Raw genomic sequence first — 144,179 nt, forward strand, 5'->3', positions numbered from 1 at the left:
TTGTCAGTATCTTTCAGTCTTGCAATTCCATTCCTATTTTTTCTCCTTTCCTCAATAAACCTTAAAAAAAAAAGGTCGTATCACCTTTCTTTACCTCTTTAGCTATTTTTTCTTCAGCCCACACTTTGGCTAGCCATATTTCCCTCTTCACTTCTTTGAGCTTAATTCGGTAATCTTTTCCAGTGACTATTGGGCAGACTAGATGGACCTGAATCTGAACTGTGAGCAGAGGGGAGAATATACTGGTATCAGAGGCAGCCTGTAAGGATTTCAGAGGCATGCAGGGCCATGTGGAGAGACTCTTTGTGGGTCTTCCTTTACAAAATCGGTAGGGGCTGAAAATTCTGGAGCAGAAAAGTGGAGTCATTTGCAAAAAAACATATCTTACTCCACGGCAGGGGCAGCCCTGATGGGAGTTTTATTTAAGAGTTTCTCATCTGCTGCTGGGCAGGAGGGAGAGACAGAATTTATTTAAAAGCATTTCTGAGAGCTCAGCAAGTCTGACAGATTTGGCAGGCATCCTACCAAGTTATTCAGCCTAAAGAAAACAAGGTTACTCCTTAGGTTTGCACAAGACACCACTCATTAACGTTACAGGCTGGTGAGGAGACTGTGCTGTGACAGCAGTCGTTTAAGTCAGGCTCTTGGACTATCCTATAACATGGCAATAGCTTTACAAACTGCATATGAATAGTTTTGCTGGGCAGCTACTGGAATGTTACACAGTTACTTTGATTTGTTCAACCTTTTATTATGCAAAAGCAATAAATCCAGAGACCATTTGGTTATTCTTTAAAACAGAGTCCTGTAGTGCCCCTCCCTTTGCATGAGTTTCCATGGTAACAGGAAGCCTAGCTACAGGAGGGGGCAGGTCCCATACTGTTCCCATGTGGCTCCAGGTGAAGGGAGAATTGGGGTAAGGGTGTTTAGGTGCCTGATGCCCCTAGCCTTGTCCTGGCTTTCATTCAAACCCAATAGATAAAAGATTCAAATCTGGATTCTCCTCAGGCAGCCAGATTTCTTTTATTATTATTACTTAAAGTACACATATTTTTATAACTGTATCATCTGAAGGTCAGGAGGGTTTTAGTTCCTCAAGGTCCATAGCAAAAATAAACAAGAAGCCTTATAAAAGTTGAGAAGCCAGCATAATTTAGGTGGTGTGTGTTTACATCTGCATCTGACATACACAGAAAGGGCAGATGCCACAAGATTTTGAAAAAATTCACAGACGGACAAGACTCCCTGTTTCAGAGAAATACCATCATAAAGCAAGCCCTGCAGTGGAAACACTCAGTGAAACAATATTTCACAGACATTCAAGACATAGAGAACAAAATAATGGATTTACAATTGAGTATTTCCTATTTTTATTTTAATGTCGACGGTCAGGGCTGGATTTCAAACTTTCGGTGCTTAGAGGAAATGGGGAAGATAGCCCAGAAAGCATCAGAGTGGATTGTGGATTCACACCTCCTGCAAAACTCTTGGACTTCGCTTGTGAAGGCCCCAGCTGTGAAGTGGAATGTAGGGGTTAATTTTCAAAATGTGAGCGCAACAGCTAATTACCCCTCCCTGGACACAGTGGTGACTTGGACTAAGGATGTCCATTTGACCTGCAGTTTGGAACATTTGATGCAGGTAAAGAATGCCCTGCAAAAAACCCTCTTAATTAATGAGCAAAAAGTTGAGTTACATAAATTTAAAAATCCCCATTCGTTTATTTAAAAACATTTTTATACTGCTAAATCATAAGATTCCAGACAATTTACCTTATAATATAAAAATATCAACAATAACTTGTGAAACACGTACAACACAGTTGCAAATTAAATAAATATATCACAAAAACAGCAAAAAGAAAATCAAATAAATACAAAGTGCCACAGTCACATTTTACAAGCATTAATTTCTAAAATGAATCAACAAAATATTTAAAATTGGCCAAAAAGTAAAAAATGATCTGAAAGCCAATCGAAAATTTATTTTTCTGTGCACACGCCTTCTGAAGTTGCTACAGATCCGGCATCTAGGAAGTAAACGTTGTATTATGCCAAGAAATAGTATCAGGTCAATTACTCCTTACATTATTTCTTGTTTTCTCTGTTTCATAATTAAAAAATAAAAACCAGTCACATGACACTTGAGCGCTGCACTTTCAATTTCTGTTTCCAAAATGAAACTCCAAACATTTAGATGTAAACTGTTTCATAATAATAACCTACCACGAAAGGGTAAACTAGTTAAAATAAAATAAAAGCAATTTACTCAGTGTTCAATGTGTCCATCTCTGTCTCCAGAGCTATAACAACTCATAACTCACTAAAGAGCACCAGTCGTGTCCAGATTTGAGAGGGTGGAAGAGAGAAATGGGGGGGGGGGGGCAACCAGGACCCTATATAAGCTATTGAAAAAGACTGGCACTAGGGTTCACATCAATTTCTATAGGTTGTCCTTGAAAAGAATTAGATAATTCAGGCATGGACATGTTTTTTTCAGTCCCTCCCTCCCCCTTCTTTTAATTTAAATCCACCCAGACAGCAGAACAAATCTACCGTTACAGTATTTTAAAACAAATCTTTTATAACAAAATTTTAAAAACGGGGGATTTAATGTTAGGGGCAGAATCACAACAGCAAAGGACCCTTTTCCCGAGAGTCCCCTGCAAATGTCTTGCAAGATACCAGGATACTGTTCACTTTCTGATCCTTCATAATTGAGATTTGTTATCCACGATTCTGTCGCCAACCTCCTGCAATTAAATCTTCCTCTCCCGATTTCCTTCCACGTTGAGGCAGAGAGTTAATATATGTTTATGTTTAAATAGTTTATTAAGATGTTTGATACACTGCTGCTACTACAGGAGATCGGAGCGGTTCAACAACTAAACAAATAAATAAAATGATTTAAAAAAAAAAAACAGAAACGAACTCCCGAAGCTGATAGGAAAGAACAATCACACAAGAGCAAAACACGAACCAGACAGGCAGCTATTTGCATAGGAAACCGGTGACCAGCTACCCACCTTGGGTAGGGAGGGTGGGTGGCAAACCGAATGCTAATTCACTGCAATCAGCCGTATATCCTTTTTAAAGAACTGTATATTCTGGTTTAGGGGTTTAGATAGAGCTTGGCATTTGTTTCATTTTTTCTACTGTTTATTAAGCTCTTCTGAAACTGCTGATCTAAGCTTCATAGGTTACTTTGCAGGGCACTCTTTTAATAAAGTGCCATATTGAATGCAATTATAAAAACACATTGAATGAACACCATAACCAGACATGTGAAGCAGTTCTTCCACAAATGCAGAATGGGAGAAGCTTCTTAGGCCATGTAGCAGGCAGGCACTCTTGCAGTAATCTCTAGCTTTTACAGTAGATTACTAGATTTCTTTTTTGAACTAGGACTAATTCAAACAATTTACTGAGTCAGCACATGCCTGTATATCAAAACTATTTTGCCTTAAAACCTATAAAATCACATGAGGAAGCTGAATAGTCTCACCTGCAACAGTTGGTTTCAGAAGGGCAGGTGTAATGGGGGGGGGAGTTTTTGGGTTGAGGGGGTTATCTGGGTGCCTTGAAGAGTCTAGGATAAGCAGCATAAAATTTATTGTACTGTTTTGGGATCTTGCCAGGTACTTGTAACCAGGTTTGACCACTTGCTGGCCTTGATGGACCTTCAGTCTGTCCCAATGTGGCAATACTTATGTACTTATTAGTGGTCATTAACACCAATTATTGGCTCATTATTACATTTAAAAATGTTTGGCCACGTTCCTTGAGAAAGCATCCATAGTCTGGGAGTGGTAGCATAGAATCTTGCTACTCTTTGGGATTCTGGAATCTTGTTACTTTTTTGAGATTCTAAATGGAATGTTGCCACTATTTGGGTTTCTGCCAGGTAACTGTGGCCTGGATTGACCACTGTTGCAAGCAGGATACTGGGCTGGATGGACTATTGGTCTGACGCAGTATAGCTATTCTTATGTTCTTAAGTTACACACATAACTGATCGTATTCTATAATTTGTATATGCAAATTTACACACTAGTCACGAATTTCATTGTGTAACTTCCTTTTTTTTTATTATGCTTTTACAATTTTATTTACAAGCCATATTCAAACTTGTACAGGTAAATCGGAACCATATTTTTATACAATAACTAATTTCAAAATAATTATATTATCCTTGTTAGACCACAATAGCAAAGATCACGTGAAAAAGAAAATTTAACAGGAGAAGTCTTTAAGAGGAAAAACAAAACAAAGCACTATATAGCTTAGCACACATCCATCCATTCTAAATATTATCACAGCATTGGTACTAACCGCAGTCAATTTCTTAATTTTAACAAATTCACTAAGATGTTCAGGTTGGAAAAATACATATTTTATCCCTAGGTACTTAACCACACATTTACAAGGGTGATTAAGATAAAAGAATGCTCCCAAGGCTAAAGTTTCAGCCCTAAGAGAAAGAAAAGCTTTCCTTCTCTCTTGTGTAGATTTAGTTACGTCTGGGAACATCCATACCTTCTTACCTAGGAAAAGTACATTTGCGTTTCTAAAATATAATCGTTTGAGCGCTTCCAAGTCCTGCTCAAACACAAAGGATACTAATAGAGTCCATCTTTCCGAATCTGCAGTCATAGAGGTCTCTAAAAAATCAGTCAAATTAAGAATATCTTTGTTTTGAGTTGATAATGCAGGTATCTCAGAACCAGATTGTAAATTCTCTGATTTCTTTGGCTGCATATAATAAATCTTGGCTATTGGAGGAAACATTTCTGGAGTATAATGTAAAATTTCAGATAGATATTTCTTAAATGCGTCGAGTGGACTAACCCCTGTGGACTTTGGAAAATTCAAGAAACGTAATGTTAGTCTACGGTGAAAATTTTCAATCTGTTCTATTTTTCGGTGGATAAATGACCTATCTTTAACTGTTGTTACCTTTAATTCTTGCAAAGTCTTCACTTCTTGTTTTAACTCCGTAACTTGCAATTGAAAATCTTGTTTTATATTTTCCACTCTACTAGTTAGTAAATCCATTTTACTTACAAGGGTTGAAACTTCTTTTGTGGAATTGGCTACTGACAAGTCCAAACGCTGGAGAGTTTCCCAAATACTCTTCAGCGTCACCTCCCCAGATTTGATGCCCTGAGCTCTCAGCTCAAGAGGAGAAGCAACTCTCTTTTCTCTGTCGGTCTTCACCTCTTCCACGCCTCGATTCGAGGGCCCTTGCGCAACCAGTTCCGGTCCCAGGGAACCCCGTTGAAAACAGCGTCCTTCGGGCTGGGGTGGTGGCTCGAGTTCCAGCAGGGATAGAGTAACATCAAGTCCCAGGCTCTCTTGGTCTCCTCCCAGAGAAGCAGCGGGACTACCCCCAGATATCAGAGTAGATGAGATTGTGGCGTATCTCTCCATTGTTTGTTGCTCCGCGGGGGGTCTGGGCATCAAGGCATCACCCCTGACCGACCCTTTCCGTTTGGTATGAGGCATTTCAAAGAGGTAAAAATTTTCTTTTTGGCAAACAAAGTTTGGGAATTTACAAGCCATAGTCTAATGTGCCGCCATCTTGTCACGATATCAACCTCGTAACTTCCTAGAATTAGGAGGTTAGGGGATAATTCTATAAAGTGGGCTCTAGCATTTGCACATCAATGATTAGAATAATGGCACATGTGCATGGATGCAGATCAATGCCAAATGCTCTGCCTAATGACTGGTCTATAAACAGGCACCTCAGTGCAATAACGTGTGGTTGCAAAATATACAATTTGGCAGGGCACACAGTTACACACATAAATTACAGAATATTATAATCTATGTGCATGTTTCAGCAATTTAGACATGAGCACCAGCTCTAAGACTGGCCTAAGCACTAGCACCTACAGGAGTGGAGGAGTAGCCTAGTGGTTAGTGTAGCGGACTTTCATCCTGGGGAACTGGTTTCCATTCCCACTGCAGCTCCTTGTGACTCTGAGCAAGTCACTTAACCCTCCATTGCCACAGGTACAAATAAGTACCTGTATATAATATGTAAAGTGCGCTGAATGTAGTTGCCAAAAACCACAGAAAGGCGGTATATCAAGTCCCATTTCCCTTGCCCTATTTGAGATTCTACATGGAATGTTGCTATTATTTGAGCTTCTAGATGGAATGTTGAGATTCTGTTGCTACTATTTAAGATTCTATTGCTACTATTTGATATTCTACATGGAATGTTGCTATTATTTGAGATTCTGTTGCTACTATCTGAGATTCTACATAGAATGGACTTTGGTCCTGGGGATCTGGGTTCAATTCCCACTGCAGCTCCTTGTGACCTCTAGCAAGTCATTTAACCCTCCATTGCCCCAGGTGCAATAAGTACCTGTATTTGTTTATTTATTTGTAGCATTTGTATCCCACATTTTCCAGGCTCAATGTGGCTTACATTATGCCGTAATGGCAATTGCCATTTCCGGGTACAGAATTACAAATGGTATTGCATTGAGGTGCATACATACATGGTAAAGAAGAATACATTATGGTATTGCCTAGAGGTTCCTGATTGATAGATTGAATGTAACATAAGTTAGGTCATCGACTATAGAGAGACCATTTTCAACATAAGGGTTAAAGTGGTAGTGAGTGTTCATTAATAGCAATGAGGTTATATACTATGTAAACCACTTTGAATGTAGTTGCAAAAAACACAGAAAGGCAGTATATCAAGTCCCATTAACTTTCACCTATTACATAGTATCCTATAAAGGAAAGTAGGCACCTCAATATAGGAACACTGTGAAAGAATTTACCATTGTACTGTGAATATCCTAACAACCTAATTGGCTGTAGGGTCATCAAGACAGGAAGGGAAACCATGCCCTACTTTGTTTATATTTACTGAGTCTTTATATACCACTTTTACTAGACAAGAAAGTCAACCCTCACTGTGAGGACTGAAAAATAAGAAATCCATTGAGCACCTGGCCTGGACAGCCGAACAACGTAAAACCAATGCAACACACTCCTCTAATCATCCACAACACATTCAAGACTGTGGAGTGACAGCTACAGGCTGCCAAAACTTCTTTAGATTTTTGTGGAAAAAAAATCCCTGGCAATCAGATTCAATTAGGCCTAATGTCTCTAATTACCACATCAGCGAAGCAAACTGCTTTCACCCAAAAGGAAGTAATTGGTCACAGATTGTGTAGTGAAATAGCAGGGTCATAGCCAAGTTGATTATTTAAACAGAACAATTATGTGCAAGCACTAAGACCAAACTCACTGTCTGCTTAGTGTAATAGTTTTCACTTCCCATGTACACTTGTTGCTTTGGATTTGGGCTTTGACATGTAATTGACAAGTACACTTGAGGCTTTCTGAGACCCTATTTTAATTCCATTCCATGCACATGGGGAATTTCTTCCCAAAACAGACCCCCATCTAGTTGTAAACTAATCTCATCAGCGAACCTTGCAAATAAGCTGCAGAAGTGTTATCTGTGGCTCTCACATAGCTGGTTGTTTCCTTTCTTATTGCTTCTTCTTCATCTTCTTGCATAAATCCATCAAAGTCATCTTTCTTCCCACTGATGAACATGTTTCCACACACACTAGTTGGGTTCAACAAGATCCCAACCCATCCCCTATAGGAATCATCCAAAAAGCAGTGAGTAGATGAAAAGGTGTTGCATGAAGTATTCCCTCCCAGCACCATCTCAGGATTGGAACAGCAGTGGTTCCCATTCTTTAATATGTTTATGTATTTTGTTCACACTGTTTTCAGTGGTAGCTCAAGGTGAGTTACATTTAGGGTCACTAGGTATTTCCCTGTCCCTAGGGGGCTCACAATCTAGGTTTGTACCTGACGCAATGGGGGGGGGTGGGGTTAAGCAACTTGCCTTGCAGTGGGATTTGAACTGGGCACCTCTAGATGTCAAGACTGGTACTCTAACCACTAGGCTGCCACTTGTCCACTCCAACAGGGATAAAACTAAGCTCCTACTCTTAGGTCAATTAAACACTAGATGGAGTGATAGCTTGTTGAAATCATGTCAGCATTTCATATTTGACTTTTAAGGTGTCCTCTCATGTTGGAGTCTCACATGAATTCTCTGATCAAGTCTTTAACCCAACAAAATTACAACTTTTTCAAATCCAAAAATGCCCTTAATTGTTCAGGTGAATAGAACATGTACTTTACATCCAAATATCTGATCAAACATTTACACGGATAGGCTAAGAAGAAAGTGCCCCCCAAGTCCAGAACCTCCTGTTTCATAATCAAAAAATTTTTCCTTCTCTCTTGAGTGGACTTCATGACATCTGGATATATCCAGATCCTATTTCTTCCAAAAGGAGTTTTTGATTGTTTAAAGTATAATCTTAAAACGGTATTGAGGTCCTGTTCAAAAACAAATATCACCAAAAGAGTGGCTCTCTCTTGACAATTTTCTAGCGATTGTTCTAAAATGTCCGAGATATTATTCACATCAATATTCAAGTCTGGGCCTCCTCCATTACCTCCCGCAGTCACTGGGCTTTTACGCAAATAGTAAATCTTGGATATAGAGGGAAATGCTTCTTGGGGAATTTTCAAGTTTTCCAGAAGATACCTTTTAAACATATCAATCGGTGAAATCCCAGGAACTTTAGGAAAATTTAATATTCGAAGGTTCAGACCTCTATTATAATTCTCTATTTGTTCAATTTTTTTATGAAGAGCCAACTTATCTTTAGTAATTATATGATTAAAGTCTTGTATTTGCTTTACCTCAAGTTGTAATTGTTTAACTTGGGAAGACAAATCCTCTTTTACCACATCCACTTTCTTAACTAATTCCTCGAATTTTTGGTGCAAAGTAGATATCTCACCTGAAGATTTTTGAAGAGTTGAGTTCATACCAATGAGCATTTTCCAAATTTGTCCAAGGTCTACCTCCTTTGATGTTTCGGGGGCCTCAGGAAAACCATGGGCCTCTCCTTCCAGACACTGTTCCTGCAGCGATGAACCACCAACAGAAAGCGCCGACGCAGCACTTCCCGCAGCATACTTGCTTTCTTTCAGCGCGGCAGTAGAAGCTGGACAAGGAGGATTGTTGGAGGCTGAGGGAGGCGATAACGATGCCTCTAAACCCAGCGGGAAAACCGCTCCTTTGGCTTGTTCCGCAGCGGGTATGCTCAAACCTGGAAGGGAGGTACCGGTAAGGAAGTGGTCGAGCCTCTGTTGAACAGGGGAAGATGTTGAGGTAGGTTGGGGAACCGTCCTCACATTCCCTTTCCTCTTAGAATGGGGCATATTGAAAACGCGGTAATTGTAAATGTTCAGCACGGAGCTCGACAGCGTTCTCTCCACCGGAGTTCACAGCGCCATATTGCCACGCCCCCCCAGTTCCTCTCTGATCAAGTCTTTTCTTGTGATGAAGAAACTTAGGAAAATCAAAAATATGTTTGATGCTTATACATTTAGGCTTAGTCCAAAGTCTGATTTTGTCAGCTCTAGCCTATTGTAACAGCATTTATGCAGACTGCCAGAAGATTCAGACGGTGGACACCACCACCACATGCCTACTTTTTTTTCAGCACATAACAATGAGAGTCTCTCTGTTAAACAGGTCCTCCACTGGTTACCAGTGGAGGCACATGTACACTTTACGGTATGCATATTAATTTTTAAGATATTTCATGGGGCTGCTCCAGCAAAAATGGAAATTTGGATCCAGAGGGCTAAAAGGAATAATGTCTTTGAGATAATTGTCAGTTTTATTTTCCCAGTCCAAATGGACTGATGCATAAACTTGTAACAAGAAATAATTTATACTTGGGGATATTGCTCCAGAGCACTAGCTAATATTTATAAGTTTAAAGATATATATTGAATAATTCTCCACCAGTTGCCCTTTAAGGCAACAAGATTCACGATTGCAATGAATAAAAGGAATTAAGTATATTTATTGGATTACATTAACCTACATTAAGAACATATGTAAAGAACAGACCACATATTTATCTTCAAAAGGAGTTTATTTATACAATTGCAGCGAGAGGTAAGAGTCTTACAGAGAATCTGTGCTTAAAGTAAGGTAGCAGGTTTAAATCAAAGGTTTTTAACTTACAGAAAAGTCTTTGTTATAGGAGCTAAGTGATGAGCTGCATGGTTACAGGAGAGGTCCTCATAGCAGGGAGATGAGCTGCAGGTCCCCAGAGCAGCAGATCCCAAAGAGCAGCAAGTCCCAAGAGATCTGCGTGTGGAACAGTTTCTGTCTTTTATACACTGCAAGTTGCAGGAGGATATGATCACATGAACCTCAGCACTTGCTTCCTGGTTTGCACTGGATAATGCCAAGGCATTATGGTTAATGTAGTCTGTTCACATGATCACATTATAAGTCTTTCCTTTCTGCATGTGTCCTAGCATCTTCTTGTCTGATAGCTGATGGGAGGGAGCAGGTATACATCTGATGACAGGCAAATGTTTTATGGTTTTCCTCCGAGTCCTTTGTTTTCAGTACCTGGATTTACACTTTCCCAGACCCTCTGTCTGCAGATGTGTTTAATTTCTGCAGAAGTCTTGATGAGACTTCAAGTATCCACCTAGTCATGCTTTTGTTATCAGTCCTTGTTAGGTGGGAGGAGAAGGAAGTTTTATCTCTCTTTGGAGCAGTGCCCTTTTGGCTCTGTTAAGTGTTTGTAATTGACTAGTCCTGCTATCAGAAGTTCCCAGAAAAAGGGAGGGGAAAGAGGGGCTTGACATGAAAGCCAGTTTCATTGCTGCAGTTTCAATACGTTTTTAAAGTTGTATTTTTATATTGGTATATCTGATTCAGCATAATCAATAATTATGCTACATATATTTCAATAATCCTGACAATTAAACTCATATCATGTTACAAACTTAGTTTCTCAGGTTGTCTCTTTTCAAGCACCTTTGTTGTGGAATTTTATGCTTCTTTATTTAAGGAGAACTCAAAACTATGTTGTTTTTAGGAAACTGTTAAAAAAAACCTTTCTTTTTAAGAAATATCTAGGGTAATTGAGTTTGTCTTGGTTGTTTTTGACTTTTAAGATACGTTCTTCCTCCCAAGAAGCAGCAACTGCAGGAAAGAACATCACAAAAACTCAAAAACTGAGAACGTAGAAGTGTCTAGCTCAAAGTCATACAGTATACATTGAAGTTTATTGGTTGATGCATTTAAAGACATTTTTGAAAGTACATTTTGATTGATGAACATGGCAAAAGGATATGTGGAGGAGCATTTTCTAAAAGTTGTCTAAATTGGAATAGAGATGTCCATCTTGCATGTAATTTCCAACAGGAATTACGTCGGGATGTCCTGTTCAAAAATATATGAGATGGATATCCGTGTGCTGACGTCCAGCATGAACAGCCATTTTACAATTTGGAACATCCAATATATGAATGGCAAAAAAGCAGGGACATGGGCATTTGTCTGGCAGCATTCTTAAAAGAATGGCCACACAGACATCCCTACAAAGGAGAAGGGCAGCCTAGTGGTTAATGCAGTGAACTTTAAACCAAGGGACCTAAGTTCAAATCCCACTTTAACTCTTTTACTTTGTAATTGTGAGCCCTCCAGAAACAGAAAAATATCTCTTGTACCTGGAATGCACACCATTTCAATAGCCTTCAGCCGTGCAGGCATCTTATATATTTTAGGCTTAGTAGGTATTTTTCTGTTTCTGGAGGGCTCACACTAAGAGTTGTTTCTCCCTGTTCTGTGTAATTTTGGAGTTCCTTTCTTACCTTGATGTTATTGTTTATATAAACTGCTCTGATTTATGTTCAATACTACTACTACTACTACTTAACACTTCTATAGCGCTACAAGAGCACTATAGCAAACTTTGATAAATGATTTGAACCTGGGCCCCTCGTTATAAAGTCCACTACATTAGCCACTAGGCTACTCCTCAGACTTCCTGCTTTAAGAATACCCATAATACCTGAACCTGTCATACAGCCAGGTATCCCTTTTCAGTCTCACTTTTAGAGTAGCGGGAGGGGGACAGCAATCACTGGGGGATTAAGGAGGTGTCATGCCTTAATCCAGTGGTTCCCAAACCTGGTCCTGGAGGCACCCCAGCCAGTCAGGTTTTCAGATTATCCACAATGAATGTGAGAGAGATTTGCAAGCAGAGATCTCTCTCATGAATATTCATTAAATATCCTGAAAACTTGACCAGGTGTGGGAACCACTGCCTTAATCCCTTCAGTGGGCAGCTGCTCAATCAGACCACCTTTTAATTCCTAGGATGTGACTGAAACAGATCTGACTAAGCCATCCTTCTTTTTAGGCTTGGCTGTTTCTTCTTGTTCAATTACCGCTGTTGGCCGTCCTGATTTTGGGCCTCCCTTGATCTCATCCAAAACATGCCCCCTTGCTAGTTGGACATACTGCAATAAAAACTTAGATTGTGAGCCCTCTAGGGACAGAGACAGTACCTGTATATAATGTGTATAGTGCTGCATCCATCTAGTAGTGCTATAGAAATGATTAATAGTAGTAGACTTCCCTTTTCTACCTTTGCAAAATTGAGATTTAGACATTTCAAGCACATGGATGTCCATTTGGGCATTTTGAGCCATCCATATGCTTAGAATGGATGGGACGACTACCCTATAAGGAAACATTAAGATGGCTAGGACTCTTTAGCCTGGAGAAATGGCGGCTGAGGGGTATGATAGAGGTTTACAAAATAATGAGTGGGGTAGAGCGGACAGATGTGAAGCGTTTGTTTACACTTTCTAACAATAATAGAAGCAGAGGACACAAGATGAAATTAGAATGTGGTAGGTTTAAAATAAATCGGAGAAAGTTTTTCTTTACTCAGCGCGTAGACAGACTCTGGAACTCATTGCCAGAGAAGGTAGTGACAGCAGCTGGCCTTGCTGAGTTCAAAGGGGGTCTGGACAGATTCCTGAAGGAAAAGTCCATTGATCGTTATTAAATTTTGGGTTTTTTGCCAGGTTCTTGGGGCCTGAATTGGCCGCTGTTGGAAACAGAGTACTGGCCTTGATGGGCCTTTGGTCTTTTCCCAGCGTGGTGGTGCTTATGTGTACACTGTAATCTATGTTTATATTTACATAAAAACTTGATAAATCACCAATCTTGGCCAAGGTCAAATCGAGGCAATGGCAGATAAAGAATACAATAACCCATTCAGTCTGCCCAGTAAGGTGGTAGGGCTGTAACTGCTACTCCATACAGGTTACCTTTCTCCTCCCCCATCTTTTCTTTGGGATACAAAATTTATTTCACTGTTCTTAGCTGAGGCATAAGAACATAAGAATTGCTAGACTGGGTCAGACCAAAGGCCAATCTAGCCTTATGTTCTGCTTCTAACAGTGGTCAAACCAGGTACTTTGCAAAATCCCATGCATGGTTCCCTTGCAGAGAAGCACTGTCTCAGATCCAACATGGCTTCCTTGCAGTGTGTGAAGCCAGAAGACAGGAAAAGAAGCTATGCCCTTCTTAATGGAACTGCAGTGACATCACCATCTATTGGATATGTGAATGGTAGGATCAGGGGGTTGGATAATTAAGATTGTACTGTATTTCAAAATGCTGACATCAGCTGGCAGGGAGAGGTTAATTTCTCCATCCCCAAAATCAAATGTAACCTAAACGGAGGACACGTTTTAGTATGTGGCTTTCCTAGTCTCACCTAGCATTCTGTGGTTAAGAACACAAACTTTTCATGGATTATACACTCCCCTACCTTAACAAATGCCAAGATTTGAAAGGGACAGAATGACAGCAGATATGATCTGAACCTAGGGTATTGATTCTACATAAGGGAAAAGCAAACCAAAATTATATATACATGTACATCAAACTCCACAATATATCTAATTTCTTTAGTCTGTATATGGTTTTCTTTCCAAAATAACTTGAGGCATGATTACACAGATTTATACATCATAATTAGGAGGTGTGACTCCATTCCCACTCATGTGTGTCATGCAAATCATGATTTAGAAACATATAAGTAAATTTTATTGCTATAAGACTGCATAACCAATATAAAGTGTTTCTCAAAAACCTTGGAATTTGACTTAATTGAAAATAAAAGGCCCGTTGGCAGTAATGTAATTGCACTGCTGCTTTGATTCCAGCATGACTGGTGTTTATCTTGTTGGAAAGTATTGCCAACTTCCTCCCCTACAAGCAAGCATAACAACAGACTTTGAGAAACTGAGCAGAGTTGGATCTGATAGAGAGCCCAGATCAAGTGATGCTGGTCACTTGCCAACAGACAAGCTTCCCTGGGTGCTAGTTCTGAACCCATCCATACACATTCGGAGAGCCGGTAGACAGGAGAACGCCATCTTTTGAAATGGATCGTGGGCGCATCCTCTCTATGGACTTTAAAGATAAAGGCAGTTTTGATTACTTTCATTTGATTTGGATTTAAATATCCATGGATCATATAATTCTAGTGTCATGCTTAAACTCCAACACCAACTGTGCAACCTGGCTAATAACAGAATCCAACTAGCAAGCTTAAATTTAAAATAACAATTTTTCCCCATGAGCTGTTAACGTTTGATTAAATTCTTATATTAATGGAGGAAAAGAACTCAACAGTCTACGCTTGGCAGCAGATCAAGATTTCTAAGTGCCAGCTTATTTAGACTCCGGTCTTATCACTGGTCAAAAACCTCCATGTTTTATTAGTTTTGTTAACTTTTTGATACTTTATAGTGATTATAACAATCCAAGGCACATTATAGAATATATTTAAAGCACTTAGCTTAGGACTCCGCCCAACAGGGCTCTCCGTTTCACTCTAATATTGAGCTTCATCAGGGGACAGAATCCTACACCTAAAAATAATCTATTCCAGTTCAGAAAATATGGCATCTGAGATTTCCACTTTTATCACTGTGCAAGGCTGCATCTGCAGTGCCAGGTAAACCAATACTAACGTTACTAGCAAACAGAGAAACCCTAGCAACACTGGCCTGGAGCCCGTGCTTGTACCATTCTCAGAAATTAAGCAACATCAAGCTTAACTCATAGCTGAAAACGGGAAGATGAAGACAAGGCTGCAGAAGTCAACCGGGGGGGGGGGGGGGGGGGGCTTTGCAGTATTCTGTCAAGATCCGATCCAACGCACTGTAACCTGGGACTCTGATCATCTAATCCTGAGCACCCAGAAATGGGTAGACAGACAGAAAAAGAAATTTGAGCAAAATGCTGGCTGTCTTACTCTTATGCCAATATATGCTTCTCTGCAGAAAACAGACCACAAAAAAAACAAGGATGCGCTGAAAGCCTCCTGCTGTCATGCACTAAACACGAGCAAACAGATTTTGTTTACAAAAAGAGCTAAAATGAAAAGAGCCCATCAACTAGCATTTGGGAGCTGTACTGTTAGTTATTTTTGCTGCAAAGGTATTCATATGACAAAGTTAACCACGTACCGCTCCTAAAAGTAATCTGTACCTCTTAACTATAATTAGTAATCCACCGTGAAACATTATCCTGAAATTTGGCAGCAATCAGATTCAGGAACAGTTCAACGTGTTATAAGAACAACTGGTACCAACAGAATCAGAAAAAGACAGACCTGGAAGTGAACCCAAGGCACTGCCAAGTCCATTTTGTGCTCTACTCGACAAGGTTTATTTCACACGTCAATTCATCACATCTATGAAAACTGTGCAATTCTTTCAACTCACAAGTAGTGCTGTAAAAACTACTTCACAAAAGTAACCATAGCTATATTTACTTGTCAATTATAAGAAGCATATTTCAGATGTACATACTTTTTAGTTTAAACTGGGTCCACTTGAAATGTCAAATAATAATATATTAACATAATAGTTTCATAAGTGAGGTCCGAGTATGCACTGCATGATTTGGAGCATTTTGACTTTATGCTAAAACCTACCTTACCCTTATGGGATTGATAGGGTACAGCCAAGCCACAATCCACCCTCCCTTCCAAACTGCAGTCTGATTGGTCCATTGAATAAGTTATGGCACCTTTAGACAGACTAAGGTCACATTAGCCATTTCCAACCTTAGGTAAAAGGCATTAAAACCTAATAAAATGTAAAACGATAGAAACACTCTAAATTTTAAACAGTACTTAAAAGTTAAGAACACAGAAACTTACACTACAATAAACTGAAGCCAATGAGGGGACTTTCAGTAGTGCCAAAGGTTTGCAAATTTAACCGTGTATTGTGTTTGGTTTTATTTTGTCTTGGTATTGTTACCATGCTGGACCAGAATAAAAATCAGAGGAAATTTTACAAGAGGGATGTAAACACTTAAAAGTCCTCCACAGATGAAACAGTAACACCTCAGTTCTGATAAAATGTCTGGAGAGATTGTTCCTATGGCAAGTTTCCCCTCGTTCTTTAAAATTATGAAGTTTCCACTTATGATAACCTTTTAAGAGGAGAAGAACTATCTCCATATATTTCTAAATGTTGTCTTTAACCCTTTACTTTTGCACATTCAGAACAAAAATAGCTCCATTTCTGGGGAGATGATCAAGCTGACTAGGTGGATCAGACATATGTGGGTGTAATTAAGAAAAAAAAAATCTAGAAGTTTCCCTCATGCCATGAATAAAGATTGTACTGTTGCAGCAGGATGGATATGATCGGGAAGTTGTAGCGTCTTTAAAATACAGACTATTTGCTAATGTAAGCCCCTAGTTCCTGAATCTAAAATCACATTATACAGGTCATTTTAGTAACATCTACTTATGTAAATAGTGACATTAACATATGCAGATTGTAACATATCTAAAGGGAAAATTAGGTTCTTACCTTGGTAAATGTCTTTCCTTTAGTCATAGCAGATGAAGCCATTACGTATGGGTTGTGTCCATCAACCAGCAGGGGGAGATAGAGAGCACTCAACTTTTCACAGTGCCTCATGGCCAGCTAGCTCCACTTCCTCTTCAGTATTTGAAGCTTCCAAAGCAGTAAGGCAAACCGCAATGGGAATAACATGAACTTTCCTCACAGCAAATGATGGCCCCTTAACAAGGGCATGAACTCAAAAAAGGAGGGAATGAACTCATCCTCCTGGAGGGAATAAACTCGTCCTCCACTTTGTATAAACGGATGGAATACTTGCATCCTCCTGGAGGGAATAAACTCATCCTCCCAAAACATGAACTGGAGGGAATGAACTCATCCTCCTATAACTGTAACAAGAATCCTGAAGACTGTTTTCCGACTCCCCAAGGAAGGAATATAACTTCAGGAAACAAGAACAGCACCTAAAATTAGAATCACTGCAATACAGACAATCATACAGGGAGGGCTCATGGCTTCATCTGCTATGACTAAAGGAAAGAAAATTACCAAGGTAAGAACCTAATTTTCCCTTCCTTGTCATCAAGCAGATGAAGCCATTACGTTTGGGATGTAACAAAGCAATCCCTAAATAGGGTGGGAACAAGCCACACCACGCGCTAGCACCTGTGCTCCAAAACGCGCATCCCTCCTGGCAGCCACATCCAGCCTGTAATGTCGGGCGAAAGAGAGCTTAGAAGCCCATGTTGCAGCACTGCAAATCTCCTGAAGAGATAGTGCTCCAGTTTCCGCCCAGGAAGAGGAAATCGCTCTTGTGGAGTGTGCCTTAAAGGCTGCAGGCGGAGCCCAGCCAGACAGCAGATATGCTGAAAAGATAGCTTCTTTGAGCCAACGGGCAATAGTGGCTTTAGACACTGAAGACCCTCTGCGAGGACCTGCAAACAGCACAAAAAGATGATCAGAGGTCCTGAAAGAATTTGTAATTCGCAGATACTGCAACAGAGTCCTGTGCACATCCAAAAGGTGCAACTGTCCAAATGAATCTGGAAACTCCTCCTCAACAAAGGAGGGAAGAAAAACAGGCTGGTTTATTAGGCATGAAGGAAGGCACGGTCCAAACCGTGACCCCTGACTCTGAGAATTGCAGAAAAGGGTCTCTACAGGACAGCGCCTGGAGCTCTGACACCTGCCTCGCCGAGGTAATGGCCACTAAAAAGACGGCCTTCAGTGTCAAATCTTTCTCTGAAGCATGCCGAAGCGGTTCAAAGGGAGCCCCCTGAAGGGCCTTCAATACTAACCCCAGGTTCCAAGCTGGACAAGGTGCCCGCACGGGAGGACGGAGCCGAAGCACCCCTCTAAGAAACAATGCCACATCTGGATGAGCAGCTAAGGACACGCCTTCAACCTTGCCACACAGGGAGGCCAATGCTGCCACTTACACCCGCAGGGAATAATAGGCCAAGCCTTTGTGTACACCATCCTGCAAAAAGTCCAGAATCGGCGAGACAGGAGCCCACAACGGAGAAAGCGCTCTTGAAACACACCAGACTTCAAACTGGCGCCAAATCCTGGCATAAGCCACGGAAGTGGAGCACTTACAGGCCTGCAGGAGAGTGGAAATTACCTTATTTGAGTAGCCTTTGTCTCTCAATTGCGCCCTCTCAATCGCCAAGCCATAAGACCAAAACGGCAGGCGTCCTCCATGGCCACCGGACCCTGTGACAACAGGTGCGGAACCAGAGGTAACGGAAAAGGAGCCTCCAACAGCATCTGTCAGAGGTCCGCATACCAAGGCCTCCTGGGCCAATCCGGGGCGATGAGCACCACTTCTCCTGGATGCAGCCGAATCCGTAGGAGCACACGCCCTATCAAGGGCCACGGAGGGAAGACATACAGCAAGCCCAGGGGCCAGGGTTGAGCCAAGGCATTCAACCCGGCAGAGCAAGGATCCCTCCGTCTGCTGAAGAAGCACGGGACTTTGGTATTGGAGCTGGTCGCCATAAGATCCAGCACTGGCTTGCCCCATTTGGCACATATCTGCAGGAATACATCTTCTGCTAGTTCCCACTCCGCTGGATCGATCTGATGCCTGCTTAGTTGGCTTGCACGTTGCTCTGACCTGCAATGTGAGCTGCCTACAGGGACTGTAGATGCAGCTCGGCCCAGTGGCAAATTTGTTCGGCCTGCGCGGCTAGAGCTCTGCACTGAGTGCCACCTTGTCGATTTATGTAGGCCACAGCTGTCGTGTTGTCCGACATCACTCGGACCGCCAATCCTTCTAGGGTCACTTGAAAGGCCAGAAGAGCCAGAAACACCGCTTTCAATTCCAGGCGGTTGATAGACCACCCCGACTCGTCGGGCGTCCACAGACCCTGGGCATGCTTCCCCTGGCAATGCGCGCCCCAGCCCTTCAGGCTGGCATCTGTCACCACTAAGCACCAATTGGGGAGCGCCAGCGGCATTCCCCGCCGCAATATGCTGTCCAAGAGCCACCACTCCATACTGAGGCGGGCCACAGGGAGCCAAGAAAGTCTGCACTGATAATCCTGAGATACTGGAGACCATCGTTGAAGTAGAGAATACTGTAGAAGTCTCAGGTGCGCTCTCGCCCATGGCACCACTTCCAAGGTGGCCGTCATCGATCGCAACAGCTGGACAATGTCCCAAGCTCGCGGGCGGGGCATCCTCAGGAGCAGACGGACCTGATTCTGAAGCTTGCACCGCCTTTGCTCGGGAAGAAACACATAGCCCGAGGCTGTGTCGAACCTGGCCCCCAAATATTCTAGAGATTGCGAGGGGGTCAGGTAACTTTTGGCCATATTGACGACCCAGCCCAGAGATTGAAGGACTGAAACCACTCTGGCTGTAGTTAGATGACTCTCTTTTTCTGAGTCTGCTCTGATGAGCCAGTTGTCTAGGTATGGGTGAACCCGGATACCCTCTCGCCTGAGAAAAGCAGCTACTACCACCATTACCTTGGAGAAGGTTCAAGGAGCTGTGGCGAGGCCAAAAGGCAAGGCCCGAAACTGGAAATGTTTTCCCAACACCGCAAACCGCAGAAACTTCTGGTGCGGGGGCCAAATTGGTATGTGCAAGTAAGCTTCTTTCAGGTCCAGAGACGTGAGAAACTCTCCTGGCTGAACCGCCGCAATGACGGAGCGCAGGGTTTCCATGTGAAAATGCTGCACTCTTAAGGACTTGTTCAGCTCTTTTAAGTCCAGGATCGGGCGAAAAGATCCGCCTTTTCATGGCACCACAAAGTAAATGGAGTAGCGACCTAGACCTTGTTCGGCGGGAGGCACCGGGGTCACAGCCCCTATCTGGCACAGACTGTGCAAAGTCTTCTCTACCGCCGCCCGTTTGGCAGCAGAACCGCATCAGGACTCCACAAACACGTCTCTCACCGGGGCATCGAATTCTATTCGGTATCCATCTCTGATCAGGTCCAAGACCCACTGATCTGCGGAGATTTTGGCCCACTCCTCAAAAAAGAGGGAAAGTCTTCCTCCGATGACAGGAAAGGAGGAGGGGGCCGGCGCACCATCATTGAGAGGGTCATCCCTGAACTCCAGGCCTAGAACCGGCAGCTGCGGAACGTTTCTTGAGCGAAAGGAGTTTCTCTGCTGAAAGCGGGCATGAGAAGTGAACCCAGCAGCACATCCCGGGCGGTACCTTCTAGCTTCACAGAAGCGAGGTCTGTAAGAGGAGCGGACCGCCTGACCCTTAGAGGAAGGCTTCGGCCTATCTTCGGGCAAGCGCTGAGGTTTGGAATCCCCCAGGCCTTTAACAATGTTTTCCAGCTCCTCACCAAACAGGAGAAGGCCTTGAAAGGGCAACTTCACCAACCTTTGCTTAGAGGCCATGTCCGCCACCCAATGTCGTAGCCAAAGAGTGCGGCGAGCCACCACTGCTACAGCCATTTGTTTAGCCGAAGCTCTGACCATATCATAAAGGGCGTCAGCCAAAAAGGATAAGGCCGACTCCATCCGCGGAGCCACTTCAGATAAGGTCTCCGCTCCATCACCGGGCTGTTCCACTGCCTGCTGTAACCAAGCCAGGCAGGCTCTAGCAGCATAACAACTGCATGCAGACGCCCGAACAGTGAGACCTGCCAAATCAAAGGACCGCTTCAGAGTTGAATCAAGCCTGCTGTCTTGAATATCCTTCAGGGCAACACCTCCTTCAACAGGGAGGGTAGTTCTCTTTGTCACAGCCGTGACCAGGGCATCCACTTTAGGCATTGCAAAGTGAGCCAAATGTTCCTCACTCAGAGGGTATAATTGCCCCATAGCCCTGGCAACCTTCAAAGGTCCCTCGGGGTCAGCCCATTGAGCCAAAATAAGCTCTTGGATGAAATCATGCAAAGGAAAGGCTCAAGCAGGCTTTCTGGTACTAGCCATCCTTGGATTAATAGAGGAGGCTGTGCCACTCCCTGAATCTTCAATCGAGAGGGCTTGTAAGGCATCTGAAATAAGCGCTGGCAGCTACTCGTAGTAGAAAATCCTCACCGCAGACGGATCATCAAGATCCTGTGGCAATTCTGCACCCGACTCTGGCTCCTCAGACCAAGAAGCTCTGCCAGACCCCTCAGAATCCTCATCGCCCGACCACGGGGGGGGGGGGGGGGAGGGGGGTGCGCCACACTCAGAAGGGGAATTAGCCCTTCTGCGTTTATCAGGAGGATAAGAAACAGGCAAAGCCAACTCCAAAAGGCTTTGCCTGACTCCACCGGGGGGGGGGGGGGTAGGCAGAGGTTCAGAAGATCCCTGTGGAAGAGCTCTTTTAAGCATGTATGCCCTATGCAGCATTAAAACAAAATCAGGGGAGAAAACCGCTCCCTGACCGCCCAGGGCTATCAGCTCTATTATTAGCCTCACTCGGAGGACCCCCCCCCCCCCGTATTCATGGCTCTCCGTCGCAACTGAGGCCGCACCATGTGGAAAATCCAAAATGGCGTCCGCTGCCAGCTCAGAGCGCGAAAGATCGCCGCTGGCCTTGCTCAGGCCAGCTCTACCGTCTGTACAGCACAATTTACAGAGCCCCGCTGCTAATTTGCGCTTGCCGCATTTAGAACAGCGCTTTACAGTCTCCGCAGCCATCGCCGAAAACGGCGGTAAAATTCAAAATGGTGGTTCACACCAAAAATGTCCCTATCGCGGGCCCACCCCGGAGGAGTCAGAAAACACTCTTACCTCACTAGACCGAGTATCACAGCTCCGGTCCTGTAGAAGAATCTCAAGAAAAACCTCTTTTCCAAGATCGCTGAGCTAAAGCCCAATGCGACTTTTTTTTTTTTAACGCTGTGAGGAAAGCAGAGGCAAAAGAGGTAAATAAAATCACTCCGGAGGCTCAGATAAGTGGAAAAGGCAGGGAAAGGCGAACCAATGTGCCTGCATCCACTGAGTGGGAAAGGACAGGGAAAAGCAAGCTATGTCCACATCCATGGGGGCATGGGTAAGGCACAGAAAGGGCTGACCTATGTGCCTTCAAAGTGAAGCTGCTATAGCCTCTAACACCCCGGCTAACAACTGGCAAGCCAGGAGCCACCCCCAGGCAGATTTTTGATGGAGCTTGAAGAAGCTGCAGCCACCCTGCTTGGGGAGATAGAGAATACTGAAGAGGCAGTGGAGCTAGCTGGCCATGAGGCACTGTGAAAAGTTGAGTGCTCTCTATCTCCCCCTGCTGGTTGATGGACACAACCCATACGTAATGGCTTCATCTGCTTGATGATAAGGAATGGTGATTTTAGAAAGCTGCTATCTACATTTGTAGCTGGTCAGGCTGCAGCGATTTGAAAGGGGCGAGGAGGGGACAAAAAAAATTATATATGGTATATTTCTCCCATTTTACAATGGGAATACATACCCTCTAATTCTAGAACTTTGTTTGCCCATTTTTGTTATAGGAATACCTAACATTCCATTTGCTTTCTTTGCCTACAGCCATTCAGCTAGTCTAAGTGCTCAAGCCTAAAATTAGACATGTAAATGTGGATTTAATTCTAGTATTCAATAATGGCAACTTCATGCACAACTGCAATTATATAATTTGCACTTAGCTCACATCATCCTGGTGCCTGACTTTAGGCAACCTTTTGAGTTATTATCCCCCCTAATATGTGCTCTTAAAACAAGAAGGTAGCGTTTTCTCTGTGGTCAACACCAGCTCTCTGAAATTTATCAAGAGGGGATAACTCCGATTTTAGACAGAATAATAATACCTTCACTTGTTACTCCGTTTGTTACACAGTAGCGTGCTTTGTATGGTTTAGAACCGTGCTTCTCAACCCAGTTCCGGGGGGGGGGGGGCACACCCAGTCAGCCAGGTTTTGAGGATATCCACAATGAATATGCATGAGAAAGAGGTATATATAGATATAGATATTATTCAGCTTATAAATTATGCCATATTTAAAAAGGCAGCATCACCCTATAAGAATGACATTATCCTGTAATAAAGCAGCCTGCTAAATATCCTTGCAGATTTACAGTCAACCTACAAGCAAATATTTTTATCTGAAGGCCAAGTTATGCAATAACACTAATTCTTTTCAGAAACCAGAGCCCTGCAAGCAGGACGAGATAAAACAAAAGGTGTAAACATCATGACTTCATTCGTCATCTAGAAAAGGAAAACCCACTATACAAGAATATTTTCCATACTTTAACACAAGTGAAGTTAGGACAGTGACTGGCACCAGAAAACCACTTTTTTTTTCCCATTAGCACCAGCACAATGGTTTGCTTTTGGCTGGGACTCTTACTGAAAATGTGTTCGAGCATGGATAATGTATTCTTTCCACAACATCTAGTGGCTGTCAATTAAAGAGCAACCATTCTACATTAAGCAAATGCAATAGAATGTATATGGTACTTTTTTGTCACACATGTATCAAATACAGAATGCACAGGAAACCAGGAGACGCAATAGTATAGTACTTGATTCAGTCAAATTCAAGGATAAGCATGACCAAGATTAAAAGCTTCTTTACACACAAGGGAAAAAGCAGACAGACCCCAAGTTCAACCATATAGACCATGCAGTTAAGTCAAATAAAAGAGCAAGCCAAGGAGAATGGCCACCAAAGGATGCGTCACCTGGAAGATTTTAACCCCCATGTGCTCCGTAGTATTTCTCCCTTCTACTAACAATGGAGTTAGTAGCATTCCATGTGTTTATTTTTCTTCCAAAAAAGTTACATCTGAACAGGGAATGATCCTTGCTGCAGCTGTGTAGGTGTCAGGTTCTCCTTCACATATCCGTGATGCGAGAATTTTTTCACAAAAAAAAAAAAAAAGTTGGTAGATGCCCAACATGTTCTTCTGGAGGTGATGTAGTAAAAAATTTTAGTTACAAACCCGAACAGGGAAAGACAGATCTCCACAGGTCAAAGCGCATGAGCGGGAAACAGCAAAGGCGATCAACAAAGAATATGTCACCAATCGTGCAAAACAATCTTTATTCACAGCTTTCTTTATTGCAATCAATGCAGGCAACGCTGTGACATCGTAAACACTTGATATTCTTGTGTAGCACTGTGCAATTGTTTTCACAGATGCACTTTTGATTGTAAGACTCCTGACACAGGCCACATAGCTGAAACACGGCCGTGTCGCGTCCTCTTAGGCGTGAATAAAGATTGTTGCACACGATTGGTGGCGTCTCTTTGTTGATCACCTCCTGTTTCCTGCTCATGTGAAAATGTTAGCACATCATAATTACACTTGGGACTCAATGAAAGCACTGAGGGAGCCTGTCTAGAAGAGCAGTTACAATCCTATACATCAGTGGGACAGCAGCAGCCGGTTTCCAAAAGGGCTGGGGTGATCTGCATGGAAGATCCATAGTCAACATCAGGATGTCTAAACAGCATGGCGAATCTGGATTCTCTTTTGCATCAGCCTCATTAACTGTGAAGGCTGTGGGGATTAGGGCAAAATTTAACAGGACATAGAAGGGGCCTGAGTTACTGGCCACTTGGAAGGAAGAATTTATGATGACAGGACTTGGGGTAGCCCACTAGAGAAAGTGAGAAAGGCCCTCACCATGGAAGATCTGGGCACGCTTGGGACAGATGTAGAGGGCACTGGTGGTAGCGGCAGGGTTGACATAGGGCTGCATATGAGAGTATACTTTCATTCACCTAAAGTGGACAATATCAGCAGGACAAACCCTATGGACAATTGTGGTTTTTGCCTGTTCTTTGCCATGTAACACTACTGTAAACCCCAGTTTGCACTGGAAGTGTTTTACAAAAGGCTCACTGAACATGGAACCTTTCATAAAACACATATAGAGTATATGTGTATTTGCCAGCATGAACTACAGGAACAGCCATTTTATTTAAAATAGCCAAAAAAATAAAAGCAGCTGCAGTCAGGTGTTAAAGGTTTAAGCACCTAAGGAGCCAAGTTCTAAACCTCAAATTTTTGGCTCTTTGAAATGGCTTTTAAGGCCAGAGAAAAACAACTGCCCCTTTGTACATCAATGAAAACCCCAGGTTCAAAGCAGCAGTTAGCTAATGCATGATTCAGAAAAGGTATGAATGATGCAGAGGACACTTTTTGAAATGTCCCCTTGCATCATTTTGTACATGTGTAAACTAGCGTTTTATACATATAAATGCTGCCTAACCCTTCTGGAATGATTTCTTATATTTCTTTGGAGAGATGGCTTCAGACAAGTAGAATTGTCTGAAGGTCGATGGGACTTGATGGGATTTGATATACCACCTTTCTGTGATTACAATCAAAGTGGTTCACATATTATATTATATACAGGTACTTATTTTGTACCTGGGGCAATAGAGGGGTTAAGTGAGTTGCCCAGAGTCACATAAAGCTGCAGTGGCAACTGAACCCAGTTCGCCAAGTTCTCAGGCCACTGCACTAACCACTAGGCTATTCCTCCACTCCTTCAGGTTCTACATCTCCCTGGGGATTGGGACTTCCATCACTCTATGGGTCACTAGAAATAAAAGAATCCAACGACAACTTTCTGGCCAGACCATTCTCAGGTACACAATCTCATTTGCAGCCTTGTTTCCATTTGTACACATCCCTTCCCAGTCTCTATTCAAAACTAGTGCCCCTCAGGACAGATCTGGTTCCCAGTTACTGTGCAAGAATCCTGGCAGGGTTCTGATTTCTGCTGAGAATGCAAATAAGAGTAACTTGACAAAGGCGGCTGGCATACAACATTTCACCAAGGGGCATGTTTAAAAGTAGTTTTGTTGGGCAGTACCATGAACTGAAAAACTTAAAAAACAAAGATGTCAAACAACGGATAAGTGGCATTTAAAAAAAAAATCTGCTTTATTTTACTTGATTACCTTGCTTTTAACCCACACATCCAAAATCTATGTGGATTCCAAAAGTACATACATAATTCAAATAGAAAAGATCAGTCAAGAGATGGCATGTGTGAACCAAGAAAAAAAAAAACCCACATCAACCATCACCCTAGCAGAGACTGCATTAAACCTGCACAATCCCTGGGATTTATACAGACACGATTTGTGTAGGCCAGCAAATAAAGTAACAGTTTTGTGTAGAAACCCAGAGATTGTACAAGGAACTTTACAGCAGCAAAGCATTCTCTATTATACAGAGAAGACCAGGAAGGAATCACACACAATGATCATGACAATTTACATAACCTTGTTGACAGTTCGCTGAAAGATCGAGGTCTGGAATTAAGATGGCCGCCAGCGGGAAGGTCACGGAGCTTCTGCTGCTCTGGTAATGGTAGATTTCGGTCAGATTGCAGCTGTGATTGGAGCCATGTTGGAAACATATAGAACTGCATGGTTGCCAGATTGCACACGGAGAGTGCCACTGACATTGGACACCCCGAAACATCTTACCGGCCCTTGTGTGAACGTTTCGCCAAGTGCATGGCCTAGTGTCCATAATGTAATTCCCTAACCTCTTAGTTGTTCTGTGTGCCTGTATTTAGATTGTGAGCTCTTTGAGCAGAGACCAGGGGCATATCTGATGTTCAGCGGTAGGGGGGGCAGGGGCTAGAGTGAGGGGGCACATTATAGCCCCCCCCCCGGCCGCCGCCACCGACCCCCCCCCCCCCCCGCCGTCTCCGTTACCTACCCTCGCCGAGGTCCGCTTCCTCCTGCCTGCCGGTGCCTTTTACTTCAGCTGGCGGGGGACCTCAACCCCCGCCAGCCCAGCCGAGGTCTTGTTTAAGTTTTCTTCTTCATGCTGTGCTGTTAAAAGCTGCATCCCTTCCCTTCCAGTTTCGGACGGAGTCTGACGTCGCAGCACGTTGACGTCCTGCCCGTACAACGTGCTGCGACGTCAGACTCCGTCTGAAACTGGAAGGGAAGGGATGTAGCTTTTAACAGCACAGCACGAGGAAGAAAACTTAAACAAGACCTCGGCTGGGCTGGCGGGGGTTGGGGTCCCCCGCCAGCTGAAGTAAAAGGCACCGGCAGGCAGGAGGAAGCGGACCTCGGCGAGGGTAGGTAACGGCGGGGGAGGGTTGACGGCGGTAGGGGGGTCCAGGGCGAAATCTGCGGGGGCCCAGGCCCCTGTGGCCCCATGCAGATACGCCCCTTGCAGAGACTGTCTTTTTAGTGTATGGTGTACAGCGCTGCATATGCCTTGTAGCGCTTTAGAAGTGATAAGTAGTAGTAGTAGTATCAGATCAAGCTGATTTTAAAAAGGCAGAATCAGGGTTTTCTGTGTAGAAAGCTGAATCAACCAAAGCTAAGGGGAAAAAAACCCCTCAATTTTCTCCTTTTCAGTTTCAGAGTAGTTTTATGTACATGAGCCTGGAGCATATTTCTCGAAAATGAGAATAAAGTACAGAATCGCATGAAGTCATGACGTGTGACAGACACATTCAGATAATGGCTAGGTGCTGGCCCACAGGAGTTTTACAATAAAATGATGGAAATTTCATCCATGAAATCTGTTGCCATGGCTTAAGGTACTGGTTCCAACAAATTAACTGCATGTCCAAACTCCAAACCCTGGTTCAGTTAACTCAAATTTACTTCAGCCACTTTGCTCTAGATCGAATCAGACCAACATTTTTTTTTTTCTACTCTTGATTTACTTGGGATGGTTTGGATATGTGAACATCTGCAGATTTAAATTTCTCATGATTACTAAAGTGTCATCTTATGCCATTATAAGTCTTAAGGAGTGAGGGCCTGAACACTAAGGGACAGACCTATAAAAATTCCACTTTGCAGCACCTACGAGTCAAACAGATGAATTGGTTGTGTCTCATATTTGGTACTGTGCTCTCTCTTTCTCATTTAAATACTGCGCGCAGCTCATCATGACATCCTATATAATAATTTGCACCGCCAACGTTCCATGGCTGCCTGGGTTCGTAACATCTCTCGCCAGCCAGCCTCCAGCGTTTCATTCCCCCTCACTGTCCCGCCCTCGCGTCTCAAGGCGTAATGACGTCAGAGGGCAGAACAATGAGAGGGAAGGGAACGCTGGAGGCGAGCTGACGTCAGGAGGGATGTTACGAACGGAAGCCTATGGCAGCCAGCCAGAGAACGTTCAGGTACAAATCGAGGGGAGGAGAGAATCGCGGGAGGGGAGAGCAGAGGAGAATTGATGGACATGGATGGGATGGGAGGACAGTAGAGGAGAGAATCGCGGGACACAGATGGGAGGGCAGGGAAGAGGAGAAATCGCTGGACATGGAGGGGAGGGCAGGGGAGAGAGAAAAAAAAAAGCTTACATGACAGTCTTCCTAGGGCCCGTTTCATTGTTGCAGAAACAGGAATGGTTCCACTAGTTTTTAATATTTCACAGAATCAGGGGCCAATGAAAGGACAGGATACCCACATTATAACAGCATGATGCCCTTTGCACATCTTTACAATGTATAACATTTTTACAAATATTACATTTCTGGTGAGCTGATGAACTATAACACAGAGGCAGCAGCTTTATCAATAAACTGAGCCAGTTTCACATCTTTTTTGGTCAATCCACCACAGTCGTGTGTGATGAGTGTTATCTGAACCTGAAATAAAAACAGAAAGAAAAATGAACATCCTTAGTTAAATAGGCAGCTGATATATACAATTATTGGATATGGGTTCATCCAGCATGTTCATGTTATCGGATACATCTGCCACATTTGACAATGGTGGCAGACATGAAAGGGAGGGGGGGAGACTTTTCTGACAAGACTCAAGTAGTTCAGCTGGAGGGCACTAGTTCTCTTCCCCCCCCCCCCCCCCCAACTTCCTTAATGTCTAATATTTTTTAGAGTATTTAATACTGTGGGGTTTATATTATGAGCGTGTTATCTGTAAACCACCTAGAAAAAGCATTTGGCTGGTATCCAATGTCTGTAAATTTTAATAAAGGGATCAGGGTGAGCAAAATTTCTCAAACCCTGCTCTAATCTAAGCTATGGCCATCAGTCCATCGCAGTAAGCACAACCTTTCTTGTGGTTACAATCAAAGTGGCTCCCATAGTATATACAGGTACTTATTTGTACCTGGGGCAATGGAGGATTAAGTGACTTGCCCAGAGTCACAAGGCGCTGCAGTGGGAATCGAACCCAGTTCCCCAGGATAAAAGTCCGCTGCACTAACCACTAGGCTACTCCTCCACTCCTATTGGGTAGATTCAACACATGGCAGCTAAAATTAAGCACCAAAATGATGATCGCCAAGCGTGAATTCCAACACAGCAATTCCACGCAGAACTGTTAGAAAAAAAACAAAGTTCACATTTTCACGCATAAATTTAGGCGTGCGCATTTACACCAGAAAAAGGCTGATGTAAAATGTTTGCATCTTAAGTACTGGCATTCAACCACATAAGAGACAATATTCTAGAACACCGCGCCTAATTGCTTGGAACACCCATGACCTGCCCATACTCCTCCTAGGTCCACACCCACTTTGAAGTTGTGCACTATAGAAATTAGGTGCAGTGTGCACAGAATACTAATTAGATCAAATTAGTGCTTGTAGAGGCCAATTATTAATACATCGCATCAATTTAGTACCAATTAAATTTACACACGTAACTGACCCTATTCTATAACCACATGATCAATTGTACACATAGCGGGGCACCATTTACAGAATGAGGGGGTGTGTTCTTAAATTATAAATAGATATCTAACACATTACTCATGGTAAATATTGTAAGAGGATAAACTAGAATAAAACAAAGGAAGATCCTTGGTTGATTAATCCAATACTGCAGACTTTTTTTTTCCTCTTTCAACAAAAAAAAAAAAATAATAATAAAAAGCCATATGGAAGTACTACACAGGTACAGCCTCTGCGTCAATTCTTCTGCCTCAACATGAGGTGAGCTGCCAGAGTCATCCCACTTCAAGGGTTGACCCACAGGCTTAAAACCAGATGTTTAAGGAGGCCCTGAACATCTGCCTCGTGCTTCATACGTTTTCTTTTAAGGTACCAGAAACTAAGTCAATACATTACCTTGTTATATACATTAAACCATTCAGGATGGTGATTCATCTTTTCTGCTTGCAGGGCCACTCGGGTCATAAATCCAAAAGCCTAAAGCATGAAAAACAAATAAAGTTCTAAAGTAAATAGGTTACATTTCTACAAGGGTAATTCCAAGGAGTGGAACACCACAAATGCCTTGATAAGCGGTTTATGCAAATCCAGAAGTATTTTCAGGTGTCAAGAAAGACTCACAACGCTGCTACAAAACTGATACATGACAATTAGTTTTAAATATTGATGTTGAAATGCTACTTTTTTTAGGCACTGAAGTTCCAGACTCATCCAACTATACTGCAACATGACCACAGGCCTCTTTCCAGCCTTTGTTTCCATATTTGTTGAGGTCTTACCCAATTGCCTAGGCAAGTCTGGGAAAGCATGACGACATAAATCACCAGTCATGTGGTCCGAGACAGCTCCATTTTCTAAAAAGCAATTTTAGTTGGAGCTGGTACTGGAGGTCTTCTAGTTATGTCACAAGCAAGACCAACTCAAAAGACTGTGGCACCCTGAGCCAACTTGCTTTTGCACCCCCTCTCCCTTCATCATGATTCAATATCTTTCCCTTCCAGCACTCCCCCCCAACAGTCCCGCAAACTTTACGTAGGTTGCTGGAAGCAACAGCACGAAGACAGGCTCCTGTAAGCCAGCCCCAGACCTTCCCTCTGCTGTGTCTCACCCAAAGGAAATTGCATCAACTATTAGTGAATTTCAAGCATTCTGTGCCAGGAGTCTTGTAAAGAATATGGAGTCTTTCTCCTGTAGGGGTTCACAAAAAAAAAACAAAAAACCCACCAGTGGTAGAGCTGAATGCATATGTAATGTTTTGTGGCAATTAAGTTTCATTTGTTACTCTCCTCTCAGAATCCCTTGAAACTACAGAACAGCCTCTGGGTGTTATTTTCATATGATCTTTGCATTGTTACAATGTAAGTCAGACAGAGCACCAAAACAATTCATTTCTTGTGCTGAGGGCACAATATTTCAGACAGGCTTCGAGATTTTTCATGGCTCTCCAATAATTACATTCAAGTTTTCTTGGAGAGATGAAAGGGGCTTTGGATTGACGGTCCAGAGGTAATGCTGCCATGCCTGTGGAGGTCACTTCCTTGTGTCTCCATAAGCCTTGACATAGAGTTCAATCAAAAGAATTTTTTTTAAGTATCTGAGCTGAGCCATTCCAAATCACAATAATACATTTCAGAATGTTTTACACATTAAATATCAGTTTTACTTGGGAACTATCAACATCAAAGGTTATCAATAGAAATCAAACAAAATAAAACATGGAAAAGAAAATAAGATGATACCTTTTTTATTGGACATAACTTAATACATTTCTTGATTAGCTTTCGAAGGTTGCCCTTCTTCGTCAGATCGGAAATAAGCAAATGTGCTAGCTGACAGTGTATATAAGTGAAAACATTCAAGCATTACTATGACAGTCTGACAGGGTGGGAGGATGGGGGTGGGTTGGAGGTATGCATGGGGACATCAAAGCATATCATTGATATTCTAACAGGATGGGTGTGGATAGGTGAGGGGTGGGGTGATCAACAGAGACATACAGCTTTATGGTTTATAATGGACTAGGAACCCCAGGTCCTTGTTAAGTCCTTTCTGTTGGGTGTTAAAATATTCAATCATTCTGACTTCAAAGGTCTTACACGTTCTTGTATGGGTTTTAAAGTTACCTTTCAGTATTCTCACTGTGAAATCACTGGTACAGTGTCCTGGTTCTGTGAAGTGCTGTCCCACCGTGGTGGGGGCCCTACTGGCTGTATTGTTCATGTGATGTCTATGTAAATTGAATCTTGTCTTAAGCATCTGGCCTGTTTCTCAATATAGCATCCTTCGTTACATTTTTTACACTGAATGATAAATGCCACATTGGAAGATGAGCAAGTGAAAGATCCCTTTATGTTGAATATCTTTCCTTTGTGGGTAACTGTGGGGTCCTGTGAAATATTTTGGCATAGTTTGCAACTGGATAAATTACAGGGACGTGTGCCCTTCTGTTCCTTTTCAGTCTGTGATGGAAGTTTACTTCTGATTAGCTTGTGTTTTAAGTTGGGTGGTTGTCGGAAGGCCAGTACTGGTGGGGATGGGAATATCTCTTTCAGTAATTCATCCTCCTGGAGTATAGGTTGTAGGTCTCTTATGATTTTCCTCAGTTTTTCCAGCTCTGGATTGTATGTCACTACAAGGGGAATTCTATCTGTGGACTTTTTCTCCTTGTACTGTAGCAGATTCTCCCTGGGTGTTTTGAGGGAGGAGGCAATATTCTTGGAGATTATTTTGGGGATGTAGCCTTTCTATTTGAAGGATGGGGGTGTAATTCTTTAACAGGGCATCTATATTATAAAGCAATATAGATGCCTAGAGATGGGTATGGGGAAGGGGACAACTGGGAAACCTGTGGATTTCCGTAGTGCTGGTAACAAAACAGGGACAAGAGGGGATGGATCCAAAGTGAATGGGAATGGAAGGGGATAAGGACCGATTATATCCCTGTACACACCTCAACTCAGAAACTTGAAACACCAACACCTCAGCTTAAAAAATATTTTTGAAAAAAATCCCAAAAAATCTTGCACATTTAACAAAGTAATACCTATTGTTTTTTTGGCTTAAAATTTAAACTTATAGGGCACATTTTATGTTTTGTTTGACTTTACAAGATCTTTTAAATGCAGGTTGGATATGCGGATGGGAAAGAAAACTGTGGGGATGGTGAGGGGATAAGGAAGATGGGATGGGCATGGAAAAGTAGTGACTGGGGACCAGATTATATCCCCGTGCACACCTATAGTTCATAAAAAAAAGGCAGTAACGCATAAATCCTCCAGCATGCACTAGTTTACACCCATTGCGAAGATGGTGTAAACCTGTGCATGTACATCTCTTACAAAATAATGCAACTGCACCTACTCTCCACCCCCCCCCCAAACACCCATGTGTGGTGCATGTGTTCAATGTGTGCCATTCTGCCACATGTAAAACAGGCTTCAAATATGGGAAGTGGTTTACAGAATTACCCCTCCCAATGTGGGAGGGGTATATATGAAGACCTGGCAACCCTCTAATGCCATAAGCCTTCTTTCTGACTCTTTCCTTAATTTAGGGGGGGGGGGAGCATAACTGCCTTTCATCAACCCCATCTTCCCCCGGGTTCCATAAAGGTCATCCAAACTTGGGCATGCAGGGCAGATGCGCATGCAAATTAACGTGCCACAACACCAATTATGTGCGCTCTAATGCTACATGCTCAATGTCTTGCAAGCAACCCAAAAAGGGGGTGTGGCCATGGCAGGCACATTTAGGCACAGTATTATAAAATTCCGGGGCTGTGTGCCCAACTTGCGTGCCAGGATTTACACAAGGTTTCACGTAAGGCACAAGTCCGTTTGCCCAAAAATGGGCACAGGATTTGGTATTCTATAAAGGGTGCTTGGCACGGAGTGCTCTTTATAGAACAGAAGTTTCGTGTGGATCTTTCCAGCACCAAAATTTGGGCACCATTTACCGACTCTGGCCCATTGTGCCACAAGTGAACACAACCATGTGGCAATGGTGAAAGAGACAAAGCTTTCACCATTACCCAATATTTGCACTCGCTTCTACCAAAACCAGAGAGGGAACAGGGTAGTAAAAGGTCTTCTCTCTCCTATGTCCTTTGAATCAAAGAGAAGAGCCAAAATGTTTGTGTCTTAATGTCCTTTCCTTGTGAATAAATAAGACTAAGCTATAGCTATATTACAGCAAATCCTGTAAGGTGACAAAATATCACCAGGTCCCTCAGCTCCCCTAAAGAAATTAAGGGGTCCTTTTACTAAGGTGCACTGAAAAATGGCCTGCGGTAGTTTAGAAGCGTGTTTTGGGCACAGGCATAATTATTTTTCAACACACCTACAAAAAATGCCTTTTTAAAATTTTTGCCAAAAATGACGTGCGGCAAAATGAAAATTGCCACGCGTCCATTTTGGGTCTGAGACCCTTACCACAAGCCATTGACCTAGTGGTAAGGTCTCACGCAGTAACCGGGCGGTAATGGTCTACGCGTGTCAAATTCTACTTGCCGCGCATCAGAAAATAAAAAATATTTTTTGGATGCGCGTAGCGGAATTGAAATTACCACAAGGGCCACGCGGTAACTCCAATTTGGCAAGCGTTGGGCACGCATAAGCGCCTATGCTGCTTAGTAAAAGGGCCCCTAAATCAATAGAAAGAAAGCCAAAAGATAAAACAGGAGTGTAATATGGGAAAAGAAGAGATGAACATAAATCTCCCAAGCATAACCGAAGTCTAAGGCAAACCTTGGCACAAGAGGTTACTGTATTTAGATCATTGTTTTGTCTGTCAGTGGCATAACCTCTGGCATGCCCTACTGGAAACTCAATCGGAACTAACGAAGAATTCAATGCAATCTGAAAGAGTCACACCTGCATGAACAGGGGCAGAGGACACTGGGGAGGAAAGCACACTAACCTTTTTCATTTTGTCAGGCAACATCCTGACAGCATAAAAAGTAAAGCAGGTCTGGAAAGAAGCCCAAGCATAACAGAGACTGTACAGCACATTTCAGGGAGAGCCTAAAGTCGACATCAGTAATATAAAACAGCCAATGCCCATAAAACTTCGTTAGTGTTCAAGAAGCACACAGGCATAGCAGGTGACATGCAATTTAACGTTCACGTTCCAGAAAGGAACATTATTGTCATCACTATAGACATGAGCAACAGTTAAAAAGGATAGTTTGTTAACAGCATAATGATGACATCTGATGAAATGTCATTTCCATAAAACAAATACTTAATCTAGATTTTAACCTACATTTGGAACAATTAAAATGTCATTATGATGCAAGAAAAAAAAATATATATATATATATATATATATATATATATATATATATATAGATATATATATATGTAGCCTATAATGCCAAGGTCTATGTCACATACCAAGACACCAGTACTGACAGCCAGATCTGTCTTTTCAAATTGCCGAAAGGAGTTTCCTTCCTCTACTACGTAAAATTATCTAGTGTGACATTTTCTAACACCGGTATTGCACAGCCACAAACAAGTACAGAATTGAAGCTGGAAGGGGGGGCATGGTGGTCAAGGAAAGAAATATTTCTGGGCATGTTGATCCAATCTGCTTGGGGAGGGGGAAATGAGGCTAAGGGAAAGCTATGATTAAGGTGGGGGTAAACTGAAGCCAAGGGGAATGATTTAAGGCTTGCTTGGAGGAAACATGGGCACTAAGAAAGGATGGACGACCGGGGGGGGGGGGGGGGAGGGGGGTGATAAAGGACTAGAGCAGGTATTCTAAACCCAGTCCTCAGGCCATACCCAACCAGTCAGGTTTTCAGGACAGCCACAGTGAATATGCATGAGATAGTTTTGCTTACATTGGAGGCAGTGCATGCAAATGTATCTCATGCATATTCATTTTGGATACCTTGAAAACCAGACTGGCTTTGTGTGTTCTGAGGACTGGGTTGAAACCCCCCCCCCCCCCCCCCCCGGAGATTAGACACACACAGCATGTTCTCCTATTCATATGGGGCTGTGCAATGCTTTTGTGCTAGAAAACCTTCACTAGAGTATGCACTGGCCTGTCACTATAAACTGCTAAATATTCACCTATCTAGAAATGTTTCATTATGTCTCTTCAGCAACTTGTACACTATGAAACTAACTGTAAATTAGGCTTGATCAACCCACAACATATGAACTGCCAATAATGGTTCTGTGATTTTTTTTTTCCCATATGGAAACCTACAAACAGTTTAACATTGACTAAAAGGAGTCTCTGACTTCAAAAAGTCCGACGGTGAAACGAAAGGAAGAACTGTATTCAGTAACAACCGAGGGTAATCAGGCCTGGCCGCCATGTACATACACAGAATGATTTTTTAACCCCCCCCCCCCCCCCCCCCCCCCCCGTGAGGCAAACCTTCACAGCTACATGAAAAATATAACCAACACTTACTCTCTCGGCATATCTCAATCAATCCTGACCACAAAAACAAACTCATTTTCTCAACCCCAAATTTCACAATGATTGATTTTATGGCCTTCCAGAATCCTTATACAAGTACATTTAACCAGAGAACTTGGAGGGAGGGAAACAGCCTCTTCCATACAAACTGAATCATTTGAGCCAGCAGCTACACTGAACCAAGTTAACTGAAGAATTTATCCAAGTTTAATTTATAAAACAATGCAAAAAAAAAAAAAAACCACAGTAGAAAGTATGAAAAAGTATGCAATATCAAACGACGCAGGAGCTGCCAGAGTATTCATAAAGCTTTACCCATATTCATGAGTCCGAATATAAAATTAAACCATAATTTTTCACAGTACTTGCAGGCTAATTTATGAATTTTGCACAGTGAAATACACAAATCTTCCACGCCTTTTCCCCTTTTAATAATGGTGGCGATTCTTCTCACTGTGAGCAGACTTATGAACTGTATTCTCTGGCAGGGGTGTCCGCACAGCTGTGCAGATGATGTGGCCACACAGGTTGCAAGAGGTGTATAAAAACTGCTGTGCATCGTCCCCCCTGCACAAAGGGTGCAAATGTGGCTCAGGACACTCCTGACCTCTGACCTGCTTTTTACATTCATCACAACAGCAATAGTATTATATACATGTTCTAGTTGAACAACATGATTTCTCGAATGCATTAAGCAGCAGGTACAACACCACTTAGCTGGGAAGTAAATGGATGGCACAGTGTAATTGTAAAAGAGGCAGCTAAAATAAAAGGACCTAGGGTTAAAACTGCTCCTATCCAGTGCCTTCCCCTATTCTGATTACGGCCAATTTTCATTATCTAAAAGCAGAAAAATATCTCCCACTAGGAAAGCGAACATTGCTACTCGCATGCAATTTTCCCCGGTGCAATCTTCATTAAGCCTCTAAATACTTCCTTTGCTAATTAAACGGATGAGATTCTTATTGTTTATGAATCACCTTATATGTTTTTAGGTCTCTCAGAAAATACAAATCATTGATGGAAGGAAATGATATTTATGTTTGATTATATAATCAGATTTTTATTCCTAATTAGTTTGGGCAGGTCTTCGCGTCTTGAAACATGATCAGTAAAATTTCATCTAATTGGTTATCAAGGAAACTATCTTGTGATCAATTTAAAGTAATTACTGGATTCCGGCAGCATAACCTCCCTAATTCTGGCCTGGATCTGTACTTCTTCAACCTAATTAAAATAATGAAAATTATTAAATAGTCTTTAGAGTAACAGGCATCTCCTAATTGAATGTGTCACATGTCGGCACTGCCACTCAACGTGCTGTGCAACCCATCACTCCACTGCAACGAAGTATTGGGGGTTTTGGTCAGAGTCTGCTGAAGAACTGAACTGATGCACATGGTCTGGGGCAGAGAATTAGTATTTTAACAACCACAGACTTACGACACAGCCCAAAGCCCCCCTTTACCATTTAGGAGGTAATTCTGAACGTCTATGCCAGTTTACATGCATAAAATACCACCTATAAATGGTAAAGGTGTGCTCAGGGGCAGAATTTGGGTAGATTGTGATTTACATGCAATTCTTTATAAAATATATGTGATCATGTATACATTACACGCACACATGTTCACTGTAAACGTCTGCAGCTTCGTTATAGCCATGATTTCTGTAGTTTTTGTGGGACATTTGATAAGACGTCCAAGTCCGATTTTGGACATTTTGCAAAAAATGTCCAAAAATCCAGTGCCAAACATGATTCGAACCAGAAAAACATCTATCTTTTTGGTTTGAAAACTGCCCTATTTTAGATACATTTGTGCTCAGTACGTCCTCCTTTAATGGCCATTTTCAAACAAACAAACAAAAAAAAAAACACCCAAGGGAAACACACACAAAAACAAGCCATTGGGATGTCTGGGGGCCAGCAGTCTTACTAGCCTGGTCACACAGTCAGCCCAGCAGACACTGCAGTGGACTTCATATAAAAGGACCCAGGTACACATCACATCAGAACCCCCTTGTATTGTATAGTGAGCCCTCCAGGAATAGCAAAAATGTACTGCACCCAACTGACCACCACTACAATAGGGGTGGAGGAGTAGCCTAGTGGTTAGTGCAGTGGACTTTGATCCTGGGGAACTGAGTTCGATTCCCACTGCAGCTCCTTGTGACTCTGGGCAAGTCACTTAACCCTCCATTGACCCTGGTACAAAATAAGTACCTGAATATATGTAAACTGCTTTGAATGTAGTTGCAAAAACCCCAGAAAGGCGGTATATCGTCCCATTTCCCTTTCTCCATTTGAGATTCTACATGGAATGTTGCTACTATTGGAGATTCTAGATGGAATGTTCCTACTATTGAGATTCTGTTGCTACTATTTGAGATTCTACATGGAATGTTGCTATTTCACTAGCAAAATTCCATGTAGAAGCCTGCCCTTGCAGATCAGCAACGTGGCTGCACAGGCTTCTGTTTCTGTGAGTCTGACGTCCTGCAAGGGCAGACTTCTACATGGAATGTTGCTAGTGGAGCAGTAGCCTAGTGGTTAGTGCAGTGGACTTTGATCCTGGGGAACTGAGTTCAATTCCCACTGCAGCTCCTTGTGACTCTGGGCAAGTCACTTAACCCTCCATTGCCCCAGGTACAAAATAAGTACCTGAATATATGTAAACCACTTTAAATGTAGTTGCAAAAACCTCAGAAAGGCGGTATATCAAGTCCCTTTCCCTTAAGCCTGCAGGTGCCACCTATATGTAGGTATTTAGTGGTTTCTGGAGGGCTCACACTTTCCACCAGTTAGGCTGGGATATGGGCTGGGTCCCTTTCCCTACAGTCCACTGCACTGACCACTAGGCTACTCCAGAGACCTACTTGCTGCTATAAGAGAAATGCCACTATATCTGAAACCGTCACAGAGACTGGTATGTATAGTCGTTTTCAACTCTTTGAGGGGGAGGGGGAGTAGGTCAGTAACAACTGGAGTATTAAAGGGGGAGGGGGGGTCATCTCTCCAAAGGCATCCTGGTCAGTTTAGGCACCTTTTAGTTAGTATTTAGTCATTATTGAAACGGGTCTAGCCAGAAACATCCTATTTCTTGGATGTTTTTACAATCTTCCATTATTTATCAAAGAAAAACATCCAAATCATAAGCCCGCTACAGTACCACCCAAAACATGCCTCCTTGAGATTTAGATGAACTTCATAGAAAAATGTATTTCGAAAATAGCGATTTGGACGTTTTTCCGGGGGGAAAAATCTGCTGCTTTGTGCTGCTTTTTGGATGTTTTTTTGTTTCAAAAATGAGCCCCACAGGCACCAAGACATGTTTACCAAAGTCACAAATAGGTCCCCACTGGCCTCTCAACCTAGGTGACTTGTTATAAAATTACTTTAATGTAGAGCTTAATTGAATCACTTAAAGAGCTTTGCTTCTCCCCTATCTCAGGCTGGAAAAATATTCGTAAATAAAACAGGAAACAGTTAAAATTTTTAGGGGCCATGGATTTTTTTTTTTTGCCCTCAGTGATATCAACCCTGTCCTTTCCCAGGTGGTTGCCTTGGTAGTACCGCAGCGACCCGACACTGCCAAGTTGGGAGGGAAACCTCTGCCAAAAGTAGAAGGTTAAGAGCTGTCACTGTAGTGTGTAATCACCTTCCTTGTCTGTGCACACTAACTACTGTGCACCCAGGGCCAACTGGCCCTAGATCTTTGTTTTGGGAGGGGGAGGAGAGGGGTGCTAAACTTTGCTTTTCATTCCTCCAGCTTCTTTGCATCTTCTTTCCTCAGTCCCTCTCCCCTTCCCCTCCCCACTCAGTCACTCACCCCCTTCCCTTCCTGACAACTGGGATTGAACCACAGCCCTTCCTAACCGCTGCCGCACTCAGGAATCCTTTTACTAAGCTGAGGTAAAAAAAAAAAAAATAGCCTTAGCGTGTGGGAAAAACCCATATAAGAACATGCTAAGGCCATTTATACCGCAGCCAGAATATGGCCATGCACTAACATTGGAAAAACTACCAAAACCGGCGATACTTGCTATATGAACTAGATGAGCAAGGTGAAGACTTATACCATACTGAGGGACTCATTTTTACCCTGTCACCTAGCAAGTGAGAGCTTCATAGAATTTTTTTGCACAAAAAATGTTTTGTTATTTAGCACTTGGAGGTATTATTTTAAATAGCAGAGTCATACATAAGCATCACCATGCTGGGACAGACCAAGGGTCCATCGAGCCCAGCACCCTGACACCGGCAGCGGCCAAAAGAACAAGCAATTTGTCCCGGCCTTCCTAGAAATACTGTATTCCCTCATCCATTCAATAACATTCTATGGGCTTTTTCCTCCAGGAAGCCGTCCAACCCTTTTTTGAAGTCCGCTAAGTTTAACCGCCTTTTCCAGCAGCAAATTCCAGAGTTTTACTACGCATTGAGTGAAGAAACATTTCCTCCGATTCGTTTTAAATTTACCACACTGCAGCTTCATCGCATGCCCCCTTGTCCTAGTATTTTTGGTACAGAACACAGGCCGCGGAAATTTGTCATAATTTCATTCTCTGAATATTAAGAAGTATGAAGAATAGTTTTTTCTGAACGATCGACGGTGCCATTTTATATTCCAGTGTGTACACTGTAGACAATGAGGACATGGGTGTCAGATATTGACTGTGTTGTAAGTGAACCCATATTATATGAGTTCTACAGTGTAATTTGGCTCTCGTAATAACACACAATACCCACTACCAGGGTCCAACCCTTAACCGTGTTATAAGTGATCCTGTGTTATATTGGGTCTACAACATATTCCCAAATTGATGATAGCTTTGCCTACACCTTGATGTCTATTTTTACAGCCATTGGTAACATACCATGGTGCTAACCCATGTAGACTACTGCAATAGTATTTACGTAGGCTGCAAAGATCAAATCATAAGAAAACTAGACAGCACAAAACACGGCTGCCAGACTTATCTTCAGAAAAACACGATTCGAAAGTGCGAAACCCCTCCTAAGAAGCTTACACTAGCTTCCTATTAATGATCGCATAACATTCAAAATATGCACAATAGTCCACAGAATCATCTACGGACTCGCATGACGGAACTTATCGATCTACCATTAAGAAACGTGACGAGAACAGCAAGAACCTACCTAACCCTTCACTTCCCCAAATGCAAAGGTATAAAATACAAACCTTCACATGCCACCAGCCTCTAAAAACCTGAAAACATCTTTTCAAGAAGACTTTCCCCCCTGGATCAGCCTAATGCCACACCACCATACATCACGAAAAGTTCAGAAATGGAAAACAATAATATTAACCTCTCTCACAATATGCTAATATAATGCTTTTTTTTTGTAGAAAAAAAGGTGCAGGGTCACCACATATGGCTCCACCCCAATGATAGCCACACCCACATTACCACACCCCTTATACCAGCCATGGCGCATATAATAGACACCATTGAAAATATTATACTAGTATAGGAGAAAAAATAACGTGATGTTTTTCATCAGAAATAATTTCTGTAAGCTGTTACAGCTCCAGTATACCCAGTGCAAAATAAGACAGCAGATATAAATTCTCAAATTGGACATATTTCAAACACTAAAATGAAAATAAAATGATTTTTTTCTACCTTTGTTGTCTGGTGACTTTGTTTTTCTATCCATCCCAGTCTCTGATTCTGCTGCTCTCTATCTGTTCCCTTAAACTCCATTTCCAGAGCTTCCTTTCCATTTATTTCTTTACTTTCCTCCTTTCTTCATTTCTTGCCATACATCCATAAGTAAAAGCTGGGTCCTCCTCCATGGAATTGACTGGAGGAGGTATAACGTGGATCCAGCTTTTGTCTATTTTCTCCATCCAAGTGCAGTTTTTCTCCTCTCTTCCCTTTCCCTCATCTCCATCCATATGCATCTTCTTTTTTCTTTCCTCCCCTCCATCCATATCCAGCATTTCTCCTCTCTTCCCTCCCCTGTTATCCACATAAATCAATAATTCTCTCTCCCCTCTCCTCCACCCAAGTCCAGCATTTCTCCTCTCTCCCCTCCCCTCCCCTCCCTGTCCAGCGATTCTCCTCTCTCCCCTGCCCTCCCCTCCCATCCATGTCCAGCGATTCTCCTCTTTTCCATGTCCAGCGTTTCTCCTCTCTCCCCTCCATGTCCAGCGGTTCTCCTCTTTTCCATGTCCAGCGATTCTCCTCTCTCTCCTGCCCTCCCCTCCATGTCCAGTGATTCTCCTCTCTCCCCTGCCCTCCCTTCCCATTCATGTCCAGCGATTCTCCTCTCTCCCCTGCCCTCCCTTCCATTCATGTCCAGCAATTCTCTCTTCCCTCCCCTCCCATCCCTGTCCAGTGATTCTCCTCTCTCCACTGCCCTCCCCTCCCATCCATGTCTAGTGATTCTCCTCTTTTCCATGCCCAGCGATTCTCCTCTCTCCCCTGCCCTCCCCTCCCCTCCCATCCATGTCCAGCGATTCTCCTCTTTTCATGCCCAGCGATTCTCCTCTCTCCCCTGCCCTCCCCTCCCATCCATGTCCAGCGATTCTCCTCTTTTCCATGTCCACGTTTCTCCTCTCTCCCCTCCATGTCCAGCGGTTCTCCTCTTTTCCATGTCCAGCAATTCTCCTCTCTCTCCTGCCCTCCCCTCCATGCCCAGTGATTCTCCTCTCTCCCCCTGCCCTCCCATCCATGTCCAGCGATTCTCCTCTCTCCCCTGCCCTCCCTTCCCATTCATGTCCAGCAATTCTCTCTTCCCTCCCTGTCCAGTGATTCTCCTCTCTCCACTGCCCTCCCCTCCCATCCATGTCTCATGATTCTCCTCTTTTCCATGCCCAGCGATTCTCCCCTCTCCCCTGCCTTCTCCTCCCATCCATGTCCAGCGATTCTCCTCTCTCCCCTGCCCTCCCCTCCCATCCATGTCCAGCGATTCTCCTCTTTTCCATTTCCAGCGATTCCTCCTCTCTCCCCTGCCCGCCCCTCCATGTCCAGCAATTCTCTCTTCCCCGCCCCCCCATGTCCAGCAATTCTCCTCTTTTCCATGTCCAGCGATTCTCCTCTCTCCCCTGCCCCTCCCCTCCCATTCATGTCCAGCAATTCTCTCTTCCCTGTCCTCCCATCCATGTCCAGCGATTCTCCTCTTTTCCATGTCCAGCGATTCTCCTCTCTCCCCTGCCCTCCCCACCATGTCCAGCGATTCTCCTCTCTCCCCTCCATGTCCAGTGATTCTCCTCTCTCCCCTGCCCCTCCCTCCATGTCCAGCAATTCTCCTCCTCTCCCCTGCACTCCCCTCCCATCCATGTCCAGCAATTCTCTCTTCCCTGCCCTCCCCTCCATGCCCAGCGATTCTCCTCTCTCCCTGCCCTCCTCTCTCCCATGTCCAGCGATTCTTCTTCCAGCCCGTCCTCCTTCTCCACTGCCTGCCAGCATCACACTCAGCAGCGCGAACGGTGCAGGCAGCGATTGAAAGAGGCTGTCAGCGTCGGAGCTTCCCTCTGCGAGTCCCACCTATGCGGAAAATAGGAAGTTGAAACAACATAGGTGGGACTCGCAGAGGGAAGCTCCGACACTGACAGCCTCTTTCAATCGCTGCCTGCGCCGTTCGCGCTGCTGAGTCCTTTACAAAAAAAAAAAGTAGTAGGGGACTAAGAGGAAGTGCAGGACTTGCCGGGGGGGGGGGGGGGGGGGAAGGTGCCAGTATGCCATACTGTTGCGTACCGGCACAAAAAAAGCACTGCTAATATATCAACCTAAGCGTTTATCGTACTTCTGCATTATGTACTAGACTTCTACAAATCTAATTTTGTAATCGCCTTTTAGCAATATGTAAGCCACATTGAACCTGCCATATGGTGGGAAAATGTGGGATACAAATGCAATAAATAAAATATACATTAATGGAACTATTGTGAATATCGTACTTTCACTGGTTCTCTCTGTTCAGTAAATGCATAAGAAAATAGCTAAACAGAAGAGAGCTCATAATACACTGAATTTCTGATGCAAGCTCTGCACACGAGATGAAATGATCAAACAGCTATAAAGTGCAAGCTGAGGAGAGAGAAAATACGGCAGTAGTACTGAAACTCACCACTTTCTTCAAAACAACATAACAAAGGCACAGACTAAATAAAAAAGGAGGAGTGGCCTAGTGGTTAGTGTGGTGGATTCTGGTCCTGGGGACTGAGTTCGATTCCCACCTCAGGCACAGGCAGCTAGCTCCTTGTGACTCTGGGCAAGTTACTTAACCCTCCATTGCCCCAGATACAAATAAGTACCTGTATATGTAAGCTGCATTGAGCCTGCCATGAGTGGGAAAGCGCGGGGTACAAATGTAACAACAAAAACAAAAAAAAAACCCCAAAGCAATCCTGAGCGGTAAATACAAAGTAAGCAAAGATCCTTGGGGTAACCAGTGTACCCATATGGGCAACAACATATCTATGGAGGGGTACATAGGAGAGAAGAAGCCAGTACTGAGCCTCTTATGCAAAGCAAAATCTGAGCAATATAACTGCATCTAAACCATTCAGAAGGATGCACCTGACAGAGAAACGTTTCCCTACAAACACACATGTTGCATTATTGTAACAGCTGTAAATTAACACTGAACACTAGCCCCTGATTTTGATAGTATGAATATATATGATGAGGCAAGTGAACTAACATTATGGGTCATTAACACACAGTTATCTCACATTAGTAGCCCACATTTAATGTCATGCAATTCAGTATGTAAGTAAATTTGTTGCAGAAAATCAAACCACACTTCAGAGTCAGCACTACAATTTGCAAATTTTAAACATGTTTATTAGGGTCATGGCCCATTTTGCACAATTATACTGTCACAACTTATTTTAGATAGACTTTGCACTGCTGTTTACACACTGAAGGACAAATTAGGTCTTCCCAGATAATTTTCTTTTCATTAGTCCACTATCTCAGTATTCCAGAACCAGTGGGATAGCTGTGTCCATCAATCAGCAGGTGGAGATAGAGAACTGAGAACTGAGCTGAGACATCTCTTAGCATTCAGATCCACCTCCTCAGTATTTAGGTAGACAAGCAGTAAGGATAAACTCGGAATAAACACAACCACCTTAAAGAACTCGCTTGTCTGGTTAGTGTTAGGTCAGCCAACATGTGTGGACCTCTCATCGCTGGACAACTTGTAGAGACAGGGAATATGCAGGGAACACCGTGCTGACACAGTGTTTTGACCCATTACTTCACACCGACTATCATCTCAGGAACCGCGAGCGGGCCTCTGGAATAGTGGGAAGGACTAATTGGAAAGAAAATTATCAGGCAACACACAAATTTCTCCTTTCATTATGTAGTTTCCTAGTATTCCAGAACCTGTGGATGTTTAAAAGCAATCCCAAGAATGAGTGGGATCTTAGCTCCATCACCTTAAGCCCCAAAACTGGCTTCCAAGCAGTGGCGTAGCTACGGGGGCCATGGGCCTGCCCCCCCCCCAAAATTGACTGCCAATGACCAGGCTGGAACTGTGTCTCAAAATAGAGATCAAGAGTCCCCTGAAGACGGAAGGACGGATGACCAGAGGCTTTGGCTTATCCTCCAGCAACCAATGTGGCTTTTTCCGCAGTTCTTTCACTAAGTTACTGAGATCTTCCCCAAATAGCCACTTGCCCCAAAAGGGCAGTTTAACTAGACATGACTTGACACTGCATCTGCTGCCACAGCAACCGGAGTTGCCAATGTGCCATGACAGCCAAAGACGTCCTGCGGGCAGTATTTTTTATTTATTACATTTGTACCCCGCTCTTTCCCACATACAGCAGGTCCAGTGCGGCTTACATAGTAAAAGAAAGCATCTTACATGGTAAAGAATACAGTAAAAACAAGGAAATGTAGGAACAGTATTATAAATTGTGATGATCATAACTACTTACATTATGAAAGGCATTACAAAGGACATGTGAAAAGAACGTAATGACTAGAATAGGGAAGGTAGACAAGGATGATAGTGAAAGGGAAGGAGAAAGTATCATATCATATCATAAATAGCATCCAAGTAGGCCAAACCCGCTTCCAGCTAAGCATTATGGTGCCCATCTTGCGTTGCAGACTGCTGATGCCACTTCAGTCATACTCTTGCCACGAACAAACTACACTATCGCTCGAAGGCCCAGCGAGCATACTAGCTTCCTATCCTATAGATCTTTTAGGGCAATGCCCCCCTTGCACTGGCAAAATGATCTTAGTCATCACCGTAACAAGGGAGTCCACCGTGGGAAGATGCAATTTATCTTTGTCCTCCAGAACCAATGGGTAGAGGTGAGCCACGGCATTTCCCACTCTCCGCCACGCACGCCGGTGAGACCTATTTTGCTGTAATGAGGTCCTGAATGGATCAGGAAAGCCTTAGAAGGACCTCTAAGTCCCTTTGTAATCAATGAAGATGGAACTCCTGATGCTGCAGCAGAAGGATCCTCAATGAAAAGCACTGCCACTGACTCGTACTAAGCTCCTCTTTATGAACAGTACTTTTGGATCATCCCCCTCCGCAGGAGGGAGCTCTCCCTCCTCTAACCGCTCCTCTGAACAGACCAAGGCCACATCAGATAAGGAAAGAAAAGCAGAGAGCGTCATCTGCCCACTCCTGGAGGTCTGAACAAGATCACTTAGGAGCTGGAGGGGCAGCGAGACAAGAAACTCAAGCACCTTGCAGCAGGGGCGTAGCCAGCCTTCCGTGGGGAGGGGGTCCAGAGCCCGGGGGGAGGGGCACATTTTAGCCCTCCCCCCGGCGCCGCCCCCCCACAGCCGACATTGCCGCCCCCCCCCTCCGCCGCGAACCCGCCGCCGCTGCAGCCTACCTTTACTTTTGCTGGTGGGGGATCCCACTCCCCGCCAGCCGACGTCTTCTTCTCAGTCGCTTCCTTTCCTGCTCTTCAATTTGTTTGCTGACGTCCTGCACATTGTACGTGCAGGACGTCAGACTCAGAGAACAGAACTGTTCTCTGAGTCTGACGTCCTGCACGTACAATTACGTGCAGGACGTCAGCAAACAAATTGAAGAGCAGGAAGGACTGAGAAGACGTTGGCTGGCGGGGAGTGGGATCCCCCGCCAGCAAAAGTAAAGGTAGGCGGCGGCGGGGGCGGGTTCGCCGGGAGGGGGGGTCCTGGGGTGAATCTGCGGGGGCCCCGGCCCCCTCAGGCCCCACGTAGCTACGCCACTGCCTTGCAGCAACTCTATCCCTGCTTCAGTAAACAGGTTTGATGTAGGAACAATATAACTCCAGAGAAAACAAAGATTCTCAATGCAGCTGAATGCTCAGTCAGGCCCCGAAGCTGTAAACTGGCAGCTGTGCTCGATCAGAAAGAGGCTGCTCCTCGCTGCCAGTCATCTGTGGCAAAATAGAGGTATCAAACTGCACACCAGCCCTGCCAGAAAACCCAAAGTTCCTGTCATATTCGGATGTTGTGACAAATCCGAAGACATACTGCTGCTATTTGCTCTGCATCCCACAAAGTGCCTGGCTTACATGCACTGCAACGCCCCGACAGGTCACATCTCACAGCAGGAACACCACTTAACTGCCTCCGCGGGAAGTCACCATTCACACTGTCACCAGCACAGCACAACATGTCCTAAGTGGTGAGTCAGGATCCCTCCCCTGCACCAAAACTTGCAGCCCTTCAAGTAGTTCTGAGTCAAAACTTTAGTCAGACTTACCACTGCCAGCTGCTGTCCCCAGAGGAGCTTCACAGGAAACAGGGGAGAGGTGAAGGGAGGGAAGTAGTAATATAGTAGATGACGGCATAAAAAGACCTGCACGGTCCATCCAGTCTGCCCAACAAGATAAACTCATATGTGCCACTTTTTGTGTATACTTTTCCTTGATTTGTACCTGTCTTTTTCAGGGCACAGACCGTATAGGTCTGCCCAGCACTATCCCCGCCTCCCAACCACCGGCTCTGGCACAGACCGTATAAGTCTGCCCAGCACTATCCCCGCCTCCCACTACCGACTCTGCCACCCAATCTCGGCTAAGCTCCTGAGGATCCATTCCTTCTGAACAGGATTCCTTTATGTTTATCCCACACGTTTGAATTCCGTTACCGTTTTCATCTCCACCACCTCCCGCGGGAGGGCATTCCAAGCATCCACTAAATTCAAGGGGCACCAGAGAGAGATCTGAAGACCTCCAGATATGACTCTGCAGACTCAAACCACCTGCAAAGCTCAACTGGAGCCCAGCTGACCAACTGAAGCAGATCACTCAGAAGCAAAGGCTGAAAAGTGTGTCCATTCACCTGCTGGAGACAGAAAATACTGAGGAGCTGGACTGGATGCCAAGAGAGATATATCTTAGCTCAGTTTTCAGTTCTCTATCTCCAACTGCTGATTGATGAACACAACTACCTCAAAGGGTCTGGAATAGTGGGAAGCAACGTACTAGAAGGACCCTTTTACTAAACCAAGATCTGCAGTCTGGCGGCATAGTGTGGGAGTATACCACACGTAGCTGCAAATTGCTTGGCACCCAGTAGGGGTGGAACCTTTATTTTCTAATGCTGGTCCCATGCTAATGCGACAATAGGAGCACAATACCTGACCAAAAGCTAATGCTGGAGCATTTACCACCCTCTATTAGCAGGCACTAAGCACTCATGCATTAACGGTGCGGTAAATGTAACATGCTGGTTGGCTAACACTTCCAAGTCCTCTCTCCGCCCTGCCACATCCTTTAACAGAAAAATTTCAGTAATATGCAGTTTATAACGCAAAGAAACAGGCAAATTACTGGAAAACCCCTAAACACTGTCACACAGCAGCGTGCTGTGCGTTTAAACGAGTGTTAAATGCTTAATGCACTTTAGTATAAAGTGCCCCAAAATTGCACTGTTGGTGTGTACTACATCAACCTCTTAGGATGATTGGAAAATATTTATATTTTATTTTACTATTTGTAATAAAGCATCAACTACAACCAAGCGCAAAGCCATAATCAGTGCTGTAAATCTGGTGCAACTTGAGACGATTCGGGCCTTCCATTGAGAAATGTTAAAAATTTGCGACCACATGCAAAAATCAGTGTATATTCTAAGGAATGACATTCAACTAAACCACGGGTTAAATTTAATACTTCAATAACCCTGCCAGAATGCTACAATACTCCTAAATAAGAATTATTCCAATTTGTTGATCTTCACGTTGGACGAAACACACTGTAGCAATCTTGGTAATTCACGTCCTGCTGGGACACACCATGATTTAAAGTAACATAATACAGACCAGAATCATGGCTAATCTAAACCACCTGACCAGATAAACAACCATTTCCCTTCTCCTCTTCACGAAGGACATTTCTGTTTATTGTCATGTCGACTTGATTCATTTGAGTTCACAAAATTAAAGGAGACAAACAACACTGCAAATGGGCGGCACAACCTTCCACGAAGGCTGGATGTGCAGGTACTGGCAGACTGCGACCAAGACCTGTGGTCCAAAAAGTCGTCAGGAGAGCAGAACATCTCCACTAATCCAATCTGGACTATTCAGCAGTGTCACAAGCTGTCACCACAGATACAATTTTCTTATTTAATGAACTATCAGACAGGGAGAACTAGTTGACAGATCCTATTAGGCCAGACCACGCACAACCTGTTGCAAGAAGAAAGGTGGACACCAAGTCGGATCCTAATACAAAAGGTTCACCACAATTAAGCAAACAGTTTTGCATTTTATCTTTTTTAAACTATAAATATTCGCACTTGTGTATATATGACCTGGGACAGAACTGGAACTCAACCTCCAATTTAATAAAAACTTAAAATATCCACAAAGATGGTATTTAGTGTGTGTGTGTGTGTGAATATATTATTTACACACACACATACATACCATTTTGCAGGGAAGGCGTCATTAATCTGAAACTGCAAGCAGAGATCAGAAAGGTCTATGGAATCTGAACAGAACTTTATTTAAAAAAAAAAAAAAAAAAAAACTCTGGCTTGAAAAATGGTTTATTTGGTAGGATGCCCATGTTTCAATTCCCAGCCTAGCTTCTGCTCCTCTGGAGATGCTGCAGCACAGCATTCATAGCCTCTGGTGAGGAAAGAAAGGTGAGCTTGAGGAAGTCTCGACTAAACAATGGCAGCACCTATCAAGCCAGGCTCCAGAGCGTGGACCTTGCCAATTTCCCAAAGGACTATTGCGGCAACAGTTGTGATTATGTGCAAAAAAGAATATCTTGGGTAGCCGTGAATGAGATCACAGAGCACTACAGTTCCCGTACTGGCCACATCTAACTAAGCCGAAAGGCCCAGCAGTAGAAAAGCAAGCAGTTGCAACACCAAAATAAGCACACTGACTGTCCAAAAAGACCTGAATCAGAAAACATCAATCTTGCCAGCAAGTAGTACCTCCGATATCATGTTAAGGCACTATAAAATTGACACCTTTGGTTTAAGAATTGGTTACTGGACAGAAAACAGAAGGTAGGGTTAAATGGTCATTTTTTTTTCCAATGGAGAGGGTGAATAGTGGAGTGCCACAGGGATCTGTACTGGGACAAGTGCTATTTACATATTGATAAATGATCTGGAAATCAGAAAGACAAGCGAGGTGATTAAATTTGTAGAGCACACAAAACTATTCAAACTTATGAAAGCACATGTGGATTTTGAAAACTTGCGGGATGACCTTAGGAAACTGGAAGACTGAGCATCCAAATGGCAGAATGAAATTTAATGTAAACAAATGCAAAGTTATACACATTGGGAAGAATAATCCAAATCATAGTTATCTGATGCTAGGGTCCCACTTTAGAAGTCAGCACTACAGGAAAAGACCTAGGTGTTATTGTAGACAATATGCTGAAATCTTCTTCCCAGTGTGCAGTGGTGGACAAAAAAGTAAACAGGATGCTAGGATTAGGAGAGGGATGCAAAATAAGACCAAAAATATTATAATACCCCTGTAACGCTCCATGGTGTGACCTCACCTTGAATACTGTGTTCAATTCTGGTTGCCATATCTCAAAAAAGATATAGCGGAATTAGAAAAAGTTAAAAATGATAGTGGGGTGGAACTGCACCCATATGAGGAAAGTCTAAAGAGATTAGGGCTCTTCAGCTTGGAAAAGAGACGGCTGAGGAGGGATATGATTGAGGTCTATAAATCTTGAGTGGTGTAGTACAAAGACCAGGGGACACTCAATGAAATTACAAGAAAATACTTTTAAAACAAATAGTTTGAAATAACTATTCTTTGAGTGAAAAAATAAGCTCTGGAACTCGTTGCAAGAGGATGTGGCATTAAGGGTATCGTGAGGACCAGTGTGAGACCCCACTCTACAATGAACCAATAATAAAATGTTCTAATAGCCTTAAATACTATTTTACAGTGGCAAAGACCTTTCAAACCCTGTTATGCTCTCCGTCACCTGTTAACGGTCTCTCACATTTCAGCACAGTATTTACAATGGACAAACATGGCTGCTACTCCTTTTACAGGACAAGATTTAAATGCATTTCCCAGTAGGTGGCACACAGGATATTAAAAGAATATTCACTTATTCAAAATGACAGGTTTGACTGAGTAAGCATTACATTATATTATAATTTGCAACTACCATCAAGAATGAAATATTCTTCAGAAATTTACAACAACATGACAGATAATCACAATCTCAAACAACCGGAACATAAATCAATTAAAATTTAAAAGATACTTCCGATACAAAAAAAAACAAACAGTCTAACACCTTTCTAAACTGGTAATGTCCTAACTTACTAAGAGAAGAAGGCGGAAGATTGCAGCTAGAAGCTGCTTCATAGGTCAAAGAAGACTTAAAATATTATGCTTTTACTTTACAGACAGTAGGAAAACCAAGCATATAGAGATTTCCAGTGGAACTGGAATGACCTCTGTTAAGAAAGATAAAAATGATCGATCAAATAACCTACACAATCACCATGGAAAGCCTTAAAAAAATAATACTAGAATTAGTTACCGGATAACAATGGACGGGTAATGCAGTTTTAATTTTTTTTTTTTACTATCCGCATTTGATTTATTGTTGATTGTATTAACAAGTTTATAATGTAAGGTATTGATTGTAATATGAATTAATAACCTGCCTCAGGTTCTTGACAAGCACCTATGTTTACTAAGGTGTGCTATGGGCGTGTTAGCGTTTTTAATGTGCGTAAATGGTTTATGCCCATTAAATGCTAACGCTCCCATAGAAACGTATAGGCGCATTAGCGTTTAACGCGCTTTAAATTTAAAGGTTAAGAGAATTTTAAAAAAAAAAAAAAAAAACAGAGCTTACAAAATGATTTAATATTGGCGGTGAAGTATCCACTGCAGCTAAGAAAAAACGAGTTCAACCTCTTTCTAACAGGGCAGCATAGAAAATTACGGCACCTAGTGGAGATGGAACGGTTTCTACATTTAAGAATGAGATACACACATTTTGTTTCTCTTCCTACGAGTCAAAAAAAAATGGAAAACACTGTTTGTCACAAACATTCTATTTTTCACACATGCATAAAAAGCCATAATGTGTGTATTGAAGTGCAGTGCACAGTCCCTTATAGGAAGGAAAATACTGGTAATTTTATGGCAATTCTTGACAGCGGTAACAAAAAAAAGGTCAGGGCACCTAACCAGCCATTCCCCAATGTGTACTTTCTGTTATTTCCTCTTTAAGGTCTATTCTATTTGCACAAGAAAAACACAAAAGAAAATGCCAGAACAAAAAGTAAATCACTTTTTTCAACAATTTTATAGGAAAATAGAATTCCCTGTAAGCCTCCAAACCCCGAGTCAGAATTGATTATATTATAGAATTAAATGAAGCTAAGTCCCGCCCCCAATAAAACTGGATAAAGACAGGCAGAGAGAACCAACAACAACAAAAAATCCACCGAGATCTATTTAAGAGGTTTACAGCTTTATGAAAAACAAATGAAAACACAGAGCCACAACACACACATGATCAACTGTGGGGCCCAGCCAGTGTTTGTCAGAGCAGATGTAGCATTTTAGCGAATGTGATTGTTTTGTGAAAGAAATAATTCTGATCAAGAAGTTGACTGCAGCCAACGTGAGCCCTGCACTGTGTCACATTAATCCATCCTGACAGGGAACCAGGGGTGGAGATTCCTACTGTGAAGGGAGCAGATGTGGAAGGTCACATCTAGGACTAACTTCAAAACAGTCCCTGTGTAGAACAGTGAGCCTAAAGGCCCGAAACAGACAAGCGCTGGATTAATGTGTGTCCGCTAAGTGGCTCACACAATGTTTTGGACAAGTAACGAGCCCATTTTAAATAGCCACACCTGTAGCAGTTTCAAGTTTTATTTATAAGACCATTAAGTACCACACTCAACATTTTTTTTTTTTAAATAAGCTTTTTCATGAGTCTGGGGAAGCAGAAAGTGATAAGAGCTGGGATGGAAAACCAATTCACAATCCAAATCCATTTTTTTGGCCTCTGTAAAGAGGGCGACTGTAAAGGGACCAGGAAGTAACAGAGGAAGCAGCTTCTATGTGCCAGCATTGCCCTCAGCAAAAGAAATGCCTCACTGTTCTCAAAAGCTGTCAAAACTCATTCAAAAAACCTGCCCACAGCACTAAATTACTCGAAAGGGGAATAAGATCTTCCAAATAGCTCAAAATTGTTCCACATGAAGATATGCTGCAAGGTAGGAGGGGGAACAGATATGAATGCAATTTTCCAAATCAAAAGGCAGTCAATGAAAGTGGTTTGTGAAATGCAATATTCCTATATCCACAAACAGATTTTTTTTTAAGGGGGGGGGGGGGTGGAATAAAACCCCCAGGCTGAGGTCGGTGGTACAGAGTTTTGTAATGCTGTGTTTTGATTATTGTAATGGTTTACTGCTTGGCAGTCCCAAATCTCAGCTCCAGGCTTTACAAATTGTGCAAAATTCAATTGGCTAGGGTATTGTTGAGTTGTTAGTAAATATAGCGTATCATGTCTGTTTTGAAATCTTTGCATTGGCTACCCATCGACTATCATATTAAATTTAAATTTTGCTTCTAGTGTTTAAGATCTTAACTGGTCACGTATCAGAAGTGTTGGCTGTAAATTGCCTATGTATCCGCCAGCAAGATCGTTGAGATCTGCACAACAGTTGTATTTGGATATATCCTCAAACTGAGCTGCCTGATCGAATTGAGTATCGAGTCACCATATTGTAAGTAGCAGGTCCTACTTTGTGAAATAATTTACCACTGAGGCTTAGAAAACTGCAGGAAGTAAAGAAGTTTAAACAAGAGGTGGGTCTTGACCTCTTTTAACAAGTGTATGGAGTAGAAGATGGTTGAAAAATCAAGATGGCAGAGAATATCATCACGCTCTTATTTAAGTCTCCGCCACCCTATTTGCAAAGGACTCAAATACAAATCAGTTCATGGATCCAGCTTCTCATATATAAGTACACAACTCTGGAATGCACTCTCAAAACCGTGAAAACTACGTACGACCACCTCAACTTCCGGAAATCACTAAAAGACTTACCTGTTCAAAAAGGCAGATCCTAAGGACCCAACTTAATTACCTGAATCCAGCAATTCAAAGAAACCCAAATTTGTTATGAACTTTATATAACTTCCCTCTCTATGTTTCTCTAATGTGTCTGTACATATCTATTTCATTTAAAATAGCATCACTCTATATTTGTTTCTTCACCGGAGGAGGCTTTCACCCCACGGCGCTATGTAAGCCACATTGAGCCTGCAAATAGGTGGGAAAATGTGGGGTAGAAATGTAACAAATAAATATCAGAATGTTGTTTTAATTTTTTTATTAGTTGTAATTTTGTTTTAGGTTTTATGTATAGTTCTATGAATACAATTTGGATTTTATGTATGTTTATTTTGTGAACCACTAAGAACTATTGAATTGTGTGGTATAGAAGTGCTTGATTAAATAAATACTGATCATCACGCCCTACGCTTGCACCAAATACCAGCGTCAGCCATCTCAAGATCACAATACGTGCTGCTCCCCTGCAAGCTACCACTGGAAACGTAATATTACTGAGCACTTCTCTCCCTACAGCTTACCGCGGCCTTTGATCCGACTGATCATGTACTCCTACTACAACGGCCTCTCCCAGATAAGTGCCCACGATACTGCTCTTCCCTGGTTCTCTTCCTTCTCTCCGACCAGGTCTATACCATCCCTAACAATATGTCCGAATCTGCACCCTTTTCTTTAGTCTCCGGAGTACCATAAGGTTCTATCCTCTCTCCCACCCTCTTTAACATCTTCCTGGCTCCATTGCTCACACTTCTTCATTCCCCTGGACTTCACAGCTTTCGTTATGCTGATGCAAATGGAAGAGGCTCCATTTGTACTAACTCCTGTTCAATAGAATTGCTGGTGCTCCCTTGGTGACAATATTTAAATTTAAAAGGTTTACTCTTCCCTTTTATCTCTCTGTCTATTTGCAACATGCCGCTTTGCCTTGCTACAGAGAGCCCAAAAATTAAATACAGAGCGAGCTCCACCTGGACTAAAACCTTCCAAGGATATTCTGATGAGCCTGATATGAGACTATAGATCACAAATACTCAGCTCTCTGTAGTCTGTTTCTAATAAGAGAATCACGCCAGGGACCCATTCTTCACCCTGTTTTAAACACAGAAACATGATTTCTTCTCAAATAGGTACAACCAACTTCTAACTTACTTTGATTTATATCAACTCAATTATTTTACTTCTAACTGCAAGAACAGTACAAAAGGCCTATCGAAAACCCCAGGTGAAGCATGAGAGCAGATGGAGAATGATTAAAAGGGCTTAGGATAATGCAGAGAAATAACCCCTGCATTATAAATCGGAGAAATTCCTCCTAACTAGCCCCTGCCTCTATGTCATCCACTTAGAGCTGAAAAACAGCTTAACACAGGAATACAACAGGCTACAAACAGACTACAAATAATCAACAGTTCCTTACTATTATACCTTCCCAAGGTCTCCTTTCTTTTCTGTCCTATTAGGTATATTTCTAGTTCATGCAATGCATGTGCTTTCAACCACCAGCACATAGAGGGCACTGCTGTGCAAAGAGTCACTGGGTGCGGTTAAGTGAGGCATTTCTACCAATCTCAAACTCCATGGAAGCGCGACAACCCAGAAGAAAGAAGGAAAGGCCATGGCATTTTGACTCTCTAAATTGAAAATGGCTAGAAATATCTACTACATTATCTTGCTCAATATGTATTTTCAGTAAAAATTTCAAAGTTCAAAAAGAATAACTTCAGTGTGTGTTGTGCATATTCAATTTCACAATATAGTTTTATTCTGAACGTGAACAAACCCTCTGTGACCCTTCTTTCAATTTAATCACCAGTAACATCCTCTACATCTCTCCACACAATCACATCCCGAGAGGGAATAAGATTTGCACATGGGGAATGAACCCGTCAGAGAAGTTCGTTTCCAATCTGACCACAGCCAGGGTGCCCTCGCTCTGACCTCCACTTCAAAAATCAAACTTAATAGGCACCGTGTCGCTATAAAGCTCACAGCAAAAGACTAAGTTAAGATCACGGCCTCCAGCAATACTGGAAATCAAATTAAAGTGGAGACATTCTTCAAGAGTCTTGACAGGCATAATCCTTGTTACCATGTAAATTTATGGTAAGCTGCTTGCTATCAGCCACAGGTGCTGTTTTTAATATATGGACCACATCTGGCTGGGGATAACCATGTCTCTAAGGGCTGAAAATGGCTTTCTCTACAAGACAATGGGGTAAAGGAAAAAGCAAACGGCAGGGAAATGCTGCAGGAAAGAACATTTCATATAAAATAGTTCATAGCACCTAGTTTGTCGCTATTGCAATCAACCCCAAGCATTTATATATAAAAAAGCTGATAAAAGACATATTACACATTCTTAATGCTGTGGATGGCAAGTTAAAAGGAGATATTTTCACCATATAAAAACAGTATTAACAAAACAGCAAGATGTAACATATGCGCTGGTCCCTCTGTATACACGCAAATGATTTTACAACCTTTGTTCAATGCAAACTAATGGAGTCACATGCTCAAAAGAGGTCACTCAGGCTCAGCCCTCTGGCCCTGTGGAAATTAAACCTTGCACTGTCGGTGTTAACTACTTGCAGGAAGCTGTACGGTAGCAATGAGGAGGCAGGACCCCAAGCAATTCCACCAGATCACAGCCCAAAGAGGCAGCATACCGTGCAGGAATGAATTTAAACACATTGAGGGATTCACTCAGATATCCATCTTCTTTCAGTTTTTCTCCATCTGCTAATTTGCTCAATGACACCTCTGTTCCACAGCCCACAGTGTATTCCACTGATTTTTAGGACATGTTTTTATCAGTGTAAATCACTGATGCCATCACCACACCTGCTGAACACCCATATCGGGGGAAACTCTCAATGGTGGAATGCAAGTTTTACTAACATGGTTTATGGTTTATTAAATTTGCTATACTGCCCAAGTTAACTTGCAGATCTGGGTGGTTTACACACTAAAACAAAATTATTGTAAAAGTAAAAAAGAACTACAATGATGGACCAGGAAAGAGATTCTTCTATACAAGTCATTCAACTAGATACGTAGCAGCAAAGCAGAAGAGAAGAATAGAGAGAGGAGAGAGTCTAGAGAACAGTAGGAGGGGAAAGGAAAAACAGTGTGACCCAGGAGCGTAGCCAGACCTCACGGGGGGAGGGGGCCAGAGCCCGAGGTTGAGGGCACATTTTGAGTGCCATCTCTTCGCCCCCCCCCCCCCCCCCGCCTCACCTCCTCTCCTCACCAATACCTTTGCTGGCGGGGGGGGGGGGGGGGTCCCCAACCCCCACCAGCCGAAGCCTTCTTCAGCACGGTCTCCGGTGCAGCCGCGTTCGCTGCCTGCCCCCTGCTCTTCTTTCTTCTTGCTCCTCCTGTGCATGCCGCTGCTGCACCGGAGACCGCTGAGCATCATGTGTGCACAAGAGGAGCAAAGAAGAAAGAAGAGCAGGGGGCAGGCAGCGAACGCGGCATAATTTCATACCACTTGAGTAGTGAATGGCCATGGGAAAGACTATTTATTTGGATAAAGCTTACATCTTTCTTAGTAGCAGCTAAGGCAAATAACATCAGGTACATTAGCTATTTCCTTGTCCCTGAAGGGCTCACAATCTAGCTTGTACTCGAGACAATGAAGGGTTAAATGACTTGCCAAAATCACAAGGATCAGCAGCGAGATTTGAACCGGGTTTTCCCTGGTTGTCAGCCTAGTGCTCTAACCACTAGGCTAATCCCACTCTGTTCTCATCACTCCTACCATAAACCGGGAGAATGTCTAGCACATGTGCTAAAAGCATATTCTCTCTATCCCATTAGCAGGTCCGTCAGGTCACTGGAAATAAGACTATGCATTTGACCCTATCTCACCCCATCCCGGAACACCCGGAGGCTGAAGGCCATCAGTATGTGTTCAACGGTCATGTGTTGCATAACTAAAACTGTTTGTACCAAAAAGTATTATCATTAAGCAATGAATATTGATCTACTGGGTGGGGGTGTGATCCTCCCACTTTTTCTAACCCATTGTATGGGAATAAGGTTCTGGTCCCAGAAGCAGTGATGATGAGGATAACTTGGATTTAATGGCACAACAGAGATGTGGTTCACTAAGATATAGTTATACTTGGCTAACATAGTAAATGATGACAGATAAAGACCTGTACAGTCCATCCAGTCTGCCCAACAAGATAAACTCATTTTACTTGGTATGTGATACTTTATATGTATACCAGAGTTGATTTGACCTTGCTTTCTCAGGGCACAAACCGTAGACGTCTGCCCAGCACTGTTCTTGTACTAAAAGTTCTGAAGATTCTGGAATCCTAAAGAGTTACACGATTCTGGAATCCCAATTAGTAGCAACATTCCCATGTAGAACCCCAAAGAGTAACATATAACATAGTAAATGACGGCAGATAAAGACCTGTATGGTCCATCCAGTCTGCCCAACAAGATAAACTCATTTTACATGGTATACAAAACTTTATATTATACCAGAGTTTGATTTGACCTTGCCATTCTCAGGGCACAAACCATAGAAGTCTGCCCAGCACAGTTTCTTGTACTAAAAGTTCTGAAGCTAACGTTGAAGCCCCCTTAAACACTCCAGCCAATCCATATCTATTCAGTTACGATCAGGGCGTAGACTGTAGAAGTCTGCCCAGCACTGGTTTTGTTTCCCAATTACCAGTGTTGACACCCAATCTCCGCTAAGATTCCTGTGGATCCATTCCTTCTAAAACAGGATTCCTTTGTGTTTAACCCACACGCTTGAATTGCATTACCGTTTTCATCCCACCACCTCCAGCAGAAGGACATTCCATGTATCCACCACCCTCTCCGTGAATAAATACTTCCTGACATTAGTACTGAGTCTGCCCCCCTTCAACCTCAATTCATGTCCTCTAGTTCTACCGCCTTCCCATCTCCGGGATAAGCTTTGCTTTACAGCTATAATCTATTCAGTAAAACAGGGTAGGAAGAAAAGGAGGAGAGGTATCATGACTTGCAGGACTTAAAAGGGTAAGGAAGAGGTACTGTGGGTTAATCTGGAAAGAGGGAATGGTGTGATATACAGACCTCCTTCACAAGGAGAAGCAGACAGATATTTAATTAAGATATTCAATATACAGCTACAAAAGGGGAAGAACTGCTAATAGGTGATTTATACCAGAAGTTAATTGCAGTATTCATGTTGTTGGATCATCTAGAAGTAGGGAGATCCTGGATTCTCTACAGAGAGAACTGTTCCAACAGTGGGATGGGGCTGTACTGGACCTATTGGTTACAAATGAAGAGCATTTCTGATGTATAGCAGGTAATCCAGCATCCATACCACATTGATATTAAGACACATGTAGATAGGGTTCATTCAAAAGTGAAGGTTCTAGATTTCATAAAAGTAAAATTTTTAAAAAGAACTTTGTCAAGTTAGGGGAATACTCAAGGAGGAGTAGCTGGATGGGACATCTGTGGAAGTAGAGAAAAGCAGTAGGGGAAAAACTGAAAGGACCCATTTTAAGGGCAAACAAATGGTCTTCAAAATTATAGCTGAAAAAGGGAAAAAGAAGGTAATCTTCATAAACAGAAAGAGAAAGGCAAGCAGCAATATTTATTTGCTTACTAGTAAATGAGGCCATTTCTGACACAAATGAAACGGGCGCTAGCAAGGTTTTTGTCAGAGTGTGTATGTTTGAGAGTGTGTGTGAGAGTGACTGTGTGTGTGTGTGAGAGAGAGAGAGAGTGAATGTGTTTGTGACAAAGTGAGATTGCTGGGTGCGAGTGTGTGCGCTCTGTCCCCTGCAGCCACCCTGCGATTCTCCTCTCTCCCCTGCCCCCCCTTCCGCCACCCAGCGAGTCTCGTGTCCCTTCTCCCCCTCCAGCCACCCAGTGATTCTCCTCTCTTCCCCGGCTCCCCCTCCAGCCACCCAGCAATTGTTCCTCGCTCCCCTGCCCCCCTCCAGCCACCCCACCGATTGTCCTCGCTCCCCTGCCCCCCCCTCAGACACCAAGTGATTCTAGTTTTTCCTGTGCCCCTCCTCCAGCCACCCAGCGATTCTCTGTTTTCCCTTTCCCCCACCGATGCTCTTCTCTCCCTGGGTCGTGCCCCCCCTTCCAGGACCCAGCGAATCTCCTGTCTCCCATGCCCCATCGATTCGCTGCTGTGCACCCGCCCTCCCACCTGTGGTTGGTCAGCTGTTGCGTATGACGTGCGTAGGGTGAGCGATGCGATTCGGTGAGTGTCATTGCTCCGCCCTCAACATCATCACGCTGTGACGCGAGGGCGGGGCAGACAATCATGGGCAAACAGCGATCTACACAACTACACACTTAGAACTTGGAGACTTCCGGAGAGTCAGGCTTCCCGCTTCATTAGAACATTGGAGGTGCGTTTATATAGAGAGATATATAGATATACTGTCTTTCATGTACCAAGTAAAAGAAAAACAGTATACAACCACAAAGGAGAAAAAATGAACTGTACAACAATACATAAAAAATTTCTCTGCTGAATCACTGGTTATCAAGGTTAAATCCCACTCAAGGATCTAATTAAAACAGAAAACCTAATTTCATTTTAAAAAAACCATAAATATTAAAAGATTGCTCAAACATGGTTTTAAGCAATTTTGAGTTTTCCAAATTTAATAAAGATTTTGCTATCCCACCCATAAACAAAGTTATCCGAGCAGGCTTACTGTCTAATTATAGGGTAGAAATAGGGAGACAATAAGAGGGCCTCGTGTCTAGAGGGGGGGGGTGGGGATATCATAAGGTAGGCATTACCCAACCTAAAAGCACTATGTTGAGAATCATCCAACCACAATTTTTTATGAGAAGGGAATCACAAAAAGGTTTGCCTCTGAGGAGCAGAGCGAGCAGACAGGTGACAAAGAAGGAAAACTGAATGCAAACAGGAGGATCCTTGTGTCCTGATGGGTCAACATCATGATCTTAATACAAGCCAAAATGGTAACCAATGCTGCTCCTGAAGAAGCAGAGTTAGAGAATCATTGACTTATTTTTTCCAGATTACTTTATGATGCTATCTGGAAAAGCTAAGAGAAGCTGGTAAAGTAGCCGGAAAGCAAAGATGCAAAAGGAAGAAAAGATAGCCAATATGGTAAAAAACACATGCAAGGTATTTTTGACAAAACACAAGGAGAAATATTTCTCTCAATACATTGCACAGGCTGCCAATTTCAACCAGTTGTTCAGTATAGTAAACAGCCCACTGCAACCCCCACAACAGAACCAGCCTGCCCAGTCTAAACTGAACTGCAATGATTTTGCTGCATACTTTTGTCAACAAAATCAAAAGTCTACCCCAGGACTTACAAGCAGTCCCACGCAGTCTCCAAGCAGTTAACCAGGAGGGCACAAACCTCCTCCTGACAAAGACAGATGGGACACTTTTAACCCAATGACAGAGGAGAATCTGGACAAAATCCTAAGAGACCTTCAACCAACTACCTGCTCCCTTGCCCATCAAAGGTAGTGCAGCAGGCAAGTACGGGCCTCATAGAGGACGTCACAAAAACTATGAACTCCTCTCTTTCTAATGGGCAACTACCAACAGCATTAAAAGGGCAGTGGTTCACCCTTTGCTTAAGAAAAGCAACCATGATCAGGACAAACTTGAAAGTTACAGGCCAGTATTCAACATCCCACTTCTAAGGAAACTTATAGAACAGTTTTGTGTTCAACTCAATGATTGGCTAGAAAAGATAAACTTGCTAGATCCATGTCAATCTGGATTCAAACCCAGTTATAGAACAGAAACTGTCCTTGTATCCCTACTAGATGATCTTTACAGAAATCGAGACAGGTGATTCGTCTTACTACTACTACTACTACTATTTAGCATTTCTATAGCGCTACAAGGCGTATGCAGCGCTGCACAAACATAGAAGAAAGACAGTCCCTGCTCAAAGAGCTTACAATCTTGGTAACAAACAGAAATTAAAGAAAATAAGATGATACTTTTTTTTTTCATTTATACTTTTATTATATTACACAAGTAATAAACTTGTTACATGTAACTCAGGGAAAACTACAAGGCAGAATATTCTCTTAACAGAGTAAACAAGGAAAAACGAAATTTTTTAGAAACTATATACCATCGCATTTATCCCTTCCTTAGACCACAAATATGGGAGAGTAACTAATAAATCAGGAAATCACAGTAATATAAAATTAACAAGGCCCATGCCCACCCACATTTATTTCTTATTCAGCCTATAAACATATCATTGCCCTGACACCCTCTTCAGGTCTATGAAAGCTTTAAGCTGGTCTGGTACAAAAAAAACATATTTAACTCCCAAAGATGCCTTTTTTATTGGACTAATTTATGGGCCCTTTAACAGAGGCGCAGTGAAAAATGGCCTGCAGTAGTGTAGACGTGCATTTTGGGCGCATGCAGAATCATTTTTTCAGCGCACCTGTAAAAAATGCCCTTTTTATCAATTTTGCCAAAAATTGACGTGCGGCAAAATGAAAATTGCCACGCCTCCATTTTAGGTCTAAGACCTTACCACTAGCCATTGAACTAGCGGTAAGGTCTCACGCGGTAAACCGGGTGGTAATGGTCTATGTGCGTAAAATGCCCGATTACCACCTGCGTGCCAGAAAATAAAAATATTTTCCGGCACATGTAGCGGACACGCCTCAAAAATAAAATTACACGCAAGGGCCACGTGCTAGCCGGGCGGGTAAGTCAAAATTGACGCAAGTTGGGTGTAAGTAGGCACCTACACAGCTTAGTAAAGGGCCCCTTAGTACATTTTTTGATTAGCTTTCGAAAGCTAATCAAAAAATGTACTAAATTAGTCCAATTAAAAAAAGTATCATCTTATTTTATTTCTATTAATTTTCTCAGGAGTCTCTCATGAGAGAATTCATAGAATACAGCTAGACATCTACTGACTAACAAATTACATGATCAAACTCCAGCCTATATTAAAGGTCTTTCCTTGGTTCCCTGTCCAGCAACATATAACTTAACATTTTGACTTGGATTATTATGTTACTAGTAAAAAAAGGCCCGTTTCTGACACAAATGAAACGGGCGCTAGCAAGGTTTTCCTCGTAATGTGTATGTTTGAGAGAGAGTGTGTGTGTGTGAGAGATGGAGTGTGTGTGTCATAGAGAGAATGAGAGACAGCCAGAGACAGCGTGTGTTTGTGTGAGAGAGAGTGTATAAGAGACAGAGAGTCTGTGTGTGTGAGACTGTGAGAGATAGAGTGTGATAGACAGGGAGTGTGTCAGACAGAGTGTATGTGAGACAGTGGAGTGAGTGAGTGTGAGCCCCCACCCCCCTCTCGCAGGGCCCCCCTCCCCACCCCCACTCTCTCTGGTCTCAGAACCCCCTCCCCACCTCCCTCTCCCTGCCCCGCCTCCAGCCATCCATGTCCAGCGGACCCTCCCCTCCCCCCCCGGCGCATCAAGCCCCCTTGCCACCTGCAGCTGCCAGTAGTAACGCTGTCCAGCCACTGCTGCTTCCCCTGTTGAACAGCAGCGGCCGCTACCAAAAAGAAAGAAGCGATAAATGTTTTTAAACCCAGCCCAAATCATTCGCAAATGCCCGAGTCTTACAACGCAGTCTCTGCAGCCGCGCCTCCTCTCGCTTCCACGTCACTGCCCCTGAGTAAGACCCCGGAGGAGCGCAGTGCCGTGACAGGCGAGAGAGGAGCGGCTGCAGAGACTGAGTTGTAAGACTCAGGCATTTGGGGAATGATTTGGGCTGGTTTAAAACATTTATCGCTTCTTTCTTTTGGAGCAGTAGCAGCGGCCGGACAGCGTTACTACTGGCATTTGCGGGTGGCGATGGGGTTTGATGCGCCGGGGGGGGGTGTTGATGTGCCATGGGGGATTGGGTGATGCGCAGAGGGGGGAGGGTTCTGTGGTGCCGTGCTTGTAGTTTTTGATGCGCCGCTCCCTGCCACTTGCTCCGAAATGGCAGGGAGCGGCGCACTGACAGCTGATTCCTAGGCAGGGGGAGGAGTACCTACTCCTCCCCCTGCCTGAGAATCAGCTGTTAGTGATGTCATCCTGGCTACGGAGCCTAGCTCAGCAACTCCAGCAGCCACGGACACAGGCAGTCCCACATTAGAACGTTGGTGGTGAGAATTATTATATAGGATATCACTGGATTAATTATAAGTATTTCATTATTTGTACATATCCTCAAACCTTTTCCCAGAAAAGCTATAAGACTGACAAAAATTCAACATTTTCAGTAAAAACTTCCAAAAAAGGGCCAGCAAAAAAATTCATGAAATCTAGCTATTCCAAGAAAACTCATCTACAGTAACTCCTGCTCCTTCATGTTTATTAATAAGACAGGCCTAAAAATGTGTACTTTCACTGCTGTTGCTGGACAGCAAACAAAGCATAAAAATGATCTCAAATTCCAAAATACTGCCACTTCCTAAGAGCAAAATGTTTAACTTTGAGTACTGACTGCCAAAATGGAGGTTTATTTCACGTAACTGCAAATAAAAAGTAGCTTAATTCGTCAGTTCAGAAGGGGGAGATTTTGTAACACTGTTCAGTAAAATTCTCCTTTAGAAGTTCCAAAAAAAAGAGAGAGATTCAATGATTCACCCAGACCAACAATGATCCAAGTAAGGGTCTCTCACTTGAGCTACAAAAGGTGCTGAAGCATTACCTGATTGAAGGTTTTGAAGTTGTACTCCTTGTATATAGCATCTCTCGTACCCAGCTCGTTCCACCCTGAAGCCTTCAGATCATGTAAAACTTGGCTTCTCTCCTCCGTTGTCAGCCAGTGTGCCTCAGAAGTCTGTGAATACAAAAAAAGTGAAATTCAAGAACAGTAAATGAACTGAGCAGATGAAGGTACAACTATTTCCTCACAGCATTAACAACACTCTGCTACCTACCACTAGGACTCCAGAGATTAGAATCAGCAAGTCAAATAAACCACTGACTTCAGAATCAGAACAAACCTAGGATCACTTCTCCTGGATCCACAGTTTCTGCCCCATCTTCTCCCATTTTTACCCAGCACCTGGCTGTTACTAGAGGAAGAGGAAGCCATCCGGCACTATAAGCTTTCACTTGCAATTACCTAGCCATTTTCCCCGCATTATATTTTAGACTTAGGCAAGAGTCACACACCACGGCTCCTACCAGAACCATGCAATCATGGGCCCAAAACCCATCAACTGGGTGTTAAGACTGTGGGATGACTGACTCCTTCTGCTGCATCCCCCACCTTACTAATCATTTCTATAGTGCTACTAGATGTACACAGCACTGTACACATTATATGCAGGTACTTTCTCTGTCCCTAGAGGGCTCACAATCTAAGTTTTTTTTTATATCTGGGGCAATGGAGGGTTAAATGACTTGCCCAATGTCACAAGGAGCTGCAGTGGAAATCGAACCCAGATTGCCAGGATCAAAGCCCAATGCACTAACCATTAGGCCACTCCTCCCACCTTGAACAACAAATAAAACTCAGGTCCCTCCTTCACAACTCTGTTCATTTCTGGATCTGTAAAATCCACTACAATATTAAGAAAATAAAACTAGGTGTAAGAAATGGTGTATGAAATTGCTGGGAAGACATGTTTTGTTACAGCAGGCTGTGGACAAATTACAGAGCTATTTCTCAATATATGCTATATAAAACACAAGATGCCATGCTCCAATCTCTATCCCTTCCTGTCACACAATGCATGGGAAAATTCAGTAAATTTCACTCACCATGTTTTCACATTTCAACTTATATTTATTTGTGGTATATAAAATAAATACCTAAGTGGTTTACAACAATAAATAATGCTAAATTGGAAGGAAGGATTGAAACACTAATGGTGCCCTAGTTTACATCGGTTAACATAATGTGGGAGGGAAAGTTAGATATAAATTACTCTGAAACATATATGGGAAGGAGGTTCTGTAAAATCAACCAATACAATCCAAGAGTGTTTCTGCCAGAGCCACTATCATGGTTACCAGAGATTAATTTGCTGATGTGAAGGCTTGAGAAAAAGAAAGTGAGCCTTAAGCAATTAAAAGAAAGTTCAGGTCAAATTTCAAAGGAAGATAATTCCAAAGTGTAAGAGCAACCATTATAGAGGCAGATGTTCCAGTCAAGTGTTCAATACATAATGGCTGTTTAGGAAGTTTCATCATATTTTATATTGTATTTACTTTTATTTTATTAACATATTGTATATACTTGTGGTCCCCTCATTCAGAACAACTGATGATGGGAGTTGAATTCTTTTAAATACATATGTTGTGTTACTGAACAGAGTACGTAAAGAGGTTACATCATTCAGCCTATTACCTTACAAAAACTATATTGCATGGACCCTGATACAGGCCGTCACTGAACCTGTATATTTTGGAGTTCTACAAATAAGGAAGTCCTTTAACACTACATCTGCAAAGTGCTGCACAACGCACAAGACACTTAAAACACAGTACGAGAACAACTGCGTTCTCATCTGGATCTCAGGGCAATATTAACTATTTAACTGGTGAATCCGTCTTTGATTAATATTTTATTCACAGTCATGATGAACATCCCAATGATAGCAGACCTCATCCATGAGTAAAAGTCAAGAACCTGTTTATGTCCACTAGATGGTGCTGGCACAGCAAGGAAGAGCGGAGTTACTTTTGAACACAGTATTTTCTTTTTCGATAGGAAAGAATTGTAGCGGCTAATCTGTTAATGCCAAGCAATTCTTAACGAGGGCAGTGTCAGGAGACAGTAATTCAGGGAAAAAGGTAAAGACGGATAGTGCGGGATCCTCTGGATCCTCCAAAACGGGTCATCAACTCATTCCTGACATCTTCACACAAGTCCATTTGTGTTCAACTACTTAAAGTGGAGATTTGACTATATAAGATCTATACTGAACTTCGAGAGCTACACAGGATTCAAAAAGCAAACAGCTGTAGCAGTACAGTAATAACATGGCAGCTTTAAGTGGAATCCACTTCAGGACCGGAAAAATTCACTATCAAAACTAAAATAGAGAGTAGGCTAAATATATTTTCTGCAATCTATATCAAAGAAAAGCGTTTCATAACGCCATCCTAAGAATAGCTGGCATCAAACCCATAACAACACTAATACTACTGTTATTAAAATATTACTTTTGCTTTAAAAGTTTTTCAAGAGACTGTAAAGTCTAAACTTTTGGAAACCAGATACGTTACAGTTTGGCATAAAGACCCAACTATGTAGTGTCCAACATGCAGAAGAATTAGCCAAAAAAATCACTGTATTACATATATATATAAATATATAAAGTGTAAGCAGGAGATGCGCACGCAGCTCACACTGTGCGTCCCATTCTTGTGCAGCATTCCTTCACATTAAATACAATAAAGAGTTGTGCTAATAACGACCCGCCCCGTGCGAGCTGAAACCTCCACCGAGGGACCACAAATGCCGCGTACTTACCATCTTAGAAGAATTTCTGCCACTAAAGCCTAAAGACAGAACCTCTGCGGAGTGCAAGCTGTGAACGCCAGCAAAACATGACCCAGAGCACGAGCAATGTGAGGGGGGCGGATCAATTCAACACGCGTCTCTCTCTCTCGCGGAGTGGGACTCGGCTCCGCCCCCTAACTCCCTAGTCAGGAAGCGGAGGCGCAGAAACAAAAGCGTCGAAGACTGGAGCGAAGAAAACAAAATGCCCGGAAACGGCATGATGACGTCAAAAACTTGAAGCTTCCCCCCCCCCCCTCGCACACAGCCGCCATTTTGGCGATACCAAAACAAACTGCTACTGCTACTGCTACTGCTGCATGCTTAGCATTTTCCTTTCATCTCAGTTACAGAAACATGTTGGCTTGTGCAGCATGCGGATGTACACAGAGAAACCTTTCATCGGTTAGAGTAGTAATTACTTCTAATCCTAATCGAGTGTGCTCAATTCGAGGGGCTGGTTATAGATAGGGTTACCATATGGCTCCAGCAAAAGGAGGACGGATTGAGCCAGCCGGGTTTACACTCTAGCAGGCGTTGTATTCGTGCAGATATTATTATTGTTTGTATAGCGCTACCAGACGCACACAGCGCTGAACACCTGACACAGAGAGACCAGTCCCTGCTCGATAGAGCCTGTGCTCAGTGCCATAGCGAGGGCTAATGGCACCTGGGGCGGGTCGCCGCTGCGCACCCCCCCCCCCTCTGCGGCACCCCCCCGACCGCATTCTTACCTGCGGAAGGAGAGCTGATCCGCCCCGAGTGCACGTCACTCGGAGCTGCGTCGGCCCCGCTGGTTCCCTGCTCTCTCTTCCCCGGAACAGGAAGTAACCTGTTCCGGGGCAGAGAGAGCAGGGAAACCAGCGGGACCGGCACCCCCCGAGCGCGTGCACCCGGAGCAGGACTGCCCCTCCCTTCCTACGCCACTGTAGAGCCTACAATCTAAAAATACAGCAGGACAATTAAGGGTGAGGAAAGTACTGGGTGAGAAGGAACAAGGATAGGGGAATTGAGTAGCGGTTAGGGGCGAAAAGCAGTGGTGAAAAGATGGGTTTTCAGCATAGATTGAAAACAGGCAGAGATGGAGCTAGGCGTACAGGCTCAGGAAGTCCATTCCAGGCATAAGGCGCCGCAAGGGAAAAGGAAAGAAGCCTGGAATTAGCAGTGGAGAAGGGGGACGGCCAGAGAGATTTGGCCAGTGAGCGGAGTTTACGGGAGGAATGTAGGGAGAGATGAGAGAGGAGAGGTAATGGGGGGCTGCAGAATGGATGCATTTAAAGGTAGAGAAGTTTGAACTGTACGCGGAGTGGACAGGGAGCCAGTTAAGTGACTTGAGGAGTGGGCTAGTGTGGGTACAATTTTGGCGGAAAATAAGTCGTGCCGCTGAATTTTGGACAGACTGGAGAGGAGAGAGATGGTTTTCACCTAGTAAGTACCACCAAAACAGCGATTGTTATCACCATGCAAAGTTTTTAGGGTTGTTTTATATATATATATATATAATCTCTATATAAAACGCACCTCCAACGTTCTAATGAAGCCTCTGTTAGCCAACATTCTAAAGTGAAGGGGGTGAGATCGCATTGTGTCTGCCCGCCCACGCGTCAACGTGATGACGTCGAGGGCGGAGCAATGACACTCAACCAATCGCAACGCTCGGCAGCGAAGCGTCAGGGAAGGAGGCGGCGCTCTCGACGTCTAGCCTTCCCTTCGCTGTGTTCCGCCTTCTTCTGACGTCAAGGATGACGTCAAAAGAAAGGCGGAACACAGCGAAGGAAAACCTAGACGTCGGGAGCGCCGCCTCCTTCCCTGACGCTTCGCTGCCACGGAGGTAAATTTAAAAACAAGAAAAAAAAAAAAAAAACAACCATGTTGGGGGGAGAGAAGAGGTGGCCACTAAACAACACAATGGGAGCGGGAGGGCAGGGGAGAAACGACAGCATGGATGCGAAGGGGGGAGGGGGGTGGGAGAAGAGGGCGGCCCAGGCTGGGACATGGAAGAGAGAGAAGCATGGATGCAAGGGGGGGTCATGAAAGGGAGACAGGGGACTTGCTGCAAAAGGAATGAATGGAGGCAGCAGGGGACAGAGGGGCATGGATTGGGATGGCAGGGCTCAGGAAGAGAGGGCAATTGCTGGAAAGGGATGAATGGAGGGGACAGGGGACAGAGGAGCATGGATGGGCATGGATTGGGAGGGCAGGACTCAGGGACAGAGGGAAATTGCTGGATAGGGATGAATACAGGGGACAGATGGGCATGGATGGAAATGGATTGCAGGGCAGGCCTCAGGGAGAGAGGGCAATTGCTGGATAGGGAAAATGGAGGGGCCAGGTGACAGATGAGCATGGATGGGCATGGATTCGAAGGGCAAGACTCAGGGAGACGGGAATTGCTGGATAGGGATGAATGGAGGGGACAGATGGCCATGGATGGATATGGATTGCAGGACAGGCCTCAGGCAGAGAGGGGAAATGCTGGATAGGGAGAAATAGAGGGGCCAGGTGACAGATGAGCATGGATGGGCATGGATTCGAAGGGCAAGACTCAGGGAGACGGGAATTGCTGAATAGGGATGAATGGAGGGGACAGATGGCCATGGATGGATATGGATTGCAGGACAGGCCTCAGGCAGAGAGGGGAAATGCTGGATACGGAAAAAATGGAGGGGCCAGGTGACAGATGAGCATGGATGAGCATGTATTGGAAGGGCAGGACTCAGGGAGAGGGGAATTGCTGAATAGGGATGAATGGAGGGGACAGATGGCCATGGATGCATATGGATTGCAGGGCAGGCCTCAGGCAGAGAGGGGAATTGCTGGATAGGGATGAATGGAGGGGCCAGGTGACAGAGGAGCATGGATTGGAAGGGCAGGACTCAGGGAGAGGGGAATTGCTGGATAGGGATGAATGGAGGGACAGATGGCCATGGATGGATATGGATTGCAGGACAGGCCTCAGGCAGAGAGGGGAAATGCTGGATACGGAAAAATGGAGGGGCCAGGTGACAGATGAGCATGGATGGGCATGGATTGGAAGGGCAGGACTCAGGGAGAGGGGAATTGCTGGATAGGGATGAATGGAGGGTACAGATGGCCATGGATGCATATGGATTGCAGGGCAGGCCTCAGGCAGAGAGGGGAATTGCTGGATAGTGATGAATGGAGGGGCCAGGTGACAGAGGAGCATGGATTGGAAGGGCAGGACTCAGGGAGAGGGAAATTGCTGGATAGGGATGAATGGAGGGGACAGATGGCCATGGATGGATATGGATTGCAGAGCAGGCCTCAGGCAGAGAGGGGAAATGCAGGATAGGGAAAAATGGAGGGGCCAGATGACAAAGGAGCATGGATGGGCATGGATTGGAAGGGCAAGACTCAGGGAGAGGGGAATTGCTGAATAGGGATGAATGGAGGGAACAGATGGCCATGGATGCATATGGATTGCAGGGCAGGCCTCAGGGAGACAGCGAAATTGCTGGATAGGGATGAATGGAGGGGCCAGGTAACAGAGGAGCATGGATTGGACTCACACTTTCACTCTGACTCTCAAACACTCACTCTCACATACACACTCCCAAACATACACACTCCGAGGAAAACCTTGCTAGCGCCCATTTCATTTGTGTCAGAAACGGGCCTTTTTTACTAGTATTATAATAAAACTCACCCTCAACGTTCTGAAGACACTGACGTCACTGCAGCCACTCAGACACCGTGCCTCTCTCTACACCCCCACTGCCTCCAATGCCAAAGACTACAGCAGCAAAAAAATCGTAAGTTCATGGTGGTGAAGCCACAACACTCACCATGTCTCCATGCCCCGCCCTCGCGTCAGACGTGATGACGTCGAGGGCGGAACAATTACAAAACAACGAAAATGAACTAACAGGGAGGAGTAGGGAAACACGCGGAGCGTGTTTCTCTACTCCTCCCCTTCCAACGAATCGCTGCAGATTGCCTAACAAACAAAAGCGGCCGAGGACGTGCCCAACTGAAGCCATCTCTCTCTGCCCATGTCTCCTAGCCCCGCCCTCTCAAATGTTATGACGTCGAGGGCGGAGACATGGCCAGAGAGAGATGGCTTCAACCAACGAACCCCACAGTGACCACCGACTAAAAACGTGCCAGCTACCCTCCAACCACTCCTCCACAAATGGCCCCGCCACAATCGTGGTCGTCGTTCGACAAAGTGGTGAGTTACAGGGGAGTGAGAGAGGAGAGGAAGGACGGCCTCAAACTCGGAGGGGACGAAAGGAGGGCGTGGGACTCGGAGGACAAAGAGGGAGACAGCAACGGAGGGAGGGGGGAACCCTTGCTAGCACCCGTTTCATGTCAGGCAGAAACGGGCCTTTTTTACTAGTATATATATAAAACGCACCTCCAACGTTCTAATGAAGCCTCACTTTCCCAACGTTCTAAAAGTGAGGTGGCTCAGATAGCTTTTTCTCCATGAAGTGTCTGCCCCACCCACGCATCAAATGTGATGGCGTCAAGGGCGGGTCATAATGACGACACTACACTGTAAGCAAGGAAGCCCATTGGTTAATCTCTGTTTCTACTCCACAACACAGCCGTCATTCCCATACACTCAAAACAAAGCACACCTAGGAGCTGCTGATATACATTGTCGTTTTTTTTCCCTTCTTCCATCTGAAACACGTCTAAAGCTGCTTCCCATCTGCACATATGAATATCATGAAATCTAAATTAAATATCCCTAAAACAGCTTTAAAATTATTCTACGTGGTAGAAACTGCAATTTTAAACTCTGCATTTTCTGATAATTTGTCAACAATACAAAGTTTATCCAAGTAAGTGCCCGTGGCTGCGTCAGCCCCGCCGTTGCCTGTCAATGTATGAGGGAGCTCCAGCTGCCTGTGGGTCAGGACAGGACTTAGCTGCTGGACGCCAGAAGCAGTGTCTCCTTAGGTTGACAGCAAATAGCAACCCCCCCCCCCCAAGCACCTCAGAAGGAGGAAGGAAGGGAGGGGACAGGACCGTGGAACTGGGAGGGAGGGGGAGGGACCCTTGAACTGGTAGGGGGACCCTGGAACTGAGAGGGGAACTATGGAACTGGGAGGGAGGGAAGGTGACCCTGGAACTGGGAGGGTGGGGACCATGAAACTCTGAGGGAGGGTGGGGGGGACCCTGAAACTAGAAGGGACACTGGAACTCGGAGGGAGGGGGGATGACCCTGGAACTGTGAGGGAGGTATGGAGGGGGGACCCTGGAACTGGGAGGGAGGAGGGAGGGGCCCCTGGCACACACTCTGATTCTCATAAACACACTCTCTCTCATGGACACACTCGCACCCAGTCTCACTCTCTCTCTCTCTCTCTGTCACACACACACATTCGCACATTCACTCTCTCTAACACAGTCAATCTCACACACACTCAAACATACACACTCCGAGGAAAACCTTGCTAGCGCCCGTTTCATTTCTGTCAGAAACGGGCCTTTTTCACTAGTATATGTATAAACCTTACTTAGGTTTATATTAAAAAAATGGTAGCATTTAAAATATTTTCCCCTGTGCCTATGTATCTGAAAATGGTAAAAATTTAAATGAAATGCTGTTCACATCCATGCCTTTTGCTTTAAAGCTAACCATTTTTTTCTGCAAGACTACAGTAAAATGTACCGTACACCAGGCAGGGACAGTGTTAAAAAGTACAACACAAGTCTACTGTGTCAACCTATCCTGTTTCAGCTTCCTATGGTGATTATCAGACTGGCACATGTAATATTAAATATTGATCACTAATTTAAGAATTGGTCTCTAACCCATCACAACACTAAACCCCTTATGCATTTTTTTACATCTATGAAGAGTAGAAAAATAAAATAAAATTTTGCAATACCTAACCTGTTTCATAGGAGCAAGCTTTACTTGTGTTTAAATAAAATCTGAAACAAGTCTTCCAGGACAGCGAGGCTGACTTATAGTAACAAGTTGCTTTTCAATACATACTCATACTTTTTTTTTTAGTTCACAACTTTATTAACATTTTATATGAACATAACTGGACACAAAATCCAAGGTAAGCAAATAGACTCCAAGACAGTGAAGTCCACAAAAAAATCCAGTCCCTTACCCCCCTCCACCCCCACCTCCTATCCCCATCCCTCCCACCCACTCTTCTTCCTTCCACAACCCCCATCCAGCACTGATCTTTCAAAAACCTCTATTTATATACATGGACAGTATTTTTATACGAATGATTGTGTAGTTTGCTTCCAGTCCTAGATGATCAACCATGTCCTCTAATCAGACCTTATAAGTCTCATTTGAAAACAGGCTGTAAAACAGGAATTTATTTAATTTCCTCAATGTGTTTTCAAGAAGTTCATTGAGAATGTACAATCCATCTTCCAGGCTAGAGTCTAGTCCCTTATTTTTCTCAAATACTGCATCTTCAGAAGTAATTTTAGAACAGGAAGACTACAAAACTGCCTATTTTGTGCAAACAGCAAAAAAGAGCTGTGGGAACTGGATCAGGCTCTTCAAAAATAGAACAAAGGATGCGCGATATGAAGTTTTAACTTTCACTGATGACTTGACACAGTACCATGTTTCGGCACAGATGTGCCTGCCTCAGGAGTCTCTGATTGATATACACAATTGAATCTGTCTTCAATAATGGAAATCACACTAAAGCCTATCCTCAAAGGCTAGAGTGCTACAATAAAGGTCTTAAAAAAGACCATTTGTAAATCAGATAAATTGTCCGACATTTGCAGTTTTTGCACAGGTTTCAGAGACTTCTATAACCCTGCGTAAACACCCATGGCCCAGCTCCCTTTTTGGCAGCACGCATTAGAATTTATGTGCACCACTCTACAGAATATGTCTAACAAATTGTGCATGTATATTCTAATTAATGCCAATAATTGCTTGTTAAATGGTAATTATAAGTGCTGATTGGCTTAAATTGCACACACAAATCCAGAATACGACCAGATTTGTGCAATTTCAGTAGCGCTATATAGAATCTGGAGGATAATTTCTATCCTACAGCATTATAGATAGTGAAAAAGAGAAGTGAAAATAAAATTAGATTCTTCTCATACTTTATTGTTTTCACAACATTTTACACATTTTGATGTGCCATAAATTTTGTCTTCTAATATACTGTCTGCATCCATAAAAATGCTTTCAGTGTTCAGACATCCATCCTTACGATGGGTGACAAAATGATACTATTAAATACTACTGCAGTTTCTTACCTCAAGCATTACAGTGCAGATATCTCACAAATTGGCACTTTTCCCTTTCATGTCATATAAATTAACTTCTTCCACATCCCATCAAGGGGCATACATAGTTACAAAAAAAAAAACAAAAAAACTCATGAACATACACACACTTTGGATATGATTAGAATAACCATCATCAAACTGAAAAGAATCCAAGCACCTTTACACCTGGAACAAATCAGGAGTTTCTTCTAGACTCGTTCATTAAGCGCAGAGTCATCAAGAAGGAGAATGTTTTGTTGATAGGTTGTCACATTATTACTGAGGAAGCAGTCAGTACTGAAGACTGTATATCAACTGGGTCAATCTGAGGCAGATCAAGTCCAGCTACGCACAGCACTGAATGCCTAAACAGCTTCTATCTTCCCTAACTCCTCTCTGATCCCTGCTCAACCTCTCTGTGGTGTCTATGTTGCGTCAGTTTCTTCCTAGCCCAACCAGTAGGGCTAAAAGGCTAGAAAGGATTGCAAGATCTAGAACTCGCCTTCAAAATTATGGAGGGGGAAAAAACATTTCTCACAATGAATACAATTTTACCTCTGAGAAATGCACAGCACACATAAGACTATGTTTACTTAATTGTGGTAATGTTTTATCATTAACACATGTGCACTACGGTTGGGGCCTGAATGGGCACTTAAATCCACCTCTAGAGGAGTTAAATTTGGAGGGTTAAAACCATGCAGTAGCATTAATGCACATTATTGTCATACATATTAATGATAAAAGAGGTCATTGTCATTTTGTCACCACTCCCTGCACTTATATAAAAATCCCACATTAGCATTTTCACATGGATTTCAACGTGCACTGTAAAAATGTTAATGAGCACATTAAAACCTGGGTTAAACCACTAACATGGTATAGTAAGGAGGCTTGACAGTGCTATAAAACCACAGCTGAGCATTTCTGAAATGCTACTGAAAAGCAGCACGAAATTCTCTGCCCCTGTCATCGGAATCCTGCATCAGTCTTGATGTTCCTGTTCTTGCCCAGGTATTAGCCACCGAATGCTCTCGGTTCGAATAGTAGCATACATAATAAATGCAACCAGAAACAGTACAGAAAACACAAGCAACCAATCAATTCCTTTCACAGGGGTGCTAGGAAGAGGCCCTTCCTCATCTTCTTCAGTCACAACCACATCATTCTTGCCTTCAATTCCTGAAAGAGTTATCAGAGAGAATTACACTCAGCATCCTGAACTAGAAATATGGTTAAAACATACATAAGAAAAGAGCAACAGCTCTCTAGTAAAAGTCATGAATCATCAAAGCCAACCCCCAAACCCATTATGCTCAAGGACAACTGCCACCAGTGTTATACAGTGTTTGTTTTCTCTTCATCCTCAATGGTTTCTACTCCCATCTCCTCAAATGTGCTGCATACCTTCGCAGCAGAGAGAAATCCTTGCGAAAGGTTGGGGGCAGACCCTCTGCACAATGGAGGGGCTGGAAAATCCCACCACAGCAGCTATCTTCCCTCTCTCCACACATCCCCTGTGCTTCAGCCTGAGCTAGAAAGTTGGCCAATACTGTGCCATTTCACAGTACTACAGAACTCGAGAAGGTGAAATTAGATCTTACCTGCTAATTTTCTTTCCTCTAGACCCTCCAGACCGGTCAAGACGCGTGGGTTATGTCCTCCTACCAGCAGAGGGAGACTGAGAAACACTGAGCTTTGAATACTGTATATATAACCTGTGCAGTACATCCACTAGCCAGTATAACCCTGACAAAGCAGAGAAACCAAAACAGCAACTACAACTAACAACCCTGTACGTGGTCACTGCCAACTGGACACTTTCTTCATATCTTTCATTGTGCCCTTTTTATTGTGTGTGCTTCCACAGGTGGACTCTCAAACACGGTCACACCTAACCAGACTCAGACCAACAAAAGTCTGAAACATAGAAACCACACTCAACAGCTGCCAAGATAGAACAACAAATAGAGACCAGACCAAACAAAACCTCCTGGCCTAAAGTACAGACAGGGCGGGCCTTGACCGGTCTGGAGGGTCTAGAGGAAAGAAAATTAGCAGGTAAGATCTAATTTCACCTTCCTCTACGACCCTCCAGACCGGTCAAGACGCGTGGGAAGTACCAAAGCAGTAAACATCCTAAGGGCGGGAACCACGAAGGCCAGAGGTCAACACTGCAGCCCCAATGCCTGCCTCGTCCTTGGCATGCACATCAATCCTGTAATGCTTAACAAACGAATGCAATGACGACCAAACCGCCGCTCGACAAATATCTAACGGCGGAATCATACTACTCTCCGCCCAGGAGGTCGCCATTCCCCTGGTAGAATGAGCCGAAAATTCCTTAGGGACCACGCGGCCCTTCAGCAAATACGCCGACGCAATTGACTCTTTCAACCACCTAGCTATTGTAGCTTTGGAAGCTGCCGCACCCTTTCTTGCACCACCATGGAGAACGAACAAGCGATCAGACAGTCTATAGTGCCGAGTTCTGGAGATATAACAGCGCAAGACTCTTCGCACATCTAACTTGGCCAGTCGACGCTGTTCCGCATCCCCCGCAGAATCACCCAAGACTGGCAAGGAAATAACTTGATTCACATGGAACTCTGAAACCACCTTGGGCACAAAGGACGGCACCGGGCGCAACGAAACCTTCTCCTTGGAAAAGGACAAAAAGGGTTCTCTACAAGACAAAGCCTGAAGTTCTGACACCCGCCGGGCTGAAGTAATAGCCACCAAGAACACAGTCTTTAGGGACAGATCCTTATCCGAAACAGAAACCAAGGGCTCAAACGGCGGCCTCACCAAAGCATCCAGTACGAGATTCAAATCCCACGGAGGCACCATCCGCCGCCGGGGCGGCCGCAGTAACTTAACACCCTTCAAAAATCGAACCACATCCGGACTAGAAGCTAACGACTTCCCCTGGATCTTTCCACGAAAACACGACAAAGCTGCCACCTGTACCTTCAAAGAAGACAAGGCCAGACCCCTGTCCATACCATCCTGCAAAAACTCCAAGACATCTGTCACCGACGCTCGAAAGGGAAGAATTTGTCTACCCGCACACCAATGCTCAAATACTCTCCAGACCCGGACATACGCCAACGAAGTGGACTGCCTACGCGAACTCAACATCGTCTCGATAACTCTGGGCGAAAAACCTTTCTTCCTTAACCTGTGCCTCTCAAGAGCCAGGCCGTAAGCGAGAACCGAGCCGGATCCGGCATAACTATCGGTCCCTGACACAACACCACTGACTCTGACAACGGCAGAGGGTCCGCTACTGCCAACCGAACCAGATCTCCGTACCACGGCCGACGCGGCCAATTCGGGGCTACCAAAATCACTTGACCGTGATGCCGAGCAATGCGCTGAACCACTCGACCGACCAACGGCCATGGAGGAAACACATACAGCAACTCCTGCGGCCAAACCATCAGGAGCGCGTCTATGCCTTCCGCTCGCGGATCCCTCCGTCGACTGAAAAACCTCTGAACGTGAGTATTGCGGGCTGTTGCCATGAGATCCATCACGGGAAGTCCCCAGACCGACACAATGCGATTGAACACCGCCCGATGAAGCGCCCATTCTCCTGGGTCTAGAGCATGCCTGCTTAGGTAATCTGCCTCCACGTTGTCTACTCCAGCCACATGTGCCGCGGAGAGCGCTAGAAGATGAACCTCCGCCCACTGACACAACAGCGCCGCCTCCTCCGCGACCGCCTGACTCTTTGTGCCCCCCTGACGGTTGACATAAGCCACGGCGGTGGCGTTGTCGCAGAACACCCGGACTGCTTTCCGCAACAGCACACTCTGAAACGCCAGAAGCGCCAGTCGAATGGCCCGAGTTTCCAAACGATTGATGGACCACTGAGCTTCTACCTGGGACCAACGACCTTGAGCTACCTGACCGAGACAATGGGCCCCCCAGCCCTGAAGACTGGCGTCTGTGACGAGGACCACCCACTGTGGAGCCTCCAACGGCATTCCCGTGTCCAGATTTCCTGGGTTTAGCCACCACCGGAGACTGAGGCGTGGGCTTACCGGCAACTGAAGACGTACGTCCAACTCCTGCGACAGGGGTGACCACCGACTGAGAAGAGCTGACTGCAACTGCCGCATGTGCGCCCGGGCCCACGTAACTACCTCTATGGTGGCCGCCATCAACCCTAGGACTTGTAGATACTCCCGGGCCGTCGGAGCCGCCTCCGACAGGAACAGACGAATCTGACCCTGCAACTTGCAAATCCGAGGGCCCGGCAGGAAGACTCGACCGGTTCTGGTATCGAAACGAACTCCCAGATACTCCAGCGACTGCGACGGCACCAGGTGACTCTTGGCGAAGTTCACTACCCAGCCCAGAGACTGAAGAAACTGCACCACCCGAGCAGTAGACACCTCGCTCTCCGACTGGGACTTGGCCCGAATCAACCAATCGTCCAGGTACGGGTGCACCAGAATACCCTGCTTCCGCAAGGCCGCCGCCACTACAACCATGATCTTGGAAAATGTCCGAGGAGCCGTTGCTAATCCGAAAGGCAGAGCACAAAACTGAAAATGCTTTCCTAAAACCGCAAAGCGCAGAAATCGCTGATGAGCGGCCCGAATGGGGATGTGCAAATAAGCCTCCGTCAAATCCAAAGACGTGAGAAACTCCCCTTCCTGCACCGCGACAATGACCGACCTCAATGTCTCCATGCGAAAAGAGGGGACTCTGAGAGCTGCATTGACCGCCTTCAGATCTAGTATAGGCCGAAAGGCATCCTCCTTCTTCGGGACCACAAAATAGATTGAATAGCAGCCCAAGCGGCGCTGAGCGGGGGGAACAGGGACCACCGCCCCCAGACTGATCAAACGAGCCAGAGTGTCCCGCACCGCTGCCCGCTTGAGCCTCGAATGACAAGGAGACTCCAGAAACCTTTCGGGAGGCGGGCCGTCGAACTCCAGAGCGTATCCGTCTCGCACCACCTCGAGAACCCAATGATCCGAAGTGATTTGGGCCCAGTCCTGGTAAAACAGACTCAGCCGAGCCCCTACCCGAACCAGAGCCTGGGCCCGCACACCTTCATTGCGAATTACGCCCCGACGCCTGTCCTCCTGCGGGAAAATCACGCCCTCCGCGCCGATTGCCCCGAAAGGACTGAGTGCGCTGAAAGAACCGACCTCTAAAGGGACCACTAGTCCTCCCGGGCCTATACCGGCGAGCCTCCTTAAACCGACCTCGGGAGGAAGTACCCCTGAAAGCCGCCTTAGGACGAAAATCCGGAAGGCGAGGGGCCTTGGTATCACTGAGCCCGCGCACCAACTTATCCAAATCCTCACCAAAAAGCATGGACCCCTTAAAAGGAAGCGAACAAAGCTTGGCTTTGGAAGCCGCATCTGCGACCCAACCTCGCAACCACAGTGCTCTACGTGCCCCCACCAGCATAGCCATATTCTTGGCCGAGGCACGGAGCAAATCATACAGCGCGTCCGACAAAAAGGACGATCCCATTTCCAATTTGGCTAATTCCTGCACACCGGAGGTCCCAACCTCCACTGAATCATCAAGCAGCTTCTCGGCCCATCGGAAACACGCCCGCGCAACCAGCCCCCCACAAACCGAGGCCTGCAGGGCCAGGGCCGACAAATCGAAACTCCGCTTGAGGAAGGACTCAAGCCTCCTATCCTGGGGATCCCGGAGAGCAGTCCCCCCGTCCACCGGAATAGCCGTGGCTTTTGTAACTGCTGTCACCACCGCATCTACTGTGGGTGCCTTAAAGGAATCTCTATCCTCCTGTGGGAGCGGGTACAGTCTAGACATTGCTTTAGACACTTTACAGGGAGAATCCGGCGAATGCCACTCTTGAAACACCATATCCCGGATGTCCTTATTCATGGGAAAAGACCTAGCCTGCCTCTGAATCCCCTTAACCAAGGGGTCCACCTGTCTAGCCTCCCCCAAAGCCGCTTCTGGCTGCTCAAACTTAAGGGTTGAAGAGACCTGCTCAATGAGCTCCGCAAGCTCCTCCCTGTGAAAAATCCGCACTACGGAGGGGTCCTCCCCAGGAACCACCAACTCCGGATCCTGAGGACCCTCAAACCCCTCAGGGTCCCCTACATCACTAAAAGCACCTTCAGAGCCTACAGGAGAGAATCCCTCCTCGTCGTCCCACTCAAAACGAGGCCTCTTAGACACTGCCGAACTAGGCCCCTCCCCTAAAGGAGTGGGTCCCGCCTTCCAGGCTTGATAGAGGGTCCAAACGAAATCCGGCGGAAAACCAACGCCTCCTGTACCCTCAGGCCCCCCTTTTGGAGCCGATCCGGGAGCAGCAGGGCCAAAAACAGCTGATTCCGCGGGACGCGCGGAATCCAAAATGGCGGCCGTTCCCGCCAAAACTAAATTCGCCGAAACCGTCCCTGCCGACGCTCCTGCCGCCCCCAACACCCCCGAACTCGCCGGGACCTCCGCGCTCAATACCGGGGGTGCCGCCATCGGCGAGGCCTGCTTCGGTTCGCCGCACAACCGGCACTGACCTCCCGGAGCTTCTACTCCTCGGCGCGAGCACGCGCGACAGCGAAGGAGTTTGCCTGCCATAACCCCGAAGCTCCCAACACGCTGTGCAAAACGGCGCCAAAAGAAACTTTTCACTCACCGCTTCCCCAGCACAAGCACTCGCACTGCTCTCACTCGCTACAAACAGGGAACGGACCTGCCGTCCGTTCCTATGCCGAAACAGCTTCAGATAGCTCTTAAAGAGACATCACCCAAATTTTGGCAGCTGAGAAGTGAGGGGCTCTCAAGGCTACAATATTAGAAAAGCAGCCGAGGCACAAAGCTGCCAGGGTCTCCAAGGAGAGCAGCACAGGGGGAGGGACCTGAACACAGGTGTGACACCCCAGGGGGGAAAAACTGGGCCCCACTGGACCCAGGGCCCCGAAGCACTTACTTTTTTTTTTTTTTTTTTTTTTTTTTTTTTTTTTTAAACCACGTACAGGGAATAGTGAAAACACATTAAATTTGGCAATCAGAGAATAAATCCCTTAACCGTATAATCCAGCTACCTCACCAGACTATTGAAGACTGCACAGGCTGTCCATCTACCTCTGCTGAGACTGAGAAAATACTGGCTAGTGGATGTACTGCACAGGTTATATATACAGTATTCAAAGCTCAGTGTTTCTCAGTCTCCCTCTGCTGGTAGGAGGACATAACCCACGCGTCTTGACCGGTCTGGAGGGTCGTAGAGGAATGTAAAATTAAAGAATATATTTCAGGAAAGTAAGTGCCGGGAACTGAAGACTCTCTCTACACCCCCACTGCCTCCAATGCCAAAGACTACAGCAGCAAAAAAATCGTCTCTCAATCAAATGTGAATAGAAGTGCACATGCAGAAAGGAAGGAAAAAGCCTCAAGAGCTCAAGGTGTGGCCACCTTTAAGAGCTAAGATGCATCATCATCGGCATAAAAACATTCCTTCTGCAAATACCTTGTTAATGAGAACACTTTCTCTTATACCATACATCAACTATTTTTATAAAGTTTTTAAGTTTTGTAGAATACACTTGAGTGTCACAGAGCCGTTCTGCTATAGCACATCCCAGACTGACAATGGCCAGTGTTTCGCCTTGCTTCTTCAGGGTCAAGTACCGGAGCAATTTTACACCGCTGACCCTGAAGAAGCAAGGTGAAACACTGGCCATTGTCAGTCTGGGATGTGCTATAGCAGAACGGCTCTGTGACACTCAAGTGTATTCTACAAAACTTAAAAACTTTATAAAAATAGTTGATGTATGGTATAAGAGAGAGTGTTCTCATTAAACAGGTATTTGCAGAAGGAATGTTTTTTTTATGCCGATGATGAAGTGGATGATGACACATCTTAGCTCTTAAAGGTGGTCATACCTTGAGCTCTTTCAGGCTTTTTCCTTTCTTTCTGCTTGTGTACTTCTATTGACACTTGATTGAGAGAAGATTTTTTTTTTTGTTAAATTTATGCTCACATCCCCTTCCTGATTGATGTAAGTGATTCTAATAAAAACTACAGCAGGACATTCTTCCAGCTGGCTAATCTGAAGTGCTATTTTCAAGGGCTATATATAAGCATGAACCTTTTCTAGATATAGTTTGTTTTCATACTATCTGAAACCACCGTCCATTACTAATACTTCCCTGTGTGTATATTCTTTCCAGGGCAAAGATATCAACGCCAATAGCTTTATGAGGCAGTTGCAAAATTTATCTAGCCCAGATTATCATCACTGTTTTTGCACATTCAGTTGTCCTGTGTCCTAATACATTTTAATCTTGCAATTCTTATTAAGAGCCGTCATCATTACACAATGATTCTATACTGCGAGATATCTCCTTAAAGGATTATCCAGTAGTGATATTAACCACAGGGCTACTGTACATAACTGAATTCCCCATCCTTTTTATCAGTAATACTGACAAAATAATTACAGGTGCTTTATACTGTGAACGGCAGCAACACATTAGACCACTTACTGTACATACCAGACTGGTTAAATATGAAGGCCTTGAGAGTTTCCAGAGTTCGATCTGTGTGATTAAATCTAGCCATGGGTTTGGCTCCCTGGAAAAGAAGGATATTCGGAACAGCCACCGTGCCAAATCTGGTAGAGAGGCTGGAGTAGGAAACAAAGTCGTCACAAAGCATCAAGAAAGAGGAACCTTATCCACCTGGGGTTTTATTTCAACTAGAACCAAAATCAAACAGTAACAGCACTGCTGGGATTTACAAGGGACAATTTAGGCTTTCAATGCATCTGAAATCCATCACTATGTATTCAAATCACATAAATAAAAATTGCAAGTCTTCTACTAATGAATAATTCTATCAACAGAACAAAATAATCTCCTTCAACATTACAACTTCAGATCAAATGCTAAAACAAAACTAAAACAATCTCATTACCCTAAAACTAGCAGCGACTCCATTTTATATACAGTACATACTGCACAAGGTGCTCATTCCAAACTACCTGCTATGTTGAGAAGCATCCAGTGCCAGGAAATGGAGACCTGGGAAGGCTCGTGGCAGAAAATTAAAATGAGGGGCCAGACTGGCAGAGAAGTGGCACCACGGTGTATAAAACAAGACCAAAGTGCATTCACTGCTGTTGGGGTTCAAAAACTCCATCAGGTCCTATGACAGAAAAGAATTATTATTTATTAGGTTGATGTTCCTTTAGGGCATGCCCATGAGAAATTAATAGCCAGGTGGACTTGAGGTTCACATCTCCCAATTAAGATCCATAAGGCTGATCACTGACACAAAGAGATTGCTGCGCTCTATGGCACCTGCTCCGACATAGCATTTCTTATGTTGATGGCAAGGTTTCCTTCACAGTTTAACCACATTTAGAGCATCCTCAGGATTAACTCCTTTTCTATGGTAATCTAGGTTCCCTTATAGAAGCTTAATTGTTGTACTTCAACCAACACACACTTTGCTTTCACTGGAGTTTAGGGTGCATGGAAGATAAGGAGTGAAAGGGATGACAAACAAAGAAGGGGAGAAGAAGGACTGCCAATAGAGGCAAGGAAAAGGAAACAGAAGAAAGAGCAGGGAAGAAAAAGGAAACATGAGAACATGAACTAGGGTAGGGAGTATCTAGGATGTGAAAAGTGTCCGCGGTTGTAGAAAAATGTGGGGGACCTTAAGAATTGGATAGAAAAAAAAAAGAAAGAAAACAACGAGATGGAAACAAACAGAAGTAAAAGAAATGTGCTTAGTTTGTTATAAAATTAAAAGAACTTGCTATTGCTGCCCCCAAATTATGGGAGAGCTTCCCTACAGAGGCCAGGAAGTTCAATATCATGGAACCATGGTCCTTCTGCTTCCGTCTAATGCCCAGGGACCTTTCCATTGACACAACTATCTTCTCTCTGCCAGCTCATATGTAGGGTCTGAGGTGTTATGTGGGTATTGCATTGTGATTTGTGTTCAGGCTTTGTTATCTGACATGCGATGCTTTAATGTTAGTAAAAACAAATAAGATGTGCACTGTTTTATTGACATTAGTCTTCACTCCCAGTCCTCGAGGGCCAACAGGTAGGTTTCCAGAATACTCCTAATGAATAAAACACGAAATAGATTTCATGCCTATCCTGGAAACCTGACTGATTTCTATACAACCTCCCAAACCTACATGATTGCTCAGGCAATAAACATAAAACCTTGCTCTTCACTTCCAGCTCTCAAGGGCTGCCAACAGGTCAGGTTCTCGTGATATCCTTAATGAATATGCATTAATAACCCCAGTAATCACTTATATCCATTTATATATCAAACTTTTTTATTATTATTATTAGCATTTGTATAGCGCTACCAGATGCACTCAGCGCTGAACACCTGACACAGAACATTAACTACAAAATACATTTGCTTTTTATACCATATAATTTTTCTTTAAAACCCTAATTTCCTAACCTTGTTTCATTCATTCAAGTCATTACCCCTGAAGACTGATTATGGTGAAACACAATTGTGTAGGGTGTGACAGAAGTTTGGATTTATGCCTCGAGTGAGAGGGGAGAAGTAACAGCGAAGGAGAGGTGTCCTGAGGAGTGTAGTCGGAAGAAAAAACTGAAGAACAGATAAGAATTCCATTTTTATAACTCATGAAGACGTAAAAGTTGGAAAAGCTGACACTTGAATTTTTTTTTTTGTTTTGTTACATTTGTACCCTGCACTTTCCCACTCATGACAGGCTCAATGCGGCTTACACGGGGCAATGGAGAGTTAAGTGACTTGCCCAGAGTCACAAGGAGCTGCCTGTGTCTGAAGTGGGAATTGAACTCAGTTCCTCAGTTCCCCAGGACCAAAGTCCACCACCCTAACCACTAGGCCACTCCTCCGCTCAAACTTGAATCGTCATAAATGAATTTATTCTTTATGGGCGACAATTATTGGTTATCAGTAAGAACGAAAGACATGTGGAATCACACTGCAGTAATCATAGCAGTTATCTAAAGACGATTATATTTATAGTGGTTACAGCAGTGATTTAAAGACAGAGACGTCTACAATGAAAACTAGATTCGTAATATATATGCTATGAACTGTAACGTGAAATCTGTATAAATTGATGAAGTAATTGATGTGAATTAGGAGAGTGAAATCGACTGAGTACAACATAGAAGATGTCGTACGTTTGGGAAGCTTGCCAGGTGCCCTTGGCCTGGATTGGCTGCTGTCGTGGACAGGATGCTGGGCTCAATGGACCCTTGGTCTTTTCCCAGTGTGGCATTACTTATGTAAAAGAGTGTATGAATTGGATGAATGAAACAAGGTTAGGAAATTAGGGTTTTAAAGAAAAATTATATGGTATAAAAAGCAAATGTATTTCATAGTTTATGTTCAATAAAAAAAGTTTGATATAATATAAATGGATATAAGTGATTACTGGGGTTAGTAATAATAATATGTAATCAGATTTGAATTAAGGAACTCAGTAGCGATTAGAAGTAATGAATATGCATGAGATGTGCATAAACAGAAGTATTTATTAAGGATTTCCTGAGAACTGGACTGATATTGAATTTTCTAGTTAGTGCATAGCTTACCCAGTTCCCTTCCATAGTCACTTTCCGATCTGAAATATCACTGTCGAATGAAATAACTGTCAAAATGACGCCTCTCACCTGTGAAACATTTAGGACTTGCAAAGTAAAATTCTCTATCCCTGTAAGGTTTCTCTCTTCACAGTTCACTTTTGGAGATTTTGTATTTTCTGTGGTATTAGATTCCTCAGGCGAGGACTCTGCATGTGTTCCCTCGGGCAGCACAGAGTCTTGCACCTTCTCACCCTCTTGAATATCTGCTATCCCCTTTAGTGAATTAATGAGGCTTTCTTGGTTAGTGCATTCAGTACTTTCTCTTGCCACATCACAGGTGGCAGCTGCAGATTCTCCAAAGTGTGTATTCTTTGCTCCACTAGGAATCATTGACAGCAGAAATGAATGATCATGGTGAAGGTCGGTACCCAACATGGCATCAGCTATTTCCGCTGTCTTGTACTGGACTGTCCTGACTGACTGATGCTGTTCATCACTTGAAGGAAGTGTGATACTTTTCTGACTGGATGTTAAGTCTGCTTTACTTTGCTGTGGAGAATGTGAATTACTATTTTCTTCCCCTAAAAAGAGAAAGTGTGTAAATGAACTATAACAGGTAAAGCTTTATAAAACAGTTCATTTAAATATATATTGAAAAATAAACGTACACACAATTTTTTAAAATTTTAGTAAAACAGATAATAGTGCTAATTTATGACGAGTATCAAAAGTATTAAAATATTGCTACAATTTAGTGAACAAGTTGCTAACACGACATTCACAGAGAACTACCTCAGACAACAAATTTATAAGCTCTCTGGGCTTTCATGTTGTTGAAAAGCAACAAACCTCACTTTTCCAGTCAAATGGACCTTATGAGACAATTCCCAAGACACCATACAATGAATTGTTTCAAGCCTACAATAAAAGAGCACTTGGCAAGGAACAGTACCTACCATGGATTAATTTATATTAATGTTATCAAAGCATTCAAAGCCTTGATGCAGTAAACACTGCATTAGAACACTGTGCTAAGCTCCAGTGCCAAAGCACTCTAACGCATAATCTAAAAACTATTTTTACTCCCAATGGCATGCAAACCTGCATAGAATATGTAAACCATTTTTATCACAGAAAGGTGTTAATATTAAGTCCATTACACCCCCCCCAGCCGACCCCCTACCGCAGATCTTGAAAAATGGTGGTGTCTGACCCTGCACTATGCATCAGAATGCAACACACTGGGTCAGTCTGCCAAAAAAGGGAATCGTTTTCCTTATTTGGCAGACTTGACCTCAGAGTCTGCCAAATAAGGCAACGATTCCCTTATTTGGCAGACTGTCCCAATGCACTGCACATGGTGCTGCCATTTTCCAAGACAGTGGCACAGAGACAGTAGCAAGCAGACATCACTCCTGCCTCTTAACTCTGAGGTGGGCCGGGGGATTCAGACATGTTCCATTTGGGCCCCTCAGGGTATTTCTGGTGGGATCAAAGAGAGGAGTGGGGAAATTGGGGGAACTAAGGAGCCCAGGCAGGTCTTCAGGATGGGGGGAGTCAGAAACTAAGGGCTACTTGGAATATTGAGCCTGCAAAGAGGTGGGAAAATGTGGGATACAAATGCAATAAATAAAATAAATAATAAGTATCTGAGGTAACTACCTTACTTCACCACACATGATCCCTTTGCTTTCATGTCTGAGCTAGTGTAAAGATTCAGTGCTAAAGAAAAAAAAAGATTTAGTGTAGGACTTTTTTTTTTTTTTTACACAGAGCTATTTTATGCAGTGATTATATGCGTTTTGCTATCTTTTGGAGTAAGAGTTTAATGCCAATTTTCCAGCACTAATCTTTTTTTCTTTATCTGGAATAAAATTACTATGAGAAAATTGATGCACTAAACAGTAACACATGTTACTACATCAGCCCCTCGATTTGTACTTACTTAAGTTATTCTCTTGGGATCAGTGGTGTCCAAAGGAGTCACAAATTATCCATACTAGTTATAATACCAAAAATTGCTACAGGTGTAGTAAGCAAGGCTGGAATGATGCTCTATTGTGCTCTAGGCAAGCACACAACTGTGAGGCTCCAATCCTCTTAGACTTTGCCCCCTCCCTCCCTTCTTCCTATCCTCGTCCTATCCATGCAGACGATTCCGGGATGTCTCCAATCTCATCTCTATTCCCCTCCTCCCCCCTCTTCCCTCCTCTTCTCATTTGCCCTGTGGAATGCACGATCGGTCTGCAACAAACTTCCCTTCACCCATGATCTCTTCATCTCTCACTCCCTTCAACTGCTCGCCATAACTGAAACCTGGCTCTCCCCTGATGACTCTGCCTCAGTCGCGGCCCTATGCCATGGAGGTTATCTCTTCTCCCACACTCCCCGCCCGCCCAGTTGGCCGCGGTGGAGGCGTCGGGTTACTACTCTCGCCCTCCTGTAGTTTCCAACCCCTCCTCCTACCGCAAACCCACTGCTTCTCATCCTTTGAAGCCCACGCCATCCGTCTATTCTACCCGTTGCCACTCAGAGTGGCAGTCATTTACCGCCCCCCTGATAAATCTCTCTCTTCCTTCCTCACTGACTTCGATGCCTGGCTTTCTGTTTTTCTTGATCCTTCATCTCAGTCCCTCATTCTCGGAGACTTTAACATACACTCTGATGACCCAGCCGACTCTCATGCTTCTCAGTTCCTCACTCTAACATCCTCCTTCAACCTCCAGCTGTGCTCCACCACCCCTACTCACCAAAATGGCCATTGTCTCGACCTCGTCCTCTCCTCTTCCGGCTCACCCTCCAATTTCCACGCCTCAGCTCTTCCTCTCTCTGATCATCACCTGATCACCTTCACACTTCTTCACCCCCCCAGCCCCGCCCAACATTAACCACTACTTCCAGGAATTTCCAGGCTATTGACCCTTCCACCTTATCCTCTAGTATTTCTAATCTCCTCCCCTCCATCATGTCCTCCAAGTCTGTCGACAAGGCTGTCTCCGCTTACAATGCCACTCTCTCCTCTGCCCTGGACACCCTCACGCCATCCATCTCCCGTCCCACAAGGTGTACTAATCCCCAGCCCTGGTTGACCCTTTGCATCCGTTACCTTCGCTCCTGCGCCCGATCTACTGAACGCCTCTGGAGGAAATCTCGCACCTATTCAGATTTCCTTCATTACAAATTCATGCTATCCTCCTTCCAGTCCTCCCTATTCCTTGCCAAACAGGACTACAACACCCAATTGACCAATTCTCTCAGCTCCAACCCTCGTCGTCTCTTCACAACCCTTAACTCCCTCCTCAAAGTGCCCTCCGCTCCCCCCCCCTCACTCTCTCCTCAATCACTGGCTGACTACTTCCGCGACAAGGTGCAAAAGATCAACCTTGAGTTCACTACCAAGCCACCTCCTCCCCTTCACCCTTCAACCCTCTCCCTCAACCAACCAACCCTGGCCTCTTTCTCTTCCTTTCCTAATATCAATGAGGAGGAAACCACCTGCCTTCTTTCCTCCTCAAAATGCACCACTTGTTCCTCTGATCCCATCCCCACCAACTTACTTAACACCATCTCTCATACTGTCACCCCCTCCATCTGTCATATCCTCAACCTCTCTCTCTCCACTGCAACTGTCCCTGACACCTTCAAGCACGCCGTAGTCACACCTCTCCTCAAAAAACCATCACTTGACCCTACCTGTCCCTCCAACTACCACCCCATCTCCCTCCTACCCTTCCTCTCCAAAATACTTGAGCGTGCCGTTCACAGCCGCTGCCTTGATTTTCTCTCCTCTCGGACCATCCTCGATCTGCTTCAATCCAGTTTTCACCCTCTACACTCAACAGAAACAGCACTCTCTAAAGTCTGCAATGACCTGTTCCTTGCCAAATCCAGAGGCCACTACTCCATCCTCATCCTCCTCGATCTATCCGCTGCTTTTGACACTGTCAATCATGATTTACTTCTTGCCACACTGTCCTCATTTGGGTTCCAGGGCTCTCTCTTCTCCTGGTTCTCCTCCTATCTCTCCCACCAAACCTTCAGAGTACACTCTCACGGATCTTCCTCCACCCCCATCCCGCTCTCTGTTGGAGTTCCCCAAAGATCTGTTCTTGGACCCCTTCTTTTTTCAATCTACACCTCTTCCCTGGGCTCACTGATCTCATCTCATGGTTTCCAGTATCATCTTTACGCTGATGACACCCAGCTGTATCTCTCCACACCAGACATCACTGCGGAGACTCAGGCCAAGGTTTCTGCCTGCTTATCCGACATTGCTGCATGGATGTCCAACCACCACCTGAAACTGAACATGGCCAAGACCGAGCTTATCGTCTTTCCACCAAAACCCACTTCTCCTCTTCCTCCGCTCTCGATCTCAGTAGATAACACCCTCATCCTCCCCGTCTCATCCGCCCGCAACCTCGGAGTCATCTTCGACTCCTCCCTCTCTTTCTCTGCGCATATCCAGCAGACAGCCAAGACCTGTCGCTTCTTCCTCTTTAACATCAGCAAAATATCACCCCTCTCCTCAGGTCACTTCACTGGCTTCTAATCAGATACCGCATACAGTTCAAGCTTCTCCTTCTTACCTACAAATGCACTCAGTCTGCAGCCCCTCATCTCCCCTTACGTTCCCGCCCGAAACCTCCGCTCACAGGACAAATCCCTCCTCTCAGTACCCTTCTCCACCACCGCCAATTCCAGGCTCTGCCCATTCTGCCTCGCTTCACCCTATGCTTGGTATAAACTTCCCGAGCCCTTACGCCAAGCCCCTTCCCTACCCATCTTCAAATCCTTACTCAAAACCCACCTCTTCAATGTTGCTTTCGGCACCTAACCTTTATACCTTTCAGGAAATCTAGACTGCCCCAGTTTGACGACCCCTACTTGTCTGACTGTACATTTGTCCTTTAGATTGTAAGCTCTTTGAGCAGGGACTGTCCTTCTATGTTAAATTGTATAGCGCTGCGTAACCCTAGTAGCGCTTTAGAAATGTTAAATACTAGTAGTAGTAGTAAATTGGTTTTAGGAAACTGTAAGGAGCTGGTTATAAGTGAGCAAACAAGCACAAGCTCATAAACTCTGTGTCCTACACTAAACCTACAGATTGGGGGTGGGGGATAAAGGCCATGATGCAGCCTGTGAGTGAAAACTGATTTAGTCCTTATATTCATTTCCCAACCCACTGCCATACTTAGAACCAGCACTGCAACTTTTCTGGGCTGCTTTGAAGCTATGATCTTGGACAGTGGGAAATAAAGGGGATGTGCGGAATACACATTTTAATAAATGAAATGAAAGGGGGGAGTGGAGATCTGTGCAAGAAGGTAGGGAGGAAGAGTGCATGCAGACAGATAGTAAACTAAAAAAAAATAATAAACTAAAAAAAATATTTCAAAGTTGGCAGTGTATCTCTCAATCCAAGAAAGATGGTAATCTGGGAAAAGACTAGAATATCCTACAAAGTTGAAGCGATGAGTAAGTAGCTCATATCTAATGCCAAGGATACAAACCATTGCCCAGTTTACCAGATGTTCTGTCAGTCACTGGCCTCCCTACCTCGGCCCCAGACTTCCCATATATTTCAAAAGTTTACCATTTTTAGATGGCAGGTCTTTAGGCCCCCCTCTCGTCCTTAGCCTCTAGACAGGTACCCAGGGCAAAAGGTAAAAGACGGATACAGCAGGATCCTCGGGATCCTCCCGGATTCGATTTAAAACCCTTTAAAAGTTGTTTTTTCTTTGCCCAGTCGTTTACATATGGATATTTTATATATATCCTCCAAAATAAATGTTTTTAGAAAAAGACAGCTGATGTATTTAACGCTGAGCATTATTCTCCCGGGATCCTCCTATTTCCTTACCAATCTTGTCCTCCTTAAAAGTTGCGATCCTCCATGTGACGGTAACATTACGTCACAGGGGACGTAATTTAGCAGATCGGGCGTTCTCAGGCTTAAAATAAGGTTTAATGACAGAAGGAGCGCTTCTTTGTTTTCATGGCCGCTACTGCTTACAGTATGCAGCGATCACCAGCCATAACCCAGTGCTGCACAAATCTTTTAGAAAGTTAAACAAAGAGGAGCAATAGACTGGAGTGGAAGTGAGCCTATCTAGTCCACTGTAAGCAAGGAAGCCAATTTGGTTAATCTCTATTTCCACTCCCCCCCCCCCCCCCCTGCACAGCTGTCATTGCCATTCACTCAAAACAAAGCAAGCAAACCTATTAGCTGCTGCATCTGCGTTGTAGTTCTTTATTGTTGATCCATCTGTAACAAGCCTAAAGCTGTTTCAGTTGGATTGGCAGGTCCTACAAGGTGGAGGATAAAAGACATAATTGGGGTGACATGATACAGACGTTCAAATATTTGAAAGGTATTAATCCGCATTCGAACCTTTTCCGGAGACAGGATCGGTTCGAATTTCAGTGAGGATATCTTGTTTCCTAATGGGTTCATCTCAACTGTTGTAATCTGCCTGGGAAGCCTGGTGTTTCTAAAGATGATGGGATATATTGAAATTAAATGGAAGTAGAATTAAACTTTCCTTTCATTGGGGCACATGGAATCACATGTTCATCTGTTTTGTAGAAGTTTGATTTTTAGATACACAAATGGATTATTCTGTTTTGGAACATGTGTCAGGGGAAAGTGGTTTTATAAGTCCAAATAAAAATAAATATTTTGTTTCATGCAGATCTCTTTTGTGTAAACATAACTACATGGGCTAATAGCCCCTAATGCAGTCCAGTGATTTTCTTATATTTTGTTCTTCTGATGTCTTATACTGTGCCAAAACTGAAAACTCGTATCTCCTTGAGGTTAAATGAGGGGACATGGGATGAGCTTATCTGGTCCACAGGAGACAGTATGACTATAAAGTTGAAGCCGGTCCCCCTACAGCAGCCATCTCCATTTGTCAAAAACAATAGCAAAGTAGATTTGCATTCGCTCTTGTTAGGGGATGGGGGAGGGAGAAGATCTAAGAGGAGTTGTGGGGGGCTGGGCTGGTGGAATTTTCAAGTGTATGTGAAGGAGGGGAGGGTTATTTTCAAAATATATTTGTCAGTACTGCAGAAGCTGCTTTGTTATTTCCAGTGCTGCATTGTGGTTTTCATCGGAATGTTAGATGCCTGCTTTTTTCTTCATGATGACAATAAAGATAGTCCGCTATAAAAATACTTGCAAAAGTTTTAATGCCTTTCAGGGGCATTTAAGAAAGAGAAGGGCGCCCATCTTTCGACACAAATTGGGAGAGGGGCGTCCTTCTCTCAGGGTCGCCCAAATCGGCATAATCGAAAGCCAATTTTGGGCGTCCTCAACTGCTTTCCATCGCGGGGACTACCAAAGTTCATGGGGATGTGTTAGCAGCGTGCCGAAGGCGGGACGGGGGCGTGCTTAAGAGATGGGCGTCCTCGGCTGATAATGGAAAAAAGAAGTGTGTCCCTGACGAGCATTTGGCTGACTTTACTTCTGCAGTACTGACAAATATATTTTGAAAATAACCCTCTCCCCCTTCACATACCCTTGAAAATTCCACCACACCCCTACAACTCCTCTTAGATCTTCTTCTCCCCCCCCCCCCCCCCCCCATCCCCTCACAAGAGAGAATGCATATCTACTTTGCTATTGTTTTTGACAAATTGAGATGTCTGCTGTAGGGGGACCGGCTTCAACTTTATAGTCATACTGTCTACTGTGGACCAGATAAGTTTATCCCATTTCCCCTCATTTATCCTCAAGGAGATATGAGTTTTCAGTTTTGGCACAGTATAAGGCATCACAGGAACAAAATATAAGAAAACCACTGGACTGCATTAGGGGCTATTAGCCCATGTAGTTATGTTTACACAAAAGAGATCTGCATGAAACAAAATATTTATTTTTATTTGGACTTATAAAACCACTTTCCCCTGACACATGTTCCAAAACAGAATATTAATCCATTTGTGTATCTAAAAATCAAACTTCTACAAAACAGATGAACATGTGATTCCATGTGCCCCAATGAAAGGATAGTTTAATTCTACTTCCATTTAATTTCAATATAGTCCATCATTTTTATAACACCAAACTTCCCAAGACAGATTGCAACAACAGTTAAGACGAACCCATTAGGAAACAAGATATCCTCACTGAAATCTTGCACAGAATAACAGTGAGGAAAAATGACTACAAACTACAGAGTTTATAATTGCTGTTTCTACCAGTTACAATACATTTCGAACCTTTTTTTTTTAATGATATTCAGTTATGTCTTTTATCTTCCACCTTGTAAGGCATGCTTATCCAACAGAAACAGCTTTAGACTTGTTACAAATGGACCAAGAATAAAGAACGACAACGTGGATCAAACAACTCATAGTAGATAGGTTTGCTTGCTTTGTTTTGATTGTATGGCAATGACGGCTGCGCCGGGGAGTGGAAACAGGGATTAATCAAAAGGCTTACAGTAGACTAGATAGGCTCACTTCCACTCCAATCTATTAAACCTCTTGATAGTGCACGACAAAAGGCCCAGGAGAACCTGGAAGTAGAGGACTAGAGAACCAAAGCGCTGGGTTATGACTACTGATCGCTGCATTGGCGGCCGTCAAAACAAAGAAGCGCTCCAGTCTTAAGGTAGTACTTAACAGATCCGAAAGATCCCGGGGATCCCGCAGATCTGACTTTTACACCGTCGAAAGATCCCGGGGATCCCGCAGATCTGACTTTTACACCGTCCCCGTACCCAGTTTGCTTATGCATTATTCTCGACAAAAGGTAAACAACGGATTTTGCGGGATCCTTTACCCAACACGCTGCTGTTTCCAAATATTATCAAGCATGCAAGTGTCATATCTTTAGCACAAAGGAGGACAACGTCTCAGAATTAAACTAAGGAAAATAAGATTTGAAAAAGCGACAAAAAAACAGTTTCCAATAACAGTTTTCTCTCTTTACAATGTGTTATCACCCTCTGCACCTTTACTGACCTGTGACCGAGTCTGCCAGCGCGAAAAGGGCCAAAGCACAGAAGAAAAAAGGACAGAATCGGGAGCACCACATACTGAGACCCACGACACCTGCATCACGCCCTTCGAGCACTATCGCCCCGGCAACCGAACGATTCACAAACATTTCCGGCTGTCCCGGAATTTTCACTTCCGGTTTACGCTGTGCGCACTACCATCTGTTCAAGGTTTGCTTGAGACGGCCTGACGTCAAAAAGTTGAAGCCACTTAAGGATTTGTCTGTTTCCCCTTCCCCCGCAGCCGTCGTTCTGTATACACTCAAAACAAAGCTAGGAGCAGCTTCATCCAGGTTGTCGTTCTTTATTGTTGGTATTTAATCTCACGTATTGTTTTCAAACATGCCAGCTTATACATCATATGGATGTATAATAACGGAATAACTTTTCAGCATTTGTTATAAATCGTAATCAGAGGGGCTGGTTATAGGGATACCCCAGCATGTGTTGCATTTGTGCAGATATTTTTGGCTCCTGGTAAAGGGTCACTAACAGACATCATATTATGAGAATCAGGGAAGCAACATTTACAGTTTCTCTTTATTTATATCCCACATTAGACATGAGTTAGGTTGAAACCGGGGCCAATTAAAAAAAAATTTCCTGCGCCTACATCAAAAGAGGAATATGGTTTGTGGAAACTTGCTTCTTTTGTTTTGTGAAATGCTGTGGTTTATTATAAAATGCACTTACTATCATTACTACTATGTAAAAGACAGATAGTCAATAATGAGGACAAAGCTGCCTTCGTGCAGAATTCTACAGTCAGTCTAAAATATGCCAATATTTTCCAGTTCTGTGATATGTATTTATTTCTTCTTACAGTCATTTTATAACAGCATTTCGCCAGTTATTACCCAAATGCAAACATACTTTATAATGTTAATTAATACTTTTGTATGTTACTGAAGTCCAATGGTTTTCTTTTTCTTTTTTTGTGAAGGGGATGAGTACCAGCCATTGTCTGCTAAAATTGACCCATGGTCCCCAAGTTTTAAAAAAAGAGCTCCAGCTCTACACACCAATTCTGCCTTGCAGGGCCACTCTTAGCAGTTTATTTATTTATTTATTTATTTATTTAGATTTTGCTCACACCTTTTTCAGTAGTAGCTCAAGGTGAGTTACATTCAGGTACACTGGATATTTCCCTGTCCCACAAGGGTTCACAGTCTAAGTTTGTACCTGAGGCAATGGAGGGTTAAGTGACTTGCCCAAGATCACAAGGAGCTGCAGTGGGATTTGAACTGGCCACCTCTGGATTGCAAGACTGGTGCTCTAACCACTAACCACTCCCTGTGCAGTAGGGGACCCTGGCCCCTGTTGACAAGATGTGTTTTAAATTTTTTTTATTTCAAATAAAGACAAATCAAGCAAAACTTGCAAAGAAAAACTAATTCAATGCTAGAATAGAAAACCTTTGGGTTTAAAAAGCAAAACCATGTGCATGAATTATTTATTTGTTGCATTTGTATCCCACATTTTCCCACCTCTCTGCAGGCTCATGTGGCTTACAATACATCATGAATAGTGAGAATACATAAGAAAGTATGCATTTAGTATAACAGAAGGATTTTGGGTAACATGATAATGGTAAAACATGATAGTATTTTAGCAAGCAATCATAGTAAGAAATATTTAAGAATTGTATAACAATTATATAGTAAATGTGCATTCAGTAATAGTGAAAAAAAACATGATAGTGGTTTGACAAGCAAATATTGTAAGGGCAGTTCTGGGTATGTGTACAGGAGTTCATATTTGTTGATCCTTGTTGTATGCCTTGTTGAAGAGATGGGTCTTCAGTAGACTTCGGAAGCTGGCTTGTTCATAGATCATTTTTAAGTTTTGCGGCAACGTATTCCAGAATTGTGTGCTCAGGTAGGAAAAGTTGACGCATGCATTAGTTTGTATTTAAGACCTTTACAATTTGGGAAGTGAAGATTAAGGAATGTATGGGATGATTTTTTAGCATTCCTGGGTGGTAAGTCTATTAGGTCTGACATGTAGGCTGGTGCGTCTCCGTGAATAATTTTGTGAACTAGGTACATATTTTGAACTGATATGTTCTTTGAGTGGGAGCCAGTGTAGTTTTTCTCGTAGGGGTTTAGCGCTTTCGTATTTTGTTTTACCGAATATGAGTCTGGCTGCAGTATTCTGAGCTGTCTGAAGTTTCTTGATTATTTGCTCTTTGCAGCCAGCGTAGAGTGCGTTGCAGTAGTCTAGATGACTACCATTGATTGTACCAGGTTGCAGAAGACGGTTCTTGGGAAGAAAGGTCTTACTCTTTTTAATTTCCACATTGAGTGGAACATCTTCTTGGTTGTGTTTTTCGCGTGACTCTCAAGTGTTAGGTGTCGTTAAATGGTAACTCCAAGAATTTTTAGGGTGTCCGAGATTGGAAGATTCAGTTTTGGTGTGTCAATGGTGGTGCATTTGTTCGTGTTGTATTGCGAGGTGAATACTAGGCATTGGGTTTTCTCAGCGTTGAGTTTCAACTTGAATGTGACCGCCCAAGTGTGCATGATGTGTAGGCTTTGGTTGATGTCATTGGAGATTTCCTTTAGATCTTGATTAAATGGAATATAGATCATTACGCCATCTGCGTAAATGTATGGGTTAAGGTTTTGGTTTGATAGTAGTTTTGCCAAGGGTATCATCATTAAGTTGAATAAAGTCGGTGAGAGGGGAGATCCCTGTGGAACTCCACATTCAGGTATCCATGTGGCTGATGTGGTCGAATTAGATGTCACTTGGTATGATCGTGTGGTTAAGAATCCCTTGAGCCAGTTGAGAACATTTCCTCCGATTCCAAAATATTCGAGGATATGTAATAGTATTCCATGATCAATCATGTCGAAGGCGCTAGACATGTCGAATTGTAGCAGCAGTATGTTCTTGCCAGTTGCAATCATTTGTTTAAATTTATTCATGAGGGTGACTAGTACTGTTTCCGTGCTGTGGTTAGACCAAAATCCTGATTGGGAGTTGTGTAGTATTGAGAATTTGTTTAAATAATTTGTTGAGTTGTTTGGTTACCATCCCTTCTGTTAGCTTGGTTATTAAGGGTATGGATGCTACTGGTCTGTAATTGGTTAGTTCACTGGCGCTTTTCTTTGAGTTTTTGGATATGGGAGTGAGTAGAATGTTTCCTTTTTCCTTCGGAAAGAGTCCAATTTGTAGCATATAGTTTACATGACTTGTGAGGTCTGTTATGAATTGATGAGGGGCAGATGTCATAAGGTTGTTTGGGCATATATCCAATTTGCAGTGAGATTCGGCAAATCTTTTGAGCGTTTGGGAGATTAGGTCCTCCGATAGTATCTCAAAATTGGTCCAGGTTCGGTCTGCTGGGTATATGCTAGGGTCTGGATCTATACAGTCAAGGAGTGCAGCGTAATCGGTGGTGCTGACTGGTATTTTAAGTCGCAGTTGTACAATTTTCTCATTGAAGTATTTTGCGAGATTGTCTGCTCCTGGTGTATCTTTGTTGTTGATTGTGACTGGTGTGATGTCTAGTAATTTATTCACAAGTTGGAAGAGTTTGTGTGTGTCTTTGTAGTTCGGTCCGATTTCATTTTTATAAAATAGTCTTTTAGTTTGCCTTATGGTATATTTATATTTTCTTTGGAGTTGTTTCCAGGCGTTAAGTGTTGGGTCATCTTTTTTTTTTTTTCCATGCACGTTCTAACCTTCTTACTTGTGTTTTGAGCTTTTTCAGTTCTTCAGTGAACCATGGTGTTGAGTTCTTCCTATGTGAGGTTCTGGTTTGAGTTGGGGCAATATTGTCTAGTATTGTTCTTCATCTGTCGTCCCAGTCTAGGAGGAATTGGTTTGTGTCTGCTTTTGTTGTCCATCCGTTGTGGTAGATCTGTTGCCAGAATGTTACTGGGTCTATTTTTCCTCTCGTGGTGTAGGTTTTTCATGCTTGTTTACTAATTGTGTCTTTTGTTCACCATTGGAGGGAGATGTATGCTTTATAGTGATCTGACCATGGTGCAGGTGTCCATCTTGTATCTGTTAGTAGAAGGTTTGAGTCTGTATTGAATTTGTGTGATATAATGTATATTGTGTGTCCTTTTATGTGTGTTGGTTGTGTATTTGGTGCATGAAGATCCCATAGTTGTAGAAACTCTACATTCTTTGGTGCTTGTTAGGGTGAAATCTTCAAGGTGCAGATTAATATCTCCTATTATGATAAGGTTTGAGATAGAAACACAAGTATTCAAAATGAAGTCCATAAAGTGTGTTTATTAAAACAACTGCCCCTTAATATGTAATACTTGGTAGCAATACTTTGTAGCAATAATGAAACAGTAATTGAATATTCACATAGCAAGCAGCCTACGCCAAATTTATTTTCCACTGAACATGATTAACATTGTATGAACTTGGCAGCTAATAGTGTGCTGAACTGAACATTGTTGGCACATTTAGACTGACACTGGGCAGTTCTGCAGCTCATTATTTAATACCTGGGAAATAATAGTAATTAAAAAAAAAAGGCAATGCATTTTTATAAATATACCACTGCAAGTTCACACATGCCATTTTTCTTTAATGTAGGCACAGGAAAAAAAGATGTCAAATGCTCCCAGGTCTCAACCCGATTAATGTTTGTTTGTTTTTTTTAATATAAGTGAGGTCCAATAAAAATGCTACTAACAATAAAGAACGACAACATAGAGCAGCTCATAGATTTGCTTGCTTTGTTTAGGTAAGGGGAGAGGGAAAGGGAGACCAACCTCATGGGCTTTAGCTCTCTCCTACCCGCTCCTTTAGTTCTGGCTTGCAGCACTGCTGCCTTCTTGTAGGCCGCCAGCATCAGTGAGGTAAGCAGATGGCCTTCAGCAGTCGCAGAAGCTCTCCCTCTGTTGCAGCGTCCCGCCTATACAGGACAGGAAATTGCAGCAGAGAAAGCTTCCAGGTCACCGAAGGCAGTGTGTTACCTCACTGACACTGCCAGTGGCCTGGATTGAAGAAGGCAGCACTACAGAGAACTGAAAGGGACTAGAAGACAGCTGATCAAGATGGTTAGATTGAGAACAGGAGACAGCAATGTAAAATGGCACAGGGCCCCTGTGAGAATGAGGTCCTATGCAACCGTCCTCATCGCCCTTGTCTAAGACCTAGATTCTGTGACTGGTTGCAGAGGGCTTGGCATTTGTGGGGTGGGTCCCTCAGTGATCATCCCACCCCTGAAGGGTGGCCTGGCATTTGAGTACCGGCACCTTATTGTCTCACTATATTTCCAGTTTTGGCTCAGTATAAAATTCAACACAAGGACAAAGTCTAAGAAACTAATGGACTACATTAGGGGGCTTATAGCCCATTTAGCTATGTTTAAACAAATGAGAGACCTGCATGAAAGAAATATTTGCATTATTTTGACTTATGAAAAACACTTGTCCCTGAAATATGCTCAAAACATAATAATCCATTTGTACAAAAATGATGAGGTGAAGATTTGATTCCATGTACCCCAATGAAAGGAGAGTTTAATTTTACTTCCAATTTTTCTAACACCAGGCTTCCTAAGGCAGATTACAACAACAGAAATGAACCCATCAGTAAATAGGATATCCTCACTGAAATTTGGTCATTACTGTATTGTATAGGACAGTGTTGAAAAATGAGCACAAAATACAGCCTTTATTAGTGCTGTTTCCACCAGCTAATATATATATTTTTTCATCTTAGTATTTTTATTGATTTAAGACTAGAATAACATATTATAAAGCATTATAACATCATACAAATGCCAAAAAGCGTGAGGGACAGAAAAGAGAGAAAAAAAAGAATTTAAAAAAAAAACCCCCAGGAGGGAAAGGACTTCTCAACATGCATCTCTAAAGTACGTTAGTAACAAATACCACTTCTCCTTATAAGAGATATAGCGACGTGACTTTTTTGCAAGGAATGATTCATACTTTTAAGTCTGAAATACTAAATTCCACCAGCCTTGATGTGTGGCTTGATCCAGAGTCTTCCAGTGGCAGAATACAATTTTCAAGGCTAAAGCAAGTAAAGTATCAACAAGGAAGCATTCATTTTGACAACATAGATTGAAAACACTGGTCTCAAAGCAACACATATTTGTATAACAAAGGACCAGTGAAATGAAACATATCTGTTAAAGTGAGCCATACTTCATTCCAAAATGGTTTAATACATACACATTCAAAAATAATTTGTTTGATAGTGCCCAGTTGACCATGACAAGACCAACATGAGCTGGGAATGGAAGGGTTAATTGAATGCGACCTGAGGGGCGTCCATAGTGATCTGTGCATGCAAAAATAGAGGGACTGTGTTATGGTTCCAGACCTGGAGCACTTAAACAGTGAGTTCCATACCTGTCTCCAGCTGCTATCGGAAATGGGCTGCTGAATATCCTCTTCCCAACACCTACGCAGTCCCAGACATGTGATGGGAGATTTACTTAAGAGGATAGTATAAACATGCGATGCAACATGTCTGGTAGACTGAAGGCTTTTAGCTACATCAATAATCTCTGGAGAATGGGGCAGTTTAGTAATTTGCAATTTGCTTTTTTTCAACATGGAGCTAAGTTGTAACCACTGCTAAAAGTGAAAGTCAGCCTGCATAGTTGAGAACGATTTCCAGGTATGAGCGTTTACATCAACAAAATGTCCAAGAGTCCATCTACCTATTTGTTGCCAATGAGACCAAGACACTTGTTTTTTACCAATTGTAAATTTAGGGTTATTCCAGATGGCAATGCATAAAGTAGAGGACCAGGGAATGTTTAATAGTTTATCAAACGAGGACAGTAATCTATGAGTGGTGTTAATCTGTGGGTACCGTGTTCGCGGTCGAGGCGACGACCGTTGACCGTCGCCAGTTGAGACCATGGGAAGGGCCGACACCACGTAGCATTTCACTGCGAGACCAACACATTGACTGTCCGATTGGCCCTCCATCATTGGGGCGAATCTCCAACTCATCACGAGTCAACTTGGGTCTCCTCAGCTCCACAGGTCAGGGCAGGTTTGTCCACACATCCTTCCATCACAGCGGAGCTGCTGTTGCCTTTCAGATCTGTTTGAGCAGCCGATAAGCATGGGCCGAGACATCCTGTGGGGGCCTGCATCCTCTGCCCAGCCTGCATCTTTCTGTTCCTGCCTTACGTCTTCTCCCCCAGCCTACAACATCTGCCCCTGCCTTGCATCGTCTGTTCCAGCCTTCAAAATCTGTTCCTGCCTGCATCTTCTGCCCCTGCCTGCATCGCCTGTTCCAGCTTTCATCATCTGTTCCTGCCTGCATCCTCAACCCCAGCCAGCATCATCAGTCCTTGCCTGCACCCCCAGCTCCAGCCCCCTGCCTGCATTGCCTGTTCCAGCTTGCATCCTCAACCCCTGCCTGCATCCTCTGACCAGCCTGCACCATCTGCTCCTGCCTGCATCATTTGTTTCCAGCCTGCATCATCTGTTCCTATCTGCATCCTCTGCCCCAGCCTACATCATCTGTTCAGCCTGCATCTCTGTTCCAGCCTGCGTCCTTTGCTCAGCCTGATTCACCTGCTCCAGCCCGCATCCCTATTCTAGCCTGCATCCTCCGCTCACCCTGCACCCCCTGTTCCAGCCTGCATCCTCTGCCCCAGCCTCCATCATCTGTATCATAGCCTGCATCCTTTGTTCCAGCCTCCATCATCTGCTCCCGCCTGCATCCTCGGTTCCAGCCTGCGTCATCTGCTCCAGCCTACATACTCTCCTCCCGCCTGCATCATCCTTTGTTCCGGCCTACATCCTTTGGTCCAGCCTGCGTCGTCTGCCCCAGCCTGCATCATCTGTCCTGCTGCCCCTTGCCACACCTTTTCATGACTGTTACCTAGCACTTGGGACTACCTGAGTCACTACATATTTTTTTTTGTTACATTTGTACCCCGCGCTTTCCCACTCATGGCAGGCTCAATGCGGCTTACATGGGGCAATGGAGGGTTAAGTGACTTGCCCAGAGTCACAAGGAGCTGCCTGTGCCTGAAGTGGGAATCGAACTCAGTTCCCCAGGACCAAAGTCCACCACCCTAACCACTAGGCCACTCCTCCATCCATATGGCTCCATTTCTCATTCTCCTCCTTGTACTGTCCCTTCCCAATCTACTCCTATACACCAATCTCCTCCTCCACCCAAAGCCCCTGTACACTACAATCACACACTGTCCCCTTGTTGATTTTATTATCTCACCATCGCTCTTGTCCTCTTCCTCCCTCCTTGCTTTTTGCCTTTGCCCCATGACCTTTCCAATCTCATCTCTATTCCTCTCCTCCCTCTTCTCTGCCCTTCTCATGTGCCCTATGGAATGCCCGCTCCATCTGCAACAAACTTTCTTATATCCATGATCTTTTTATCTCTCATAGCCTCCATCTGCTCGCCATAACTGAGACTTGGCTCTCCCCTGATGACTCTGCTTCAGTCGCAGCCCCCTGCCATGGTGGTTATCTCTTCTCCCATACTCCTCGCCCTATTGGCCGCGGTGGTGGTGTTGGTCTATTACTCTGGCCCTCTTCCAAATTTCAATCTCTTCTGCCACCTCAGTCTCTGTTTCTCTTCCTTTGAAGTCCACTCCGTCCGCCTACTCACTCCTTTGCCTCTTCGAATAGCAGTTATTTATCGTCCCCCTGATAAATCCCTTTCATCCTTTCTCAGTGATTTTGACGCTTGGCTTTCCTTCTTTCATAATCCTTCCTCCCCCTCCCTCATCCTTGGCGACTTTAACATTCATGCCAATGATCCCTCAAACTCTTACGTCTCCCAGTTCCTCACCTTAACATCCTCCTTCAATCTTAAACTATGCTCCACTTCACCTACCCACCAAAATGGTCACTGTCTTGATCTTATCTTCTCCTATAACTGCTCTCCCTCCAATTCCCTTACTTCAAATCTTCCCCTCTCCATCATCTAATAACTTTCACTCAAACTTCCTCCCACCCAATCGTGTCCTATCTTAACCAACTTATCTAGGAATCTCCAGGCCATCGCCCCTACTACCCTATCCTCCAATGTCTTGAACCTCTTCTCTACCACTACACCATCCAATTCTGTCAATGACGCCGTCTCTTCCTACAATACTTTTCTATCCTCTGCCTTAGACACTCTTGCACCTCTCATGCCCCGTCCTATAAGACATACCAAACCCCAGCCCTGCCTAACCCCTAAAATCTGCTACCTACGTTCCTGTACCCGTTCCGCCGAACGCCTCTGGCTGAAATCTCATGCCCTTGCTGACTTCTCACACTTCAAGTTCATGTTGATCTTCCAATCTGCTCTCTTGCTTGCCATACAAGACTACTACATCCAGCTAATTCTCTCGGCTCAAACCCTCGACTTCTCTTCGCCACACTAAACTCTCTCCTCAAGGTGCCTCCACCCCCAACTCCCCCCTCACTATCTCCCCAGACCCTAGCTGAGTTTTTCCATGACAAGGTTCAGAAGATAAATCTTGAATTCTCTACCAATGCACCCCGCCTCTCCTTCCCCTTGTCCCTCCCCTATTTCCTCTACCCCTCCGTCCTTTTCCTCCTTTCCTGAGGTCACTGATAAAGAAACATCACATCTTCTCTCCTCCTCAAAACGAACTACCTGCTCCTCTGATCCCATTCCTACCCACCTTCTTAACACTATCTCTCCTACCCTCACCCCTTTTATCTGTCATATCCTCAATCTCTCTTTCCACTGTGACCTTTCCTGATGCCTTCAAACATGCTGTGGTCACACCGCTCCCTGAAGAAGCCTTCGCTTGACCATACCTGTCCTTCCAACTATCGACCCATCTCCCTCCTCTCCTTCCTAAGTTACTTGAACGCGCGCCGTTCACCACCGCTGTCTTGACTTTCTCTCATCTCATGCTGTTCTTGACCCACTCCAATCTAGCTTTCGCCCTCTTCATTCAACTGAAACTGCACATGCAAAAGTTTCCAACGACCTGTACCTGGCCAAACCCAAAGGTCTCTATTCTATACTCATCCTTCTCGATCTATCCGCCGCTTTTGACACTGTTGATCACAGCTTACTTCTTGTTACGCTGTCTTTATTTGGATTCCAGGGCTCTGTTCTTTCCTGGTTCTACCTCTCACTTCGCACCTTTAGTGTACACTCTGGTGGATCCTCTTCTACTTCTATTCCTTTACCAATCGGTGTACCTCAGGGTTCTGTTCTCGGTCCTCTCCTGTTCTCCATCTACACTTCTTCCCTTGGCTCTCTGATAGCTTGTGGCTACCATCTCTATGCTGATGACTCCCAAATTTACCGCTCTACCCCTGAAATCTCAACCAACACCCAGTCCAAGGTTTCCGCCTGCCTATCTGACATAGCTACCGGGACATCCCAACGTCATCTAAAACTTAACATGGCCAAATCTGAGATTCTCATCTTTCCCCCTAAGCCTACCTCTCCCTCTCCCCCCTTTCTCTCTTTTCTGTGGATGGCACTCTCATTCTCCCTGTCTCATCAGCTCGTAACCTTGGGGTCATCCTTTGACTCCTCTCTCTCCTTCTCTGCTCATATTCAACAGATTGCCAAAACCTGTCGTTTCTTTCTCTATAACATTAGCAAAATCCATCCCTTCATCTGTGAGTACTCTACCAGAACCCTTATCCACACTCTTATCACCTCTCACCTTGATTATTGTAACCTGCTTCTCACCGGCCTCCCTCTTAGCCTCTTCAAATCAGTCCAAAACTCTGCTGCGTGACTCATTTTCCACCAAAGTCGCTATGCTCACATTAGCCCCTTCCTTAAATCACTTCACTGGCTCCCTATCCGTTTCCGTATTCAGTTCAAGCTTCTCTTATTGACCTATAAGTGTATTCACTCTGCTGCTCCCCAGTACCTCTCCACTCTCGTCTCTCCCTACGCCCCCCCTCAAGTACTCCATTCTGTAGATAAATCCCTATGAAGAAAGACTAAGGAGGCTAGGGCTTTTCAGCTTGGAGAAGAGATGGCTGAGGGGAGATATGATAGAGGTATATAAAATAATGAGTAGAGTGGAACAGGTGGATGTGAAGCGTCTGTTCACGCTTTCCAAAAATACTAGGACTAGGGGGCATGCGATGAAACTACAGTGTAGTAAATTTAAAACAAATCTTGAGAAAATTTTCTTCACCCAACGCATAATTAAACTCTGGAATTCGTTTCCGGAGAACGTGGTGAAGGCGGTTAGCTTAGCAGAGTTTAAAAAGGGGTTAGACAGTTTCCTAAAGGACAAGTCCATAAACCACTACTAAATGGACTAGGGAAAAAGGTGAAATTAGATCTTACCTGCTAATTTTCTTTCCTCTAGACCCTCCAGACCGGTCAAGACGCGTGGGTTATGTCCTCCTACCAGCAGAGGGAGACTGAGAAAACACTAAGCTTTTGAAGCCTGTATATATAACCTGTGCAGAACCTCCACTAGCCAGTATAACCCTGACAAAGCAGAGAAACAAAAAACACTAACAGCAACTAGCAACCCTGTACGTGGTCACAGTAAACTGCAAAAACAAGAAACATCTTCCGCTTGCTCTTACGGAAACATGTTCCTTTGCCTTTGATAAAACAGTTGGGCTTCTACAGGTGGACTATCAAAGAAGAGCCCCACCTGTCCCGGACTCCTATCACAAAACAGAAATAAACAGTCTGCAATTAGAGAAACAACAATTTACAGCAGCCAAGAATTATCCAACAAATACACCTCCTGGCCTCCAATACAGACAGGGCGGGCTCTTGACCGGTCTGGAGGGTCTAGAGGAAAGAAAATTAGCAGGTAAGATCTAATTTCACCTTCCTCAGCGACCCTCCAGACCGGTCAAGACGCGTGGGACGTACCAGAGCAGTAACTAACTTATGGGAGGGACCTACTAAGGCCAGAGGTCAAAACTGCTGCCCCAAAGCGCACCTCGTCCTTTGCATGCACAGGAATCCTATAATGCTTCACAAAGGAATGCAACGAAAACCAAACCGCAGCCCGACAAATATCTAACAGAGAAATCATACTATTCTCCGCCCACGAGGCTGCCATTCCCCTAGTGGAATGAGCAGACCAGCCCCTAGGCACCACAGGACCCTTCACCAAGTAAGCAGATGCAACCGCCTCCTTCAACCACCGTGCTATGGTCACCTTAGGAGCCGCTGCACCCTTCTTTGGGCCACCATGAAGAACGAACAAACGGTCAGAGGCTCTGAAGTCCTGAGTTCCAGAGAGATGATAACTCAAAACTCTCCTGACATCCAGCTTGGCAATACCACGCTGCTCCGAATCTCCAGCCATATCACCCAACACTGGTAGAGAGATGACCTGATTAACATGGAACTCGGAAACCACCTTGGGCAAAAAAGGAAAGCACCGTCCGCAACGAAACCTTTCCCTCAGAAAGGACAAAAATGGTTCCCTAAAAGACAAAGCCTGAAGCTCTGAAACACTCCGTGCTGAAGTAATCGCCACCAACAAGACCGCCTTTAAAGATAAATCCTTACAAGATGCCGATACCAGAGGCACAAACGGAGGCCTGATCAAAGCATCCAAAACTAGCTTCAAATCCCACGGAGGCACCATCCGTCACTGAGGCGGACGCAGCAACTTAACACCCTTCAAAAAACGCACTACCTCAGGCACAGACGCGAAGGACTTTCACTGAAGCTTCCCACGAAAACATGACAAAGCTGCCACCTGAACCTTCAGTGTAGACAAGGCCAGACCTCTATCAACACCATCGTGCAAAAATTCCAAAACTTCCGCCACCGAAGAGTGAAACGGCCGAACTCGATGGTCTTCACACCAGTGCTCAAAGATTCTCCAAACCCGGACATACACCAAGGAAGTGGATCGTCTACGGCAACTCAACATCGCAGCAAAGCCACTGGACGAAAGCCCCTTCTTCTTCAACTTGTGCCGCTCAAGAGCCAAACCATAAGCGAAAACCGAGCCGGATCCGGCATGATTATCGGGCCTTGACACAGAACTGATCCCAACAAAGGCAGGGCCGCCGCCCCTGCCAACCGCACCAGGTCTCCATACCATGGTCGACGCTGCCAATCCGAAGCTACCAGAATCACCCGACCGGAGTGATGTTCGATGCGCTATATTACTCGACCGACTAACAGCCACAGAGGAAACACATACAGTCACTCCCGAAGCCAAGGCAACAGAAGAGTGTCGATTTCCTCCGCTCAAGGGTCTCTTCAGCGACTGAAAAAAAAAAAAAAAAAATCTCTGAACTTGCGCATAGCGAGCCGTTGCGCTAAGATCACCGAAAGTCCCCAGACCGACACAACTCACTGGAACACTGACCGAAGAAAAGACCACTCTCTGGGATCTAGAGTGTGCCTGCTGAGATAATCTGCATCTATGTGACCTACCCCGGCCACATGCGCTGCCAAGAGAGCCTGAAGATGAGTTCAACTGCGCCGCCAAGGCTCTTTGTTCCCCCCTTGACGGTTGACATATGCTACTGCCATGGCATTGTCACAGAGCACTCGGACTGCCTTGTGGCGAACCACCGACGTCAAGGCCTGGCGCGCCACCCGAATGGCCCGAGTTTCCAGCCGGTTGATGGACCACTCTGCTTCTGCCCGAGACCACCGGCCTTGAGCTACCTGACTGAGACAATGTGCCCCCCAACCTTGCAGACTGGCATCCGTGACCATTACCAGCCCCCGTGGGGACTCCAACGGCATTCCTTTCCCAAATTGCGCGGACTGAGCCACCAGCGGAGACTGAGACGAGGGGCCACCGACAGCGGACAACACATTTCCAAGTCCAGCGACAGAGGGGACCAACGACTGAGCAGAGCTGACTGTACCTGACGCATGTGCGCCCTGGCCCACGGAACTACCTCTATGGTCGCCGCCATCAGGCCCAGGACCTGACGATAAGTACGGGCCGTCGGCGCCTTCTCTGCAAGGAACCGACGAATCGGACCCTGTAACTTGGAACCAAAAGGCTGCACAAAGGAAAGTGAAGATAAGCTTCCGTCAAATCCAGGGAAGTGAGAAACTCTCCTTTCCTGACCGCACCAGTGACCGACCGCAACGTCTCCATCCGGAAAGAGGGCACCTTGAGTGCCGCATTGACCCTTTTGAGATCTAAAATGGGACGAAAAGTGTCCTCTTTCTTGTGGACCACAAAATAGATCAAATAGCACCCTGAGCGTTGCTGATCTGAAGGAACAGGAACCACGGCTCCCAACGCGAGCAGCCACCGCAGAGTGTCCCTCACTGCTGCCCTCTTGCTCCAAGACCGACAGAGGGATTCCAGAAACACTTCGGGAGAACAGCTTTCAAATTCCAGCGCACATCCGCCTCGAAACACCTTGAGAACCCACTGATCTGACCTGATTTGGGCCCAACTCTGGTAAAACAGACTCAGCCGAGCCCCAACATGCACCAGAGCCTGAGCCCGCACACCTTCATTGGGAATTGTGGCCTGAATACTAACCTCCCGCGGAAAAGCCACGCCCTCCGCGACGACTCTCACGAAAGAACTGTGTGCGCTGGAAAAACCGACCCCTAGAGGTCCTACTACTATTAAACATTTCTATAGCACTACTAGACTTATGCAGCGCTGTACAAATTAACATGAAAAGACAGTCCCTGCTCAACAGAGCTTACAATCTAAATTGGACAAACAGACAGCTAGGGGTAGGTCCCACTCGATCTGCCCGGCCTATACCGCTGAGCCTCCCTAAACCGTCCCAGAGAGGAACTAGTTCTGGCCCCTGCCTTGAACCGAAAATCTGGAAGCCATAGAACCTTGGTATCACTAAGACCTCACACTAACTTGTCCAAATCTTCTCCAAAGAGCATAGCTCCCTTAAGTGGCAGAGACCCACAACCATAGCCATATTTTTTGTCTGAAGTAGGCAACAAATCATAAAAGCCTCAGACAACAAGGATGAACCCATGTCCAAGTCGGCTAACTCCTGACCCCCAGAAGAACCAACATCTACCGAATCATCCAGGAGCTTCTCGGCCCAACGAAAACATGCCCGAGCTACCAGACCCCCACAAACCGAGGCCTGCAGGGCTAGAGCCGACAAAACAAAACTACGCTTGAGAAAAGATCCCAACTTCCTATCCTGAGGATCACGGAGGGCCGTTCCTCCATCAACCGGGATAGCCGTAGCTATAATTACTGCCGTCACTACTGCATCTACCGTGGGAGCCTTAAAGGAATCCCTATCGTCCTGAGGGAGGGGATAAAGCCTCGCCATTGCCTTTGCCACCTTACACGGCAAATCCCATTCCTGACAAATCATCTCCCGGAGATCCTTGTTCATAGGGAAGGATCACGCCTGACGCTGAATGCCCTTCACCAACGGATCCTGGACAGTTTCCCCAAAGCCACCTCAGGACCAAACTGAAGGGTGGACGACACCTGATCTATGAGTTCTGACAGCTCATCTCTATGGAAAATCCGCACTACTGAAGGATCCTCTCCAGGAATCCAACAATCCTGCTCCTGAGAGCCGTCAATTCCATCTGACTCCCCCAGATCACTAAGCGCAGCTTCTGCAGCTACAGGAGAAAAACATTGCCTGTCCTCTGACCACTCTAACCGTGGTCTCTCAGCCAAAACGGAAATAGCCCCCTCTTCCAATTGGGGGGGGGGAGGGGGGGGGTCCCGATCTCCAGGCCTGATACCGCGTCCAGACAAAATCTGGAGGAAAGCCCACCATTCCTGGACCGTCATTAGGCCCTTTTGTGCCAAAAACGGAGGCCGCAGGCCCAAAACCAGCCGGCTCCACGGGCCGCGTCAGACTCAAGATGGCGGCTGTTCCCGCCGAAACTGTTCCCGCTGACAGCGGCCCTGCCTACGCTCCCGCTGACCCGGAGACTCCCGACACCATCGATCCCTCTGCGGTCAAGTCGGGGGGTGCCGCAGCCACCTTTATAGGTGCACCGCAAAGCTACACTGAGCGCCTGGCGCCTCTACCTCGCCACGAGCACGCGCGACATCGGAGGAGCTGGGCCGCCATAAACCACGAGGGAAGGGAAAAGCTGTTCCGCAAACGCGCCAAACCAAAAACTCACTCACACTGCAAAAGCACTGGAGAAAGCGCTGCTCTCTCGTTCCAGCAAGGAATCAAAACCCCCGTTCGGTCCGCTGAAAATAAAGAAATAAATGCCCTTAAAGGCACAGTACTCCAACTCTGGCAGCTGGAAATTGTAAGGCACTCAAGGCTACAATACTGAGAAAGCAGCCGAGGCACAAAGCTGCCAAGCAAAACGAAATAGAATAACTGACCTTAAAGGCATCTTACTCTAACTCTGGCATCTGGAAATTGTAAGGCACTCAAGGCTACAATACTGAGAAAGCAGCCGAGGCACAAAGCTGCCAAGCAAACAGAAATAGAGAGCAGCACAGGGGGAGGGACCCAAACATAGGTGTAACACCCCAGGGGGAAAAACTGGGCCCCACCAGACCCAGGGCCCAAAGCACTTTTTTTTTTTTTTTTTTTTTTTTTACACACACGTACAGGGTACTGCAACAGAATAAAGTTTGGAAGGAAAAAATCCTACGACCCAATGACAAACTACCTCACCAGATTATTGGAGACTGCACAGGCTGTCAACTGCTACCTCTGCTGAGACTGAGAAAATACTGGCTAGTGGAGGTTCTGCACAGGTTATATATACAGGCTTCAAAAGCTTAGTGTTTTCTCAGTCTCCCTCTGCTGGTAGGAGGACATAACCCACGCGTCTTGACCGGTCTGGAGGGTCGCTGAGGAATCCACAATTCCAGGAATAACATGTATAGAATGTTTGTAGTTTGGGAAGCTTACCAGGTACCCTTGGCCTGGATTGGCCGCTGTCATGGACAGGATGTTGGGCTTGATGGACCCTTGGTCTTTTCCCAGTGTGGCATTACTTATGTACTTATCTCTCTTATCCGTCCCCTTCTTCTCTACTGCTAATTCTAGACTCCGTTCCTTTTGTCTTGCTGCACCCCACACCTGGAATAGACTTCCTGAGCCTGTGCGTCTAGCCCCATCTTTGGCAGTTTTCAAGTCCAAACTTAAAGCCCACCTCTTTACCACTGCTTTTGACTCCTAACCACTACTCACTTGCCCTGTCCTTCAACCTCACCTATTATTCCCTTACCCTTAATTGTTCTGTTTACCTGTCTTATCTAGATTGTAAGCTCTTTGAGCAGGGACTGTCTTTTCTGTGTATGGTGTACAGCGCTGCGTATGCCTTGTAGCGTTATAGAAATGATAGATAGTAGTAGTTAATGATAGGGTTAGAGGCAATACGCTTGGGGAGTTGCATACCTACCAAATAAGAGTATGAGAAGATTGATTACGGACTGCTCTAGCAGCAATCATCTAGGTGGAAGATCGGTATTAAAGGGGGCAATCCATTCTAGACCTTTGCGGATAATAAAGGCTTTGTGATAGGATAGGAGATCAGGGAATCTTATTCCACCTTGTAATTTTGATAATTTAAGTTTTCCTAGGGAGATTCTGGGTGATTTGGAATTCCATAAGAAGTTGGAGAGTAGCTTCTCCATCCTCCTATAGAAGGCAGCTGGAAACAGGATAGGAATCATGCTTAGGGAATATGTAATTTTGGGGACTACCATAGTTTTGATAGAGTCAAGTCTGCCCCACCAAGTTAAATTAAGTGGAGACCAGGACGAAAGGGAATTTTTGAAGCTGTTTTAGTGATATTCAGTTTTGATTTCATGATATTTATATCTACAGAGGGGAAGCTTTCATATAAATTAAAAAGCTGTCAAATAAGTTTAAAAAATTCTTTTGGCCTCCACCTTTTAAGGAGCTACCTATCCAACTGGAACAGTTTTTGACTTTTTTTAGATAGATCACACATAAGCAGTACGTCATTTCTGATAATCTTTTACTATTGTTTTTAATAGCATTTGCTATTGCTTTGGGTAAATCAGTGACTCTGCCTACTGGCTTCAACCCATATAATGGGCTAGATAGCCTCATATCATCTCCTGTTCTCAATCTAACCTCCTTGGTCCATCCCAAGGTCCCCCTTTTGCAAGATCTACCAGTGCCCTTACTAGAAAGATAAGATGCAATGAAGCTGCATAGGGAACATAGATAAACAGCTGTTTTAAGGGTTGGGATTACATACAAAAAGTGAAAAGAAAAAATATGAACACATGATCGTTGGGCGGGGTGTTGGAACGAACGTGTAGTGCTTCTGCAATGTAAAGCATTAAGCTGTAAGCAACAGAAAATCTTAACCTCGCAGTCAAAATAGTGCAGAAGTTCAGTAGGTATAAGTCCTGGAGAAAAGTGCAATCATAAGTTAACCTATAGTACTGGAGTAACCCCGTATATCAAAATAAATATTGTTCTTAGCCTTTCAAAAAGGACACTGGTTACTTATCAAGTATGAATCCATTCACTGCAGCGTGGTGAGCTGTCGAGGGACGGTTGAAGAACTCAGTTTCCTTCTACAGATAGCATAGCAGACCTAAAGAATGAAGTGGTGTAAAAGTAGTCTACTAGCAACATGGAATGGGGGGGGGAGGAGAAGAAATAAGGGCCATCAGGGACCCACAGCAGAGTTTTCTGGGGGGGGTGTCAGTGTTTTTGAGAGGAAGAGTTTAGTAAACACCCCCCCCCCCCCCCAAACTAGCTCATGACTCCACTCCCTACCAGCTCAAGCCTACAACCTTATTTACACCAGTGACTGAAGGAAATGCTTCAGTGCACCTTATTCTACCCTATCAAGCATCTGTTCTGGCCCAGACCATAACCACAAGGTGGGTTTTCTTTAATTTAGTCTGCTTCCTCTTGATCCAGATTTAATTCATCCTTAGTAACCAGTCTTCAATTTTTCCCCTTTTTACTTTACCTACAGCTTTTCATCTCTCTCACATTAGTTCTCCCCATGCCCCTGCCTCTTAACCTCCAGTCTTTCATTAATTCTATCCCCCCCCCCCCCCCACTTTCAATCCAGCATCTACCCCCTCGCCACCCACCATTTTACCATCAAGCATGTCCCCTCTTTCATTGCCCCCCCTCCCCTTACATTCAGGGTCTTTTCTCCACTATTGCTTATCTTAACACAGCCAACAGCAGCAGGCAGTGCTCAAACATGTGGTATTGCTGTTTTCAATACCACACGGGAATTAGTGCAAATTTTTGCCTTTGCATTTCCTTCTGTATCTGTAGTATCTATAAAGCCAGCAACATTTCCTAACCCACAATTACAAACAACAACAACAAAAAAGTCTATCTTTATTAACTAGAGAGCTTGGCCTCTACCTCCCACATTTTACAGGGGCCAAGGTACAAGGTGGTAAGCTGCAGCATGTACTTCCACATTCTCCCATGAGCTTAAAGAAATTAACTGAACACATTACTCTTCTAGTAGAGGGCAGTGTGTGTTCGTGTTCTAATTAAGACTTGGTGGACTATAAAGCTATTTGAGCAGTTAGTGGAAAAGGTAGCCCCCTCCTCCCACCAAAAAAAAAAAAAAAAAAAAAAACAGCCCTGTTTCAATGGCTAATGGTGTAAAAGACACAAGAGTTACCGAGAGGAGATCCTTAATTCAGAGATGTAAAGGGTTACATTAACCCATCAGTGCTCAATGTCCCCATAATAAGCTCCCATATGGGAACGTTGGGCACTAATGGGTTAAGACTAAAGGAAGGAAACAACTTGAGGAAATAAGAAGGGCTTGACTAGGCAAAGAACCAAATATCACAATTTATCCTGTTTGCCCACTGATTCTCATCTGTCAACAGAACAGGATGTTAGTCTATCTCTGTTTTCTAATCATTAATTAAAGTCACTAAAAGCAGTTACAACAGCTATTTGTACCGTTTTAAAACAAGTTTTCACACCGGCTTCAAGATCACCTCCTATGTAAGACGGATAAGAGTATGGCGAGATATGCAAGGCAGTTAAATAAAAACAAAAAACATACACAAAGTCAGAGCTGTTCCAGGAAGGGGACTTAAAATTTTTGTTTACATCCTTTCAAGTATCTTGGAATTCAGAATCAGTTTTTTTAAAATATATACTACAGTAAAAAAACATCTGCCTTACATGAAAACCAAGCAAGCAATAAGCTAAATACATTTGAGAATTAATCACTCATTTTAAAATTCTGGTATCCAATATCAGTTTTGCATGGGCAGTGCTTTTCTGTCTCTGCTCACTTTCAGAAACTAATTTGATTTCTCTTTAAGTTTGTTCATCAAAATATCTTGTTAAAAAAGTATGGTTTGCAGCCCAAATGGCTTAGGGCTTACAAAAACAATAGCGCCAGCACTAAAAGTTGTTCAATAACAGGATGACATTCAGGGCAGCAAAACTCCAACGTCTAAGGTGAAACTTATTTCCATAACACACAGGTTTCATCAAGCCCTAGTATCACAATTTTGATATTTTTCTACTGTTTATTAAAGTGCATATAAAATAAGACAACTTTCTGTAGTGATCATCACAATTTAGTGAGGCATGTACCATTGTCCTCCAACTGCTCTTCAATCCATCCATGAAGGCAGCAGCTCATGTAATTCAGGTCTGTCATATAAAACACATATACAAACTTAGTTTAGTTTAAAGTAAATGACTTTATTAATAAATATACATCCATGTGACTAAATACAGATCCTGAACACTACTCCATTCCCATACACATTTCACGAGTAGCTCAAGTTTATGGACACAAGTGAAATCCATACAGTATCAGACATTTTACAGCTTTGGACCAAGTCCTGGTATTAGACTAATGGGGTATTTCCTCCATAATCGTAGGGAAAGATTTATAGATCATGAAGTAATCCAGTTACACAAGATATGAGCAAACTTCTTAAAGACCTACTGGAGCGAACATTTTAATAATTTCAAAAAGTAAAAATGTCACACAAAGAAGTGAAATGAACTTACTTAAATACAATAAAAAAAGGTTACTATTTGCTAAACTTTCTATACAAATGTTGAGTATATTAAAATATACAAAGATTTTTAATAATGTAAATTATGAACAGTGCTTTGTAAATACAGTATGGCAGGTTCAAGACTCAAAATTACCTATTCTTAACTGAATCTCAATTTGTGCTTCCAAACCAATGACTACTCTTGAACTGGTAGGAGATTCCTGTCATTTACCGTTCAGGAAATCCAGACTGCCCCAATTTGACTGCCCCTATCGGACTGACTGTTCACTTGTCTTTTAGATTGTAAGCTCTTTGAGCAGGGACTGTCCCTCTATGTTAAATTGTACAGCGCTGCATAACCCTAGTAGCGCTTTAGAAATGTTAAGTAGCAGTAGTAGTATTTATCATCTCATCCCATGATTAAAACGATATGAAACTGTACACCAGCTAACATCTGGTAATCTGCTTTCCATATAATCTATGCTAGCCTTTCTTCTACTTGGCTTTGTCACTCACTGTGGTTCTTCACAGAACACTGTTCAAATAAGGATTGTTTCTGCTGGTTTGGGATGTCTTTAGTTTTATAAAGAAAAAAAAAACATCAAGCAACACAGGGAGATTTGCATATGCAAACTGAACATTTGTTGAGTGGGCATTAAAACCTATTACCTTAAAGAGCCCACCATGTCAATCTGTACTAGATCCTTAGGCCATGTAAATCAAAATAAGCATTAACTGATGTAGTCTGGCCAAGTAGTTTTCAGCAACATAAAGGACATTGTAGACTTATACTTGAATCACATTAGGTAAAACTGGAGTCACTACTGTACCAAATTTCATGCATACAAAAACCTTAGTGAAAAGAGTAATAACATACTTGTTACAACCCAAACAAGGGCCAAATCAGTAAATATCTTTGCCCCTGACATACAACACAAGGAACTACTTCCTGAATGTCTAAATGAAAAGTCAACCCAGTGTAAAAAACATTTTACTTCAGGGCACTCATTTGTAACTAAAAGGGTTATGGCATTCAACGCAGTAATTAATCAGGATACTGGAAGCTACCGTCTTGGGGGGGGGGGGGGGAACACCCCACAGAAGACTTCAATGGAATCACCACTGCTGTATAGAAGTTAAAAAAAAAAAAAAAAAGCACTAATTTTTTTTGCCTCGTATACACAGAAAAAGAAAATTAAAAAAGTCATTTCTTTGTTTACAAAAGACTTACTTACACATACAATACTGTAAAAACAAAAATCAAAAAGTTACCAAGAAACAAAAAAACTGAAGCTGATAAATTACCCAAACAGAATAAAGACCTTTTACAAACTGATTTTTTTTTTTATTTTGCAAGGAATACATACCAGAAGATGACATGAAGTACAAGCATCTTAATTTTCTTTTGAGTGTTTAATTTTACTGTTATCAATGCAGGTAAAACCAGAATGCAATGCATTTTGCGAGCCATTTACAGGAGCAGAAAGCTACATACGCTCTTGCTTCATCTCAGCCTCCTCTTCTCTCCAATACGGCTCCATTACATACACTTGTATCAAGGATACCACAATCATTGAAAAATTCCTTGCAAGTACTCTGGAGGTTTTAGGTTTATAAACATGATGTATCAAGCCCACTCCCATCTAATGAATCCAGGTCCCTTTAGAAAATTGCACCACTTATTGTACTAGTGAACGTAATATGCTAAAACACTGGATGAATGTAAAGTTTCATGATGTGTTTCATCAATATACTTGGAATACAAAGTTCCTTCGTAAGTTTAACAATAAACTATTAGCACTGTCTTGACACACAGCACAGCACCATACAGCAGATGCAGAAGGCAGACCAAAGAGGAACAAACAGGAAAACAAGAAGTCAAAAGGTACAGTGGCCACATGCAATGTTCCTTGCCAGACAGATGTGCCACATTTGTTTTAGATAGAAGATAAAGCAGTAGTTGTGTTGAATATTGTGTACAACAAAATGGATATATTCAAAAAGTGAATTACCAAATATTAGCCTTTTCATGTGTCAGAAGTCACACCAATTGTATTATAGGCCCAGTTCATTAACTAACAAGGTAGAGCAGGCTGTTAATAGCTTCAGCATGAAGAACTCTTTGTTTTAGTAGCATTTAGCTGCCAGTAGTTTATCAAATAATTAAGAAGCCATCCAGTCCAGCAAACTCGTTGTATATGATAAGTTTGTTGAGGTCTTTATATTTTTTTTATTTTTTTCAAACTTGCCAGTGCCCATGAACCCAATCCTAACATACAATTCAACACTTCTTAAGTCCAGCTCATTATGTCTTAGGCATCACTGGAACACCTGATGGCTTGCTGCTTTTTTCCTGATAAAAAAGGTATGATGAAAAATGGCATCTGTTCTTAGTCACAAACATAAAAACATCAGAATTTACATCAGAAAAATCCTAGCTCATGTTCAACAGCATTTCCTGCTCTCAGGCCACTGACATTTGGTATTATAATCCCATATTTTCAGTGTCCTTTTATGTAGAAGCTTTTCCCCATCAAATGTATTATTTACATCTTGATTTAAAGTTACCATAAATATATGCAATATTAATGAGGATTCTTCATATACAGTGTTCTGTTTTAGACTAGATGGTGTATATCTTAAAGAACATTTGGATGTAAAGAGCTAATCTAGCAAGGAAAAACAGTATTACTTAGGCCAGCACTTATCAAGCTTTCTGTGGCCATGACCCACTGTGGCCACAGAAAGCATGCAATCACTGAAGTTACAGGCTGATGTTGTTTTGTTTACAGACCACCCACGTCGAGACCCAAAATGTGGATTTTACCATCCCCACTTGGGGTTGTGAAACACAATTGGGAAGCTCTGACTTAGGCCTTTACCCAATTAACAAGCATAGATTAGGTTTTGAGAATTACTTTACTGCTCTGTTTAAAACAAAAATACAGTATATATCTTCATTACAAATTACCATTATAAATGAAGGGAACATTGTTCTAGAATAGCTGCAACATCAGCAACTGAAACATGGTCAAAACTAAAACCAAACTATATTAACTGAATATTAGCAAGTCTCAACAAGCTATGTTGCCCACAAACATTTTTTTTCTTTGTTTTTTTTTTTTTATGTATCTCTTTCCTTGGCCGTGGTCAAATTACTATTGAACCTGATCTTCAGAACACACTGTACAACACAATGTAATGGGTTGACAAGGTAAAAGGTACAATACAGCAAGGACCTGCATCTACCTATCACGTATTTTAAAATAGATGTGATTAATTTGTAGCACTTCACCAGCATGCTAGTAACCACTTAAATATGAGTAGAATTTTGCAAAAAGTATTTTATCTAGGATTGGTTAAAAACCCAAATACTGAAACATCAGTTGAACTGATTTATGTTAAATGTCTGTGGGTAGCTTTACAAATACCAGCACCGACAACAATATTTCAAGATCTTAATATCTACAAATATCTAGGAGATGCCAATTAACAGTGTATTCTATATTTCTCCCTGTATTACAGATCTTTCTAAGTTTGCACAGATCTGTAGAGTCTTTTTACTCCATCTAATCCCACCTCTGTACTGTCATTCAAATTTTAAGCATTGTGTACACACAGTGTTTTCCTTCCATTTTTTTTGGTTTAGTTATGTAATTAAAATGTTTTTAATCTTTATATGGTAGCTAGTAATAGTATCACTCTTGTTTGGAAACAAAAAAAAAAAAAAGATCTCTTAAATTACATTACATAAAATGGAAAACAAAATCAAGCTAAAATCTCTTCCATTATCTGCTTGGTAGGATTGTAGGGAGTCCTTGAATTAATTTATATAAAAACCTTTGAAAATGGTATCAAGACTTGGTATTTTCTGACCATTAAAAAGGTAGTAAAATGAATTCTCTCTATTCATTAGACTGCTTGACTTTGCTATTATTTTCCCCAACCATATGCAGTCCTCTGCTATGAGCTGTGGCAAAAGGAAAAGCTGCACTGTTGCATGAATAACCTAGATGTGCAAGTCGTGATCGAGTTTTAATGCTACCTGGAGGTCTCCCTGGACTGACTTTGTATCCTGCAGCTTTAGTTGTGCCCAAAGGTCTGCCTGGACTTGTCTTAAATCCAGCTGCTTTGGTGGTCCCAAGGGGTCGGCCTGTGCTGGTTCTATATCCTGCAGATTTGGTGGTCCCCGATGGTCTGCCACGCTTACCAGACCTACTGAGGTTTTTCTTTTTCTTTAGATCATCTTTTGAATCTAAATTCCGGCTGCTTGTCGTTTGCAAGTGCGTTTCACTGAATGCTTCTTGCCTCTGGCAAGCACTGGGCTTCTGGCTCATTGTGTGGCTGTATTTGTTTTCCCGAGTTGAATACAAATCATACTGATCAGTCGTTCTCACGCTGTCTTCATTAAGGCATGATGTTTTGTCCGTCCCACAAAAAGGTGGATTACCACTTGCGACTGGACGCATCATCTTCTGGTAAAGAGATAAATGTAAAACATTAACATTACACAGAAGTCTTATATTATTTGATGATCATCAAATAACACTGCTTCCATAGTTGTACTTTGACCTCATCAGAATGAAGCATTTCTGCCAATACCACCCATTAATAGAAGATCTTTTGATGATAACTTGGACCAGTTTTAAATTACTTGACTTTCCAAATCCTAGCACAAGTTATACTACATATTCAGGTACAGAAAGTATTTCCATATCATGGAGGACAATCTAAAGTTTTGAATCCAAGGCAATGGGAGTGTGAAGCGATTTGGCCAAAGACACAAAGAATAACGAGGAGAAATAAGATTCCAACCCTGGTTTCCCCCGGAGTTCTCTACCCACCACTCTACTCAACCAGTATGGAATACAAAAGAATCCACTGAACAGAGGACAGCAAGGCATACTGGGAAAGGACCATCACATGCTGGTAAACATAGTCTCGTCTGTCAAGGCGATACATTAACTGTAGAGAAGGTGTAATGGTCAAGTATCATAACAGGAAACTTTAATATTCAAAAAAAGGACTTGAAAGATGCAGAACGTGCATATGAAGGCTTGATATGGGCCAATGTTAATCTTAACAAGTACACTGGCACTATTTTGCATGTGAGCCACTTAATATACAGTTAAGACCCACATGCAGAGGACAAGGCAAGAAATAATTGCTGCAATCTGCATTAAGTGCAATTTATTTAGCATGTCTTTAGCAGGAAATAGCTGGCTAATTAAATCAAGGATTAGTTCTAGGGGGAAAAAAAAACAATTTGTTTTCAGAGCACTCAAGGAAACCTATGTCAAAATGTTCTATTTTTATTTAGAAGTTGAATGTAGTGGGTGATAAAGAGTTTTACTTGGTTGGCAATTTTTTTTTCTAGGGATTTTGCTGTCTTCCAATGCAAGAACTTCACATTGCAACTAAAAATCTCAATGCAAGTTCAAGCAGAACATTTTTATTTGTAAGAAGACATTAAGGGGCTCATTTTCAAAGCACTTAGATATACAAAGTACCATAGTAACCAATGGTACTTTGTGTGTCTAACAACTTTGAAAATAAGCCCCTAAATTTAAAAGCTTTAATTTCTGCAAACATTTTGAGCCAAAAAAGGCAATACCATATTTGGAAATGATTTGAGTCAAGAAAAATAATCAAAGGGAAGCAAAATTCCTAACCAGTCACATGACTACCCTAGAACACACACGTACACAAACACTCTTTTCCTCATTCCCCTGCTCAAACACAGCAATGAAACCAACTTTCAGGGCTTGTCAACCCGAGTGTGTGCAAGATGGGGAGGGCTAAGTGAAGTCTTAAATTTCACTCTCTCTGAAATGTAGATTTCTATTTCTATACATCCCTTGATCCACACCACCAAAGCTAACTGGTGCAAAATGTCTAAAAACTAAATGCTGAAACACACACACACACGTCTGTTACAATTTACAGTCCAGTCCATACAAACCATACAGACCAAAAGCATAAACAAGTTTTACACCTGAATTTTTATTTTTAAATGCAAGAAAAAAAAATCTCTTCCTCCAGATTCTTGCCCAATTTATTTTTATTTGAAAAATCTCTCATGCCTTTTCATTTACAGCTCAAGGCAATTTACATTCAGGTATAGTAGGTACTTTCCTGTGCCCAGTGAACTTAATAATAGTGATGATGATGATGAAGTAACTTGTCCAAAGCCAAAAGGAGTAGCAGCAAGATTTGAAGCCTGGTTTCCCTGGTCTTTGGCCCACTGCTCTAACCACTAGGATTACTCCTCCACAAATAGATCCAGTGTCTCTGACCCACATTGGGTAAATATTAACAAATCCAATATTCAGCAGGTAACCAGTAAATATTAACAAATCCAATATTCAGCAGGTAACCAGTGCAAACGTGCTAGGAAAAAGATGAAAGCAGCACAGAGGCTGGAGAAAAAGAACTATAGAATTTCAAACATTTTCAAGGGAAGGAAAAAATTCAGATCATCATCATAATAGCTCAGCAGATGAAAAGAGCATTGAAAGAGGCACATTTCACAGATGATATTGCTGATAAGAAGAGAAGCAAGTAGAAATGGGGGGGGGGGGTAAGTAAGGAGGAGGGATTGGAAATTACACCAGAGTTCCAAGCCAAGCCTAAAAGTGCTCAGCGGCCCACAGAATGATAGCAGGTAAAGTCAACTTTCCAAGTTATCAACTTTTGGGAAAATAAAATCAGCAAAAGCATCATTTTCACAAAGAAACCACTTTTTAGCTCTTTACAGTTTGCTGATTTTCAAGATAATGTTTCTCTTAGTTTTATATCCGAGCCTCTGGTTTATTGTCAAGTCTCCTACTTCAAAACATTATAGCTATTTACGTAGCTTTCACAACGTGGACTGCCATTAATTCAGGGACACAAGTTTTTGATAGTCAATCAGCACTGCAACATAACATCATAAGAACAGCCATAATGGGTTAGACCAGTGGTCAATCTAGCCCAGTATCCTGCTTCCTATTATTGTGGCCAATCCAGGTCACAAGTACCTGGCAGAAACCCAAATAGTGGCAAGATTCCATGCTGCCAATTCCAGGGCAAGCAGAGGCTTCCCCGTGTCTGTCTCAATAACAAGACTACAGACTTTTCTTCCAGGAACTTGTCCAAACCTTTTTTAAACCCAGAAATACTAATTGCTACATCCTCCAGCAAAAGTTCAACTGACATTTATTTTTCTCAAGCATAAAACAAGAGCCACTGGAATCTTGAAAAACGCCAACATTTGAAGTAAATTTGTCATAGGAAAAAGTTCAAAAAGAACTTACTAAAAATAAGAAATACATTTTTTGGGAGGAGAAAAAAAAACAACTAAAATGAAACTGCATATCGACACCTAACACATCTATCTCAATCATTTTAGCAGCAGGTTGTGGACTTTTATATTACTTAATATCTCTTCTAGTATTCCAGCCTGCTCTTCCTGTAGCATCTTTTGTAGTATTATCCTTCATTATTACAGATAATCACAAGTATAACAAGGACAAACTATATGCAAAAGATGCATTCTCACACATCAATTTGTCTTTCCAGCAACTCTATTACAGACATCCCTCCAGAAGGATTTTTAGGCCACCAGATGACTAATTTCATAAAACATGTTAACCACTTTCCACAGTCATTTAGCCTCATCCCTAAGTGATTTAAGGCTCCAAAAGAATAAGTCGCCAATGAAAAAAATTATGTTTTCTTCCGTAAAGGATTTTTAGACCACCAGATGACTCTCATAAAACATGTTAACCACTTTCCACACTTAAAATAAGTAATTTAGCCTCATCCCTACATGATTTAAGACTCCAAGAGAATAAGTCACCAATGAATAAAAAAATCATGTTTTCTTCCGAATTTTATACATACAGCAACCACTTTCCACACTTAAAATAAGTCATTTAGCCTCACCCCTACATGATTTAAGACTCCAAGAGAATAAGTCACCAATGAATAAAAAATCATGTTTTCTTCTGTATTTTATACATACAGCTGCTCTAGTACAAGAAGTCTCATCCCTATGGCTACTGTGCCATTCTTGGCAGGTAAATGCTGCAAGACACTTTCCATCCAATGCAAGGTTGTGATATGTTTAACAATTGCAGCATTTTAGAAACTAAGTACAACTAGCATAATTACATTAACTGCGCTGGCTGGAAGGCCTGACAGCACACCTCTGGTGTGTGGTACCCATAGATACTTAAAAAAAAAAAAAAGTTCATACTGTGATGAAGAACAACCATTAAGCTCATGATCCTACCAGGATATCCACAATGAATATTCATGAGAGAGATCTGCATGCAGTGGAGGCAGTGCATGCAAATCTCATGAATATTCACTGAGGATATCCTGAAAACCTGAATGGCTGGGGTGCCTCCTGACTCATGTTTGGGAACCACTAAACCATAGCTGTAAAACTGTAGAAATAGGCCTCTAATGCTGCATACTTGATGAATGACCATTACCAAAGCAAACTACCTCTACTCATTCTCAAATCAGCTAAATACTATATTATTGCTTGGTTGTATCTTATGAGGCAGAAACCAGTAATTTTGTTGACGCTGTCATATTAAAAAAAAAAAAAAAAGATCGGGGTTAAGGGCTCTTGGGGCACCAGTGGGCAAACAGAAGAGATACAACCCTCTCAGGGAGTGGACTTTATTCCATCATTTCTGAAGTAGGGTTAATTTTTTTTTTTTTACCTCGTAAGGGAGTAAATAACACATCTAAACAGAGAAGACGTGTACTGAGCTAGCACCACTAAAAGGCCAACCAGATCAACATGAAAGAGAAAAAGCATAAACAGGTTTAACAGTAAACATTAACGAAGTCACAAGCACCACCTCAACTCTGCAGTACTAGGCCTTCACTGTTTGAAACCCCAAAGTTAAACGGAGGACTGAAGTGGAAGGCAGTGTCGCAGGTGCAGACGATACTCCTAGAAAAGAAGGTTTGGATGAAGAGAGGGAAGAAAGGGAGACCGCCTGAGCACAGAGCAGAAGGGGGGCAGGTAAGACACGACTCACCCTCTGTGGGAGAAGCAACAGCTCCTTCTTAGCGGCCTGACGCTCGCTCGCCGTCCGAAGAAGCTGCTCCCCGCCACCTCTCTTTGGCAGCTTGACCGGCGTCCACTTCCTCTTGCTGCTGCGCTCCACGACCGCGGTGGGAACTACGGGGCGACCGCTCGGTTAAGCCGCCCACACTACGTTCTCCATGGAAAGAATAACAGAAGAATTAAAACAAAAAAAAAACAACAACAACCAATAATAGTAACAGAAAATAGCGCACACGCACAAAACCCCCCACCCCCCCTAAAACCGGGAACCGAGCAGGACCCTTTAGCGCAGCTCCGTCAACGCGGCGGCCATTTTAAGATTGGCCAGGGCAGGACTCCGCTCCGGCCGGCGACGAATCGCATCATCACGCGCACAGCGTCATCGTGTCTATAAAGTTGCCTGTGTTTTGAAGGCTTCGCGCCGGAAGTGCAGCAAACGGAGCCTGGGCGGGACTTCGGTCTTTTCGTTACTGCGTTTTAGGGACGAGAAGTCGGGCTAATATTAGCAAGATTCTTTTGCGCCCCCTCCGCCTCTCCAAACAATGAGGCCGAGCGATCTTCCTTTCCATTGCAGGAGTTTGTTATTATTACTTTAGAGAGAGCTTAAGAGGAGATAGTGCCATTGTTTCCTGCCGTTTTGTATGCAAGGTTTTTCGGAGAATCACAGAGGCACAGAGTCCTGCAACTTAAAAAAAAAAAAAAAAAAAAAATTATACACACACCGGTGTGAAAAAGTCCTGCATCATCACCTGTGCGATAACAGTGATCTCGGACCAGCTTTCTACTCACATGTAGAGTGGAGAATATTGCATATGCCATTTTATTCAGAATTCAAGTTTGCATCAGTCGGTTTTCTGATATTTTTCAACTCCTGTAATGGTTTTTATCCTGCCCATTGTTGTTCCATTAGGAGCTTCTAGATTTGATGCATTTTCGGATGGAAATGAACCAATAGTGTTGAGAGCTTTCTAACAGGTGAAAAATAACACAAAATAAAAAGGAGATATACGTATATCATTTTTAATAGAAAAATTACACAAAAAATTAAGAGTGACTTCAAAAAAAAAGATTGCATTGGAGGCTAAAACACATAAAATTATTTTTAGGTATATTACAAGCAGGAAGCCGGCAAAAGAATCAGTTGCACTGCTAGATGACCAAGGAGTAAAAGGGGTGATCAGGGAAGACAAAACCGTAGCGGAGAGATTAAATGAATTCTTTGCTTCGGTCTTCACCAAGGAAGATTTGGGTGGGATACCGGTGCCGCAAATGGTATTCGAAGCTGACAAGTCGAAGAAACTTAATGAATTCTTTGTAAAACTGGAGAATGTAATGGGGCAGTTCTACAAACTGAAGAGTAGCAAATCTCCTGGACCGGATGGTATTCATCCCAGAGTACTGATAGAACTGAAAAATAAGCTTGCAGAGCTATTGTTAGAAATATGTAATTTATCCTTAAAATCGAGCGTGGTGGCCAATGTAACGCTGATTTTTTAAAAAGATTCCAGAGGCGATCCGGGAAATTATAGACCGGTGAGTCTGACGTTGGTGCCGGGCAAAATGGTAGAGACTATTATTAAGAACAAAATTACAGAGCATTTTCAAAAGCATGGATTAATGAGAAAGTCAACATGGATTTAGTGAAGGGAAATCTTGCCTCACCAATCTACTACATTTCTTTGAAGGGGTGAACAAACATGTGGATAAAGGGGAGCCGGTTGATATTGTGTATCTGGATTTTCAGAAGGCGTTTGACAAAGTACCGCATGAAAGACTCCAGAGGAAATTGGAGAGTCATGGGATAGGAGGTAGTGTTCTATTGTGGATTAAAAACTGGTTAAAAGATAGAAACAGAGAGTAGGGTTAAATGGTCAGTATTCTCAATGGAGAAGGGTAGTTAGTGGGGTTCCCCAGGGGTCTGTGCTCGGACCGCTGCTTTTTAACATATTTATAAATGACCTAGAGATGGGAGTAACTAGTGAGGTAATTAAATTTGCTGATGACACAAAGTTATTCAAAGTTGTTAAATCGCGGGAGGATTGTGAAAAATTACAAGCGGACCTTATGAGACTGGGCGTCTAAATGGCAGATGACATTTAATGTGAGCAAGTGCAAAGTGATGCATGTGGGAAAGAGGAACCTGAATTATAGCTATGTCATTCAAGGTTCCATGTTAGGAGTCACGGACCAAGAAAGGGATCTAGGTGTCGTCATTGATGATACGTTGAAACCTTCTGCTCAGTGTGCTGCTGCGGCTAAGAAACCAAATAGAATGTTAGATATTATTAGGAAAGGAATGGAAAACAAAAATGAGGATGTTATAATGCCTTTGTTTCGCTCCATGGTGCAACCGCACCTCGAATATTGTGTTCAATTCTGGTCACTGCATCTCAAAAAAGATATAGTGGAATTAGAAAAGGTGCAGAGAAGGGTGACGAAAATGATAAAGGGGATGGGACGACTTCCCTATGAGGAAAGGCTAAAGCGGCTAGGGCTCTTCAGCTTGGAAAAAAGGCGGCTGAGGGGAGATATGATAGAGGTCTATAAAATAATGAGTGGAGTTGAACGGGTAGATGTGAAGCGTCTGTTCACGCTTTCCAAAAATACTAGGACACGGGGGCATGCGATGAAGCTACAATGTAGTAAATTTAAAACAAATCTGGGAAAATTTTTCTTCACTCAACATGTAATTAAACTCTGGAATTCGTTGCCAGAGAATGTGGTAAAGGCGGTTAGCTTAGCGGAGTTTAAAAAAAGGTTTGGACGGCTTCCTAAAGGAAAAGTCCATAGATCATTATTAAATGGACTTCTGGGATAAGCAGTATAAAATGTTTTCTACATTTTAGCAGCTGTGTGTAAATTAGTCCTGCATTCATTTTGTGTGTTGTACTTTCACAAGTTTCATAGTGGAAACACATGCCCTATGTAAGTAACATGGTTGTGAATTCCATCGAGGACAGCCAAGAATAACATTTGCATAGGGGGGAGAGATGAATAAGTAGCTGTCACCAAGTATATGGAAATGAAGGGACAATGTAGTACACCTTCTTGAAGGGAGAAACATGATCTTTTTAGCCAGATCAATGAGTTTCACAGCAGTGTTCTGTACAATCTGGAGCCATTTAAGGACAGAATCACATACTATTTTATAAGATAGTGCAATAATACACCCCCCTCCTAGAATAAAAACTAGGATTGTACCAATGTATGTATGTTTAACTTCAGGAATATCTGGCTTCCTCCATAGAAGTACTCTACTGGATCCTCCCAAAGCTCTGGTTCTTTAGCTGTTCAACCATAGTTTCAGTAGAGACCCTTCCCATTAACAGTAGCAGTGGGGAGAGTAGTAGCACTATGCACTGTCTTACAGAGGACCTAGGTATGATTCTTCCATTCCCTAGGGCAATGGTTCCCAAACCTGGTCCTGGAGGCACCCCAGCCAGTCTGGTTTTCAGGATATCCACAATGAATATTCATGAGAGAGATTTGCATTTAGTAGAGGCAGTGCATGCAAATCTCTTCACGAATATTCATTGTGGATATCCTGAAAACCAGACTGGCTGGGGTGCCTCCAGGACCAGGTTTGGAAACCACTGCCCTAGGTTGACAATGCTTTGTAGTTACTGAAGGAGTCGTCAAAGGCATTGGGCAAGAATGATGCCTTGTGACTATGCAGTGTTCCCCTTTCCCAGCTGAGAACTGTGAATGAAGGCTCATTGTATCAAACTGCAGCCTGGTTATAACAGAGCTGGAAGTCCAAAGAAGAAAGAGGAAACTGCCTGGTCAACTAAAATTCTAGTAAATTGCAATTATGAAAAACAATCCAGCTGTTTAAAAAAATGGAAAAGTAAAATATGAAAATAATTGTAGTTTCAACTTGATAAACTGAAATAAATTTGCCTGAATGGTAAAAGAGTCATAGGGTGTAGTGAGTACAAATGACAAACCCAACTGTAACACAGTTACCTCCTCAGATGTTAAAAGGCAGGTAGACAAATTGAATACAGTGTTTGTTGTTCTTGACCGCCCAAGCTTTGCTGGTGGGATTGCTCCTGATGTTTTGTTCACATCAGTCTAAAGTTGTAAAAATGATTCAGGTAGAGCAGTTCAACAGTTACTCAGTTTCACAACATTTTTACAATTGTGACGGATTTAACATTTTCAGATTCCACTCGAACTTGAACTGACTTTAGCAGCACAAGTGTGCAATGATGGGTAGGGTGGTTGCTGCTTTTTTGGTGAGCACGTGGTTCTGAGCACACTTTACATATTTACATTAATACTTGTATTATATGAAAATAAAAAAATATTTTAGTGTATTAGGCACCTCGATCCTTTTTTTAATAAGGAATATTCATAAGATATATTTGCACAGATTGTTTCCACTGTATGCAAATATACATTTGATGAATGATTACCGACTTATTCTCCCTCCCCCATCAAGAGCCCAATGGGAATCCACCCATTCGTCAGCTTTTTTTCATTTTGGCCCCTTCAATGTGGAACAAACTCCCGTTGCAACTTTGTTCAGAGCTCACAAAAATATGTCAAAGCAGGCCTAAAAACCTATAAGCTTTTGAGATGCCATTAAGATTTTTGGGAGGATAGTCTTTACTGTGACCCTTTCCCTTCCCTACTGTTGTATGAGTGTTTTTGTCTTTCCTTTTAAAGATGGAGCTCTTTTCATTTCTTTAATGTGATTTTATTATGCATCGCCTAGCCTTGGCTTGTCCAATATTGGTGATATATCAAGTTTTACGAATAAACATATTTATTAGGGATGTCTGAAAACCCGTTTTGCAACCCTCCAAGATTACACTTTGATACCCTGTGTGTTGAGGATCATACTGGGCCACTATTGGTTTTCCCCAACTGCATACAGGGAGATGTAGTCCTGATCTTCTTAAGGAACTCAGTAGGAAAACTAGAGCTAATCAGGACTAAGTTCACACAAATGTATTATTAACAACCTTATACAGACACCACAAGGGCTGGCTCAACTTGCCCTCCTGGACATAGAGCTATAAGACCATGCCAGTTATATAATGTTTGTTTCTCTCCCTTGAGATTGTTTTTGCCAACGAGATGTTTCATTTTAAACTAGGAACAAAGCCCTTCCTAAGTATTTATTTTGTTTATTCTTTTTATCCACTGTGTCAAAGAATACTCTGTTCTTATTTAAGAAATTGAATGTTATAGAAGCCCCAAATAGTCCAGTTACCATTTTACTAAATAGCTTTTGAAAAATCTTTTAATTTTAAGATGTAAACAAGACAAAACAAATTTTATTACTATAGCTCTGTACTCCTGCAAGCCAGAGTGTCAAAATAATTTCTTCAAAATAATATGTTGCAGAGGTTGGCAGCCCAATATTATATCTTTAAGTTTGAGAGGGGAAGCCCTTCCCCCTCCCCCGGGTTGACAATATTAACATCTTCATTATCTGTGTTTTTTTTTTCCTTACCCAAATATTTGACAATGAGCTCTTCAAATAAACTGTCAGTGATTACACAGGGGATTGACATTATAACAGTCTTAGAGCCATGGTTACTAAGCCGCACTGTAGGCATGCTAACGTTTTTAGCGTGCGCTAATGGTAGAGATACTCATGGGTGACTCTGGCATTAGCGCATGCAAATTTTTAGTGCACGCTAATAAGTTTGTGCACCTACAGCACAGCTTAGTAAATAGGGCCCTTAGTGCTATAATTCAATTTTATAATGTTGACTCTAGTATTTAAGGACTTTGCCAGAAAGTGTCAAAATTATTTATCCAATTTATAGGCAAGAGATACATTTTTCAGAATAATCCACTTGAACAAATTTTGATCTAAAACTTCAAATTATTTAAGTTACAACGTACTAAAAGGATTAAAATTAGTTTTATTCACAGTTTAAATGTTGAAGTAGGTACAAACAAATTTAAATGACAGACTTGGTCAGAACTGGGCTATTTCGAGTGAGTGTATAAAGAAGTTTTTGGATTTAAATCAAAACACCTGTTTCTTGCAAAACTGAGAAAGAAACTAAAAAAAAAAAAATAGATCTTCATTTACAATAAACATGTAAACCGCATAGATCACAAAGCCACAGCGTTCAACATGCCAGCAGTGTACAGCAAGTCTCTGTATGTTTATAAAACTTTGTATCTTCCTTTGTTGGTTGGTTGATATGAATTTTGCTGCAAAAAAAAAAAAAAAAGTCAAAATACAAACATGGTTGGAAAGATTTAGAGTAACGACACTACAAAACAAATGTGCATGCAAGTTGTCCCATAGAGACTGGATTAAGGATGCCATGCCCTCCCACTGCTATAAAAGGCAGATGACGGATTCTGGATAAAACTAAGGGGTCCTTTTACTAAGGTGCACTGAAAAATGGCTTGCGGTAGTGTAGGCGTGGGTTTTGGGTGCACCCATCCATTTTTCAGCGCACCTGTAAAAAAGGAGTTTTTAAATTTTTGCCGAAAATGGACATGCCGCAAAATCAAAATTGCTGCGTGTCCATTTTGGGTCTGCGACCTTACCGCCAGCCATTGACCTAGCAGTAAAGTCTCACGCAGTAACCAGGCAGTAATGACCTATGCACGACAAATGGCACTTGGAGCGCATCCGAAAATAAAAATTACTTTTCAGCCATGCATATCAGTCGCGCTGCAAAAATTAAATTACTGCCAAGAGCCACATGGTAGCCGTGCGGTAACTCCATTTTAGCATGCGTTGGGCATGCATAGACGCTTATGCGGCTTAGTAAAAGGGCCCCTTTGACACAAACTGTCACCATGTCACTTGGAGGGCAGAGGAGAGGGCAGGAGTCAGCTAAGCCTTATAGAGACACCAAGTTTATGTGCCATTATTTTACAAAAGGGCCCCTTCCAATCCTTTCTGGAATTATTGAGAAGCTGAGTAAATCAGCCAAGACAGGCAGGTCTCAGGCAACTGTGATCTGTATCGTCAACATAGTCAATGTATACACCCATGAAACAAACATACTTTCAAAGAGAAGTGTCTTCTGTAAGAACTTAAAAACAATGAAAATATACCACTTAGTTTCAGTTAAAATACTATAATTCATTGCTGGAAAAACACAGATGTTGATAATGAAAGACAAGTCACTCTTCCAATTAGCAACAGTCTGTAGATCGATAATTTGCATAAACTATTAGAGCGCAATGTAAATTTGGCATATGGGACAACATTTACTGAACACACCTGTCTATACATAGGTACAGAGGAAAAAATAAATACACAAACATTTTACTCACCAGTCTAATAAGTTCTTCTTTAATAAGCCTGGTAATTTCTGCTTTGGCTTTCTGTACAGCCAGTTCATTAGCACCTAGTAGGCAAGATAATAGGAAAATAAAACACTGTATGTAAGTAAATGCAAGTTGGATTTCTCTATCTAAAGTGGAATTCTCAGAACACACATCATGGATCATTTTCGGTAAGACTGTGCAGGGCAGCAAAAGACATTTAAAACTTGTTTGCAATTATAGGTTGAACTACAAGTACACTTCTTGCCTTTTTGTCAATAAAAAAAAAATGTCTTGCTATGAGTCAGGGGATTCTGGCATTTTTTTGTTGCGTTCTTAGGAGTCTTATTTTCCATTTTTTAAATACAAAAGATAACAAAAGTCATGTTCTAAACAGTTTTAAAAAGCTCTCAAATGATACCACCTTGCTTGAATAAAAAACAAGGTACTTTGAGCTATCATTGCCTCAATTGACTAACCACCCACAGCCATGAAACAGTGATTTTAAAGGCTATGGTAGCTACTCAAGGAAGCAGAATCGTTTTGTGATGCAGCTAGGGTCAGCAGGACACTGAGAATCTTGGTATTACTCCCTCCATGCCACTATGGAGGACATTTAACCGAGATTTGCTCTGTAGCACTTACTTTCTATGGCTAAGTAAATCTTCCGCTCTCCTTCTTTCGGATCCTTCCCAGGAGGGAAATATGTTCCTCTGATGGTAATGGCAGCTTCGGAGTATTCACCTATTCTCTGCAATGCTTCCTTGGAGGTAACCTTCCACCTAGCAGTCTGGAAAAGGGAAGGGGGGAAAAAATGCTAACAGACTATTTAAGAGAAAGATTAGAATATACAGCTAACTAAATGTAGGGCTGTCTTTTAAAAATATGAACGTCTGCCCTTGTGGATCAAAGTCCCCTTCCTAGAAACATGAACCCTTCATGGGTCAGTAAGAGTCATCCTCATAAAGCATTATCATTTTTCTTCTTTCTAGGACACAGGCTCCCAGAACTGTCCTGGTGACATCACTGACCGTTAGCTTTTCAGGATATCCATAATGAAGGTGTATGAGAAATTAGGTCTTTAATTTATACCAATATATCTAGTGCATTTCTATCAAAAATATTGTGAAAACATGACTGGTTTTGGGGTCTCAGTAGGATAGGTTTGGGCAAGGCCAAGTACATTTACCTAAACCTTGAAGTCAAAAAGACAGGAAAATCCTGAACCTGGTTGTGTGTGGCTGGCTGTGCACAGTGCTATTCAAAATCAAGTTTAGCTGCTCTTTTCAAAAGGAGCCAATTCTAAAATAAAGGCATGCAAGCAGCCGCTTCGGAAGGAAAATTCCAGACTGAACACAAGAAGCAAAACCATCCCTATTTTTTTTTTTTTACATTTGTACCCCGCGCTTTCCCACGCATGGCAGGCTCAATGCGGCTTACATATTGTATACAGGTACTTATTTGTACCTGGGGTAATGGAGGGTTAAGTGACTTGCCCAGAGTCACAAGGAGCTGCCTGTGCCTGAAGTGGGAATCAAACTCAGTTCCCCAGGACCAAAGTCCACCACCCTAACCACTAGGCCACTCCTCCACTCCACTGAAAGCCAGTCAAAGTCAGCAGGATGACAGAAAATCTCTGCTCTCCTCCTCCCACCACTATCTCAGCACTTTCTACACTGTAGCCCCACTTCCCTCACAGAAAAGACGGCAAAACTTTGACTTGCCTGAGGGAAATCATTAATCTCCAATTCCTCTTCATATCTCTTAAAGGATTCATTTTGCCCTGCTTCTTGTTTCTCCTCCTCCTGTTTCTCCACAGGCACATAGTTAAGCTTAGCATTGATCTTCTCAGCCAGTTGCTCTGCAATGGTTTTCGCTGATACTGTGGGTGCCTGAATGGTGCCACCTCTCAGAACAGCGTTTGTAGCTTGCTGCATAACATCCTGTGGCAAAAAAAAAAAAAAAATCAGATGTACTGACTAGATCTGCAGAATAGCTAGAAACAAATACAGAGCTCAATCGACCCAAATTCTTTAATTAAAATTTTCTATACTGCCTACAAGACCAAAAGCTATCAAAGCGTTGTACATTCAGATACAGTAGTTATTTTTCTGTCCTTGGAGGGTTAAGTGACTTGCCCAAGATCATGAGGAGCTGCCATGGGAATTGAACTAGGCTCCCCTGGTTCTCAGCCCACAGCTCTAAACCATTAGCCTACTCCTCCACTCTTCTTCCAACATGTCTGTAAAATACTGAGTCATATGGTCTCTGTGTTTGTTATTTGTAGCTTGCAGGAAGCAGCTGCTGTTGGGAACAACCAGTCAGAATGAACTATTGCTCGTTCTATCATCACAGAATGAATGGTTGTTTTTTAGTTGGTTAGTGCTAGCACTCCAAAAAGAGCAGCCTACACAACTACAGCTAAGAGAAAAATGTATATTTCTAAGTCAAAAACAGTGAGCAAATTCAAAAATGCTTGAGATAGACACAGGAGATGCCTAAATAGAAAGAGAATGGAGACACAACGCGGGTGTTATCTTGGGCATGAGCAGTGGGAACTGAGGCTGAAGCTGGACAGATTTCTAGTCTGTGTCCTGTAAATGGCAAAAGACTGAAAGAAGATTAGCCAAATCCAGCATGGGGGAACTGAGGCCAGTGCTGAACAGACTTCTATGGTCTGTGTCCCGCAAATGGGAAAAGACTGCAAGAAGATTTGGCAGTTACAGCACTGGGGGAATGGAGGCCAATGCTGTACAGACTTTTATGATGTGTCCCACAAGTGGCAAAAAAACAGATGAAGCTTTGGCAATTCCAGTGTTGTAGATCACTTTATTGCTACATGCTGCAAGTGAAGGTGCTGTGCAGCTCAGGGGGAGAGGAAGACGTCTTGACTGGTAAGTAAGTAGAATACTGTCAGCAATACTGGTTGTAACCACATATCATTCTCATTATGTTTCACTGCCTATAAGGTAGGCATGGTGAAGACTTGACAACCACCATTTAAGCATGGCTGACTGGGGCCCACACAGAGTGGCGGGTGCAGTTCTGGCTGCCTTGTTGGGCAGTCAGGATAAACTGTGTGGGACTTTATCTGCCACCATTTACTGTGTGCGATTTTCTAAAAATATATATATATATTTTTACAATATTTTATAAAAACATTCCCTAACTACAGAGGGCAGTTTTTTGTTTTTTTTTAATCAATGTTAATTGGTTTCCTGAAAACTGCTCTCCTTCAATGCCTAGCTGCATTGAGAGGCACTGTTCCTAGGGGGTGTGGTTTGGTTAAGGGATGAAAATTATGCACATAGATTACACTTTCATGTTTACATGTTCTATTTTCCACAAAAAAAGCACCACAGAAAAAGCAGGTGCAAATGACTGTGAATACAAGTTTTAAGACAAAAACACACATATACTTGTTCTTTGAAACTGGTGCAAAATCCAAAGGTAAAAGGAACTCGAACTTTTGACTCGATAATTTCCACAACGGAAAGAGCTTGTTGGGAATTCATGGACAAACTCTGCAAACAACACTGTACCTGTGCCTCTGCCCCCAGGTTCTTCTGTGCATTGATTATCAAAGCCAGTTTTTTGGCAAGTTCCAGTTTTTCAGCATTGCCTGCTGTTGGCATAGGGACATTTGTTGTGGGACCACCACCAGGCGCTGCCATATCTTTCACTCTCTTCTTGGAGTTAAACATGGTCTCAATTTGCTCATCAATCTAAACACAAAAAGAATTAAGACAAAATACATTAAAACTTATTTAGTCTTTTAGACTATTTTACCCAAAGCCAGCTCAAGATTTTTAATAGAAACACCACAAAACTTAAGTATAAGATGGGAAGGGTTAAAAAGGAAGGTGGGGTTTTTTTCTTGGTTATGGAGACCTGTATGCGGGGTCCCTCAAGGTTATCACCTCTGCTGTTTAACATTTTTATGCTGTCACTAGGCGGTATTATGGCGGAAGAAGGTGACTTGATTCTTTCCTATGCAGATGATATTTTCATCTTGCTGTCAGCCAATTCTACTATAGATGAATCTTTTGCTAATATCTTTAACTGTATCGGGAAGGTAGAACATTGGACGATATCTAATATGCTAAAACTGAATACTATCAAAAATAAAATATTATGGCTGGTTAACAGATATTTGCCGCCAAACACTAACAATTCGCTTAAAAGTGAACATGTCAACATTGTGTTCTCTCTGTTATACTTTGTAACCATATATTGTAAGCCGCACTGAACCTGCTATCGAGCAGGAAAGAGCGGGGTATAAATGCTACAAATAAATAGTGAACTTCACTGGCATTCTGCTACTTTAATGAAAAGGATCCAACTACTACAGAACACAGAGGCAAGATTAACTTTTAGACAAAGTTATGATCATGTTATACCTCTTTTAGGTTCTCTTCATTGGCTGCCATTGAAAGCCTGTATGGAGTTTAAATTAGGTGTTTTTGTTTTAAAAAAAAATTTTTTAAGTGCTATCAAAAGAATTACTTTTAACTATCCAATACATCAGGTAGACACACCCTATGCAAGGTAATGGATATCAAAGAGTGTATGCTTGGGGAAGGAGAGGAAAGAAGAATTTATTTAGCCAAACTACTATAAAATGTTCTGCTCTTTCTGATTTCCAGCACCCTTACTACAAGGCTTAAACAAGACTTTGAAAGAGACAAACATACATCGAGAGCCGCATCTTCATCATCTGAGTCCTGCAGGCCAAGAGCAGCCTTTTGTAGTTTTTTCCTCTCGTTAGCCAAAGCCTGCTCTGTTTCATCAAATTTGAAGCCCTTGCCAGAAAATCCGCTGCTCTTCTTAATGGTTTTCCCCTCCTGTGTTTTACAAAGAGAACATTTAAAAAAATTAAAGTTATCCCCTTGAATCATAAGAAGTACATCACCTTTTCCTGAAGTTCTCATAAAAAAAGGGTTACAGGGTGATTACAAAAACAAACAACAACAACAAAAAAAGCATCACTAACCACAGTAGACCTGCACCTTGACCGATGACCAAACCACTGTTTTGAAATGGGGTTTTGGGTTTTTTACCCGACATATTATTTAAGATTCAATCAAGCTAAACTACTTGTACAGCAAAGATACATGATAGCAATAGTATAAGTAGAAAATTAAATATAAAGAAGGAATTATCATTAATTATGCTCTAAAGTCCACAAAGCGAAGAGGAGCAACACAAGCATTAAGGAAAAAATAAGCTAAAGCTAAGATAAAAGAAAACAGACTGTTTAAACAGACTACCCACTGTATATTCTTAAACATGATCAATATTAGCCATTATAGCCAGAAAAATCCACAGAAGTGACCCCCACTGGCCTATTAGCACCCAAAAAAGCAGTTAAATGTGCAGGTTGAAAAAAATACATATACTGATTTGAATTGTTTTAAATCTGGTGCCAGCTCCTAAGCCGATCTATACTCAAGCTGAAAACAAACCTAGGAGGACACACCTCTTCCTAAGGTGTAATTAAGCGTTCACTAAAGTCTTCATACCAAATCGGAGAAATCCATCTAAGCTTTCAGGCATACTCTGACATCACTAGCTGCCCAACCAATATGTTCTTTTTCAAACCTTGGTCAGTTTTCTTCACTAATTCTTCCCCAAGAAATATGACTGACTTACAGCTTTCTGCTGGTCTTTGAAGTCAGCCCAAAGCTTCTCCAGTTCTGATGGAACTGGTGTTCCCGATAACTCCAGAGCCTTTATAATATCACCAGCATACCGTGCTTGTTCTTCAGTGATAAAGGTGTAAGCATAGCCCTGGGGAACAAAGAGATTAAAAAAAAAACATATCTATATGTAGATGTGTGTATTTTCTTTTTAATGGATAATACTAAGGTTGTCTTTACGCTACAACAGGATCTGGTGCAGTAATGAAAAGCTGGGTTTCTAACAGAGACCATGCTCAATGACAAGCTGCTGCTATCAAGGTTTCCTAGCAGCTGGGCACATTGGTGAATATATATATATACATATACGTATATAGCTGAACAGATAGGCCAGTGCCAGGCAGACGTCTATGGTCTGTGCCCTGATCATGGCTGTTTAGATAGGCTGGAGAGGGACTTCGATGACAACTTCAAAAGTTGGAGAGCAAGGCCAGTACCGGGCAGACTTCTACAGTCTGTGTCCTGAAAATAGCAAGGACAAATCAAAATCAAGTATACATATGTAGTATCACATCATACCTTATGCATGGACAGGTCAACTACTACGTTACTCTACACCCACATGCATACATTTTTTTATTCTCCCTAGTACTCTCTCACCGCTCCCCTGGATATCTTCTATACTCCATTTAGTATTTGGGCTTTCCTGCACTGACTAAGGGCCCCGTTTACTAAGCTGCGCCAGAGGCACGTTAACATTTTTAGCACACGCTGTGTAGATGCCTATAATATTCCTATGAGTGTCTATACGGTTAGTGCGCACTAATTTTTAGCACGAGCTAAAAATGCTAGCGCACCTTAGTAAACAGGGCCAGTAGTGATTCCACCAGAAAGGTACTCAGTGGCACAAAAAAACAATCAACACCTTCAAAGTATCTGTATATACTATCAGCTGGAAAACAAACACTAAATGCAGTTTATAAACCCCCTAAGAGTAGAAGGAAATATAAATAAGGAAATCCAACTTTTACATACTTTATTGCCTGCTCGTCCAGTGCGGCCTGCTCTGTGTACATAATCTTCATAATGGTTGGGACAGCTGTAATTGATCACCAATATCAACTGTTTCACATCCAAGCCTCGTGCTGCTACAGAAGTGGCCACAAGAAGTCTGCACACACCACTCTTAAAATCATTAATGATGCTGTCTCTGTCATATTGATCAATACCTGCTCAATATATTTAAAAAAAAAATGGATTGTAGTACATTTATTAAGCATTTTGTCCCAAATGTTATACAATGTTTGTCAAGCCAATACAAATAACAAAAGGAAAGGCTTTTCTAAGCCTTAATTTGGTTGTTTCTACAGGTCGTCAAACTGTACTGTGTGTGCTAGGATCTAACCATCACACCACTGTTCATCTTTCTAGACTTGCAAGATTCTTAAAAAGACAAAGCAGAGAGGGTTTCAGTTTAATGTCTGAAAAGTGATGCTCGCTACAATACAGTAATCCCTAAGTCATAATAGGGCACTGGCTATGCACTGTTCCAGAAAGATGTGCACCTTACTAAGCCATCAAATGCACTTCCTGCACAATCCACTGCTCCCTGGAGATCTTCTGTCCAGACACTGGCTAGACCTATAAAGTATCTGAACTGCAGCCACTAGCAATAAGTTCCTCTTAGCATTCCCCCAGATAGTTCAGAACTTATGGGTGCTATGCCCATCAACCAGCAGGTGGAGAAAGAGAATACAGAATTATGCTGTGCTCTACTAGATATGTGAGCAGCTCCAACAATTCAGTATTTTTCTGTCTCCAGCAAGTGTAAGACACTGTTGTCCACAAGCTCCTGGACTAATTAAGCAAGTCTAGCTCAGTTTGTCAAATGTCTCCCAGTTGAGTAAGAGTGATAAGAGAGGATTTCAGGGATCTAGAAGTCTCTCTGAACCTGAGCTCACTTCCTCCCTCCTCCACACACACATACTCCCCCCAACGGCTGCTCTCTTCCTTCTTTGTACCAAAAAAAAGCAATTTATAAGGCATTTTTGAAAGCATAAGCAGATGATTCAGCATTCACAGCTGTAACTGGGGAACTGAGCTTTTAGATATGAAAACAGCATTAAGTCTCTTTTCACTGCCTGCTTTATTCTGCTTTGGGAAAACTTCCTTCATCTCTGCAGAACGTATTTCTCTCAGTGGTTTTATTCCATGCTTCTCTTCGGTCCATCACAGCTCAGAGTTTTATTTATTTTCCAACCTGCCTCTTTTTTTTGCCACAATCCTCCTGAAATCTCTCCTTATGGAAGGTTCCATCAAAGCGGTAAAATGGTGCTCCTGTTGTGGAGCCTGCCATTATTCTGGCAAGTGCAGTGCCTGTTGGGCCTCGGTGATGCAGATGGGTCTGTCAAGCAGTAAGAAGAAGGCACTTCAAGGATCATTAAGCGGTGTTGCTGCAAATGAGCCAGCTTCCCCTGCGGAGGCTGATGGCAGAGAAAGACCTGTACGTTCCATCCAGTCTGCCCAACAAGATAAACTCATATGTGCTACTTTATGTGTATACCTGACTGAGTTGTATCTGCCATTTTCAGGGCACAGACCATAGAAGTCTGCCCAGCACTAACCCCGCCTCCCACCACCGGCTCATCAAAACTGCGAGAACAGCAGCCATTTTGAATGCCCATTATGACTCCATTTTGGCTGTGCCAGATGCCCTCATGACATCAGGAACACCTGAGCTGCCTTCATCAGTGCAGACAAACACCTGGTAGTTCTGAAGTGAATTCTTTCTTTTCACTGGAGTCTGTCTTGATAATGCATCAGACATATCTACTAAAGAGCAGTCATTCTTCTCCAGAGACTTCTCTCCCTATTTCTCTTCCCACTGAGCCTCAGGCAGCAAAACGGGTCAGATTAGAAAACCCAGATTCAGGAGAGGCAGCATCTGTACATTCTGCAATGTGATTAGAACAGGTTTCTTGCGCTTCAATGTCTTCCTTGTTGAGAGAACCCTAGAGGATGGGAAGATTCCTAAGGAATCTTCAGGCTGTTTCACAAGGAAGAACTACATTTAAACAAGCCTTAAAATTCACCTCTTTTCTATCTCCTTCTCTGGCCTTATATAGTTTTTTTTCCCTGCTGTTTTATCAGTTCTTTTATCTTTTCCTGTTTTAACTTTTTAGATTTTTTTTGTTGCCTTTAATTTTTTTTTACATGCCTCCATGTAAACCGTTTTTATGCCTATGCCCTAAGCGGTATATTAAGTCTGTGTAAATAAAAATACATACCTTAATTACAAAATCCCTGGAAATTCTTACCATTTTTCCTCCCTCAGGTCCAGCACTGCATCTCAAGGAAGCCATATTATGTTTAGTCTTAAAGATCCTTTTAAGGTTTTCCCTACACATCCAGCCATTCAGGAGTTGATTTCAGCAGAATGAGAGACTCCTGATGCGGGTCTCAAAGTGGGAAGACCTATATCACAGCTCTATTACTTTCCGAGGAAAAGGGGAAAGGTTCATTCCTTGGTTTCTGCAGTGAAAAAGAAAATTTCTATTCCTATTGAAAGAGGTACTATCTTTAAGGATCTGAAGAGCTGGAAGCAACTCTCAAGTAGCCATTTGAGGTTGCTTCTCTGGATCTTCAGGCTTCTGAGTGAAGGAGTAGCCTAGTGCAGCAGACTTTGATCCTGGGGAACTGGGCTCGATTCCCACTGCAGCTCCTTGTGACTCTGGGCAAGTCACTTAACCCTCCATTGCCCCAGGTACAAATAAGTATCTGTATATGCTATGTAAACTGCTTTGAATGTAGTTGCAAAAACCACGGAAAGGCAGTATATCAAGTCCCATTTCCTTTTCTATTTGTAATTCTTTCATCACCAAAGCTTGCCTTCTGTGGTACCAGAGCAGTTCCACTCTTGATCAGGGATCTGGAGGACCAAGAACAGCTGTATGAGGCTTGGTTGCAGGTAGGTCTAGCATATATGACAGATACCTTTTATGATTTATTGCGGACCTTAGCTCGTTGCATGGCCCTGTCTGTCACAGTCCATCAGCTGCTGTGGTTATAAAATTGGGCTATAGATGTGTCTTCCAAGTCTCTCTGGTCGAGCTCCCCTTTAGAGCCAAATTTCTTTTTGGAGAGCTCTTAATAAATTAATTTGTGAAACAATTGGGAGAGTCCAAGCCACAAAGGCTCCCACAGGATAAACCTAAACCCTCCTTCTCAGTCTGCTTCTTCCAGATCCAAGTATAAGGATGTTAAGTGTTACAGACCAGGGGTCTCACTATAGTCAGCATTCTTGCTTTCAGTCTATACAGACAACCTTCCTTTCACCCAGATAAGAAATCCAATTCCCAGCCAGTGCATTCTGCAAACTCAATGTGTGCTGGCCAATGGAGTCCAGGTTCATTCCTCTAGAGTTCAAGTTGGAGGCCATTTTTCCCTAAGGAATGGATCCATATAACGTCTGATCAGACTTCAAAGCAGGCTACAAACTGGAGTTCTGCTGCCCTATCACAGATTTCATTTTAGAATCCCTTTGTCATTATCTAGTGGTGCAGTCCACATTGATCTTTCTGAAAGAGTCAGAAGCGGTCGTCCCCATTCCAATAGCTAAACAAGGCCCGATTCCCCAAAAGGCTGCTTTCTTGTCAGGTTCTAGATCTCAAGAAACTGAACCTTTGCCTGCAATTTTTCACTTCAGGATGGAAATGCTATGCTCTGTGATGGCATTGGTCCAGGCGGCCAATTTTTAACCATGCTGGATCTCAAAGAGGCGTATTTCCATAGTTCAATCTGGCCTCTACACTAGAGGTTCCTAAGGTTTGCCATGTTAGGTCAGCATTTCTAGTTTCAGGTAGTGCTGTTTGGTTTGGCCACAGCTCCATAAATGTTTTTCATGGTAGTGGCAGCCCTCCTCAGAGCAGGAGTGAGTTCACCTTTATCTGGATGACTGGTTCATCAGGGCTGCCTCCTATCAAGATATCTCACAAGCAACATGCAGGGTGGTCAACTTCACAAAGGGCAAGCTCATCCCAACACAGACTGGAGTACCTGCAAGTTCTGTTTGACAAGGAAGAGGAGAAAGTGTTTCTTCTATACCACAGGCATTTGGAACTTCAATCCCAAATTTGACTCCTTTTACAGCACTACAGTCTTCGAACCTGAAATTATTCCCATATTTTAGGCTCCATGATGATGACCT

At 43.2% G+C, this 144,179-nt stretch overlaps 4 protein-coding genes and 3 long non-coding RNA genes across 9 annotated transcripts in view; 2 read left to right on the plus strand and 5 right to left on the minus strand.

Moving 5' to 3' along the window:
- Window positions 1–10,224: 10,224 nt before the first annotated feature.
- On the minus strand, window positions 10,225–28,176 carry LOC115476637. Its single transcript, XR_003943210.1, has 3 exons — window positions 27,621–28,176; window positions 17,984–17,989; window positions 10,225–10,236 (listed from the first exon to the last, which is right to left on the minus strand). It is a non-coding gene; the product is annotated as an uncharacterized LOC115476637 (long non-coding RNA).
- On the plus strand, window positions 26,096–27,515 carry LOC115476636. The gene is made up of 2 exons (XR_003943209.1): window positions 26,096–26,485; window positions 27,464–27,515. It is a non-coding gene; the product is annotated as an uncharacterized LOC115476636 (long non-coding RNA).
- A 308-nt stretch (window positions 28,177–28,484) lies between the features above and the next one.
- On the minus strand, window positions 28,485–68,441 carry PCBD2 (pterin-4 alpha-carbinolamine dehydratase 2). Its single transcript, XM_030213112.1, has 4 exons — window positions 68,303–68,441; window positions 65,525–65,656; window positions 30,251–30,331; window positions 28,485–28,805 (listed from the first exon to the last, which is right to left on the minus strand). The coding sequence occupies exons 1-4, from the start codon at window positions 68,303–68,305 to the stop codon at window positions 28,707–28,709; spliced, it is 315 nt and encodes a 104-aa protein (XP_030068972.1). The 5' UTR covers window positions 68,306–68,441; the 3' UTR covers window positions 28,485–28,706.
- Window positions 68,442–75,491: 7,050 nt separating this feature from the next.
- TXNDC15 (thioredoxin domain containing 15) lies at window positions 75,492–96,259 on the minus strand. Its single transcript, XM_030211576.1, has 5 exons — window positions 96,113–96,259; window positions 87,227–87,720; window positions 84,562–84,725; window positions 84,074–84,204; window positions 75,492–76,753 (listed from the first exon to the last, which is right to left on the minus strand). The coding sequence occupies exons 1-5, from the start codon at window positions 96,255–96,257 to the stop codon at window positions 76,557–76,559; spliced, it is 1,131 nt and encodes a 376-aa protein (XP_030067436.1). The 5' UTR covers window positions 96,258–96,259; the 3' UTR covers window positions 75,492–76,556.
- Window positions 96,260–118,358: 22,099 nt separating this feature from the next.
- On the minus strand, window positions 118,359–126,408 carry C8H5orf24 (chromosome 8 C5orf24 homolog). 3 transcript variants are annotated; one of them, XM_030212178.1, is made up of 3 exons: window positions 126,052–126,408; window positions 121,056–121,485; window positions 118,359–119,363 (listed from the first exon to the last, which is right to left on the minus strand). In XM_030212178.1, exons 2-3 carry the CDS (start codon window positions 121,480–121,482, stop codon window positions 119,323–119,325), a joined length of 468 nt encoding a protein of 155 aa, XP_030068038.1. In that variant the 5' UTR covers window positions 121,483–121,485; window positions 126,052–126,408; the 3' UTR covers window positions 118,359–119,322. The 3 variants fall into 3 exon arrangements, with proteins under 3 accessions (XP_030068038.1, XP_030068037.1, XP_030068036.1); XM_030212177.1 differs by having other exon boundaries at window positions 118,359–121,482; XM_030212176.1 differs by having other exon boundaries at window positions 118,359–121,485.
- A 443-nt stretch (window positions 126,409–126,851) lies between these two features.
- Window positions 126,852–135,935, plus strand: LOC115476053. Its single transcript, XR_003943130.1, has 3 exons — window positions 126,852–126,929; window positions 131,204–131,213; window positions 135,921–135,935. It is a non-coding gene; the product is annotated as an uncharacterized LOC115476053 (long non-coding RNA).
- The window catches only part of DDX46 (DEAD-box helicase 46), a 51,958-nt gene continuing 39,721 nt past the window's right edge, over window positions 131,943–144,179 (minus strand). The window contains exons 16-23 of the mRNA XM_030212175.1: window positions 140,009–140,202; window positions 138,987–139,124; window positions 138,029–138,178; window positions 136,877–137,059; window positions 135,059–135,277; window positions 133,980–134,124; window positions 133,344–133,417; window positions 131,943–132,260 (exon numbers count right to left, since the gene is read on the minus strand). Of these exons, the coding sequence (XP_030068035.1) occupies window positions 132,213–132,260; window positions 133,344–133,417; window positions 133,980–134,124; window positions 135,059–135,277; window positions 136,877–137,059; window positions 138,029–138,178; window positions 138,987–139,124; window positions 140,009–140,202 (1,151 nt within the window). The 3' untranslated portion in view covers window positions 131,943–132,212. The remainder of the gene's footprint in view (window positions 132,261–133,343; window positions 133,418–133,979; window positions 134,125–135,058; window positions 135,278–136,876; window positions 137,060–138,028; window positions 138,179–138,986; window positions 139,125–140,008; window positions 140,203–144,179) is intronic.

This window comes from Microcaecilia unicolor, chromosome 8 (genome assembly GCF_901765095.1).
Source record: "Microcaecilia unicolor chromosome 8, aMicUni1.1, whole genome shotgun sequence".
Lineage (NCBI taxonomy): Eukaryota > Metazoa > Chordata > Amphibia > Gymnophiona > Siphonopidae > Microcaecilia > Microcaecilia unicolor.

Excerpts from the sequence above, each read along its gene's own strand:
- PCBD2 (XM_030213112.1), bottom strand. Across the intron at positions 30,332-65,524 it reads ACTTCAAAACCTTCAATCAG|GCTTTTGGATTTATGACCCG; the intron begins GTAATGCTTCAG and ends TTCATGCTTTAG. Across the intron at positions 28,806-30,250 it reads GGTTTAATGTATATAACAAG|GTTCAGATAACACTCATCAC; the intron begins GTAATGTATTGA and ends TTTTTATTTCAG.
- TXNDC15 (XM_030211576.1), bottom strand. The coding sequence starts at position 96,257 with ATGTTTGTGAATCGTTCGGTTGCCGGGGCGATAGTGCTCGAAGGGCGT. Across the intron at positions 87,721-96,112 it reads GCTGGCAGACTCGGTCACAG|GGGAAGAAAATAGTAATTCA; the intron begins GTCAGTAAAGGT and ends TTCTCTTTTTAG. Across the intron at positions 84,726-87,226 it reads AAGTCCTAAATGTTTCACAG|GACCTGATGGAGTTTTTGAA; the intron begins GTGAGAGGCGTC and ends TTTCTGTCATAG.
- C8H5orf24 (XM_030212177.1), bottom strand. The coding sequence starts at position 121,482 with ATGATGCGTCCAGTCGCAAGTGGTAATCCACCTTTTTGTGGGACGGAC.